Source organism: Phoenix dactylifera, chromosome 6, assembly GCF_051530095.1.
Source record: "Phoenix dactylifera cultivar Ajwa chromosome 6, Ajwa_hap1_PhDact_Kaust_v1.1, whole genome shotgun sequence".
Taxonomy (NCBI): Eukaryota; Viridiplantae; Streptophyta; class Magnoliopsida; order Arecales; family Arecaceae; genus Phoenix; species Phoenix dactylifera.
Window position 1 is genome coordinate 34,728,807 of NC_143195.1, and position 141,517 is coordinate 34,870,323.

The 141,517-nt window shown below is 38.8% G+C and overlaps 10 protein-coding genes, 1 long non-coding RNA gene, 7 other non-coding genes and 1 pseudogene across 30 annotated transcripts; 6 read left to right on the forward strand and 13 right to left on the reverse strand.

Moving 5' to 3' along the window:
• The first annotated feature begins 1,883 nt into the window (after positions 1 to 1,883).
• Positions 1,884 to 8,562, forward strand: LOC103704609 (pentatricopeptide repeat-containing protein At1g02150). Its single transcript, XM_008787970.6, has 2 exons — positions 1,884 to 2,428; positions 6,328 to 8,562. The coding sequence occupies exons 1-2, from the start codon at positions 2,048 to 2,050 to the stop codon at positions 7,471 to 7,473; spliced, it is 1,527 nt and encodes a 508-aa protein (XP_008786192.4). The 5' UTR covers positions 1,884 to 2,047; the 3' UTR covers positions 7,474 to 8,562.
• A 2,430-nt stretch (positions 8,563 to 10,992) lies between these two features.
• LOC103704610 (cyclin-P4-1) lies at positions 10,993 to 13,939 on the forward strand. The gene is made up of 2 exons (XM_008787972.5): positions 10,993 to 11,683; positions 13,268 to 13,939. The coding sequence occupies exons 1-2, from the start codon at positions 11,334 to 11,336 to the stop codon at positions 13,500 to 13,502; spliced, it is 585 nt and encodes a 194-aa protein (XP_008786194.3). The 5' UTR covers positions 10,993 to 11,333; the 3' UTR covers positions 13,503 to 13,939.
• Positions 13,940 to 17,305: 3,366 nt separating this feature from the next.
• On the forward strand, positions 17,306 to 24,789 carry LOC103704611 (histone-lysine N-methyltransferase, H3 lysine-9 specific SUVH6-like). Of its 4 annotated transcripts, none has more exons than XR_005511916.3 (4): positions 17,306 to 17,523; positions 17,907 to 20,118; positions 24,061 to 24,194; positions 24,275 to 24,789. XR_005511916.3 is itself a non-coding variant. In XM_088723874.2 (2 exons), the coding sequence occupies exon 1, from the start codon at positions 17,855 to 17,857 to the stop codon at positions 20,126 to 20,128; it is 2,274 nt and encodes a 757-aa protein (XP_088580000.1). In that variant the 5' UTR covers positions 17,307 to 17,854; the 3' UTR covers positions 20,129 to 20,151; positions 24,061 to 24,789. The 4 variants fall into 4 exon arrangements, 2 of the variants coding, with proteins under 2 accessions (XP_088580000.1, XP_088579999.1); XR_005511915.3 differs by having other exon boundaries at positions 17,307 to 17,523; positions 17,808 to 20,118; XM_088723874.2 differs by having other exon boundaries at positions 17,307 to 20,151; positions 24,061 to 24,789.
• An 11,368-nt stretch (positions 24,790 to 36,157) lies between these two features.
• Positions 36,158 to 36,314, reverse strand: LOC113462569 (small nucleolar RNA snoR2/U65). Its single transcript, XR_003385183.1, has one exon. It is a non-coding gene; the product is annotated as a small nucleolar RNA snoR2/U65 (small nucleolar RNA).
• Positions 36,315 to 36,388: 74 nt separating this feature from the next.
• LOC113462572 (small nucleolar RNA Z112) lies at positions 36,389 to 36,476 on the reverse strand. The gene has a single exon (XR_003385186.1). It is a non-coding gene; the product is annotated as a small nucleolar RNA Z112 (small nucleolar RNA).
• A 422-nt stretch (positions 36,477 to 36,898) lies between these two features.
• Positions 36,899 to 36,997, reverse strand: LOC113462567 (small nucleolar RNA snoR77Y). The gene has a single exon (XR_003385181.1). It is a non-coding gene; the product is annotated as a small nucleolar RNA snoR77Y (small nucleolar RNA).
• Positions 36,998 to 37,226: 229 nt separating this feature from the next.
• LOC113462573 (small nucleolar RNA snoR31/Z110/Z27) lies at positions 37,227 to 37,329 on the reverse strand. Its single transcript, XR_003385187.1, has one exon. It is a non-coding gene; the product is annotated as a small nucleolar RNA snoR31/Z110/Z27 (small nucleolar RNA).
• A 92-nt stretch (positions 37,330 to 37,421) lies between these two features.
• Positions 37,422 to 37,517, reverse strand: LOC113462568 (small nucleolar RNA snoR31). The gene has a single exon (XR_003385182.1). It is a non-coding gene; the product is annotated as a small nucleolar RNA snoR31 (small nucleolar RNA).
• Positions 37,518 to 37,602: 85 nt separating this feature from the next.
• On the reverse strand, positions 37,603 to 37,707 carry LOC113462571 (small nucleolar RNA R30/Z108). Its single transcript, XR_003385184.1, has one exon. It is a non-coding gene; the product is annotated as a small nucleolar RNA R30/Z108 (small nucleolar RNA).
• Positions 37,708 to 37,848: 141 nt separating this feature from the next.
• On the reverse strand, positions 37,849 to 37,951 carry LOC113462566 (small nucleolar RNA Z107/R87). The gene has a single exon (XR_003385180.3). It is a non-coding gene; the product is annotated as a small nucleolar RNA Z107/R87 (small nucleolar RNA).
• Positions 37,952 to 41,052: 3,101 nt separating this feature from the next.
• Positions 41,053 to 49,779, forward strand: LOC103704613 (RNA-binding KH domain-containing protein PEPPER-like). The gene is made up of 6 exons (XM_008787974.6): positions 41,053 to 41,610; positions 43,026 to 43,281; positions 47,216 to 47,364; positions 47,466 to 47,723; positions 49,037 to 49,231; positions 49,344 to 49,779. The coding sequence occupies exons 1-6, from the start codon at positions 41,176 to 41,178 to the stop codon at positions 49,521 to 49,523; spliced, it is 1,473 nt and encodes a 490-aa protein (XP_008786196.4). The 5' UTR covers positions 41,053 to 41,175; the 3' UTR covers positions 49,524 to 49,779.
• Positions 49,780 to 52,014: 2,235 nt separating this feature from the next.
• On the reverse strand, positions 52,015 to 53,771 carry LOC103704614 (expansin-like B1). The gene is made up of 4 exons (XM_008787975.6): positions 53,544 to 53,771; positions 53,123 to 53,408; positions 52,491 to 52,623; positions 52,015 to 52,396 (listed from the first exon to the last, which is right to left on the reverse strand). Exons 1-4 carry the CDS (start codon positions 53,674 to 53,676, stop codon positions 52,199 to 52,201), a joined length of 750 nt encoding a protein of 249 aa, XP_008786197.2. The 5' UTR covers positions 53,677 to 53,771; the 3' UTR covers positions 52,015 to 52,198.
• A 3,825-nt stretch (positions 53,772 to 57,596) lies between these two features.
• Positions 57,597 to 60,261, forward strand: LOC103704615 (light-harvesting complex-like protein 3 isotype 1, chloroplastic). Its single transcript, XM_008787976.5, has 3 exons — positions 57,597 to 58,099; positions 59,555 to 59,692; positions 59,783 to 60,261. The coding sequence occupies exons 1-3, from the start codon at positions 57,724 to 57,726 to the stop codon at positions 60,034 to 60,036; spliced, it is 768 nt and encodes a 255-aa protein (XP_008786198.4). The 5' UTR covers positions 57,597 to 57,723; the 3' UTR covers positions 60,037 to 60,261.
• An 8,917-nt stretch (positions 60,262 to 69,178) lies between these two features.
• LOC103704617 (B3 domain-containing protein Os12g0592300-like) lies at positions 69,179 to 78,965 on the reverse strand. Of its 3 annotated transcripts, none has more exons than XM_089923592.1 (9): positions 78,832 to 78,965; positions 76,567 to 76,891; positions 76,321 to 76,475; positions 75,918 to 76,156; positions 75,594 to 75,737; positions 73,955 to 74,081; positions 72,621 to 73,167; positions 72,095 to 72,282; positions 69,179 to 69,684 (listed from the first exon to the last, which is right to left on the reverse strand). In XM_089923592.1, exons 1-9 carry the CDS (start codon positions 78,865 to 78,867, stop codon positions 69,412 to 69,414), a joined length of 2,034 nt encoding a protein of 677 aa, XP_089779718.1. In that variant the 5' UTR covers positions 78,868 to 78,965; the 3' UTR covers positions 69,179 to 69,411. The 3 variants fall into 3 exon arrangements, with proteins under 3 accessions (XP_089779718.1, XP_089779717.1, XP_008786201.3); XM_089923591.1 differs by lacking the exon at positions 78,832 to 78,965 and adding an exon at positions 77,429 to 77,671; XM_008787979.6 differs by lacking the exons at positions 75,594 to 75,737; positions 78,832 to 78,965 and adding an exon at positions 77,429 to 77,686.
• Positions 78,966 to 79,084: 119 nt separating this feature from the next.
• Positions 79,085 to 84,624, reverse strand: LOC103704616 (glutamate dehydrogenase 2, mitochondrial). 2 transcript variants are annotated; one of them, XM_008787978.6, is made up of 10 exons: positions 84,366 to 84,624; positions 84,163 to 84,275; positions 83,933 to 84,046; positions 81,367 to 81,588; positions 81,181 to 81,255; positions 80,969 to 81,085; positions 80,456 to 80,706; positions 79,947 to 80,022; positions 79,774 to 79,860; positions 79,085 to 79,669 (listed from the first exon to the last, which is right to left on the reverse strand). In XM_008787978.6, the coding sequence occupies exons 2-10, from the start codon at positions 84,268 to 84,270 to the stop codon at positions 79,484 to 79,486; spliced, it is 1,236 nt and encodes a 411-aa protein (XP_008786200.2). In that variant the 5' UTR covers positions 84,271 to 84,275; positions 84,366 to 84,624; the 3' UTR covers positions 79,085 to 79,483. The 2 variants fall into 2 exon arrangements, with proteins under 2 accessions (XP_008786200.2, XP_008786199.2); XM_008787977.6 differs by having other exon boundaries at positions 84,163 to 84,589.
• Positions 84,625 to 88,520: 3,896 nt separating this feature from the next.
• Positions 88,521 to 95,457, reverse strand: LOC113462559 (uncharacterized). Of its 5 annotated transcripts, none has more exons than XR_016395602.1 (5): positions 94,062 to 95,457; positions 93,882 to 93,979; positions 91,040 to 91,146; positions 89,067 to 89,554; positions 88,521 to 88,963 (listed from the first exon to the last, which is right to left on the reverse strand). It is a non-coding gene; the product is annotated as an uncharacterized LOC113462559 (long non-coding RNA). The 5 variants fall into 5 exon arrangements; XR_015988234.2 differs by having other exon boundaries at positions 89,096 to 89,195; positions 89,415 to 89,554; positions 93,882 to 94,336; XR_003385136.4 differs by having other exon boundaries at positions 89,067 to 89,195; positions 89,415 to 89,554; positions 93,882 to 94,336.
• Positions 95,458 to 96,928: 1,471 nt separating this feature from the next.
• On the forward strand, positions 96,929 to 103,551 carry LOC103704618 (uncharacterized). Of its 2 annotated transcripts, none has more exons than XM_089923594.1 (2): positions 96,929 to 98,367; positions 99,341 to 103,551. In XM_089923594.1, the coding sequence occupies exon 1, from the start codon at positions 97,122 to 97,124 to the stop codon at positions 98,361 to 98,363; it is 1,242 nt and encodes a 413-aa protein (XP_089779720.1). In that variant the 5' UTR covers positions 96,929 to 97,121; the 3' UTR covers positions 98,364 to 98,367; positions 99,341 to 103,551. The 2 variants fall into 2 exon arrangements, with proteins under 2 accessions (XP_089779720.1, XP_089779721.1); XM_089923595.1 differs by lacking the exon at positions 99,341 to 103,551 and adding an exon at positions 98,567 to 98,766.
• Positions 103,552 to 104,774: 1,223 nt separating this feature from the next.
• LOC103704619 (polyadenylate-binding protein 2-like) lies at positions 104,775 to 115,629 on the reverse strand. Its single transcript, XM_008787980.4, has 6 exons — positions 115,440 to 115,629; positions 115,241 to 115,343; positions 113,536 to 113,606; positions 110,925 to 111,116; positions 110,690 to 110,817; positions 104,775 to 105,138 (listed from the first exon to the last, which is right to left on the reverse strand). The coding sequence occupies exons 1-6, from the start codon at positions 115,563 to 115,565 to the stop codon at positions 105,090 to 105,092; spliced, it is 669 nt and encodes a 222-aa protein (XP_008786202.1). The 5' UTR covers positions 115,566 to 115,629; the 3' UTR covers positions 104,775 to 105,089.
• A 12,447-nt stretch (positions 115,630 to 128,076) lies between these two features.
• LOC103704620 (serine/threonine-protein kinase SAPK3-like) lies at positions 128,077 to 133,536 on the reverse strand (annotated as a pseudogene). Its single transcript, XR_015988232.2, has 9 exons — positions 132,906 to 133,536; positions 132,188 to 132,262; positions 130,634 to 130,735; positions 130,447 to 130,500; positions 130,275 to 130,367; positions 130,097 to 130,189; positions 128,970 to 129,074; positions 128,792 to 128,890; positions 128,077 to 128,711 (listed from the first exon to the last, which is right to left on the reverse strand). The product of XR_015988232.2 is annotated as a serine/threonine-protein kinase SAPK3-like (transcript).
• Between the last annotated feature and the right edge of the window lie 7,981 nt (positions 133,537 to 141,517).

A 141,517-nucleotide genomic window follows, 5' to 3' on the forward strand; every position in this document is an offset into this window, starting at 1 on the left:
GGCTCCTGGGCCCGCTGCGGCGCCCGAGACATCACACCCTGCAGGTTCTGCACTGCCTCCGCGAGGGTGCGAACCTGCTGGGCTAACTGGTCGAACTGAGCGGCTTCGACCATCTGAATGGGGGGTGGAACGGTGGAGTGTTGCTGAGAATGTGTTGGAGACGCAGCGGCCTCCCGGCCGGAGGCGCGAGAAGCCCCGCGACCGGAGGCATTGGAAGCTCCACGACCATCTCGCCGTGCCATTACGATCGCTCTGAGATTCGTCCCTTCCTCTAGCGCCAACTGTTACTGGTGGTCCAAACCGAAAACGATTGGCACAGCGGTGTGAACGGGATTCCGTCTGAGTTGCCTTGGTTGGTGTTGATTATGCTCCACCTTCCACCGGAAAACCTGCAAGCAAGCCTCGCACCACCACTGGGGTAGTGGGGGCCCTCCGACGATCAAGTCAGAGGAGATTGGAGGAGAAGGAGAGATAATAGTAGCAAGTAGGAGAATGCTCTGGAAGTTCTTGCTTACCTCCCCCCTTCTCCCCCCCAGCAGCATATATACCAGGCTGGGGGGTCCTTCTGGGGGGTTGGTCATCGTGTGGCACGATGGAGTTGCCACTGACATGGCCGTTACAGGGCGTCGTGGGGCAGCGCTGGGTACGGCCATGACAGGGCGTAGTGGAGCTCCGCTTTGTACGGCTGTTACAGGAGATCGTGGAGCAGCGCCGGATACGACCGTTGCAGGGAGTAGTGGAGCAGAGGGTCGCGGCGTGCTTCAGGAGAACAGCCTGTCGTTGTCGAGAGATTGCCGACTCGGGGTCGGATTGCTGGATCAAGGGGCAGCCGACTCGGGGTCGGGCTGCGAAGCCGAAGATATCCGACTCGGGGTCGGACTGCTGGATCAAGGGGCAGCTGTAGTCTTCTAGGGCGCGCGTGCCGGTCACGTGGGGCATGGTGGCTGAGTTCCCCCGTAACAAGAGTCATACTCTATATATATATATATATATATACACTTTTCTTTGCAAATAATTGATTTCTTTGCCTAGATTGAGAAGCCTCCAAATTTACCATTTATTAATTAAAAATAGTATCTTATTTTAAATACTTTTTAGCATTTTATCTAAAAATCATAAATATATTTTTTAATAAATTGTTTTACTAAATCATTTTTTGTTTTATGTTATAAATCAAGGAGGTTGGTCTAAGTGGGTTAGTTAGATGTCAAACTTGGATTCAAGTTAGATGTTTTTAGATGAGAGACCGTCCTTATTCTTAACTCTGCTGGTGGTATTACAATCCTAGCTAGTACCCCATATTGCATGGGCATAAGAGGTTTATTAAGAGCCTATTGGATGGCTGATTAATTTATCTGTGGGATAAATCTCAAATTTTTTTTTTTTTTTGCTAAAAAAAAAAGGGAGCAGGGGGAGGAAGGGACAAGCCCAACCCCGCGTAGCAGCCCCCACTGGGCCCTCCACCCCGCCAGGAGAATGTTCGATGCGGGCAAACCGGGTCGTGTGTTGGGCACGCCGACCTATTTTACTTATACCCTCCCCACCCGTGAGCCGGCTCGGTTACCCGACCCGACCCTCCGTGTGAGTACGTCACACCTGGCACCACCCAGGCTATCAGCCGACCAGTAGCACTTCCAGACCCCGTGTCCAGGCGTGGAGCATTCGGTCCCCAAATTTAATCGACGCCCGCGCGTTTCGAACCTGGAACCACTTGGTTGGAAGTAAACGCCCCGTTCCAACTGAGCTACCACCTTGGTGGTGATAAATCTCAAGTTCGGCAGAGGGTTTGGGAAGGCGCGGGGGATAGCAACCAATGAGAATAATTTTACAGGATTAGTGATGCGTCTTTATTCTCCAAACTAGTGAATACTGTGAATTCAGCAACTAATAATCATTATTCCCGCTAACAGAAAATGGGACTCCGGAATAGCTGACGTTACCATATCCTCCCCACGGCGACCCCGAAACTCCTGCAAGTCCAAGCTCAAACACTCCAAAACCCTAGGACTAACAATCCGATCCTCTTCCCCCTCCCGAAACCCTAGGAATGCTCCTCCGCTTCGCCATTTCCCCTCCCTCTTCTCCCCTCCAACCTTACCATCTCTCCACCTCCACCTCCTCCTACTCCCAAGCTCGTCTAGGGTTCGGCTCCTCCACCCTCCCTCTTCGGGCCGACCAGAAGTCTGGAGGACCGATCCGATGCTCGGTCTCGCAGGTCCACAGCTATGGCACCGTGGACTCCGAGCGGCCGCCGGCCCTCCGGTGGAGCTCGCTCTTCCGCAGGATCTCTGCCAGGGAGAACACCAGCCTCGGCTGCGCTGCTGTCCTGCTGCGCTGGGAGGAGGAGGAGGGGCAGCTCAACAAGTGGGAGCTCTGTCGCGTGGTGAAGGAGCTCAGGAAGTTCCGCCGGGTCAAGCTCGCCTTGGAGGTGGCTTAGCTGAAAATTTGCCAATTTTAACCCCTATTCTCTCATCTTCTCTCAGATTCTTAAAGTTGTCTTGGTTTCTTATGTTCCTCGTAGCTTTTAGCAGAAAATTGTTCTTTGTGGCATCCTTTCACGGTCTCCGTGACTCTAACAAAGTTGATAATTTGACATATACGGGAAAAAAGAACTAAAATAGTAAAAAGTGTAGTTATGAGGTGCAAAATTGATTTTGATCCATGTGGAATTATATTTTTGATGAATCACTTATATATACTCCATATTTTTCTGGGTTCATGTTATTTACGTTATCATCGTGGTACCAGTTTTATAGACTGTTCATGATTCGTTCTTTGATCATTTGATAACATTACAGTTTTCAAATTGACAAGTATTCGTTATCAAATATGTATTTTTGCCCAAATCTAAAAAGATAGCCTTGTGACTGAAATCTACTTTCTGGAAGCTATGAAGTTTGATGCCTTGTATAAGCATGCTACTCCGTACTGGCCTGAAAGTACGTGGCCTACTGTACCATATCAATTCGATATTAGTATCCGGTATGGATGGTGTACCGCTCGGTATATAAAAAAAAATAATCTCTATTGTACCGTACCGATACTGTGCTAGTGTGGCACCGGTATAGGGTCCTCCATACCGAGACGGCGAATCTTGTGTATAAGTGTCTAATGCTCTATTCATAGCCAAGATGATGTTTAGTGTGAATTTACAAACATAGAACATCATATTTTGGCCATAGTTGTCTGCTATGTGCATTGTTTTAAAAAGCATTCTACCGACCATATATACATATATGCCATCTTCTGGCTGCCATCCATAGGGTCCAAACTACTCTTGTATGTGGATGGGCTGCTTGATGGGTTCTTGAGTAGCATTTATAGCTCCATGCCCTGATATGCAACTATCTCCTCCTCCCGTCTGTATTATAGCTTTTCTCTCTTTTTTTTTTCTTGAATATTTACAGGGTTATGTCTGGGTTTCTAGCCTTTAGTAATTACTATTAATTTATTTATTTTTAAAATATTTTTTATACATTAACCCCAACCCTCTCCCAAAGAAAAATGGTAAAGTGGGGGGAAAAATAGAAAAATAATTGAAGGACAGGAAGATATATACGAGAAACCCACCTCAAGGAAATGGATCATAAGACATCCACTGCAATATGAATAATTGTATCTAGTTTTTTAGATATGCTATGTGCACTCATATGACCCTTAACTAAGAAACGTGTGAATATTTTAAGTTTGCAGTACCCTGTAGAAAAGTATAAGCAATCAAAATATAGTGATTAATGGCGATAAAAAAAATCATGTATAGCAGGGGGTTTGTTCATTTGAGCATGGTTAACTTTGACATGGACCCAATGTTTTAAGTACAATATTGCACTGGGTCGTATGAAGCGTATCATACCAACTCATAATGGTGGTACTAGTATGGGTCTCTGTATGTTTCCTGTGCTGACACACGGTACTATTTGTCTATTTGCTATACCAGCTCCAATGATGTACCATGTGTTTGTACAGAGGTGTATTTTACTTTGCCAGTGACATATTGTTACAATCCCTAAAACTAATACTTTAAACTTTATGTAGACCTATGACTGGATGCCTAGAACAGTTTATTTATGTAATGCGAAAGGTTGCCTGCAAGCTTATCATTTGGAGAAATGTCAATGCATATTAGTCTGAAGGGGATGCATGATGTTACACTATTTTTTTACCTGATAAACTGTATATATTGCTAATATAAGATTATAGATGGTTTTGGTTCATCGTTTTGTTAAAAGAAAAGTAACCTAGCAGTACTTCTTGATTGGCTTAGTCATGACATGTAATGTTGTAGTCTTCAGAGAAGTATCATCTGTATGGGAATAAGTTAATGGTGTTTAAAATGTTGCAATTGTGGTATATATAGATAATAGATGGTCCAATATTTGGTAGAATGCCAAAGGAGGGAGCATCAGATTGTTGAAATCGAGGTGTGCTTTGAGAAAAGTATTTGCTTTTGAAGTTACCTTGAGAAACCTCTCCAGTGGTCCAAAAACTATTGCATGGCTTGCAACTGATTTTTGAAATCAGCTATATGTCATGCTTTTTTTAATAGGGAGGTAGTGAAGCAAAATGGTTATGTATGTTCATTTGAAGAATGAGGAATTTGTCTCATTCCATTTGCTTGAAGAGTTTTTTTTCCCTTCTTATTCAAGCTTACAGGAATCTCTTTTTTAGTCCATTTAATTTTGATGTCTTGTAATTTGCGTTGCATTTTCGGGGTGATAAAGTAAGATTTGGACTTGATCTAGAGTTGAATATTATCACCTATTCTTCATGTCGGTCATTGGCTCAAGTTTAGGGAACTTAAAGCTTTCTTGTTAGGTGTATTTGAATGAAAGCGAGGGGACAAGAATACATCTATTACTAATGAGTGCCTTATCATGTTTTGGGAACTTCTTGTTTATCTATCAGATTGAATAACTTTGAATGGGTACTAATAATCCAAATGTTTGTGGAGCATGATTGTTGGACCAATCAGTAAGACCTTATAAGGGCTAGATTAACACCATAATAGAATTATAGCCTTTGTTCAAAATGTTCTGTAGCTAGACTTAGTGTTCTGAGTCTCTTCTCTTCTCTTCTCTTTGCGTGGGAACACAATTTATGAAGAAAAGTGGGATTTCGTGGGGCATCTGCAACTAAACAGGGTAAATTAATATCATCTAGCTTCCTCCAGCAGTGAGAGTTAACCTGAACTCTGGATGCAGCCCTCTGGAATTTGAGCCCTTCAGATATGAGAAATGGTGATTGGGAGGTCCTTTCTTGGTAGGCCTTTGGCCAAATCAACTCCCAGGAAACCAAGGTCCACTCACTTTGTGCATAACAATTTGGGTTCGAGAAATTTCAGGACTCAGATTTGGTCAAGGAAAAAGCAGTATAATTAGGTGGGTCAATATATATATATATATATATATGCTTGACCTTACAGAGCCCGTTTGTGTTAATGTTGACTTTTCTTAGTAACAGCTGCAGTCCTCTTACATTCATTCTTCTACCTGTTCTGTTAAATTCTTCTGTAATTTTTCAAAAAAAAAAATCGTGATTTTCTTTAATGATATGTATAGGTTTATGTTTATTTTTCTTCTGTTTTATGCATTGAGCATCTACTGACTACAAGTTATTCTGTCTGAATACTTGTTAAGGGCATCATAAGCATTGTTTTTCTGGCTGTGAGGAGGTGGGTTTGTCTAATGAATGTTGAAGAGTTACATTTATGATTAAGGGCTCGTTTGGTTCGCAGGAAAAGGAGGGGGGAAAGTGTGGTCAACGGGAAAGTAATAAGATGCCTCTTGTTTGGTTGGAGTTTTCAAAAGAGAGAGAAGGAAAAGTTGTATTCCCATGGGAATGTGATTCCCACATTTCATGGGAAAGTCTTTCCCATGAGAAACATGGAAAAGTTACTTTCCCATGAGGCGGGAATCACTCCATTTTTACTTTTTCCCAAAAAGTCCCTTCAGCATTAAAGAAGCATTAAAGAGGCATTAAAAACCTAATTTTTATTAAGGGCATAATAGGAATTATATATAACTTTCCTAGGAAAGTGGATGGCCAACCAAACATAAGCACCTTGGAAATTTGTCACTTTCCCATGGTCAACCAAACATGCCAAAAGTACTTTCCTAGGCATCCTCTTCCTAGGAATTTGTTTCCCAGGAATCATATTCCTAGGAAGGAAAATGCTTCCCGCGAACCAAACGAGCCCTAAGTATTTCAGAGACTATATTCCATCTTCGTAGCTTTTTTTGTTTGATGCACTCCCTATCCAATGTTGAGTATGGCCATTTGACACTTCTGCTGTTGTAACTTATATTTTCTCTTCTTTGCATTTATCAGGTTTGTGATTGGATGATCGCCCAAGGAGACCGATTTATGTTTACATCTAGTGACATGGCAATCCAGGTGGATCTGATTGCCAAAGCACATGGCATTTCATATGCTGAAGAATACTTCTCACAGCTTCCTGATACGATGAAAGACAAGCGCACGTATGGTGCTCTTCTAAATGTCTATGGCCAAGCTAAGATGAAAGAGAAGGCAGAGGCTATTGTTGAGGTAATGAGAAACAAAGGATATTTAACTGAAGCACTATTTTTCAATGTGATAATGACTCTATATATGAATGTTGGAGAACATGAGAAAGTTAATAAGGTCATTAATGAGATGAAGGAGAAGAATGTTTCATTTGACATATACTCTTACAACATCTGGATAACAAATTGTGCGACCATGGGAGATGCAGAGCAGATGGAACGAGTGGTAGGGCTGATGTCTTCAGACAATGGCATCAATGCAAACTGGACCACTTATACTACACTCGCTACCATGTATATTAGACTTGGAAATTTTGAGAAGGCACAAAGTTGCTTAAAAGATGCTGAACTTAGAGTGACGGGCAGGGATCGAACACCTTTTAATTACCTCCTTGGACTTTATAGCAGCATAGGAAAGAGAGAAGTCTATCGAATTTGGAACTGGTACAAATCAAGTTTCCCTAGAATCCTGAATATGGGTTACCAGTGTATGCTTTCTTCTTTGATTAGGCTAGGGGATGCTGATGGAGCTGAAATGATCTATGAAGAATGGCTATCCATGACATCAAGCTATGATCCCAGGATCTGCAATATTCTGCTGGGTTTGTATGCCAGAGAAGGGCTTCTTCGTAAGGCTAAGAAAACTCTTGACAATTTTTTAGAAAAAGGTGGAAAGCCAAGACCGATCATGTGGGAGACCCTTGCAGAAGGCTACATCAAGGAGGAACAAATTTCTGAGGCATTATTGTATATGAAAGAAGCTGCATCATTTGAAGGAGTAAATAACTGGAGGCCAAAACCCAAAAACATAGAGAAACTCCTGGCACTCTGTAAGGAGCGGAATGACATTTCTAGTATTCATATGTTGATGGACATGCTTCGAATGAGAAGATGCCATGAAAAAGAGGAATACAAGTCATTAATTAGCACATACTGTCAGGGTGATTGAGCATGATAAAAGCTGAGCATCTGAGCAATGACGAAGACCAAGATGTTTGTGATGTTGGTATGTCTTGAAATCTGTCTCCAAGGAACAGGTCATGTCCCCACATATGAAGATTTTATTTCTTCCCCGACATGATTTGAAGCAGGGGCAGAAATCTTCTGGGTTGTTGCTCTGCCTTTGGAATATCTGGAATATTGTAAGCTCAAATGGAGCTTGCCAGATATGGTTTGTGTGCTTCAGGATTTTGTCTAATGGGTTATGTCAGTTGTTGCAAGGAGCTGCACTGCAGTGAGAGCAATGATCGTGTGCATGGATCCCACATTGGGTCAGAGTCTTATTAATTCTTATAATTTTTTTGCTATATGACCAGGTTGGCAAATGCTTTATTTTCAACATTGGTAAAGCTATGGTCTTTCTTAACAGATGAGGAACATGATGGTCTGGGGGTAGTTTGCCATTGAATGTATCTTAGAACCCAAGTTTCACTGCCTATAGGAGTGCCTATCTTGTTGCTGCCTTTCTCTATCTATTATTGCTTTTAAGTTCAGGACAGCTTTCATAGGTTGGTTTTTCTATTTAGGTAAATCGGGCGGCTGACTTGCTTGAGTGATGGCATGTCATCGAATTTAGTTGTGAAAATAGATCAAGACTGAGAGGATCCTAATCGGAGAATGTGTATTGGGGGGAAATTGTGACTTGCCATAGCTTTTGCAAAACCATGAGTTGCAGCATGAAGAAACTATACCCTTTCGCTTATAAATGGGTGATCGGATATAATAAATGCATACAAAAATATCTTGTTGGTGTTAGCTGCATTATTTGGGAGACTGATGAGGATCAACCTGGCAGTGAAACATCTTGTGTTTGAGGCAGCCCATTCAGTGATTTAATTTTTTAATGCGGTTGGGATGCCACATAACTTTTCTTTTGTTTAGATATATTATTTATGTAATTTCAGAAGGCGAGACCGTTGTTTGGCAGGTGCAACATCTCTTCATTTTACTTCTGTATAAGTTCCTCTATGGTTATTATGTTTCTTGGATATTGGAAGGTGATTTATTTAATCCAGTTTTATATGCTTGTAGCACTAAACAGATCATGTTGAATAATCATGGGTTTTGGACTTGAAATAAAAGTCCTAACACCTATATAGGAGTCACTGATTTTAGAATCTTTCTTGTTAAAATAACTTGTCGATTACTTTGGCAGTAGGAGTTAAACCTTCTTGGAGGACTTCAAACACATCTGCTAGTTGCCTAGTTGTTCATGAAATGACTATAGATGATGCACTCCGAAGAAGCCAAGAAATTGAAGACGGTCGCTGATTGTAACAATTCAGAATTTTACCAAAAATAGCTAGTTATAAGGTATTATTTGGTTCTTTGATCTTGTATAAATATTCAAAATCTATCCGGCGAATAATTAATGTGGGACTAAATACATATCCGGACAAGTTTTTATATACTTTTTCTGTTTAAGTTTTAACATTTTCATTAGATTATAGTTCAAATCCATTTAAATCTAGTCACGAGAACCATCCGCGGTTAGTTTCGATGGATTCATCAGATACCATTTGTAATAATCGATGATCCCACCTAAAAAAGCTAGCTAGAAAGTTTTTTTTTGTTTTAGAGAGGGTTTGATCTTGTTTAAATATCTAAGATCTATTCAGAAAATAATCAATGTGGAACTAAATATACATCTGTACGAGTCTTCACACACATACTGGAATTTTCTTACCTAAATATACTAGCAACTTATCAATTAACAGTCTTAAAAGCTTAAAAGACAGCAGCTAATTTGCTTTAAGGTGTGTATGAAATGATTGATGTTTATGTACTCTCCAATCTCCATGGGATTCTTGGCAGTCTCAATCACCGAGACCTGCCCCGAAGTGGAAACTGAATCATGCTAGCTAAAATTGTTGTTGATCTACTACGTCCTTTATAAACGTATAGGATTCATTATTTCTACCTGATACACGGTTAATTTGCACCTATAAACATAATAGCAATCTTTCAAATTGATGGGGATTAGTTTCCATTGAAATAGAACGGACCAAGAGTTTCCAATTTAACATAAACTAACTTTGTAACTTGAATTTCGGCATCTAAAACGATCTATTTTCTGACGCAACCGTATACATGTTCATTTTCTCAAGGTTTTGCCACCCCTTTTCAAAGCTAGTTTTCTTTTTTTATTATTACTATGATGGCGGATCACACAGCCCTTGAGTAGATGCAAACAACAAAGTCGGAGAACCAAATAATGCCAAACCGAGAGGGGATGGAAGCACATAAGACTCACAAATCTCCAAGCCGGCACGATTCTAGTTCAAAGACGTAAACTTGTTTTTAGTGGTGCAGAGACTAGTTTCACTGGCCGTGCGACAGAAACCGCATCCTAAGCACATATCACCAATATTTTGGTTTCTTAATAAAATATTTAATTCAAAATTTTATTATTTTTTAAATAATCTCATATTAGATATTTAATTAAATATAAACCTACCTAAATATAAATCCTTATGTTAAACTCCTAAATAATTTAGTTTTTTAAATAGATAAAATTTATTTTTTTATTTTTTATTGTTCTCTCTTTTTTTTCAAATTCTATACGGTATTTTATAAAAAGAAGTATAAAAACGCTTTTTCTTTTCAAAAGATATCATGAACGGATTCTTCGGAATACTCGTAAATAAAGAGATGCATTCTCATAAAAAGATGCATCCAACCTGATGGTAATTTCGAAGGATTCAACTTTTGATGAACGGATGGATTATGTGAATGAGCATCCAATCATACTTACCCTTTCATATCTATAAATAAAAAAAAGACAGTGCTCTCCATCTATTAGAACATTCCCTTCCATCGAATAACATCACATAGAAGAGAATTGAGAGTATTGAATGAACTCAAGTGCACCTATTAAGCATTTGAGAAGATGATTGTGTCTACATAAAAGAGGATTGACAGAGATTGCTTTAATCAAATTTGTTGATTTTCAGCCCATCTAGATTTGGCTATTTCAAGTTCGACTCTGATTCTCCTTTATTAGAATGTATTTCAGGAATAACATGAAGCACTACATTGTAACTTGAAAATAGACCACCATTATCTGGTTGCACCTAGACAGAATGAATTCTACTATAAAAAAAATACCTTGTATAACAGAGCTCGAATCGGATAATATCAAAAATTTTAATAATATTTTAGAAGAAAGATTTTCAATAATATAGTCATGATATTATGGTATGTCAACTTAATTGCGCATGGATGAGGGTGGCCACTTATGAGTCTCATGCTGTAACTGATAAATAAACTCAATCTTATGTTCCTGTGAGAGAGAGAGAAAAAGATCCACTTTGTATACGGCTCGTTAGCTTAAGAAATACGAGTCCAGGCGTACTGTCAGGGGACATCTGGAAGAGTGAAGATATATATATATATATATATCGGTTTATTACGCAGCCCTAACTCCAAAAGGCTAACACAGCTCAGACCTTATACTAATCCTTTCCAAAAATTAATAATTGCCAAAAAAAATAACCTCCACGGTATCTCTTCCCCTTTCCTCTTTCCCCTTATGTCATCAATCCAAACCTTTTAACACTTTTCAAACCAAGAACACCATAGTTCCAATCCAAGGCTGACAAGGAATAAGACGCGTCTAACGGATAACCCGGGCAGCTTATCAAAACACAAAGCCCCTATGCCAACTCCTCTTCCCTTAAGGAACTCCTCTCTCTTCCCTTCCCTGCTCTATATATACGTATCTCCCCTTCTTTCACTCCACGATCCTTATTAATTTTAGATCGCTCGCCATTAGCTCTCTCTCCCTCTCCCCAAGAGAACACCACCCCAATGGCCGAGATGCGTGGGGAGGACCGCAGAGCCATCCCAAGAGCGGTCTCAGCTCTCTCCTCTATTCTCCAGAGGGTGGCGGACCTCAGCGACCTCGCCGTCCACCGGCCTCCACCCCTCCACCACCGGGCCGCGGCCTTCCATGGCCTCCGGAGGCCTAATATCTCGGTTCACGGCTACCTCGAGCGCATCTTCCGCCACGCTGACTGCAGCCCTGCATGCTACGCCGTCGCCTACGTCTACCTCGACCGCTTCACGCGGCGTCACCCGCCGGTCCTCATCGACTCCTTCAACGTCCACCGCCTCCTCATCACCACCATCCTCGCCGCCGTCAAGTTCATGGACGACATGTAAGTTTGCGCCACTAGTTCTAGTACTTCAATAAATTACTTGCCCATCTAACAACACTTCTTTTTCTCGACGTACGTCCTTCAAAATTCTCGTAGAGTTCTTGGGTTTTCTTGATGTGGGATTCTTGATATCTTTCAAGAAGGTATTAGACGTTCTTCTTCATTGCTGTGTGCATATTAATTCTGTTCTTTGTCAATCAAGTGATCTTTGTTGATGTGATCCACCCTTTGCTATTTTTGGGCTTTGGAGAGTTTACTTTGGACTCCTTTTCTTCTTCTTGGAAGTTAGATCTTTTCCAATTCTTTAGAGAGAGGAGGGAGGGAGTGACTTGTGAGGAGATTTCGGCCAGGTGTTTAGGTCCCATTGATGGTTTCCACGAGCCCTCTCCTCTCCTTTTTGTCCACCCGCCAACTAAGAATGAGGTGGCCGTGTCTTCAAAGGAATTCTTGCATCATTATGACTCCATGGGCGAGGTGAGGTGAGGTGAGGGCGGTATTGTAATCTCCCAACACAAAGTTCTTTTTATAGGGACCATCTAGCTTAATTCTATGGTCATTGAACAAAGGGTACATCCAATTGGATTGGTGGTTCCACTGTTATTCCATCCAGCCACATTATGAATGCCAAGCCAAAGTTGATCTTAGCTCATCTTTCAAATCGCAATTAAAAGTTTCGCAGGTCTTTATATGTGAACAGTTATTCTGTGATGAAAGAAACAGTCTGTATATGTAGATGGCTTTATGTAGGATAGCTACGAGACTTTCTCCTCCCTCCGCCACCTTTTCTTTTCTAACTTTCTTATTTCTGTTCATACTTGAATGGTATGATTTATCTGATTTATCAAAAAAAAAAGAAAAAGAAAGATAGAAACGGTCTGCAACTAGAGATAAACATAATTGGAAAGGTAAACTTGGCAAATCATCGAAGTTAGTCGGTGGATGACATGGACATTAGTGGTACATTAAAATAGTGCTATTGATCCATTAGTTGGAGCTTTGGTGTGCTTCAATAGTCCCCTTAACTGCAGAATAGCCAATCATTCAGCACATGAGAGACATCTGAACTGACAGAAGAGGAGAGGGACACTTTTGTATTTTATGACCACTAGCATGTGGATATTTACATTGTAGAGGGTATTTGGCAATGACCAGTAGACTATTATAACTTCAAATTGCCATTATTTTAACGCAAAGAAGCTATCTCGAATATTTTAGCAATGATAAAGTCATATAGGGATATGTCAAGTTCATAGCAGCACACCATGTAGCTCTTAAAACTTAGTTTCCTACTATTCCAGGATGCACATTGGATTGGAAACAGCACTTAACTAAATAATTCAACTACATCACCGTTCATGTTTGGAGTTGTTGATGATGTGATGTCCATTCTACCAGTAATTGTATAGTTCTTACTCCATGACTGACTATTTTGAGTCCAAATTAGATCATAATACTTACATTAACAGTCATGTTTCTTTTGGGAAAATTAGTTCATATTTAAGTCAGCAGCATGTTGTCATTTAACTGAAACAAAGAAAATATCCATTTGAGTTGCTAATTACTGTTCTTTGTTTGTCTTTACAGACACTACAGCAATGCTTATTTTGCAAAGGTGGGAGGGATAAGCTTGATGGAGATGAACTGCTTGGAAATGGATTTCTTGTTCGGCGTGGGCTTCGAGCTGAATGTAAACCCCATGATCTTCCATTCCTGCTGCTATCTTCTTTGGAGGGAGACGTATCAATGGGAGTTGCCCCCTGCTCCCCTGAGGTTCCAGTACTGCTGCTCCACAGAGGAAGAGTCCAGCAGCTGCCAGTAGAAGCAGATGGCGATTTGAGAGGTGCTTCAGTGCATAGATGAGTAGAGAACAATCGTCAGTTTTAGATGGACGGACTGATACCATTTTGTTTAGCTTCTGTCTTCTTTCTTTTGATGTGTAGTTTCTGTCTTCTTGGATTCCAACCTTTGGACATGTGTAGTGTAATCTGCTGTCGTTTTATCCTACTTTTTGGTTTCACTTTGATTGGGAGTGCAGACCTGGAGTCCTCGTTCTCAGAGCATGAACACAGCACAATCTCATAATTTAAATCTCCAATTCATGTCTTTTGCGTCGAGTTCGTATGATCTATGGTTATGGTGCTCTCAGTCTAATTTATATCTTGCCGTTCCTCTTTCTTCTTTCAAGTTGGTTGGGTTTTGCTCGGCCTGATTGGGTGCGGTGAACATAGAGAGAGCAAAGAGAGAGAACCTGTAACTACTCAAAACCTTATCTAAAATGTCGGAAGGTATTATTTAGATTTCTTAGTCTTGTATAAGTACTCAAGATCTGCTCAGTAAATAACCAACTTAAGACTAAATACATGCCCACACGGATCCTCACATGTTCTCCCATTCAATCCCTGACGTCCTCGTCAGGCTAAGAGTTCAAATCCATTCAAATCTAATTACAAACACCATGATCAACCCGTAGTCAGCCTCAATGGATTCGTGCTGTAGTGTCCTCTATTCCACATAGGTTATAGACCGGGTCTATTCTGATACCATTTGTAACAACCTAGGACCTAATCCAAAATAGATAGTCGGAAGATATCATATGGGTTTCTTGATTATTCAAAATCTATCCAGCAAATAGCCGATGTAGGACTAAACCCATAGCCGCTCGCCGCTCGAAGTGCAATGAAGAGGAAGTGAATCCACAGCAGTCACATCCTGTGTGGTGCCGGCAGATGGCCTTCCCCATCCTTGAAGAGATTTGGCACTCAGCTGGATTTTAGCTTTTAATGCTTAGTTTCTTGCTTCACGTGATCTTCTCCATCTTTGAAGAAGAGATTTGGCCTTCTCTCTTTAATTTTTTTTTATTGGCCTCCCATTACATCAAAAGAAAGCAAAAAAAGAGTAGTGATGGAAAACTATTGGAAATTGGACTTTGCTTGCCAAAAAAAAGATAAAAGAGTCCTCCCACCGCCGGCCGCCTCAGCTCTAATCTCTTCTTCATTACATTCCTTGCTCCTCTACTTTTCTTTCCTCTCTTTGTTTCCTTTTTTCTGGTGCTTTAATCTGTTTCCTCTCGAGAAGGCAATCTCACCTTATTTTAGTTTAGGGGGAAGGATGGAATTCTTTCATTTCTTAAAGAAAGAGGGGGAAAAAAGAGAAAAACATATAGGAAAAGAATACAGAGAATATACAAAAATAAGAGGAACAAGATCATGAAACCAAACGAAAACATCTTACAGAGTAGATAGAGTAAATTAAGGTGTGGAGACTTGGAAGTAAACTCAAAAGCAGCAGGAATCAATGAAAGTCAAGAGTGTTGCAGATCTCCATCATCATCTCTCTGAAGAAGGCAGCAATTAAATCTTCAAAAAAGGATCTAAAGAGTAGGGATTTGAAGAGCAGCCAAACCAGGAAAGCAAGGTAAGGTCCATAATAGAGCCCAATCAAGCCAGACCAGCTAAGGTAGTTGTTGAGGCAGTCACCAGTAGAGCCGGTATAATTAGCCTCTTAAACTTCGAAGACCAATCTAATAGAAAGTTGAACTTAAACTCCTAACTATCAGCCGATCTTCTCCTCATCATATTGCTTGTTGTTTCATCTACTTTTTCTCGGCTGTTACTTATTTCCCTTCGCATTGTACATTCCATCTCTATCTCCTTCAACTCTTATATACATACTTCTTTCACATATTCAATAAATTAGGTGGCTCAGCCTCCCTTTTCCTCAAAAAAAAAAAAAAATCTCCTATAATTTATAGAATCCCGTGAGATTCTTTTGACCACAGAGGAGGGACCAATCATTAAGCAGATGCATTATTCTGTGCACAAAAATTGTGGAAAAGAGGACTTGTTCAAGAAGATACGGACATTCCTTTCTTGCCAACAGCTCTAAACAAAGGCAACGATAAGCATGAAGATGGGCTGCTGCAAGTCCCTAGCAAAATAATTGTACCTCCAGCTGAAGTAAAGATCCGTAAATCCACAATCAGGTACAGGGATACAAAGACGAGAACAAAAAGAGTCCCATAGAGATGTAGCAAAAGGGCATAGCGAGCATGTGGTTGGCAGTTTCCATAGGTACGATCACTCAAGTCGATGCCCAACTTAATTAATTCCTGAGTAAGACCTCTCTAGTATTCAGTTCGTTATGAAGAGTAGAGTCAGAGACAACACTTGATCTTAGAAGGGACTTTGATCTTCCAAAGCGTGCATGCAAAGCCCCAAAGAACACCTTTAGAGTTGATGAAATTGCAAAGAGACGAGGTGGAGAAAATACCGGCAGAATTCAGTTTCCAATGAATGTTGTCATCAATGACCACAAAGCTGAAAATCGGAGAGAGTTGCCAGGAGCTTGGCTTCTAGTATTTTTTTCGTGGTCATTGTATTGACGAGATTTACTTCTATTCTAATTATAGCCACACATACTTGTTTCGGAGTATAAATAGGCACTACCGAACATTCCTTTGTGTCTCGATTTCATTGATTACTCGTTATTGACTTACCCTAGCCAGTATGAATAACTTCTTTTCGGTTCTACAAATATTGGCTAATCAACACAACTAAATTATTTATAAAAGGTGGTAACGAGCAAGATTCACTATAACAGTGAACGCGATGCATTTAGATATCATCTGATTTGATGTGAGCATTATTGTGTCAAATTTCCAGCTAATTTTTCACTATCATATCGATTAAGATATCTTTGACTAGGTTGGCATAAATGAACTCATAAATTAATTAGTCTTCCTCTTTATCGAGGTATTAGAATCCATAATGCTCGGTGTCCTAATGAAAACTTAGTTGACAATTACAAATTCTAATAAGGGGGCCTAACTTGGGGCACATGCACTTGCGATTAATCCTAGCTAGCAAGGATTGACGTGGCATGCCATGCACACACGAACTCATCACAAGTACATAAGATGCTCCCTTGGAGGTACAGGATAGCACGTATAACTATTAAAATATCAAGAAATCTTATTGTAAACCTAATTTTTAAAACACAATCTTTAAACCTTAATTGGAAGGAGAGTAGAATTATATTGAACTTACTAATGCTATAGCGAGCCTCCCAGTGATAATAACAAAAGAGATAGGATGTGATACTCAAACACTATTTATAGATATGGTGGTTTTCCTGTTGTGGCCCAGATGGTCTATCTCATATATCCAGTTTCTTCTTTTGTTGCAGTTATTTATGACTCGTTTAGTTCACAGAAAAAGAAAGGAAAATGTAGTTAACCGAAAAATAAAAAAATATTTCTTATTTAATTAGATTTTTCAAGGAAGAGAGATAGAAAAATAGCATTCATATAAGATTAAAATTCTTATATTTTATAGAAAAGAAAAATATATTTTTACACTGATTAGTAATTAGGGCCAATTTTTTTTAAAAAAAATACTTTTAAGCCATAAAAATGCATAGATAATTTTTTTATTAAAAGTGTAATAAATATTTTATAAAACTATTTTTCAAATATTATTTCTTAGAAATTATATTTTAAAAATAATATTTTAATAAAAAAAATTGGTGAACCAGACGAGTTCTCACGAATTTACCGTTCAAACCAAGAACCCGCAGCTCGTCCCTGGCGGGAAAGTATTGATCGCCAAGCATGTAAAACGAGGCTTTCAAGCCCGTCACCGCGTTGTAGGGGTGGGAGGTCACCGCACCGCGGAGCCGTTTACACCCGCCAGTGTGGCCACTCCAACTCGTCCCACGCCACCCTCCTCGTCTTCGCCTTCGGATGATCCGATCGCCGCTAGGCCAAAATCCTAGGTAGGGTTCTTCGCCGAGATATTGCCGCCATCCATTCCTTTCTCTCCCGCGAGACGATTCAACACAAGGTCGATTCTTTCTCCCATCCCTCGTAGTTTTGATCCCCATCTTTTCCCCGATTTTTTCGGTTTTTTTTTTTTTTTTGATCCGGTCGAGCTCTACTATATCCTATTATAATAAATCTGTTATTTCTTTCATTTTTTCCCCATTTTTTTAAAGTCCAGGCCGCTTGAAATTAGGTTCTTACGCACGTTGCGCTGAAACAATAATAAATTGTTGAATTTTTATTCTTTTTAGTTTTTTAATCCTCAAGAAACTGCAGTGCTGATTGAATTTAGTGATCTTTTTTTAGTGATTTTGCCGAAAATTTTTCCGTGTTATTGGTGGGATTGAATCGGAATGGATGAGGTTGCTGGCGAGGGGGGAATTTTGATATCTTTGCAGAATTCAGGTGGCGGTGGTGATGCTGGAATTAGGTATAAGAAAAAATCTGTGGCGCCCTGGAGATTCCAAGAAGGTTATCGCCGTTCCTCCTCCATTGTTCTCAACTTGAACAAAGAGGAATCAAGCAAAACTGTAGAGGAAAAGGAGGAAGCTTCTCGAAACGTGGAGCCGTGCAGATCTTTGGAGGAGAAGGAGAAAGAGAAGGAGAAGGAGAAGGTTTTTGGAGGAAAGGAGGATCTGAATCTGAAGAGCAATGGTGATGCTCAAATCAAGGCTAACCCGCGGAAGCGTTTGGCCCCATGGAGATTTCAGATTGGTTGTGTTCGATCCTCTTCCAAAACTCTAGAATGGAGAAAGAACAAATCATTGGAAGTGTCTTTCTGTTTTGGCCGGGACGGATTGGTTGGATCTGTGAGAAGCATGAATCTTGGGGCTCCGGATTCTTCAGAGGAGCCTCTTAAATCAGCGGAGGTGGTGAGTGATTCGACCAAGAAAGAATCTGCGCCAAGGAGATACCCTTCTCGCATAAGAAAATCTGCAGACCGGTATACTGTTACTAGTTTTAGGAAAAAGACCACAAATTCTAGCAAGAAGAAAACCCATAAAACTGAGGTTGACCATGATGGAAACTCCCATGTTTATCAACCAGCATGGGAACCAAACATGGGAAGCAGTGGCCTCTTGGAAAATGCTGCTGCTCGATACAAGGTCAAGGAGACCTTACATGAGTTTCGTACCATATTGAGAAAGGTGTTTGAGGAAGTGGAATCAAAGTCGAAGGAAGCTGAGCAGGGCATGCGTCTTGATCATACTGCTTTTAAGCTCTTCAGTGAGAAATATGGGCTGGGTGATGATAGAAAGTATGTGGGAAGCGTGCCAGGAGTTGAAGTTGGTGATGAGTTTCATCTAAGGGTGGAGCTCCATATTGTTGGCCTTCACCATCAGCACCTGGCTGGTATCGATTTTGTTAACCAAAGTGAAAAAGATGTAGCTATTAGTATTGTGTCCTCTGGACGTTATTCTGATGTCAAGGGAAAATCTGATATCTTGATATATCCTGGCTCTGGAATGCCTAACAAAGACCAGAAACTTGACCATAGAAATCTAGCTCTGAAAAACAGCATGGAAACTAAAACACCCATACGAGTTATTTATGGTTTTACTTACTATCAATCAAATAATTCCCAAGAAGCTAGGGCCAAGCAAAAGAAGGTACCAGTGTATATTTATGACGGGCTGTATTTGGTTGAGAACTATTGGAGGACGAAAGCAAAAGGTGATCACTATGTTTATATGTTTCAGTTGAGAAGAATGGCAGGGCAACCCAAACTTGATGTTGCTGAAGTTATGAAGTCAAAAAGGTCAGAAGCATGTTTTAATCTCTATCTAGGAGATGTTTCTCAAGGAAAAGAGAAACTACCCATCTCTGCAGTCAATGTTGTTGACAACGAGTATCCAATGCCATTCAAATACATAACAAAGTTGATATATCCTTTTCAACATCAGCCAACCCCTCCAAGTGGTTGCGATTGCATCGATGGATGCTCTGATTCTGACAAGTGTGCCTGTGCTGTTAAAAATGGAGGGGAGATTCCATTCAATCACAGAGGTGCTATTGTACAAGCAAAACCTCTTGTCTACGAGTGTGGCCCTTCTTGCAAATGCCCTCCATCCTGTCATAACCGGGTAAGCCAGCATGGTATCAAGTTTCAGCTGCAGATTTTCAAAACTGAATCAAGGGGTTGGGGAGTGAGGTCCCTGAAGAAAATTACATCTGGCGGTTTTGTCTGCGAGTATGTAGGAGAGGTATTGGAGGATGAGGAGGCTCAGAAAAGGAGAAATGATGAATATCTTTTTGCTATTGGAAACAACTATTATGATGAATCCCTCTGGGAAGGCCTCTCAACTTCTATACCTGCTCTACAAAGGGGTGCTTCCTGCAAAACCGATGAGGTGGGATTCACTATTGATGCTTCTGCATTTGGCAATGTTGGAAGGTTCATTAATCACAGTTGTACGCCAAATCTTTATGCACAGAATCTCCTTTATGATCATGACGACAAGAGTATGCCTCACGTAATGTTTTTCGCTTCCGAGGATATTCAGCCATTGCAAGAACTAACATATGATTACAACTATACCATAGATGAGGTTCATGATTCTGATGGTAATGTGAAAAGGAAAAATTGCTACTGCAGCTCTATTGAGTGCACTGGCAGGTTGTATTAACATTGTTTTCATTCATTGAAATGGTAACTTTATACAATTGGAAGTTTTCTACCTTTTCCAATATCGATGTCTATTCAATAATTTTCATGTTGGTAAAGTGATTCATGGTATAATGAGTGGATAAGATATTTTGACACCTTGAGAGTTCTCCATAATTCAAGATACTTTGGTTATACTTGAAAAAGTATTTTTTATGTTTCTTTAGTTAGATTCGTTATGAGTTGTTATTGCTTAATTATAGTATTCGTTATGAGTTGTTATATGGCTTTTTAATGACAATTTTTGTTTCCAAATCATATTATTATAGATATATATCGTTAGAAATATGTTTAAACAATAAAAATTATGACCTTAGATAGTAATATTATCAACTGACAACTGTGGACAACTACATGATTGTTGCAATAATGGTCATAATGCATATGTAAGAACATTATTTAAAGGCTAATATATAAGTTAATAATGTAACGGAGGTTACCTAAAACCATTACAATGGTCATAAGAACTCTAACGTTGTCATTATTTATGAAACCATGTCTAAGGTTGCTGAATTAGGATCCTGAGACTACTAAAATTATTAAAATATTTCCTAATAAATCTCCTAATATTTAATCTCATGATGGATTTTAACCTAGTCTTTTACAATGATTATGACCACACCTGCTAGATTACCTGCTTAAAACTAATCTTTCAAGAACAGTGAGTATACACTTAAGTGACCACTTCAATTCCTGTGTAATCAGATCATTTATACAGTCAATTAAATTTCAGTAACTGTAGATTAATTAACATCAGCAGCAATTCCTGACCATTTAAATTGATCAGCTAATTTGACTGGAATGGTGGGTTTATGTGCAAAATCTAACACATTGGTTTTTACCCTAAAGGTTATATGAGAGATATTTTCTCTAGGTTGATAGCTTCTAACAGTTAGATCACGGGCTGAAACACTGATAATGATACCCATATTGGTACCTTGTCAGTACAATATGATGAGTGTCGTAATGTACCGACATATGGTATGCCTCTTCTTTGTGCCGACATAGTGAAAATGGGTTGTTGTGCTATGTGTTAATATAGACAGGCAGTGAGGTGCATACCAATAGAGGTACTTTACTGGTATGGTACGATACAACTGATATGCACTGATACTTATCTTGGGTTTAGATAGCCTTTTATTTTTTTTGAAATTGCTTCTTTTAATGACATTGGATAGTTTAATGTGTTGTAGTATGTACCTATGCTAAAAAGAGTGAAAATGGGTTTTCGAATCTACCCACAACCAACCTCCAACTCTCATCCTATCCTTAGCACTTGTAGCAGCCTGGCTATCAAAGGCCTCTACCTGCCCTTTTTTCTTAAAAGCTTTTTTTGTTTCTCATGTTCTCAGTCCAGTTGCTTTACTTAGAGTAAGAAAAGACAATCTACTCGTGGTCTTGATCATCTTGGAGAAGGAATGTGTTAAATAGTTAGAATACCGTAGAAGATAATTAAGTGGGCACTATGGAAGAAAATTATATAAATGGTAAACTGGAACTATTGGAGACATCCATGTTGGAGTGGCGATAAGCATTCAAAATTAATTTTGATGAGACAAATGGTTTCCGTTCATGGTCTGCCTTGCACCAAGAGCCAGCATGAATTCTATGTCACATTATACTAGACATGGATGAAATTACTAGAAATATATAGTAAGATGTATGATTGTGTAAGCTATTGATAAATGTTATATTCTGTTGATCAATAAGCAAGGATAAGGCTGAAGAAGTATGGGAGAATGCCTTAGTTGATAGGGCCTAAAATCAGTAGAGAAAGGATAAGGCTGAAGAAGTATGGGGAATGCCTTAGTTGATAGGGCCCAAAATCAGTAGAATGGAAACTGTGACTGATCTGCAAGTTTGTTGAAAATAAAAGGAATAAAAACATGGCTTGTTCAAAATGGATGCCCAAAAATCACAATAATGTGTTCACTACTGTTATCATGGAATTATTATACTGCGAGCAAAAGGATATATAAGAACATGTCTATTAAAACCTAGAGGCAGATGGAGAAGAGGAGATGTGCTTAAGGGCTAATATGTAACCGATACATGTCTTGACGACTTAACGAAGATACTTATAGAAAATGTCAATGTGGCCCACAATGTTTCATTATTCAGAAATGCTGGCAATTAAGAAGACCTATGCAAACAAGATGACAGTTAGGGAAATGAGAATGTTGGGAGTAAAAATTAAGAACGTTAAAGTGAGGGAAAAGTATATGTGAGAAGGCATAAGAGTTGCACCAATTGTGGATAAATGATGAACTGACTAAGATGATATGCATTTTTTGAAACAAAGATTTTAAATGACCATAATAAAAATGGGGCATGGCTATCCAAATCTGCGTTGAAAGATAAAGAACAAGAAGAGGAAGGTCTCAGCTAATATGGGGTAGAGTTTTCAAATAGGATTTGCAAAAGCTCAAAATAATGTCACCAGTAAACAATGATAAGGAACGACTGGTAAATAAACCGAAGACGACCCTAAATAGTTAGAACAAGCTTGATGCTTTGGATTCTTAGTAGTTTCTGTTCTTCTATTGTTTTTTCTTTTAGTAATTTAAATGGAATCACACTTCTCTCTCTCCTATTTGTCTTTTCCCTTTATCTTTGTTTCCTTGCTGTCTTTGTCAGTCTTTTTTTCTGGGGGTTTCTGTTCAAATTAAGTTGCCATCATGAAAAAAAAATTCTAGCAAGTAATTGTCTTGAATATTTTATTATCTATAGCTGTGTTTGTGCATTGAAGCTTTTTCAAATATGTTGTTTTTCTAAGTACTTGTATGTTTGAAAGTATTCTTAAATAGGTAAAACCATCTAACTGCTTATGAGAGGATAATTTTCGCTCTTTAAATTTTTTTGACAACCTTGTCATAAATGCATGCTCAGTTTACTTGGAATATTGACTCTCTAATAATATGGACCTCTCTTAAAGACTTGCAGCAATTGACTTTTTAAAAAAAAAGGCTCTCTAAGCTTGGTTAAGAATTCAAAAATTTTAAAGACGTTAAGATAATTACATGACAGAAGCACCAAATAATATCAAAAGCATGGAAAAAAATGCCTTCAAAAGGAAAGCATTGATTTTTGAAAATGACCATTCCATAGGGTTTAGAATTTCAATTCAACACAAACTCCAAACCCAAAAAACAAACTTAAATTCACAGATACAAAGGGTTACTTATCATATAAAAAACTAATAGACCCACAAAATCCTTTTTCAAGCTTCCTATCTTCTTCTCCTATTCTTGTTCTTCTCCTCCTCTCTCTCTGTCTCCCACCACCCCCCGACCCCCAATCTCGAAACTCTTCCTTTTTTCTTCCTTGGCTTACCCTCCTTACCTTTATTTATAGGCAGGATAAGTTAAACCATTTAGTTAGGTCGGTTACCTATCTAGATCAGTTCCCTTAGGTCAATCAAGGTGTTGACCATCTGGTCGGTTGACTCAGCTGGAAGATAACTAAATACACGCCGATAGCCTACTAAACACACAGTGACAGACCTTATTTACATGAATATCACTTTACTCCTTGCATTTACTTGAAATATTACATGTAAATAAGGAACCACCATTCATTAGAGGGTAAAAGGTCAATTTTCCAACTTTTGTATTTTATGTTTTATTGTCCGCATGTGTTGCTAAAGCCCAAAAAAATCTGGTAAGAAAAGTCATATATCTTAGTCTCCATGTTTTATCTAAAATGGTGCAAATTTGTACATTGCATGTCAGCAGAATGGTTCATATTAGGTGTTATGTACTATGTAATTTTGATCTTCTAAGTGTCCATAAACTAATGGATAATACAGAATATATGGTGTTTTGTTACATTGCCATTAAGTTTTGGATGTTTTTCCATTAACGATATTCTTGCTTCTCCATTTGATTTATGCAGAAGATGGTACCTCTATGAAAAAATTTCATTTATCTGGTATGGCCAATGGTGATGTTGGCAGAACCTTAGGAATGTTCTTCCTTGCAAAGATCTTTCCAATGTGACAATTTGTACTTTTTCGACCAAATACAGAAGTAAATTTCCATCATCCATATCATATTTGTTTTGTATATCCAATGTAGCAAGTGGTACTTGACAACTGCATTTTTTGTAGATCTAAATGGACGAGGTTGGTAGGAGTAAACAACGGATCAGTGAGTACTGCTTTTGCTGCAAAATTAGTCTTTAACAATTCTTTTCTTTTCTATTTCTTCTTTGCAATCTTTAATTATATGTCAGTCATTTACAAAAAGAATTATTGTATAAAAAAAAGTTCTTTTGTTATCATCTAGTAGACTCTACAAGGATCCATAGGTTCTCACCTCTTTGTTTTCAGTATAGAGGAATAGTGGTGCGGACACGAATACTGGACTGATTATTGTGCGGGATTATGGTCGTCGCAGGAAGACGGTCCAGCCACTTTCATTGTGGCTGGATTGATTGATGTTTTTTTTTATTATTATTTATTTTGATAGGATTAGTTTGCATATTGTCTTGTGAGGACCTATTTCGAATTGTTTTTTGTTTATGAGGACTTATTTGTTATTTGGTGGCCCTATATATATATAGGGCATGCATTTGTTATTTTTTTTTAATGAATTATTGCATGAAAATTAATCATCTTCTTCCTCCTCTCCTCTCCTCTTCCTCTTCTTCTTCCCCTCTTTCTATCCTCTTTCTCTCTGCATTCCAATCCCTACATCCGTCCTGCGTCAGCTTTGGTATCAGAGCAGGGCTGACTTTGCCTCTGTTGCTGAAGTCGAAGGATCCAGTTTATGGACGGACCCCCGCCGATTCCTTTTCGGCCTTTTCCTCACCTGTACTTTGCTAGTTCATTTGCACCGCGAACGCCGGAACGCACGAAAGGTCGTCGCACGGCACGTACTCCGAAGAAGAAGGGTCGCTCCCTTTCTTCATTAGTTTCTTCCCTGTTCATCACCTCACCCACCGAGAAGAAAGAGAAAAACAAAACCCCCCGTCGGTCGACTGTCTTCCGGCGTCAATCCACAGATCGCCTTCGCGAGACGCCGTCGCCGCCCTCTCTTCCCACCGCCGCTGCCGCCGACGCTCTCGCCCTTTCTTTCCCTCCTTCTCTCGGATCTCACGCAGTGAAGAAAGCCACAGTCGCCGGAAAACCCCAAGGCAGCCCGGGAGGCAAATAAGCCGGCCTCCTCGTCAATTTCTCCTCCGATAGTCACTGTGCAAGCATCACCCACCGCATCCGCTTCGCCGCGCCGCCGATTCGCCCTCGGTCGCCGCCGTACTTCAGCTTGCTGCCACCGACCGTGGCCGGACCAAGTGAAGGTCGTCGCCGCCCGTTCACTGCCGCACCAGCACCCCGCTCCACCGGCGCAACGCCTCCCCGCAACCACCGCCGCGAAATCAGGCGCGACCGTCGGAATCGTCGAGCGCGACCGTCGGATTCGTCGAAGGTGGAAGAAGATCCACAGTGCGGGTAAGGTTTCGACCCGTTAACCCGATATCCATTAACCCGAGTTATTTCAAAAAAATATATATATAAAAAAAAAATTTTTGCGGGTCGGACTGTCCTAGTGGGTTGGGTCCGTTAACCCGACAACCCGGCAACCCGACTTGATTCAAAAAAAAAAAAAAAAAAAGAAAAAAAAAAAAAAAAAAGAGAGAAAAGAAGCTGCACGTGACGCGTAATTTACGCACGTGCTCTTCCCTTTCCCCTTTCTTTATTCTCCCGAGCTTCTTCTTCATCTCCGATCACCGCCTCTCGCCGCCTCCGCCTCTCGTCCCACCACCAACGTTCCCGCGGCCTTCCACTGCTCTCTGCGCCACCGCCTTGCCCCACCGCCGCCGCCATCTCCACTGCTTGCACCACCGCGCCGCGCGCCGCTCACGCCTCCTCCGTACCGCCGCTTGCCGCTGCTATTTACTGCCGCACCGCCGCGCCGTCGGGCTGCTCCCACCGCCGCGCCGCCGCGTTGTCGTTGCCGCAGACCGCCGCCGTCGGGTTCTGATAGCCATCACCGCAGAACGCCACTGTCGCTTCCCCTGCCAACAGTGCTCCCACCTCCACCCCCGTATCCCACCCTCCCACCACCGCAACTTTCTGCCTCCCACTGCTGACAGCGCTCCCCGCTCGCTCCCCACCGCCGCTGCCTCGCCTGCTGCTGCACCACAGCGCTGCGCGCCGCCCCTGCCCTTCTTTACTGCCGCTCGCCGCTGCTAAGTCGCCGCCGCGCCGCTGCTACAACTTGCCATCGCCGGTCGCCGCGCCATCAGCCATCACGAACTGTCCCGACCAAAGCCGCCATCAGTTTCTCTGATCACCTTTCAGGGAGGTCTCAGTGACCCCTTCTCTGCCACCGGTCGTCATCGAGCTTCTGTTCTACATCTCTGTAGACCACGTCTCTTCTGCGCGCACGAGTCTCTCTCCAGACCAGGTCAGCGTTGTTCTCCCATTTCCTGCAGATTCAATTTGCTCAATTAAGTTGGCATTAATTTTCTTAATTTGTGCGTGGTACTACGTCCACAAATCCAAAATACACGCGTTCACACACGTTCACAAGACAAACAGAAACCCTAGTAGCAGCACTTTTAATATTAACTGTGGAGCTAGATCAATTCGGGGAAACATACGTGGCTCCGTACCATCTTGCATAGTCCGAAAACTTAGTACTACTGGACTGCATTACTTGTTGGCCTGCGCTTCATAGTAATTTACAGTTTGCTATGACTATTTGCTAGGGAGTAGTTTTAGTTTATATTGAGCATCTACTTTGCAATTGTGAATTCATTTCATGCATTAGGTCTACTTAGGAACCTTTATAGTTGGTCGGCTAATACATTTTGTTATTCATTTTATGCATCTACGTAGTGGTCGTGTCGCATCTCATCTTGAGTCCCCCCTAGACATGGATTCCAAAATTGAAGCCCTATTAAAAGCTATCCATGACACTAATACCCAAGTCCAAGCAAACAACGCCCAAATTCATGACCTCACCACAATGTCCACCCAGGTTAATACTCGACTCGATTCAATTGAGGCTTCAATTCAAAGGGTTATTGAATCCCAAAAGGTTAGTACTCCCCATTTACCGGGTCTTGATGAGGATGATACCCTAGAACAACTCCTAGAACAACACGGTTCGGTTCGGCAGGGCAACTTTGATCATAGGTCTGTTCCAGGTCACCATTATGCCTACCCTCGCCCTAGAGGACCTGGTCCCATTCCTCCTGTTGATAGAGGTCACCGACATACCGTAGAATCTAGAGAGCCTCGTGACCCTGATGACGATGTAATGCGAGGCATTAGGGTTGAAGCCCCTACTTTCGATGGTCGTCTTGATCCGAAGGTCTTCTCCGATTGGCTACACGAAATGGATCACTTCTTTGAGTGGTACAATCTGTCGGAGGAGAAAAAGGTCCGATTCGCTAGAATGAAACTCCTTGGTCGAGCCAAATTGTTTTGGCAAAACACCGAACAACTGCTAGCCAGGAGACATCAACCTGCTATTACCGATTGGGTTGAGATGAAAGAAAAATTAAAAGAAAAATACCTTCCATTAAGTTATCAATCTGACCTCTTAGATCGATGGAACAATTTACGACAAGGTAGTCGCACAGCTACTGAATACATCGCCCAATTTGATGAATTTATGATGCGTAGTAATGTAGCTGAAGATGAACGTATGATCTTGAGCCGATTTCGACGAGGCCTAAATGATGAGCTTAGGAAAGAACTTGTCCTTCGTGAAGTGTCCACCTTAGACCAAGCCTATACATTTGTGCAAAATTATGAACAATTCTCCAAATCTATGTTTGCTAGGCGCCCTGACACCAGGCGGGTCCCCACTAGTGCCCAACCATCTGGACCCAGACCCCCAGTCGGTTCTGTCCCTCCTAAACCCTTTTCTTCTCCACCTATCCAAAACCGGGATATTAAAGGCAAAGGAATTTTAGGTGAACCTCCAAAACCAAGCTCACGAATTCAGTGCTTTAAATGCCAAGGGTTTGGTCATGTTGCCTCCCAATGTGCAAATCCGACTCTAGTTATTGACACACATGAACAGAAGGATGACATAGATAATTTGGAGGAACAAATTTATGAGCCTAATTAGATGATATTCACGATGTCGAAGACGAAACTGAGGAAGAATCACACACTTTAGGTTGTATCCGACCTACTCCCCGGATAATTGCCCACGAACCTGACCGATCCACTGTGAATGTAGTAAGGTGTGCAATTACCCAGCCTAAAGAGACTGATGACTGGAGACGAACCTCAATTTTTCACACTTACATTAAATGCGGCGAAAAAGACTGTAAAGTTATCATTGATAGCGGAAGCTGCATTAATGCGATATCTTCCAGCATTGTCGCACGCTTGGGTCTGACTCCTGTGTCCCAACCTCACCCTTATAAGGTCTCTTGGATCGACACGTCGTCCATTCACATTAAGGAACGGTGTCTTGTACCTATTCAAATCCTCTCTTATAAAGACACTGTCTGGTGTGACGTACTCCCAATGGACGTAGGTCATCTGATATTAGGTAGGCCTTGGTTGTTCGATCTCGATGTCACCATCTACGGTCGAACTAACTCTTGCTCCTTTGTATTCCAGGGTAAAAAGATTAAGCTTAATCCTTTACGGCCCAAAACGCTAAATAAGAGTACAGACAAGAGTAAATCAAAGGGGAAGGAACTGCATATCCTTAACCCCACGGAATTTGAGAGGAACGTCTTTAAGGACTCTCCGGTGTTTGCCCTGCTAGTTAAAGCATTTCAGCCACATCTTCAAAGCACATTATCGGCTGAATCCCTCGCTATTCTCGAGGAGTTCAAAGAAGTTTTTCCGGAAGACCTTCCAGATCATTTACCCCCTTTGCGTGATATTCAGCACGCCATTGACCTAGTCCCGGGAGCTACCCTTCCTAACCTGCCCCATTATCGGATGAACCCCTCTGATCATGCAGAGCTCCTAAAGCAAATTAACGAGCTCCTACAAAAGGGATTTATTCGCGAGAGTCTAAGTCCTTGTGCCGTACCTGCCCTTCTTACTCCAAAAAAAGATGGGACTTGGCGAATGTGTGTAGACAGTCGGGCTATTAATAGAATCACGGTCAAATACCGTTTTCCTATTCCCCGGCTCGACGATATGCTGGATATGATGGCAGGTGCCTCGATTTTCTCCAAGATTGACTTAAAAAGTGGCTACCATCAAATCCGGATTCGTCCAGGAGATGAACGGAAGGCAGCCTTCAAGACAAAAGATGGCCTCTATGAGTGGCTGGTAATGCCTTTCGGCCTCTCAAACGCTCCAAGTACATTTATGCGAGTGATGACTCAAGTACTCCGACCTTTTATGGGCAAATTTTTAGTCGTATACTTTGACGATATCCTTATTTATAGTCAAACTAAGGAGCAACATTTAGGCCATTTAAGGCAAGTTTGTACGACTTTACGCAACGAGAGCCTCTATGCTAACCTTAAGAAGTGTTCATTTTTCACTACTCACGTAAACTTCTTAGGGTATATAGTCTCCTCTGAAGGTTTATCTGCTGATCCTGCGAAAATCACCGCAATTGTTGAATGGCCTGAACCTAAGAATATTACTGACATCCGTAGTTTTCACGGCCTGGCCACATTTTACCGTCGTTTCATTAAGGGCTTCAGTACACTTATGTCACCTATCACTGATTGTCTTAAACGAGGTGATTTTCAGTGGACACGCACAGCCGCTAAAGCATTAATGACATTAAGACAAAAATGACGGAAGCGCCAGTTATGCGACTCCCAGATTTTAACAAAGTTTTTGAGGTGGAATATGATGCATCTGGCTTAGGAATAGGTGGTGTGCTTAGTCAAGAACGTCATCCTATAGCCTATTTTAGTGAAAAGCTGAATGAGGCTAGACAAAGATATTCCACCTATGACAAGGAATTTTATGCCATAGTCCAGGCCCTACGGTATTGGCGACATTATCTCCTTCCTAATGAATTTGTTCTCTATTCTGACCATGAAGCACTTCGTTTTCTTAATTCCCAGAAAAAACTTAATCATCGACATGCCAAGTGGGTTCAGTTCCTCCAGGATTACACTTTTGTTCTCAAGCATATGTCCGGTGCTGCGAACAAAGCTGCTGATGCGTTAAGTCGTCGAGTAACTCTGTTGTCCGCCATGTCTGTTTCCATCACCGGTTTTGATAGACTTAAGCTCGATTACTTGTCTTGCCCAGATTTTGGCCAACTCTATAATGCCCTTGCTGATGGACAAGGACCTTTGATTGATGGTGTTTATCTACAAGACGGGTACTTGTTCAAAGCTTCCAAGCTCTGCATTCCGCGCACTTCTGTGCGCGATTTCTTGATATGGGAAGTACATGCCGGTGGTCTCTCTGGACATTTTGGCCGTGATAAGACCATAGAAGAAGTTGAACGTCAATTTTTTTGGCCAAGTTTAAAACGGGATGTTGCTAAAATTGTGGGACAGTGTCGCACGTGTCAACTAGCTAAGCACAAAAAACAAAATACTGGCCTATACACTCCATTACCTGTCCCAGATCGCCCTTGGCTTGACCTTAGTATCGACTTCGTACTCGGCCTTCCTCGCACATTTCGGAAACATGACTCCATTTTTGTGGTTGTGGATCGTTTTTCTAAAATGGCCCACTTCCTTCCTTGTTCCAAAACTTCTGATGCCTCTCGAGTAGCCAAGATATTTTTTGATGAGATTGTTAAGTTATACGGTTTACCAAAAACCATTGTCTCTGATAGGGATGTCCGTTTCATGAGCTATTTTTGGAAAACCTTGTGGCATCTGGTTGGCACCAAACTTAAATTTTCTACGGCCTATCATCCTCAAACCGATGGCCAAACCGAAGTCGTCAACCGAAGTCTAGGTAACCTTCTGCGTAGTCTAGTCGGGGATCACAATCGTAATTGGGATTCTATTCTGCCTGTCGCCCAATTTGCATATAATTCATCAGTCAATCGATCTATCGGGATGAGTCCATTCGAAGTGGTCCATGGTTATAAAGCTCGCAAACCTGTAGATCTCCTACCTATGTCCCCCCATATTCGCATTTCTGAGTCTGCACATGCATTTGCACAGCACATTCATAATCTGCATCAGGAAATTAGCAAGCGCATTCATATGAGTAATGCTCAATATAAGCTACAAGCTGATTCTCATAAGCGAGATAAATCATTTCAAACTGGGGATTATGTGATGATACGTCTTCGGCCTGAGCGGTTTCCATCAGGAACCGTCAAGAAACTGCAGGCTCGTAGTGCTGGGCCCTTTCGGGTATTGCAACGCGTGGGTACTAATGCTTACGTTCTTGATCTTCCCTCTGATTTTGGTATTAGCTCCACTTTTAATATTGAGGATTTGGTTGCTTACAAGGGCCCCCTTTCTATTCCTACTGATCCTTTCGCTCCGCCATCACTTGAGCTTGATGCTAATCCTCTTCTTGATTCCATCCCATCTCCGACCAATCTAACTTTACCACTAGCACAAAAAGAACAAATTGATGCCATTTTAGATGAGCAGACTGTTTCTACCAGTGATGGGGGTGTTCAGCGTTTTCTGGTTCGTTGGCGAGGACGCCCGGAGTCTGATACTACATGGATTACCCGTGCGGAGTTACAGCGCATTGACCCAGATCTTTTGGAGTACTACCAGAGTCATTCGTCGGGGTCGACTTCTTCTTACCCGGGGGGAGTTGGTGCGGACACGAATACTGGACTGATTATTGTGCGGGATTATGGTCGTCGCAGGAAGACGGTCCAGCCACTTTCATTGTGGCTGGATTGATTGATATTTTCTTTTATTATTATTTATTTTGATAGGATTAGTTTGCATATTGTCTTGTGAGGACCTATTTCGAATTGTTTTTTGTTTATGAGGACTTATTTGTTATTTGGTGGCCCTATATATATATAGGGCATGCATTTGTTATTTTTTTTTAATGAATTATTGCATGAAAATTAATCATCTTCTTCCTCCTCTCCTCTCCTCTTCCTCTTCTTCTTCCCCTCTTTCTATCCTCTTTCTCTCTGCATTCCAATCCCTACATCCGTCCTGCGTCAAATAGCTTAGCAAAATGACTTTGGATTTTCTGGATATAAATTGGGATCCTAAAAGGTTCAAGTCTAAACCTTAAAGGCATTAGAGAATCCAACCAAATAATTATTAGTTTCCTGTTTGGATGTGGGTCCTTTACAAGATCAGCAGCCAAAACTTACCAACTACTGAAGCTTTCAAAATGAATTGCTGAAGTTAATGGATGAACTAAAATAATGTTTGGATAAAACTATTGAAGAAATTCTCAGCTGTGCATATATTGTGGCATGTAACCATTCATATGTGTTTGCACAAATCCAGTGACTGTCCAAATCCGCAGCGTATCTGTTTTGGACTCTGAATATGGATTCCATGTTGGGATATAAACATGAATATTTGGGTTCACGTTGCAATAACTGATTGGGTTGTTCACCTTCTTTGACACCCTTCAACTTTTCTTAGGGTAATCAATTCGGCATCTGTAATGCAGCAGTTGATGCTACTTCTTTATTGTATAAACACTAAAACCAAGACTGGTATGATCTAATTAAACTATGCAATTTTCATGATTCTTAGACAGAAAGTGAAGGGGGCTGATCTGGGCAAGTTTCTATGTTTGAGCATCAAGGAGCATCCTCATTGCATAAATATTGGATTTGCATCTAAAAGATAGAAGAAGAGAAAGAATGGCATTCACTTTATTCATGGTTTTTATTAGAATTAATAACAAATTTATGAGCATAATTGCCCTTAAATATAAAACTACCATAACAATCCCAAACCAACTTTATGGGGGAACCTAGCTATCAGTCTATACTACTATCACCAATTTTCTTAGTGCCACGTTGAGGGTGGTAGCATTGTCACACCTCCATAAGAGAGAGAATACTCTTAAAAGTGCACTCCACAAGAAAAGTATTTAACATATCAAAAGAGAGGAATGCGTATGACTATTAGTGCCTATACCTCCTCATAATTGTAGAATTCATGGTATGTCATAGATTCTTTCGACAATTCAAAGACATTAAAAACTTACCAAAAGCTATTGGCTAAAGTTGATTTCTTATTGACTGGATATATCAAGTATCTCCAAACCTCAACCATTGTAGATTAACAAAGGGAGAATCTTTGATACGATCTTGATTGGATTGTGATCAGACCCTTATCTCTTTTTATGCTTTCTTTGGACTTTCCTTTCTAACTCTCAGGTTTCTTGCTGTAACGATTGTGATGTCTTTATCGTTTGAAAGGATGAATGAACGAAAGTCTTCTAAGTGGCACAAAGTTATTTATTCCTTATTTGAGTGAGTGCAAAGGACTTGTACCGACTGTCAGGGCAAAGATAAAAATTTCGTGTTTGGGTTGGTGGGTGGGAAGTTTTATATATTTGCTGTGCTTAGTTTTTTTTCCTTCAATTAATGAGGATTATAAAAAATTGAATTAAAAGATTTGCTCATTCGAGTTTATTTTTATTAAGCTAGAAGAGTAAAGGGCATAGTTTAGGTCAGATATTCTATATTCTAATTTAAAGCATAGATACACATAGAAATAAGGAGATGGAATTTGAAATATTAGATTAAAAAACTTGATTAAGGAAGTTCTCACCTTCCTTGTCGCTGTATTCAAGTCTATAAGCTGGTGAGAGTGAGTTGATGAGAGGGAGAGAATGAGGATTGAGCTGTTGAGGGCAGCAAACCACCCTAAGCTTTGTTGGATTAAGTCCAGTTAAGCTTTGGTGGATTAAGTCTAGCTAAGCAAGACATGACCATTTGCATTTGATATACAATTAAAGGAGTTTGTCCCTCAAATAAAACAATTTGATAATCTAAGGATTTATGCGAGCATGTACTTAGTTCATATTAGTTATTCACTGAGAAGATCTTAAGTACTTATATATGACTAAAGAACTTAAAAATACCTTCCGACTAGTCTTTTTAGATTATATCAGAACAAACTCGGCACATAATCTATATGGACTAGGAGACATTGCAGTACAAGTTCATAGAGGCTGATCACGAACTGATCATGGTGCTTGTGATTAGATTTGAGGATCCGTGCAGACCTGTTTTTAGTTCCATATCGATTATTCGCTGAGAAGATGTTGAATACTTATACAAAACTAAAAAAACCAAAAACATCTTTCAACTAGTCTTTTTAGTTTTATACCAGTTAAAGTTTGTTCAGATTCCCCTAATTCAAAGCCTGCATATGAGTCTTTGTTTTGACTGTTTTGTAATGCATTTAAGAAGACTTGTGTCTAAAGCAGTTTTTCTTTTTCTTTTTTTTTTTTTTTTTTTTTTGGTACATTAAGGGGACCTAAGCGGTCCCAAAGGGCAAAGAAAAAGGGTAAAAGAAATAACAAACAGGATTACATTCTAACAAACAAAATGGATTCCTGCTGCATCTGCCTGGACAAGAGATTCCTCTGTTAGTTAATTTGTCCGCCGGTTGATTAGCTTTCCTGAATACATCAGAGGCAAGAAATAGCTCCAGATTTGCAGCACATTGAATGATATCGTAAAGAAGGGGTTGTATGGAAGCAGTAACCATAGAGAATCTATGTTTAGATTTTTGTGATCCATGTAGGGAACAGTATGGGAGTCATCTTCCAACCATATCTAGTTTTAGTTGCTGAGTAGCTGTCGATAGACCCCTCCAAGCCTTTAGCAAAAAAAAAAAAAAATAGACCCCTCCAAGCGGCACTGAGTTCTGCTTCTGGCACCGAGTTTGCGTTGATTTTCCTTACGACCGCATTACGAAACACATCCATTGTGATCCCTTATGATGGATACGATTGATGCTGCATCTTCCATCCATTGCTAATATGGTTACCTCTTACCATAAAAAAGCTACATGAGCCCGTTGTTTGGCTATCTGGAGAGAATCAAACCTAGCATTCCCGGTAGGCCCTTGAAGCTTTTGAGCTTCATCCATATTCTCTATTAACCAAAATTGATATTAACCATCTGTATAACCAAAAACAATCAAATGTTAAAAAATCCATATAGGTATCCAATTTTTTTAACCAAAAAAATGAATATTAAAAAAATATATTTTTCTAAACTGCATGGGGAGAGAATGATGTATGCTTTAGATAAATGGAGCCCCAAGGAAAGACAACCACATTTTCCTTGCAATTGTACCTTGTTTTACAAGGCCCCAATCTCTATCATATTATTATTTTTTTAATAGATATCATCCGGCTCTATTATTCATATCTATTAATGGAGCGATGTGAAACCCGCTGCCCAATGGTAGTACATATCTGTATTAATTTCTCAACCTGCATTTGAATGAATTAATAATTCAAAATTAAAGAAAAATGATGATTTTGTCACTTCTAATTCTGGCACGGAAACATCGGAACTCAAATCATGTATGGATGCAGCAGAGTTTATCCCTATAATCTAACACTTTGGACACTTCCTGTAAACTTCATTCATTCTAGTCGAACACCACACAGTGCCTGAGCTCTATATTTTCTCATATGCAATTGTAAGAATGTTACATTTACAGCATCCAAATTAGTAGGCTTTGTTCTTACATTTTATCTAATTCATGTACCTTACATTAACCAATCCTAAGCACAACTGGAAGGCAAGAACAAGCCAGTTATGCCCCGTCCATAATTCCATTGCTCCGTCTATTGCATAAGTTAAATACTAGAACATAAATTTACAAATAAACAACTCGCATAACTGAGAAAAGTTTGGCTATCCACGACCAAAAAGCATCCTACCATCTATCTGCTTCAACAACAAACCCCTTGGCACTAAATTTGTTGGATCTGAAAAAGAGCCGCACGCACGCACGCACGCACAAAAAAACATCTCAAACAAACAGACGAACAAAAATACACATCTCATAATCCGATTTGATGGATAAATTATGTCTGGATGATAGATATCGAAATTTCCTGAAGAACAAGCATGATTCTATATTGATAGCTGAATAAACGATCCAATGTAATCGCAAAAACCGGCTCCGTGGATGAACAATAAAGATCTAATCCACAGGTTCCTATCAACTTGCGAAATACCAAAAACTTGACTTGATCTAGGCCCAATCATAGCATCTCTGGTCAATGCACTTGGCTATCAGAGACGTGGCATTGGGCCTAAGCGAGCAACACTAAAGTAAACAAAAAGTTAGATAACGTAAAACATGGATAAATCTAAAACGGAGTACAGTGATCCCTCAGTGACCCATTTAAAATCACACACAGCTAATAACTGTCATACGGCACTTCCTATCATGAGGTCATTCCTCCTCATCAGGATCAATAAACCCTACATACAACATAAACCAGACATTCTTGGAACAAAAAGAGATTCAGATAAAAAAACGAACGATATTGAGTAAGAGGACATCACTATTGCGTTACAGAATATAGAAATCACAGGAAATCGTATTTGTAGTCACTTACATTTGTAGATTACAACACCAAAATAGTCGGTTATTTAAGAATGACGATTAACAAAAATACTGCAAAGTTAACAAGTATTGATTTGATAACATTGCAGCCATCCAGAAGATTCATCAGTTCACAGGTTTTGAAAACAAATATGAAAAATAAGACCAATGAAACCATAAGAAGATCGATGGAAGTATTACAGCTATCATGACCACAGGGAGTTGGGGAAATAAAAACTTCAGTTTTTTTCCCTTTCGGAACAAATAAAAGTACACAGATGCTGATATAGAGAAGCCTCAGATAGCCAGCCTATTGATTTACATCAAATAATGGTTTATTAACCTCAGCCGGTAATTCCAACAATGTTTAGTGCTTCGTCATAGGCTTACTGAAGAGATACTCAGGATCAATGAACGATCCTCCGAGAGAAAACACCATCAACGTTCAAACCGTATAAAACAAGGAAAAATACTCAAGAGATACTCGGGATCTATTATAATGAATTTCTTGATCAAAAATTTTTGGTACAAATTTCTTGATCAAAATTAAAAATTAGAAAAAAAAATTAAACATCAAAGACCAATGTACGATCACTACGCAAATGAAAAAAACGAGCATCATCATCAGAATTGAAATGTTTTCTCATCCACAACCCAACGAATGGGGCTGTGTAGGAAGGTGTCCTAAGATTTCATTTCAAGATTTCATCACCTGATGAACGATTCCAAGATCGGCAATAAGATATATGTATATAAAGAAAGAACAATCAAAATGAAATAATTCGAGAAGAAAAGTTATAACAAAATAGAAAACAGATTCAGAAACGAAAGAATGGATGCGTCACTTGGACTTTTTAGATCCTCAGTTCAAGTGTTGGATTAGAATACCATTATTTCATCCTTATCTGTTGATCAAATCGAATAATGCATATCAACTAAAAAACAGAACTTTGAATTAAAAAACGATTCTTTGAAAAAAATGGTGCAGAAGATTTACTCAGTGGTGGCGATTGAAAGTAATGGTTCGATTCTGCCAGCGAGCGTCCTCAAGAACAAAATTTCAGAAGAGGGAGCTCTGTTATCCTCATCGCAGCCTTCTCCACCGATCCCCAAATTCGAGATCGAAGGAAACAACAAAATAAACCAAAAAAAAACATAAAACATATGAAACCAAAGAAAAAAATGCGGATCGAACAAGAACAAAGCCTAACCCTAAACCTAATTCTTCCCTCTGGAGAAGAATGCTCAGTTCAGCGGGATCGTCGACATACAAATCCCTCAAAGTGAGAGACCTGCGATCCGGTCTGTTGAGCTTGAAATTTTCCGAGTCATCACCGCAATCTCTCCTTCAAGAGGGAAAACAAACCACCCCTAATTCTAAAGAAAATCTTTTGGGGGAAATCCTAACCTAAATCGAAGAAGCCCTAGAAACTGCGGGTGCCGAGCAGGATACGCCCTAGCCGGCTTGGATGCCCACGGGTATATATAGATCTGGGATTAGGGTTTCCATCGAGGTGACCGGCTAGTGCCGGTGAACCTGGGGGCAGTTCTGGCGTATGACCGGAAGAGTCTGGAAGGACCACGACGTGGACGGCCCAGCTCGTTCCAATTAATGGGCCCCCACCCGATTTGGCTTGATGACCACTTAACAAAAAAAAAAAAAAAAAAAAAGCGCTCTACTAGGAAGAAATAATAGATTGCAGAATTTTTTTACATTAATACCTTCCTAAATATTAAATTTTTGTATGAATACTTTTTCAAAATTAATATTTTTATATATATATATATTTTTATAAAATACTTGTTTTGCTATTTTACTTTTTTTTCTTATTGTTTTTGCATATGTATCCAAATCATCTAACGCCATTAAAACTTAACGATTTCAAATTAAAATAATTAAAATATTCTTAATAGGTAGATGTGCACAAAGAAACATTTATAAAGCGATCGCGGTGGAAGACAAAAAAAGTAATTTCAAAATTCTATTTTATTTTTAATTAAAATAAATATGATTTTTATTAATGGTGTTAGAAAAACTGTTATATTAGAAGTATTTGTGCGGAAATTGTATTTTATAAGAGTACAGAAATAAATATAAATTTTAAGAAAATATTTATATAAATTTTAATTTTTAGCAAGATATTTATGGAAAACTCTCTGCATAGAAAGCCGAAAAAGGTTACCGTAAACTTGGCAGTTCACTGAAGGAATAAGATACTGGTGGTGCTGATTTTTGTTGTTTGAGACGATGGAGGCTGTTTGCTTCATGCGAGAGCAATATATTTGCAGCATCAAGTAGTTTTTCTTGCGAATAAGGGGTTGAATACTAAGTTACTTTTTAGTTCATTTTAGCTGTGTGTTTTAGGGAGATTGTTCCGCTATCATTCAACCATCAATGGCTCTGCAATCTTGGTCCACCCTTTTCGAGTGAAATCGAAGCCATGATCTCAATGTTTTTTTAACAATTTCGAGCCACCCACATCCAAAGGGAGTGCGATTGCATGGCTTATTGCCTCTCAAATTTTGGTACTAATATTGGATGTAGAGTGGATTGAATTTCTCATTAGCATGATGATTTGATCTGCAGAAGTGTCAAGTATTATACATGTATATGTATAAAAATCAAACAAGTCTACTAATTGTCCAGTGTGTTAAAATGCTCATACGAGATATTTGCTGGAAATAGAAAGTTTTAGTTTGGCCTCTTCACTTACCTGACATTTGCATCTAGTGATGTTCAATAAATCACATATCACTTAAATTGTTCTTCCAGCGACTTCAATTAATTGAAAATTTAAAATTGTTTTTCTAATCTATGGCCTATCCATGTTATGATAAATCTAATCATAAAAGAAAATACAAGATTTTCTCTTTTGATTTGCTTTTCGTTTACATGGTTGCACCTCCAAGACTATATGTTCAAGTATCTGGTAAATATATGTCATTTTTAACAAATTCTCATGAGAAATAGAAAACGGTTAAGATCAATTTATAATTTCTATTGGTATCGAGTTTTTTTTTCTATTGGTTTTGCTGATATTCATTCTACTCCCAATAAATGCCATGTTTTTTGATAGTAGGATTATTGAAAGACTTATTCTGTTAAGGCTCACCTTGGGAGGGGATTGCATTCACGTCGAAGGAGATCCTGTGTTCAGGTAGATCCAAAGTCACTACAGGACAACTTATAGGTATTCATTGCTACAGAACATCCATAGGCTAATACCTTCTAGGCAACTCATATATATAAAAAGACGAACAGAGCAGCTAATTAGGTTACCTTCTATAATATTCAGTATTTTGGTGGTATTTTATGGGATAGTTATGAAATTATTTCTTTTTTTCTTATCTATCTTTTATCTTGTGACTTTATTAGATGCATTGCTATTAAAAGTGTATGACCTATCTGACCTATCAAAAGAAAGAAGGATTTATTCTGTTCGTATGGAAGTGCAGATTGTATGCTCCTCTTCTAGTACGGCCTTTTGTAGCTAGACTAGATGTCTCTGCCAGCTTTGGCTGCATTTTTTTTCTCTTGTTACCGAGTTTTTAGCGACCATAGATGGCGCATGATGCAGCAACAACAAGCTACATAAAATTGATGTATATTTCACGAATAAAATGTTTTTAAATTGGAGCTGTCCCATGACCGATGGGAAAACGTCCAATCAGAAACTAAAGCAAGGGGTTCACCCATCAAGTTTGTGGTCATCAAATTAACTTTGATCGTGAATAAACCTCATTTCGAGGTTTTGACGGCAATACCGCTGAGGAGGAAGAGTTGGCTTTATAGTTAGGAATCATGACTTCAAATTATTGCAGCAGGAAGACAGCATATTTTTGATGAGTCTATAATTGAAGCAAAGTTGAGAGCTGTATAGGGAGGCTTCATTCATGCTAGATTAGTTTTGAGAGTGGACAATGCTTATCTCGAACGTGACTCAGCTATGGTGGTCGATTAGATTCAGGCCTAGCACAGCTATGATAACTGGCATCCGCTACTCCAAAATACCCGTGGGCTTGCTTTCTTCCGGACTACTAATGTACATCGACAGACGAACAATACTGACTGGGTTGCTTTCCATGCTACGTACTATTTAGAAAAATTTCTCTGAAAGAGTTTTAAGTATGTTTTTTTTTTCTTCTATTATTATTATTATTATTATTATTTTGGACCTTTCTCGATGTATATAAAAAAAAACTGCGGCTCACAAGTTTTTCCAAAAAAAAAAAAAAAAAACCTCTGAACCGAGCGAACCAGGGAGTGAACTGGACCGCGCGACTCAGATACGGCCGGTTCAGAAACCATCGATAATTAGATGGCGCTACCCCAGCCGGGTCCGCTTTCCCGGTCTCCTCTTGCTCTCACGTGCACACCCGGGGCACCCGTGGCCAACAAACGTGTGAATCCTCCGAGTTCTATGCGTCTATAAACGGACCCTTCGCCCCTCGGATACAAACCCAAATCTCAGCCGCTCGTTTTCTCCAGCCACGATCGAGGCTAGGACAGTGAGATCCCCCTCGCTCTCCTCCGAAAACCCTTGCCCTTCACTCTTCGCCTCCACGATGGCGGCGACGCCCACCGACACCGCGGATAACAATGGCGCTGCGGCCTTGGAGCAGTCCCCGGAGGCCGAGGCCCCCGCTGTTGAGGCCACCGAGGTGGAGGAGGAGGCCCCGGAACCGGAGGAGGCCTCCGATTCAGCGGCGGAGGAGGCCTCCGATTCAGCGGCGGAGGAGGCCCCCGATTCAGCGGCGGAGGAGGCGTCCCCCGCCACGACCGCCGAGCCGGAGACGGAGACGGCGCCGGCGCAGACGCAAGGCGGCGAGAGCAAGAGGTGGCCGGGGTGGCCTGGGGACAACGTGTTCCGCCTGATCGTGCCGGTGCTGAAGGTGGGGAGCATCATCGGCCGCAAGGGGGAGCTCATCAAGAAGCTCTGCGAGGAGACGCGGGCGCGTGTTCGTATCCTCGAAGGGGCTCTTGGCACCTCTGACCGCATTGTGAGTACTCTCCTTGCTTTACGCTTGACGGGATTCTAGGGTTTTGCTTGCTCTCTTTGTTTATAGGGTTTTATTGGCTTGTTCTCATTTTTGTTCGATCTGCTCCGTTTATATCAGCATCTTGCTTCGTTGATCTGATCGTTTTCTCGATCGCCATCTGAAAGGGATTTGTGCGGATGACTGGATTTTTTTTTTTTTTGAACTCTAAACTTAATGACCTTTATTTTTTTGATCAAGAAGCTTGAGTTATGTTGAGTGGTTGCATTGTGAGAGTTCCTAATTGGTTATTTTTTCCGTTGTGATGTAACTTAATGAGCTTTTGTAGACCCTTTTTCTTTTGTACTTCGTTGTATTGAAGCCCCATTAAAGTGTTAACGGACTTCTTTTTTTTCTAAAAAACAGGTTTTAGGATTTGGATTTTGCTTTATTTGTAGCCCTGGAATTTCCAAGATTTTGATATGAATCTTCCATTGCCTATGCTACTTAAGAAATGAGAGAAATAAGGAGCTCTCTTTTCATGTGAGGTTTCTCTTTTCCACTGTATTTCCCTGTAAATTTCCTTGTTATTCTTTCTACATTTCTTCAAAATCAGCTTTTTGAAAATTATAGGAAGATCTTTGCATGCACTTGGCGCATGATTCACCTGTGTAGGGAATTGCCATTATTGTACCAAAGTATTGATTTAGCAATGAAATTTTTATACTACATTGAGCTTACTGTATTTGCAAAGTCTGTGAATATACATTCATTGCAAAAATTGGTCTTCTATCGGGTTTATTTATGAATCTGAAAACATTATGGAATTTATATACCGATGTGTATTCATAAGATCTAGCTCTGTTCCATTTGATGTTTGATTATTCATGTATTTAACCTGCTTTCAAGGGAAAAATTTGCTGTTATCCATGGGTATGGTATCAAGAAACAACAGGTATAACAGTCTTGTAGAGGGAGCAACATGCATAACAACCTCTTCAGCATGCTTACACTTTTAATTTCATGAACACTACAGCATGCCGTCTGGTGTCGAGATGGATGACCTCTCAAGTGGAGCGTCATGCACCATTTGGAAATTTGCATTGAATAGTAGAATAGATATGCATGCTGTGTATACATGCATGCATGCGTACATATGTTTTAGTATTGTATTCATATGAAAAATCTTTACTCTGCTATATTGAATTTGTCCTCTTAATACCTATGGTGAGGTTTATAAACTTGTCTGGAGTTAATGCTGAACTGAAATTATCTGTGACAGCTGTAGATGTTCTGCTGAGTTCAAACTGTTTTGTATCCAAATAAGTTCAAAAGCATTTGCTTTGAATGCTAGACTATATGTCTTAGAGGGATAAAGCCATCATATAAATATAATATTCCTTGCTGGACAGTTTGTAATATTTTCTTCCCATGCATAGGTTCTGATATCTGGAAGAGAAGAGCCAGATGCAGAAATATCACCAGCAATGGATGCTGTTCTAAGAGTATTTAAACGTATCAATGGTATAACAGAAAGTGGGGGCGATGGTGCTACCCCAGCTTCTGCTGCACCTGCTTGTTCAGTTCGGTTATTAGTAGCATCATCTCAAGCTATTAATTTGATCGGGAAACAAGGTAGCTTGATCAAGTCAATTCAAGAGGGTAGTGGTGCCACAGTACGGGTTCTTTCTGGAGGTATATTCCTTAAGCATCTCTGTGAAGTTAATGACCATTTACTTAGATTCTCCACATGTAAAATGTGTAGATATTTTCTCTTGATATTTCTGAGCTAAATTTTGTATGAAAAAGTATCCTAATCAAACTTGTTGTAGCTGATTATACTTATGTTGTTAAGATTTTCATGTCGAAATTAATGTGTGAAAAGGTAAAGTGGAGCTTGCATATTTCTTTGTTGGAAGAAGTAAGGTTTGCTGATTTACATGCTTGTTAATTTGGTTAAGCTGTTGCTTGCCATTTAAAGTAAATTGATTTTGAATCATTTAATGCATTTAAATGGACTTCTGAATGATCTGGTGTTAAAAAAGAGAAAAATATATTGCCTAGGCACTTTACATAAAATTATGACTAGAAACAAACTATTGTGCATAATATTATTGCGGACTCTAGGAGTAGAAGTGGATACAACAAGGTATAAAACTTCGAATGAAATTAATTAGCATGCTAGATGAATACACGATCTAGTACATCAACCATGCTAGTGAATTATTATAAGTTGTAAGACACTAGGTACGTGAAAGTTTTATATAAATTCTGGCAATTGCAATATTAAGATTTCAATGGTTAAATGGATTAAGCGGCTGCTTAAATACTTAAGTAGACCGAACAGCTTCTTGGACTCTGAGCAGATATTAGTTAAGTGGTCATGCATTGTGCTTTTGTTTGAGCACTTAAACTTTCATTTTTCTAATACTGCTGACTTGTAAATGGTGCTAAGCTGATGAATTTGGTTTTGGGGCTTAAGATGCACATATGATGCTTCGCCATAATCGAGGGATATTTGATTGCTTGGTGGTAAATATTTATTTGAGATCTTGATGATTTTCTTATTTGCCAAGGGTTTGGTTGCCAGCACCCTTGGCTCAATTTCATTTGATTCTTGCTGGGATAAACAGAAGAGAGGGAATTTGCCACCTCCTTGTCGACATTTACATCTAAGCTACCTAAATTCTTTTACCTGGTTGAGGTATTGGTTTTGGCGCTTGTTGGTTCAAATTGGTAATACTTGTAGAATTCTTTCTGCTTATTGTAAAAACTATCAAAATCTTATAAATTGGACTGAAAAAAAAACCCAAATGCCCTCAAATATTTTTTTACCGTCCATGCCTGTAATATAACTAAGATAATACATAAGAAATCTTAAAACACTGGTGTGTCTTTGGAACCCTGGACGGGCTTGATTATTTTATGTACTGCAACCTGTGTTTTACTATTATCACTTGTAATTCACACTTAAACTACTTTGATCACTTGTAATTCACACTTGCCATCTGCCTCATGATTTTTAATATTTGTAATCAATGTATCAAGATTTGAAATTCCTTAGATTACACCACAAACCAAAAGTTTGCATATGCATGAAAAATCGAACATGGAATATCCTGATGAATGCAATTGTGGTTTTTGCATCTTTTTTGAAGATTAAAGAATTTGATACCTGATTTTGGTGTCTGATATTGACATATCAACGGTAAAGCAATGTGATGTAACATTATAGCATCTCAGATATTCTAAATTTTCTTAATTGAAATTAAAGAATTAAAAGGCTAGTTATACTATTAATATTTTGGTGTTAAACTTCATCCGTCCATTTTGTATCAATGTCTGGTATTGAAAATAGAAGTAGTTCAATGCACAATTCACTTTCCATTAGTTGAACATTTATGTTCTATATGTATAGTAAAGTTGCCCGTTCTATTCTAGATGGAATGTATTGAGACATTATGCAATGGGGTGTAAGATGACCTAGACATTGATTTGCCATGCTGCTAGTTGGTAATATCTTGTTTTGTTTATCTTACCAATTTTAACTCTATATTTCTAATTACCTCCAATTTAAATGTCTATTAGATGGAGAATTGTTATCTTTTTTCTAGTTCTCTTGTTTCTGCCATAGATTCTGAGTTTTCAATGTTTGCTTTCCTTCTTTATCCACCCTTGTTTTTAGTTCCAACTTCATGTTTGATGGAAGCTAAACTTAGTTGTTTTATCAGAAACAATTACCACGTGTGACTGTAGCCTTCCTCTCCAAATATTTTGTTCTAATCATGACTTTAGTCGTTTAAAATCTAGCACATCTTTAGTCCTATCTATGATTTTTGATTTGATCTTTCTTAGACAACACTTGCTATTATCTTCTATTCATGCATCATGGCTAATCCTAAGTTGATCACAATCACATTTTTTTTTCTTATGTTAGCGGCTGATTCCTTCTTATTTATCATCTGAATTTACCCTAATTAGTTGACTTTGCCTATTTCTTGAATGGACTTGGGTATTACAGACATATCAGTTCTAGCCTTATATTTATCGCATGTTGTGACCTAGTGACCTTGTTGCAATCATTATATTCTTTCTTATACTCTGATAGAATTTTTGTGTATCGGTTACGTTATTTTTCACAAACCTTATTCAAAAATATGTTTGGCGTAATCTTTATCCATTTGTCCATTATGTATAATCTATAATGATGTTTGGAGCCACTATTTTTTGTTTAAAAAGAGGCTTATTTCTTTCTTGCCTGGAGGCATCTTGGAAAATACTTGCTTGAGGGTTGTCTCTCCACAAGTCTTGAGGCTTATTGGTTAGGCTATATATCAGAAATGAAAGAGTTAAAAGTTCCAAATATACGATCCATACATGCAAGTTGTCTTATATTACAAGAATATGACCTGAGGATTTGGTCATCTTCACCAGAAAATAGAAGGGAAGATATTCATCTTTTCATATATTTGTGCATGGAACTGACTGTGGATTTTTATTGTTAAACAAGGTATGGCAAGATATGAAATTTGACACTAACCATTAAGATTTGTCCATTTGCATGTGGAATATGGGATCCATTACCAAAATTTGCACTCATTCCAAGCATAATTCAACATCCTGTATTCTGCTCTTCCCATTATGTATTCTACATTTTGGACCTTTTAGAGAAATCAATAAGGCCTAAGTTTAGGGTCTCTGTACAATTGTTGCTTACCAATTGCATAAGCTAAAACTCTTTCACCAATAAGTTAGGTTTTGTCCATTAACTGCCCTTCTGGGTCTGATAGCAAACCTAGCCCTTCAGCAGAGCTATCCCAGTCATTTAGAGGGTTGATATCATCATGTTCTCATGCTGAAACTAATAATATCCTCTTCTTCTCACAAGGATATGAATTCAACTTAGCTCAAATTTACAAAGTTTGAACAAAAATGTTGGCTGGGTCTAACCGTTTAGCGATCTGTGATGAAAGAGAAAATAGGTAATTAGTCACCTGTGACCATTCCGAACCATTATCTGTATTCACTGAATTGGACTTAAGTCTGGCATCAGCAAACAATTAATTGTACAATATCGAACAAGAATTCAAACTAGGTTCTATGCCTGTTGACTCTTCTGAACCAATTTCTGGATTCATCGAACTGGACTTAAATCTGGCATCAGCCTCCATGTAAGGAACTCAGTAATGGCATCTAACAGAAGAATGTTATGCAGCATTTAATCATCTCACTTTTTATTTTTTCTAATGTATTATATATTGCTCACTTGTTTTGGGTCTGTGAACTGTCTAAAAAAAATTAAGCATAGGCTGAGATGTACCAATCATTTGACTCATGCGGTAGGTTGTGGCCCCATGTTACAGACATTATCCAATTAGAGTAAGTTCCTCCTTCAGCCATATGACGTGCTTTTGAATTTTCATTCTCTGCGGGCCTGATCACATGAAATTCCTGAACACCAGCTGCCTCTGAATATGAACAAGGAACTCCCTTTTTATGCCCATGCATCATAAACTGTTTGATAGTGCTTTAATTTAAGTTTGGAATGATTGTGCTCAGATTTAAATTTTTTTCTTTGGCATGCCATTTGTACATGTGGTCCATAACATCTTAATCTTTCTATTGCTAGATGAGTTGCCATTCTATGCAACCACAGAAGAAAGAATTGTAGAGATACAGGGCGAATCCTTGAAGGTTCTCAAAGCACTAGAATCAGTAATTGGGCATCTCCGGAAGTTTTTGGTTGATCATAGCGTGCTTCCTTTATTCGAAAAGAGTGTAAGTTTCTTTTTTGAAGAGGACTGGAATTTAACTTTTATGTTTTGTTGATTGCAGCAAACTGATGGTTACTATGTTCTTTTCCCCTCCCTCTCCTTTAGTATAATGCGCCAGTCACTCAAGATCGTCCGGTGGATGCTTGGGCCGATAAAACACAGTCCTTAATCCATGCGCTGCAACAACCGGTAATTGGAAATGATTATGCTCCTCCGTTGAAGCGGGAATCTCTGTTTCTAGATCGTGAGTCTCAATTAGATCCACAAATTCCACGGAGTGGACTGTCATTATATGGACAAGATCCTGCTCTCTCTGGGTTACGTGCTTCGGGACTGGGGCGTGGTGGTGCTTTAGTGACTCAGGTCCAATTCATTTTCTGTTTATTCTTAATTCTTAGTTTCAAAATAATTATCTCTTTAAGGTTCTATTTTGCTTGATTCAGTATTTAGTGTTGAGTAGCATTCAACTATAAGCTATAAGAGTTTATGTTACTATAATTTTATTCTTGGACATGTGTGATGTGCATAAGGGGAAGCATAGATAGCTAGGATCCCTTATCTGATTGAGGACATATGTTTTTCGTTTACCTTGATAGAAATGCTTCTACTTTGGCTGCTCTACTTCTCTTCTTTCTTTCCCTTAAAGAGAGCAAGAACCTAGCCAAGAGGAGCGTGCCTATCAAAAATGTGAGTTTCTATGGCTATTTGGTGGATGGAGGTATTAGGTGGTCTAATAGTGTTAGTTTTCTTTTTTCCTTTTCCTTTTTATCCATCTATTTTAATTATGACATGGAACTCTTACATGGGTGGCTTGGAACATGAATGGGTGTCTCAGGCTTTTCCATCTTATATTAGTTATATGTTTGAAGCGATGCATTCGCTAGACTAAGCTTTGATGTGGCATTATGATTTTTCTTTGATAAAGGTTCTTTCGTTCCATTGTCTTTGTTTTTTACATTAATAGAAATGTTTGTCAAAATCCTTAATAGAAGGTATATATAACTTGGTGTGCCTGTTGAAGTTTAGTCTCTTAAATTCATAAGACAATTTTGGTAGGAACTTACAATTTTTCTATAATAAGCGTGCATTCATCTTGCTTGAGGTTATTATATGGGAATGAGTCAAAAAGCTACTAAGGCACCTTCATTGCTTGTTGAAAGTGCATGAAGGTTGTTAACGATTGATTTATTAAACCTTTAATTTCAGGTGTCTTAGCTTGGATTCTAAAAGGTAGTTATTGATGTTTTAAAGCAGCTATTTGTTTTGCCCAGTCTAGTTGCATATGCTTGATTATCATTTTTTGAAAAGTGGCACTTTCTTCATTTATGCTAGATTTTGTTTTCAGGAAGATGACAGCTAGGAAAACCCATACTGTGCCTCCATCTTTTGTAGGTTTTTGATTATCAGTTTTCATAATTGACTTGGCTAAAACCAACTGAATAAAACAGCCCTTGAAAGATTTAGGCTACTTTCTCTCATTAATTGTATGTTGTAACATTAGTGTTTAAACTAAATGTCCAAGGGAACATGTAGAGTTCCCTTGGTGGGTTACCAACTTAAACTTCTTCCAAGTGAGTTGTTGATAAGCTGGTGTTTTCGAAACTTGTCTCGTTTATTATGATTAATTTCTCAGTGCCTTCACCTGAAATCATTGTTTGAAATATTCCGAGATTCAGATCACCCAGACAATGCAAATTCCACTGTCATATGCGGAGGACATCATTGGTGTAGGAGGAGGAAACATAGCATACATCCGCCGCACTAGTGGAGCAGTACTTACTGTTCAAGAGAGTAGAGGAATGCCTGATGAGATTACTGTTGAAATCAAGGGCACTTCTTCACAAGTTCAGGTTGCTCAACAGCTCATTCAGGTGAAGTATCTCATTTTTTTCGGGAGGGAACTCATCTGAACCTTGGGCGTAGAGAAAATATTTTGCATAATAGCTCCACTGAGTAATAGTCTTTTCTTATTTATATCCGCAGGAATTTATAGCTGGACATAAAGAACCACTAACAAGCAGTTATGGAGGTCTTGATACTGGCTTGAGATCAAGTTATTCTCAGTTGGCAAGTACAGCTTATCCATCATCATCATTTGCATCTCAATCACATGGTGGTTATGGGTCCTCTGGATTAGGAGGATACGGCGGCTATAGGCTTTAAGCTGAGAGACACGGAGCCAGCTGATTTTCTGTTTTTTTGGTCGCACCATCAACTCTCAGTTGGTTTCATGCCTGTAAAGATTTAGAACAGCTATTAATCTTCGAGCTACTTTGTTTTAGACGTGTATCGTTTGGCAATCCTCTTGTTTTGCAATCAGACATTGCAAATTATTAAATATACCATTAGGCGAACTGGATCAGTGCTCCCATTTGTTTGGGAAAACTCTACTCTATATATATGTCGAAGCTTCTGTTCAGTGCGTGTTGGTGGCTAGTTGGGGTGAATGAGTATCTAGCATTGAGTTTTGACCTTGTCGATGATACCGGGGCCAGATTCGCCAGCAGTGTTATCACCCTAGCAGTACCATTATCCAAAGCAGCCATGGATTTTATGGTAGTTCGAATTTCAGTAATAAACGTATGAATCACAGGTTATCTAGCTAATATGCGAACCAGTGGCAGATGGTGATAGCATATGGGGAACCATCTCACTTTTTCTTTTAATGTTACCATCTCCCAGATGGTTCAGGATGCACTAATTTTGCTCCATCACAGCTGCGTGCTGATTTCAAGCTGTTATGTTCCATGAAACTTCGTGCTCCCACATCTTTATTGTCATTGGATGTCTAGATTTTTTACTGGGGCAGTAGAGAATAGTAACAGGTGCATTTATCACATTTAGCAAGGCCTCCGCTATGAATTTGTTTCCGGTGCTTTCATGCCTGCCAAAACAAAAGGTTTTAAATACATCACTAACAATCCAGTTATGTTAATTTAAGTGGAAGGTCAGTGGTTTGATAGGTTGGCGTACGGCATTAGGTACCAGGATGCGAGGAAATGTCTATTAAACATCTCATTTTCCATAGCATTGCTCACTCAAAATACATTTTGCATCGCACTGAATCTCCCTTCTAATAAGATGAGAGAGTTATTTGTTTTTTGTTTTTTGTTTTGTTTACCTCGGCACACTAGCCTTGCATAAGAACTGTTATCTGAGTTCCTAGACAAAATGCTATACAAAGGTAGCGGAACAGGTACAGAGCAGGTTCTTAGAATATCACCAGAATGATGGGCAGCAGGCGGCCCAAAGTTCATGCTAGAGAGCTGTTTGTTTGGGATTGAAAGCAGCTTCAAAGTGCAAGTTGGATATTCAGCATTTTAGCAGGGGATAAATGCCATACAATTTTATTTTATTTAAGCTGGGAGAAAGCACATTCCAGAGTTCCTATGAGAACGGCATTCACATTAACTGTATTTAGGAAATTATAAGCCAGGTGAAATAAATAACGGAGAAGTCATCGGCCTGTGACCTGCACTCTAACTGTGGCTTCTTCTGAGGTTGTTAGATCTAGATGTTCTGCTCCCTTGCAGTGATGGGCCTTCAATATAGTATTGGAGGAAGTGAATAAATATGGAACGCATATCTATTTGCTTGAGGTGACATAACCATCAGACGAGCTTCGACAGAAGTTGCTGTAAGACACTCTTATCATATGTTTTGATGAAAAGCATGGACTGTGACTCTGAGTTAAGTTGAGTTCCTAGGTGGCGATATGCCTTGTATCTAATGGTTGTTTGATAGGATTATGAACTTAGTCCATGTTAATTAACCTTGCCCATAGATTCCACATCTCTTGGAATTGTTAAACATTCTGTAGGTTATCATGGTGTTGTCCTTGAAAAATTATGTGCAAACTAGTGCAACTTAGCTCAGTTCACTCACATAAGTAGGCAGGCTCCTAGCCATAGAGTTTGCAATGATGTATAGAGGAACCGATAAGCATTGGAATCCTATAAAAAATCTTCAACTTTCTTGGTTATAAGAATGACAAACTCCATGTGGAGGGTGATAGAACCATTCATCTGCAGGATGAGTGCTGCTCAGCTGGACTAAACTATAAGTCCACATGACACTTCTTTTCTCGTCAGCATGACATCATAGAATGGTGTTGGGTTCCACAAGTTGTGTTAGAATTATTATGTAATGGGAGAAGGTGGTGCTCAAATGATTTTTCTTTTTTTTTGATCGACGGGCCCTCTTTATATGGTTTCCAGCCATTACTCTGTTTTGAATATTTTTTTGAGTTTCTTCTATAAATTTGTGAGTAATGCTCCATGCGCAACTGAGATAAAAAAAATATGCTTTCACTTTTGCCCAGAACATGTGGAAACCAACATCAGTTCCATTTACAAATTATAATAGATATATTGAACGAGGGCATTCTCTTCACAACTTTATATGATAATAGCATTTCACGATCCATGAACCAAGGGATGTGATTTTCCCAAAAATTTATTTTAGTACTCTTTTTGCTAGTCTCTAAACATGGTATTACACCATGTTATCATGTCCGCAAGTGCCTAAAATATTAACGATATTCTCTCATCCTTCTCTTAGTCTCCGTCTCGGCATCTCCCCCGAATGGAGTTTAATTGTCTCATCATGTTGAGGTCGTGTTCATGCCAACCAAAATCCATAATAACGAGCATCATCCCAGCAAAAAAGAGCTAATATTTGTTTTTATATATTCATCCGAATCAAACAAAGCATGGAATCACCATTTTTATTGCACATACCAAAGAGCAGTTGCACACGCTAATTACCAACTTTTTTAATTGCTACTGATCAATTTATAAGTAGGGAAGGTCTTCCTAAGCACATCAAGCCAGGAATTCTTAGGCTAGCTGAATGGCCGTGTCATACGCCACCCCTGCCTTCCAATCTGAGGGGATGACACCATTCAGCGCGACCCAACTCTGGCCGCCGTCGTCACCCGTCAAAATTCTCGCATTCATTTGGCCCCTTGGAGGATTCGCCATGTCCCACACTCCACCATAGGCTCTGCGCATCCGCTTCCATTCCTGGCAGTCCTCCTGCATCCAAGAAGAGAGATCCACATGAATTAGATTCATGGAGATGATACTGAGAGAGCCAGCCATATGCCAGTGGGACTTATGAATCTTTTACCTGCCACAATTCGACGGCCAATATGTCCTTCTGGCCTGCTTGGTAGATTATGATGAGGGCCAAGTAATTCGGAAACTTGCTGTGTTGTGTGACCTGAAGCATCATATTGTATCCTGGGTATCGACATGGGATCCTTCATGAAGAAAACAAAGGGGAAAAGAAGTAATAATGTTAGAAGTCATAAAGCAACAAGATCTTTTGAGCTTTCACTCAAATGTTATCTTAGCAAAGTTCGCAGATAATGAATAGAACTCAGTAAAGATACATATAATGAACTCTCATTCTCCTGTAACTAAAAGTATTTCCGTACTAAAATCCCATTTAGTAGCATATTCTCATCATTTGATGGTGTTATCTTATAATGACCATGTGATCTTTGTATGCTTTGCATTAATTTCACCATGATATTTATCTTTCTTTGTTTTTTAGTTCCAGCACTTTTAGTGGAACTAAGATGTATTCTCTTCTTTCCATGCTGGTCCAATATATATATATATATTATGCATGATGGTCTTTAATTAACTACGAACTCGGCCTCCCACTAGATAAAATATCCCCATCAGTCTGAAATCCAAAGGCCAAGAGTCAAGAGCTCAGAAAGCTATCATAAACTACGCCATGGTTGTCATTACCTCCTGTACTCGACGTCTATCACACCAAAAGCCATCAGTTCAATAGCCATGTTTGATCTTGCAAGCTTAGCAAACCCCCTGGCACTCAGGATGAAGTCAGTGTTATCCCCCTGACCATAGTCAGTGACCACAATCTTCACACCATCCTCGTTGCAGAATTGAGGATGGGTGCATCTCACTTGGTAGCATGCGCCGCAGCCCGTGCCATTTCGATACAGCCTAGAAACAGCCCCGACGTCGCCGCCATTAAGGCTTCTACCAAACTCACCATACCCGCATGCTCCTCCTGTTGCATCCAAAACCATCAGACAAAAACTAGGCATTAATTCAACTGTAACACCAGACATGAAAGTATAGACAGTATCACAGTGCCCACAAATGCATGTGTTAGGAGTTGGTAAGAGTGTTATTAATTAATTACTTGGAGTGCCCGAGCAATCCGGGCTACCGTAGTAGGTTGCGCGCGAGCGAGTGAAGGTGCTCTGGGAGCTTGAGAGCATAGGGAAGAAGAAGAAGAGGGATAGTAGGCAAGAGAAGGTGAGAGTAAAGGCCATGGTTGCCTCTGAGAGTAATGACAAGTTTTGCGAAAGGTTTAAGAGGCCAGAGAGGAGAAGAATGGAGTGAGAGGTGAGATGCTATGGAGGAGACGTGTTCTATATTTATAGTGGTGAATGGAAGGGATGATTGCCAGGCTTGATGTGGCGGAAAGGGAGATGACTTGTGATACCTTTTTCATTCCACCACCTTTTATGTGCCGTCCAGAGTAAAAGGTGGGTGTTTGGTGTCCCACGGAACGCCCTTACAGACCCACAAGACCGTTTCCACAGAGCAAGAAGTCTCTTGCCTAACCTCATTATTGTGTTAAATTTTGATGGTACTCGTACAACTAGGTGAGTGCCTTCTGGATTTAAGAAATACCGAGAGTGCGAGAACTCCCTTCACTAGTGGTGGTCAATGGGCCACTAGTCTTCTAGCTAGATGGACTCGTAGCCATCGGATGAATTGATGGCTCGGTTGTGATTGCATACCCAACTTCTTAGTGATTGTCTTACGTCAGATACATGCATGCATCCTTTCTCTAAGCGTTTAGTCCAAGCATTGAGCAAGGAGTCTTTTATAACAACTTCTCGATAAAGTAAGAAGAGTTTGGTGATGATTCACTGATTCTACGATGGTGGTGGTGGTCTTCTTGTTCTTATCTCCACGTTTCCAAGAGCCGTTTCAGAGGATATTCTAAAGGCTGGGGTACTAGGGGCCTTACGGTCATGCCTGAGTTAGGGGCAAAAGCACCGAGCAAGAGGAATGAGTATTTCTCTTGGACCCGCCATAGGCAAGTGGGCTTATGAGGTGGATATTCTACGCTGCTCTTTCACCATAATTTCCCATCAGTAGTGGGATTCACTTGGGTGGCATTTGTCATAGGATGATAGTTTTCATTAAAATGAATTATATGTGCACTTGAAATATATACATTTAGATCATCATGACTAGGTTCTTCTGCACGACTCTACATGCGATCATGAAAATAGGATTCGATCATCTTGTCTTTCCTTCGAGCAATAATTCATCTTGTTAGTTTAGGTGGATTGACGACACTACCTATGTTGGGAACTTTTGTGGAAGTGATAAGCTTTGAGTATGTTAGTAATTTGGGATTGATAAATAGGAAAAAATTGTTGGTTGATGTCCTCCTAAATTGGTCGAATTCAAATTTTCATAATCATGATTGTTGGCGCAAAGTTTCTCATATTGATTGGGCTTTGCTTACTGTATCTTGGGAAACTAATGAGTCAAATTGCAACAAGGTGCATATTATCTCTTTGTGCTTTGATATTCTCTTTCGTTTCTTGACATAATATTCATTGAGATTGGTTACCTCATGTATGACAATGCCAAGACATGGAAGTGGGGAAGTTTGATTACTGATGTCAAATGAAATATCAATGCTTTGTTTTTGTACCAAAAGAAAAGAAGAACTTTTTTAATAAAGAAATAAACATACTACTCTTTCACCTTTCTTTGAAGCATGAACTGATTAAATATACATCCATCAATTCACATAAATAGCATAAACAAATTCTTTACTGAGATGTAATGACTGCCCATCTTCCTTTCATCTGCATTGCAATATGCCTAAGTGCTCGCGAATGATCAACAGAAAGCATCATCATGGAAATCCTCATGCAAGGCACTAGATCTGCTATCTACTGAAACTACGAAAACAATCAGATCATAGATTCTGCATAAGATTTTGGGCAAGCATTTGTATTCAAGATTTTCCTCACAATTTGCTCCAAGACACTGCAGGATTTTTAAGTCTTTTCGCTTCACTCTCTAATCTCTATACATCCCATGTTCACCTAGATGCTACAAAATCCAATTAGGAAAACATTGCTTGATTCGATTCGGTGCGTCGAAGATGAAATAAGAAAATTTATCATGAGAGAAGTCTACAAATTGCGCCAATTCCCCTGTGCCATGTCAGCTATCTTAGAGGGTGTTGTGTCATGCATTGCAGTCGACAACATTGCATTTCCAATTAAATCTCTGAAAAGGTTTTGCTTGTCACCTCATTAGAATTTTGGAGGCCAGTTGCACAACTATAAAGCAAAGAGACGCGGAGAGAGAGATAGAGAGAGATCCCATTATTATGCTTAGTTGTAGAGGAAAAAACAGGGATGGACCAACCCTTATCCTTCCACTAACATGATAATAACACCTAAAAGATGCCACCAACCTCCTCATAGCTTATGCTGCAATGCTATGCCGAGTACGTGTACGGTGAACGCTCTCAGTTATATCAAAGGAGGCACCACCCGCGTCCCATTTCAAGGGACCAAGCTAACGGTACATGGCGGCCTTCCAAGAGGACACAGAGGCTCTAATGGAAGAACGAGGGCACCAAACAATACCTTGGGACCATTACGATCACTTTCTTCACCTACAACACTAACAACTGATGAACACCAAGGCTCACACTTGGAACATCCCATCTCTTCTAGTGTTATTTTTATCCTTCTTTATTTTTGCTCAGGAGCCATTGGCTTTTTGAGATCCTTAATTCAAACATGGTGGAAACTCTGCACCTCTCTAGAAGAGGCCAGATCGTTCTTTCCTGTATTAAACAAAGAAAAATTTTCTCGTGATCTCTATGGTGATGTCAACGCGACGAAACCTGTCATTATGAAAGGTTTAGCTAGACCATTTTTTTGTGTGTTTTTGTTACCTTACAAATAAGTGAGAGAGACTTGAATGATGTATGATTTCAGTATATCTTGGTTAATATGGAAGGTGTGGAAATTTTGAAGAAGAATAAGATTTTTGACATCTTAGCCAACATATATATTTAAATAAAGATATTGAAATCTTGACCAGCAAGGTAAAATTGTTATCCATGATTCTATTTAAACACTAATTTTAAGAGTTATTGAAAAAAAAGATTTAATTTAGGAAGTAAGAGATCAATTAAGAATATCAGCCATTATGTTGATATTGTACCAGTCGCTATATATCAGTTTGTACCAACAAAGATATTAGAAGCTGATGATATCCCTCATCGTCGTTATCATACAATATACAAAAAATCCATACATATGCTCATGCATATATTATATGTGCATTCATTTATATATATAGTATTGATGAATGTTGGTGCCAATGGTCAAGAAGTTGTGCCAAAACAGAGCAAAAAGTTGCATAAAAATTAGAAGTGTAATGGAGCTGAATTGGCCACACACTGCTTTCGTTTAATAGAGGTATATCTAGGGAGGATATATATATATATATATATATATATATATATATATATATATATATATATATATATATATATATATATATATATATATATATATATAATATCTAAACCTGTAATTTACCTTAGGTCGATCCCCCCTTTCTTTTTAAATGAAAAAAAAAATGGAAGGAAGAAGATGATGAAAGAGACTAGAGATGGATTTAAGCTACATCTAATTTGAACTTGACCCCTGCTCCACGTTCAGGCCCATGGGTTGGTTATGGGGCCCAATTTTGAGGGTTATGAGATAAACAAGTTTAGTAGAAGACACTGGGCTTTGCAACCTGTGTCCACTCCATTAGGAGATTTGAAGCGGCCCAATCCATTAAGTAAATGGGTTGGATGTAGCTACACCAAAGCCTAGTACAAATTGAATTCTAGCCAACAACAAGTCAACAATATAAAGAAGTCCGCAGATGCTCATAGACACTTTACTAGTTATAATGCTCATAGAATTTCTTTAGTATGAATTCTTATTTTAAATATTCAATAAAAACTATAAGAAAAGTTATCTTTGAAATTAAAAATAAAAAAAAATTAGCTACTTTTATATAGTTTAAGAATTAACTCTTCATATTATAGCAATATGAAATGCCGTATTCATCCACAAAAAAAAAAAAAAAACATGGATATCGCTTTCATGCCTTTGGCTTTTCCCTATCTCCTCCAAAAATATGAGGTGCAGGAATTTGCAAGATCCCATACTCGCACCCGGAGAACAGAGAAAAGCATGTGAAAAATTCTCTGTTTTCCTCCTCTCTCCCTCTTTCTTTTAAAATCAGAAGGGTAATAAATCGGCACGTCCATGGCCTTGTTATCCCCGGTTCTTCCCACCTTCTCCTCCTTAAGTCCCAATCTCTCTCAAAAACTCCATCGCACCCTCCTTCCCAGGAAAAAATCTTCTCTTTTCCTCACAAGGGGTACAGGAAATGGGGCAGGAAACGTGGGCTCTGCTGCTGTAGAGGAGAAATTGGAGGAGAAGAAAGAAGGGGCTATTCCTCTGGAGTCGGAGGAGAAGAAGGTGGAGGAGAAGCTACCGCCGGAGTCTCCGGACTCGAATGGCGCCGCCGTGAAGGCGGTGGTTCCCACGTTCAACGACCGGAGATGGGTCGGAGGGACGTGGGATTTGAAGCAGTTCGAGACGGATGGCAAGACCGATTGGGATGCCGTCATAGATGCTGGTGAGCCCGAATCCTAGTCTCTGTTCTTGTGGCTTATTAAATTTAGTTTCCTTTCTTTTTTGGCCATTTGACTTCATGGGATCTGCAAACAAGCTTCATCCCTGTAGCTTTCTTGGTCTCACTTCTTAATAGGTTCATGGAAGATCCATCCTACTTTGATTGCAGATGAACTGTTAGGGACTGTCACTATGAAAAATGCTGGCTTATCCCTGAATAGTTGCTGTAATAGATTTCAAGCATATGGATGTCAAGACATGAGAACAAGCTTAAAGTTTTTGTGCATTATTGATTCCTTTGATTTAGTCTCATGCTTGCAGACTAGCAGATCCTTCAATATATGGATTAAGACATGTCCTAGGCCCATTAAAGATGAGGAAAGTTTCATGCCTTATTTACCTGAGCAAGAAATCTAGGAATCACTATGTTAAACAGAATCAAGAAATGATATTTTTTCTTCTTCTTTTTTTGATTTTTTGTTGGTTTTGGTTGGGGGGGGGGGGGGGGGGGGGGGGGGGAGGTGGTGATGGGTAAGGTGGTATAGGTTCCTGATAAGTGTTTGAATCAATATCATTCTTCATGCATTAGAATGTAAGTAGGGGCAGTCTGATGTGTTGATTCATCCTGTGGATAGATAGAATACAGTTAAGGCTTCAAACTTCTGGACTAAATCCAGCAGCATTGGATTGGATTGCATTCAGATCTCCAAATGCTCAGAATTTAACCTATAGTTACAAGTTAATTATCATGATATGGAGAAATATATATCAAGAATATACAAATAGTAGTAAACTATTATCTGAAAGTATATTTATCTGCTGTCTTGTAGGATGAACATACTAATGGTAATATATATCTTATCATTTTTATTAGTTAACTGGATTTATCGAGCCGATTTCCCTTTTTCGTCAAGCAAGAGGGTTTTCTGCTTCTCCATTTAGTTTTCAGTTTAGCAAATGATTACAGAACCTGTCTTGCACATTCCATGTGCGGCGCATCAGTATATTCTAACTATCCATCAAATAATTTCTGCCCATGTATGTGACTGTAAATTCATGACATTGAACATTTCATATTGGAAGTTGCAAATGAGTGGATTGGGTACTTTAATTGTGTATTTTCCTGATATATATTTATTGTTTCTTTAAATTTTTGTTACTCAGTCCACTCTTCTTACTGATGTAACCTCAAAAAGTAGAAGGGTTGCTGAGAATAAGATTACGTCTGGCAGTGGCAACAGCACTGTTCTCAGCTCACTAGTTTCACAAGAATATCTCCGACTTCATGGTCACAAAAGCAAAACAGGCATGCATAAAAAGAGAGGGATTACATTTTGTTAATGATGCAGTGTCTGAAATTAATCTTTGAAACCGGTCCATCTTATAACTCATAAAATCAGAGATATAGAGATGCAATTTACAAATTCTGCCTAATGGACATAATGCCTTATTCTTTTAGAGGTTCGGAGAAGAAAATGGCTCGAAGATAATCCAGAGGCATCAAACAATGATGAACCTGTAATTTTTGACACATCAATAATCCCCTGGTGGTCATGGGTTAAAAGGTTCCACCTGCCTGAAGCTGAATTGCTTAATGGTTGGTTTTGCTTCTCTCCTTTCTAGATTTTTGGACCCATTAGTTTCTGTCAATTCATTTTAACTTATCTCAACATTTATATTTATGCAGGCCGTGCTGCGATGATTGGGTTTTTCATGGCTTACTTCGTGGATAGCTTGACAGGCATAGGTCTTGTTGATCAGATGGGTAATTTTTTTTGCAAAACTCTGTTACTAATAGCTGTTGCTGGGGTGCTGCTTATAAGAAGGAATGAAGACATTGATACTGTGAAGAAGCTTCTTGAGGAAACAACCTTCTATGACAAGCAGTGGCAAGCAACCTGGCTGGAGGATGAAACTCCTAGGGTTTCCAATAAAGAGTAGCTTGATGTTCATCTAGAAGTCACTCTTATTTCATTCGATAGTTTCTATCTTTTGTTGTATATTTTTCTCTTTTTTTTTTCTTAGTACCATTGTAAAAGATTAGCAGTTTATCTTTCCTTTTTCTTCACAAGCAGGCGTGCTCAAAATTGATTATGAAGTGTCATCTTCGAGCAGTCTGTCTTCCCTGAAATCCTATTTGCTCTAGTTATGTTTCTTTTTGTGTTATGTTGCTATGTATATGCTATTCTACCAGAAAATTATAGCTATGTATATGCTTAGCTCATACTCCATTTATCCATTGTTGAACCCAAACAAGGCCCAAAAAATAAAAATAAAAATCTGTAGCTCTCTCACATGCCTCTGTTAAGGCACTTTAAAATTAGGGCAGTCTGCCATACTTACAGCCTGTTTAGATTATTGGACTGAAATTTTTATTGGATTCGTAGATTGGTCAAGTACAATCAACAAAATTATGGAATTACAGGCTAGGTTAGTTTTATGGGATTTAGACCGGTTTACTGCAAAGCTATTCTTGAATACTTAAAAATGTAGATCTAGCCTAGCATGCAATTCTATGATTTTGTTAGTTTTACGGGCTCAATTTATAAGTTCAATACGATTTTTAGCTCAATCATCAAAACAGGCTCTTAAAGTTTGCCCAAATAATACTCCGTGGGAAAATGTTGCTCTTATAGTTTGCCCAAATAATACTCTCTGAGAAAATGATTCAATAGCTACGTAAGAACTGAAATCCCTAATGGAGTGCTTTGCTTTTGTCCAACGGTATTTTTTTTAGCCCAAATCACGGATTACTATGATCTCGGGGTAAAATTCAAACTCAGCATTTCTAGCTTATAAGGAACTGAAAATCTTCTACCCTCTTATAAACGCACAATTAAGATGCCTGTCCTTCGTTTCTCTTCCCAAAATAACCCCTGTTCTTCTCTTCTCTATCGTTTTTTCTCCTTGCCTCTCCTTCTCTCTCCCCGTTGCCAAAGCCAATCAATGGCTGCTGAAGATGTTCGAAAACTTTCTGTTGCTGCTAAATTCTAAACCTTGAGATGCTGTTTGGCTTAGATGTCCAATATTTTTCCCATCACCTCCTACTCACCATCGCCGGAGCACTCCTGACCATCCTCCCTATGCCGTGGTATCATATATCTCTCCCTTCTTTCCCTATGACATGGCCCCATGTTCACATGCATGCATACATAGATACATACATGTATGTATGTGCGCGCGCGCGCATACAAATATTATATTTATGTATGTGCCTGTGGGTAAAGTACCTGGATGTGTATCAGTAACACACACATCTTGTTCATGGGCATGGGCCGATGGCAGGCTCCTCCTCCCTTACTGCCTCAGCAAACTCACCGCCCAGGGGGAGTTCGTCGTGACCGCACGCGGCCGTTTTGTGGTCGCCAACGACGCTGACGCCGAGCAGGCCCTGGCATCTTCCCGTCCTGGCCATGCCAAGCCCACTTCATCATCGAAGCCCAAAGACGACAAAGACGACGATCCCTGGACGGCACAGTCTCCGTCTCCTCCGAGCTCCAGCGAAGGACCAGGCTCATCGAAGTATATGGTCATTCATGGGAATGTCTCCGCGAAAGCCCCCGGCCCATGAAGGGGATATCGTCGAGCGCATCGAGCAAAGACGGGTGTTAATATTCAGACATTCAACTATATATGGTTAAATCAGTTTCAGATGCTCAACTGTATCTAGTTAAGTCAACTGTATCTAGTTAAGTCAGTTAGTCAGTTATTTAGTTAACTCTTCTGTTATTCAGTCTGTTATTCAGTTAAGCAGCTACAGTTTTATGTATAAATATGAGTTGAGTTTATCAATGGAAATATATAAGTGAGCTGCTTGCTCATTCTTTCATTCATTTCATTTTTTCCTGTTCCGAATCTTCTTCTTTTCTTTTCACTGTCTGAAACTCTTCATGGTATCAGAGCAGTAAGGCGCTTCCATCATGATGTCTCCAACCAACGTTGCTGCAAGTTCTGCAAATGATTCTGTTTCTTCTCCAATTCAAAACGTGATGGAAGACCCAACAAGCCCCTATTTCCTACATCATAGTGACAACACAGGTTTGCAACTCATTTCATTAATCTTGAATGAAGAAAACTATTCTACCTGGAGTCGATCAATGACGATGGCCTTGAGTGTCAAGAACAAAGAAGGTTTTATCGACGGTAGCATAGTTCAACCCCCAGAAAATCATCCACAACATGCTGCTTGGAGGCGATGCAATATGCTAGTTTCCACTTGGATCTTGAACTCCATATCAAAGGAAATGTGCACTAGTGTGATCTACATGGAATCTGCTAGGCAAATCTGGATTGATCTAAAGGAAAGGTTTAGCCAAAGTAATGGTCCCAGGATCTATCAGCTACAGAAAATCATATCGTCCATTTCTCAGAATAATGGTTCCGTGATCTCATATTTTACAAGGTTGAAGGGGCTTTGGGAAGAGCTAGGGAACTTCATACCTCGGCAAAATGAGTATCAATCCGAGGAGCAAGTCATGCAGTTCTTGATGGGATTGGACGATTCATACTCAAGCATTCGTGGACAGATCCTGCTCATGGATCCTTTACCACCAGTCAATAAAGTGTTTGCGCTTGTGCTTCAAGAGGAAAGGCAACGAGAGGTGGCTGCTACAACTCAAAATTCTGAAGTTACAGCTGCTGCTTTCACCAGTAAGTCTACCTTTAATTCAAATCCTCTTGGCAATCAATCTTCCCACAATCCGACTGCATTCAATTATCCTTCAAGACCCATTCAAAAACAGAGTAATGTAGGCCAAATGCTTAAGAAAAACAGGCCTATATGCAACCACTGTGGTAAACCAGGACATACGAGGGATAAATGTTATCGCCTTCATGGTTTTCCACCTGGTTTTAACTTCACAAAGAGCAAGGGAATAATTCCCACAGTCAACCAGATCTCTGGTACGTCTGCACCAGATCTTGTGCAAGACCTTTCTAATCTCACAATCACTCCGGAACAATGCCAAAGGATTCTTTCCATGCTGAAGCCGCAGTTGCAATCTTACACAGCCAATTCTGCTGCAAGTGTGCCACCAACTGTGCCGTCTGCAAATCAAGTTGGAAAATTGAAGATGGGAAGTAATAATCCTCAAATGCCATCAACTTCTGCATTTGCAGGTAACCACATTAGTCTTTTGAGCACTTCTAATCGAAAACGATCTCAGTTTTCATGGATTATAGATACAGGAGCAACGGATCATATGGTATGTTCCATTTCCCAATTTTCTGAAACTCCAACAAAGGTTAATGCCACTGTTAAGTTGCCCAATGGTGATCAAGTCTCTGTGACACATATAGGGACAGTCAAAGTTTCAGAACATCTAACCTTAACCAATGTGCTTTGTGTACCCTGCTTCTCTTTCAACTTAATTTCAGCGAGCAAGCTTGTAAATGCTCATCATTGTTGCCTAATCTTCCTTGCAAATTCTTGCTTCATACAGGACCTGGTTACTTGGATGATGATTGGAGTGGGGAAGCTTGAAGATGGTCTTTATCATCTTCAATTAAACAAAGGTTCAATTGATTACTCATCCTATTCTGTTGTCCATTCGAATTCTGTTGCACATCCTGTTTCTGTGCATTCAGCTACAGTCCCTGTTTCTGTTTCTGTTTCTGATTTGTGGCATTATAGACTAGGTCATCCATCTCTTCCTAGGCTTACTTTACTCAATAAACTTGTACCTGAATTACATGTTGACAAAGAAAGCAAAGATAAGCCTTGTGGTATTTGTTCACTTGCAAAACAACATAGGCTGAATTTTCCCAATTCTGAACATTGCTCTAATTCCATTTTTGAATTGGTTCATTGTGACATTTGGGGGCCTTTCTCTACACCCTCAATTGATGGTTCTAAATATTTTCTTACTATTGTAGATGATTACAGTAGAGCAACTTGGGTATATTTGATGCATTCTAAAACTCAAACTCAGAAAATTATTCAAACCTTTTATTCCTTTGTTGAAACCCAATTTTCTACCAAAATAAAATCACTTAGATCAGACAATGGATTAGAGTTTGGTATGAGAGAATTTTATGCATCAAAAGGGATATTACATCAGCTTAGTTGTGTTGATACACCTCAGCAAAATGGAGTGGTAGAGAGGAAACATCAACACATCCTTAATGTTGCTAGAGCATTAAGATTTCAAGCTAACCTTCCTTTGAATTTTTGGGGAGAATGTGTTCTTACTGCTGTGTACCTTATCAATAGGATACCTACTCCCAAATTGTCTAACAAATCTCCTTATGAAGTGTTATTCTCTTCAAAACCATCCTACTCTCACTTAAGAGTCTTTGGTTGCCTATGTTATGCTTCTACTTTGAAAAGAAATAGGTCAAAATTTGATCCAAGGGCTAGGCAATGTATCTTCATTGGTTACCCTCATGGTATGAAGGCTTACAAACTCTATGACATTCAGTCTAAATCCACCCTCATTTCTAGGGATGTTGTCTTCTATGAACGCAATTTTCCTTTTCAACACACTTCCAACAATTATTCAGTCCCGTATCATGATACGCAGCAGTTTGAATTTCAGCATCATGATACTCTTTTCCTTCCATCATCTACTACTTCACATGATGCTAGTTCCTCTCAAAACAATACTAGTTCCATTGATGCAGCTGCTGTGCCACCCAATCCCACTGCTACAGCTGCTGTGCCACAGAATTCTGATGTACCACAGAATTCTGCTGTGCCACAGAATTCTGTTGATACAGCTGCTGAAGCATCTTTTCCTACTTTACCACTTAGAAGATCTTCTCGAGTTAGGCATCCTCCTACTTATCTTCAAGAGTATCATTGTAACCTAGCTTCAAATGCTTCAAACCCTCAATCAATCATTCAACAATCAGATTTCTGTGCAAAGCAAGGTAAACTCCATGGTATTTCAAACTTTTTGGGTTATGCAAAGCTTTCTCCATCTCACCGAGTCTTTGCCTTATCTATCTCATCTTTCATTGAGCCAAAGACCTATGCTGAAGCATCCAAACTACCTGAATGGTGTGCTGCCATGAATGCTGAAATCAAAGCCCTTGTTGATAATAACACATGGACCATCACCACACTGCCGAAAGGAAAACAAGCAGTAGACTGTAAGTGGGTTTACAAGCAAAAATTTAAATCAGATGGAACTGAAGAAAGGAAGAAGGCAAGACTTGTTGCTAAGGGGTATACACAACAAGCTGGGTTAGATTATCATGATACTTTTTCCCCAGTTGCAAAATCAGTGACAATTAAGACTCTTTTGGCAGTTGCAGCCATTAACAGCTGGTTCTTATATCAACTTGATGTAAATAATGCATTTTTACATGGTGATTTACATGAGGAAGTCTATATGACACAACCACCAGGTTATGAGATACAGGGGGAGAAAAAGGAAAGATTAGTATGCCGCTTGAATAAATCCATCTATGGTTTGAAGCAGGCTTCAAGACAATGGTTTGAAAAGTTGTCCTCTTTCATTATTTCTCATGATTTCATTCAATCCAAGGCTGATTACACTCTGTTCACAAGAAAGAATGGTTGCTCCTACACAGCTATATTAGTTTATGTTGATGACATAATCATTGCTGGTAATGACATATCTTACATCAATCAGTTCAAGAAAACTCTGGATCTGCAATTTAAACTTAAGGATCTAGGAATCCTTAAGTATTTTCTTGGTCTTGAAGTGGCTAGAAGCTCCAAAGGAATCTCTATTTCTCAACGAAAATATGCTTTAGAGATATTGAATGATGTAGGATATCTTGGTGCAAAAGCTGCAAAATGTCCCATGGCACAAAATTTAAAACTTAGCAAATATGAAGGGGATCCCATTCCTGATCCTTCAATCTACAGAAGGCTTGTAGGGAGATTACTTTATCTTACTATAACAAGGCCTGATCTGACTTATTGTGTACAAGTCTTAAGTCAGTTTCTAGACTCTCCCAAGCAACCACATCTTGATGCAGCTTTTCATGTCTTAAGATATCTAAAGGGAACACCAGGACAAGGCTTGTTTTTTCCTTCAAATTCTGAGCTACACTTGAAAGCATTTTGTGATGCAGATTGGGGAGCTTGTTCTGACACTCGACGATCTGTCACAGGCTTTTGCATCTTTCTTGGGAATTCTCTTATATCATGGAAATCCAAGAAACAACATACTGTATCAAGGTCTTCAGCAGAAGCTGAGTATCGGTCCATGGCATCCACTTGTTGTGAGCTCACTTGGTTGATTAGTCTTCTTCATGATCTCAATGTTTCACACCCAAGAGCAGCTTTGTTATTTTGTGATAATACGGCAGCCTTACATATTGCTGCTAATCCGGTGTTTCATGAAAGGACCAAGCACATCGAAATTGATTGTCACATCGTGCGAGACAAGATACAGTCCGGAGTGGTTCGAACTTTGCATGTTCCTGGTGTTATGCAACTTGCTGACTTATTGACTAAAAGCCTTGGAATTGCTAGATTCCATACTTTACTTAGCAAGATGGGTGTTCATAATTTACACACTCCATCTTGAGGGGGAGTGTTAATATTCAGACATTCAACTATATATGGTTAAATCAGTTTCAGATGCTCAACTGTATCTAGTTAAGTCAACTGTATCTAGTTAAGTCAGTTAGTCAGTTATTTAGTTAACTCTTCTGTTATTCAGTCTGTTATTCAGTTAAGCAGCTACAGTTTTATGTATAAATATGAGTTGAGTTTATCAATGGAAATATATAAGTGAGCTGCTTGCTCATTCTTTCATTCATTTCATTTTTTCCTGTTCCGAATCTTCTTCTTTTCTTTTCACTGTCTGAAACTCTTCAACGGGCATGCCCTCTCAAGGAGATAATGCAGAACCATCGGATTTTGTGCTCGCCTTGCCATGGGAAGGGCCTTCCTCCGGTGACCGCAACTTCCAATAAAGGAGATGGATCCAAACAGGGCCCAAACGCCGCGGACGTGCACCTAAGAATACGGCCATTTCGATCTATAATTGCACTGGGCTCGGACAGAGGGGACCTGGACCAAGATGAGCCAGAGCCCACACCCACGCCGGCCGAGAAAGTTGGTAGGGGCAGCACTTAAGCGCCGAGGAAGCCGAAGACCTCGACAAGACGACAACGCAAGTGGCCCGCTGCCGAAGCCCACTATTAGAAGCCCATGGTTTTGGTAGGGACCGTGGCAGCAGAGTATTTTGCCATGTTAAATGTGCTTTGGTTTTGTTCTATTTATTTTTCGTCCAGGGATCAGAAGCAATGAATAAATCTTTTGAGCGACTTTTCTTTTTATGCAGGCTGTGGAGAAGAGGCATTTATTTGTGTAGTCTTAAATCAAAAACCATGGTGGAAGGCAGCACCATACCCCAAAGGCTGTTTTAATACATCTTCAACTGATATCAGAAAGTTACATTATATGTTACTTGGTCAGTCCAAATCTATTATTGCTTTCTCATTTTTCTTTTCCTTAAAAACTGATTGATCACCATGTTTCATTTCAGAAGAGGCAGGGTGTTAAGAAGATCGACTTTTTTCCTGCTGGGAACTCAATCATCACACTGCTGAAGATACAGTTTGAGTTCTGATGTCCTATGGCGATGAAAATTCTTTGAAATCAAACTCCTGTTTTACCCAAATCAATAGATGTCTGAAGTTTTAGCAAAGTGGGATCAACCAGAAGATACGGTGAGCAGGTCATGACTGAACTTGAGATAATAAACCATGTACATAATTCACTCTAGTCATGTACCTTTGGAGTTCTTATGACTTCTTCAACTTTATTTCAAATCTCAAGGCATGAATACAAACTTGAACAAAGGGCTAGTTGTTGTTTCAAGCAAGCTACACATGAGCACAAAACATAAAACACGTAGATGGAAGCCACAGTCGATTAAAAACTCATTCTTTGTAAGAGCTTGCAGGGTAAAGTCGACAACAAGTTAACAGATTTTCTCGAGCCTGTCTTGTGTTGGAGACAAATTTCCATCGATAACCTTAAAAAAATGGAACCTTGCGGTCTCAAAGTGAACCCAATAATATTGCTCCTTCCAACTCACACAGCAGCTGCACCTATGCGCTATCCCAGTCCAATCTTCTAAAGGAGAGAAGCAAATTTACCCCCTCCAGGATAATAGAAAGCAACCATGCATAGATGTTACACTCTTTAGTTCCTCAGAAAGAGAGAGAGAGAGAGAGAGAGAGAGAGAGAGAGAGAGAGAGAGTCGTATGAGGCTTTATGCTTGCTTGTGGTGATTGATGGGATATTCCAATTCAGAGAAGCTGCAACTTTTCAAGCAACTTACCGTTGGTGGGGAGGGATAGGGGCGGGAAATTTGGAGTGGCTTTTTGAATCAACTAACTAAAGCTTGTGACGATTGACAGGCTTGGTCACTTAACCGGTCCTAGTATGACAGCAGAACTGGTCACAAAGTTGGCTTCAGGAAGAGAAAAGCACCGTTGAGCGATCCGTAGGCATTTCTCCATTAAAGCGATCTCTCACTGTCTTCAGTTTAGAATTATTAGAGGGGCAACAACAGTTAATGATCTCCTAATTGTTAGTTTACCAGGAAAACTTCCAACCACCACTATTTTGTGTTTTGGTGTTATCTTAGCAGTCGACTGAGGCAATGGATGGCAATGGTGGTCATTATTTGCTTAAACTGTAATTATACATGGTCCGACATCAAGAGGCAAACTCTGTGATGGTATTTTTGGGTATGAGATATGACAAAGAGATACATCAAGCACTGAGATCCTCTTTCGAAGTATGGCATCATGTACAAATTTGCAGTGACAGAGAACAGCATACAAGGTGAGAGATTTTTTCATGCAATTTGAAAGGAATGCTCCTACGAAAGCATGAAAATTGAAAAGTAACCTATGTGCCATTTTGTAGGCATGGGATGATTGAAAAATAAAAGCAAAAGAATCAACAGTCCACCGGTCCTGCAAAGAACTCACTGTCAAATTAAAGTTGGTCACAATTCTTTGCACTTAGCATTACCTCAAACACTTCAAACTTCCTCTTGGTATCAAAATTCTCACAAATCCTAACAGAAGCCAGCGAACTACCCATTAGTTTTTACAAAGCTTTAAAAGTATTCTCCCGCACATCTCCACATCAAGGAAGAGTCAATATATATAAAAGAAGCATGTCTATAATAGAAGCCATGGTTTGACATACATCTCATACCATGAGTCTTTAGTACAAGCTTAGGTTCTACATATTGTCTCAAAAAGCACCAAATATAATCCATAGGCATCATCCAGACTGACCATATCACCATAGAGACAAATGAAAAAGACAAGTTTCTATCAACTAGTCTTCGAATCCCTTCTCTTTCCTTGTTAGTTAGATACCCTGCTGGGCAGGGTGGTGTCATTGACAGCCCGGAAGATGTGAACATCCATGACCAGCTCTCCAGTTAGCTCAAAAACGCAGACATCTCCTTCTTCCAAGTTGTTGTCCAATGCAAACTGTTTCCATTGTTTGCCAAGCCCCGAGTAACCAACATAATGTAAATAACTCATACTCCATATTTTCTTCCCGTGTGGGAGGCGAAGAGCGATTTTTTGATTTTCACGAGGAAGATGCTCAGCTGCAAAGCAATTTGGAATGGTCTGCACAATATAATGGAAGACAATGGCAACATATGAATCAAAATGCATGACACAAGGAGTCTATATTTGATGCAAGTAAGCTGAAAAATTTAATGCACATGAGGCTTAAAGCATTACATTAATTCGTTCATGCAGGATGAAACCAATTTTTTGTTTCAGTGCTTCAGAACTGGCGAACTTCTACGAAATCAATGTAATGCGATATCTAAGAAAAGAAATTCTCACCATAGACAATGACACTTGGTATCAACCTACAAATAACCTGTCAAAATGATTTTCATTTTCCCCTTTCTGATGTAAAAGATGTCCAGGCCTATCACCTGCTTTCATTGAGGAAAAAAGAATAAATGCCAAAGATGCTTAGCATCAAGGCCCCAACTAGAACAAATGCAGAAACAAGAATATATAATCAAGTGTTGTTGTGGAGAATGCCGATAGAATTCCTCATATTAGAGAAATTTTATTTACTCCAAATGTGTATGGCACATGATACATTCACAAGTAAAAAATAGATAAAGACTACACCGGTGGTGTTTTATCTTTATAACATGCAACAGATTCATACGTATCATTCCATCATCAAACTTGCTCATAAAAGTAAAGTTATTAGATCTTTTGAGTCAAATGTATTGAAATTTGAAAATTTCTGGAAGTGATGTGCATAGGTTATGCTACAATCATAAGTCTGGAACCATTATACTCAAAATGTTCATGCGAGATGAAACCAATTTCTCATTACAATGTTTCATAAGTTAACTTACTAATTTTTACTGATACAGAGTTTGCAATGTAATATTTAGGGCAAGAAAAGGCACATTACTTAGTACCCAGAGTTCCCTATACAAGATCTTTGCAATATGCAACAAATCTGTACACATAATCCCATCATCAAACTGCCCATAGAAGTAAAGCTATTAATTCTTTCAAATTAAATATATTGAAATTTGAAAGGCTTTTATGCTGTTACATATTTTATCCAAGTTCCAACTAAATAGCATTATTGCTTGAAACTTTTTGGGACCGAAGTGCAGATAATGCTACCTATATGAGCTTGTAGCATACAATGAATTGCCCGATGAAATTCATGTTTCTTTACATTAGGAAAATTTACAGAACTTTGGGTCACCAAGAACACTAGCAAACAAGTCCGCAATCTCGGTACCAGGTACCGTATCGGTACCTTATCGGTTTGATATAGTATGGTATGGTACATCTATGTATCGAAACTGCTCTTCAATCATTTTTCTTAATTTTTATCTCAGTATGCCTTAGTACGGACTGGTACGCACCTCGGTACATCTTGGTACAGGTTGGTATACCTCGGTACGGATGGTACGGAGCTTGTATCGACTTTAAGGTATGTTTTGTACCGATTTTCTGCCGGTACCATGCGCCCCATACCAGGCGGTATGGCAGACCATGCTAGCAAGTAATCTTGACATTGTGATCAAGTAATTTATAAAACTTTGGATCATCAAGTAATTTATAGAATTTTGGGTCACCAAGAACACTATGGATGACTCCAAGACACTGAAAGAAAATGCAGCAGGTCTAAGGTACATTATGAAAGTGGTTAAAGGAAGAACAGTGGTAGGTGTGTAAAAGATCTACTCTCCAACTAGAATATGTAGTAATTAATGGGCCAATCATGTGCATGAGATCAAAGATATGACAGTGGATCACACTTTTATGGAAGTAAACCAAGCATAACCCACAAGAAGGCTAAGGGATTCCACAACTTTTTCTAGCACCGATGAACTAACACTTGTCCCAATGGTCATACCCCTCTTCCTAGCAACCAGAGGTCTTGGGTTTGAATCTTTGGTGGTGCATCCTGAGTACTGGGACCTAGGTGCTTATAGCGCAGGTCGGTCTCCCTCCCTTTCAATCAAAAGAATGATTTTTTAGCTCTGACATATGGGTTTGAGATAACTCTTTCATCTAGCTATTCTTTCCTGCCTGGGCACATTGATGCTCATCACTTTAGGAGGATAGGTCCATAAATTTGTCACAAAGGCCCTGAATATTGACTCATATTTAGACTTCACAACCAAATGAATTCATGACATAAGTGGTGTGTTTCCATGACTAATATATATGCACTTATAATTCATTTTTTATGCACTTATAATTCGTAGAAAGAAAGAAGGGATTGAGAGAGAGAGAGTGCGACATCATAAAGAATATATCATAAAATATGTACAAAGAAAGGTCACTAGGCTACCTACATAATAGATGCATCTCAACTACCCCAAAAATGATTTCTCATTTACCAAGAAAAGAAAAATTCTAAAACAAAAAAACTATAATATATAAATCAAGAAGAAATTCTTTATGCATGGTAGGAGAAAAGAGTACAAGAATAAATCAAAAAAGATTAGTTCGAAGATGTGAAAATAATTGTGCTTACCAGAAAAAATTTTTTGCGTACATGGGTTGGCTTCATAAGTTTTCGGAAGAAAGGGTGGGTTGGTTGAAATGATCTAGCTTTCAGCTGTGCTTGAGCTTTTCCTTCCTCCGTCACCAATCTCCTCAAAATAAGTTGGAATTCTTTCTTAGTACGTTGCTTTTTGACTTTAGTGGACTTCACAATTTGTTCTGAAAGTTTAAATTAAAGGATGTTTAATTACAATAAAAATGAGATGAACAAAATCTTACAGACAAGACAACTGGAACTCCTTATCATAACATTTTTAAGACAGATGGCAAATTCTGCACAAAATAGAATGTTACACATATAATAATAATAATAATAATAATAATAATAATAATAGAAATAATAATAATAGCAGCAACAGCAGCAGAAGCAATAGTAATAATAGTAATAGTAAATTAGTAATAGTAATGGTAAGATGGCAAAAGTTCTCCAAAAGACAATACAATGTATATGTATATATGTGTGTGTATATAAAAGAGGGAAACATGAGAAACTTCACCATTTTCATTCACTGAATCACTGGAAAAGTTGTCATCTCTGATTTTTCTCTTGGGATTAGTTGATTTGACACTCAGAATGTTGTCAGAGATATCATCATTGACCTGAGGAAGCTTGCGAGGAGCCGATAGACGTCGCATTTGTTTTCTGTCATTACAGAATATTTTTGAAGAGCAAGGACTATGAGCTTTGGGAGGTAAGAATTCATGGATAATTTCCAAGGAATCATCCATAATCTCTTTCCCTGATTGGCATGATTCATTAGCTTTATCCTTGGGATCCTTTACAAAGTAACATGCTTCTTTCTCACAACCATTCTGATCAAAAATCAGTACACTGAAGCATAAGTTGCCATTGTATTTGAAAACCAAATGATCATCTTCTTTAATATAGTGATCTTCAACAAACTGCTTCCATCCATCGTCAAAAATCATATCTTCTGCATCATTTGACAGTCTGACATGCCATAGATTGCCACTAGGACCTTTCAGTTGAATATTTTGAGACAATTCTTCTTTGAAATTCTTCACAAACTTCTTTGGGATAGTCTACAGATCAGATAGCATCAAAAGTTAATATGAAGATTTGGCAGAATTATATGCATTAACATTGTTTCAAAGAACTCCAAAGAGAAGATGTACCTCCAAGGATATAGATCAAGAATTTAAACAGAAACATTGATTCAAAGGAAGATACATATGAAGGAGTGGCAAATTCAAATGGTAACAAAAACTCTGTGCATGTTGAGAACTGTGCCCAAAAAGAAATATGTGCATCCTGTCCAAATAAAATGTACTACACCAGTAGTTCAGTCCCAGTTCTCTGGCTGTTGCATTCAGTAAAAGGAATTTGTCACTGACCACCATGTTTCATTTCATGAAAGGCCAGGAGAACAAAATAAGGAAGTCAGAAGTTTATCATTGAAAAATTAGCATTTTATTCTTATTATTATTTTTGTTGAGAGCTCAATCATTGTACCTTTTTAAATTAAAAATTATATTTTTATTTACTATGATAATGAAAATTCCAAGGCCTATTTTTACACCTAAATCAATTTTTTAGAAAAAAGGGGAGTCAAGCTGGAGAAATAGTACCCAACTAGAGATAATAAACGACATACACAACTTCGGTTTTATACAGTTGGTGTTCTTATGAGTTCTTTAACTTCGTTTAAAGATTCATCCTGCTGCACAAATTCTCTTGTTCAAAATCAGCCAAAGGGCTCATTATTGTTTCAAACAATCTCTAGGAAAGCATAAGATTACATCCTATATCTTCTCTAAAAGCTTAAAGAGGAGAGATGCTGAATGAAGAGAGAGATTTTATCTAACCTACCATGCGATGAGAGAAATCCCCATCCATAACCTTGAGAAAATGGATCCGTGTTTTCTCAAAATGATCCCAGTAACAATGCTCTTCCCAATTCATGCAGCGGCTGCACCTCTGTTCCATTCCAGAGGACCTACAACAAAATGTCATTTGAAATAATAATAAAGTGAGAACATGGTAAAAATTAGTGGTACGGCTTACAATGACAAAGAGCTCACATACATCAGCCAAATATACGACGAATGATAAATTTCAGTGCACCAAAGAAAGGAAATGCTGACAAGATCAGGACATGGTTTGTATAAGTTAAAGCAGAGAACAGTAATGTCAACTATCATGCCAAAAGCAAAGTTGAATGATGACATATAAAATGATCACAAGAATGCTACTCAAAGAAAACCAAGAATGCTAAAACAATATAAAATGATCACCATTGGCCTTTCATTTCTTAAGAGAAGATGGAAACAGCCCCCTGTTCGAAAAAGAACAAGGTGCTTAAGAGGGCAGCAGACCTCTAGCCAAAGAGGGCTAAACTAATGTTCACCGTTTCAGTACTGGCTTCGGTACCAGTTTCCGTATCGGTACTACATTAGCACAGTATCAATATAGTATGGTATAAAATTTTTTTTGGCATACCGAATGTTGGAATGCCACCGGTACTAGATATTGATGCTAAACCAATAAAATATAGTACACTCTGTACTGTTCAATTCGGATCGGTACAATATATTTTAGCTGTTAAACAATAATAGTGAATACGAGACAGGCAAATATAAAACAGGTGAAGTCAAAACCCAGAAGCAGACACCCCCGACAAGTTAAAACCTTAGATGGTCAGAGTAAAGAGCACAGAGCACTATAAATACTCACCGTCGCAGGTGAAGCTTGATAATAATAGTTTGATGATATAATACAGAATACTTCTAAAAGTAAGCATTCTCTAGCAAACAGTTATAGAAATTGGTACTATGATAATTCCAGTCCAACCCATTAAAGGAAGAAGAAAACAAAGAAGCAACTTGATTGCTAGTATGATAGAAAAGTGTGAGTACATGGATGACAGAATACATATGTACTTATATACATACATATATATATACACACACACACATATACATATGTCTCTATATGTATATATAGAGAGAGAGAAGGGGGGGGGGGGGGGGGGGTTGCAGGCCTATTACCATTGGTGGGGAAAGCAGCGGGAAATTTGAAATGAGCGTTTTGAATGAACCAAGTCAACCAACTAGAGCTTGTGATTTTGACTTAGGCTTGTTGTTTAACCGGTTCTGCTAGGACACCACAACTGGACTGGAGGTTGCTCTGGCTACAGAAGCATCTCTCCTATTTGAGACGGATGAAAACAGCAGCATTTACTTTCCTAGTTCAGTTTTTGAATGCAAATAGATTATTGGCTATTAAAGCCACTACAAAATTAAATAATAGACCGCGACAGTGAAATTATAGTATTAGCTCACCTGTTTTCTAGATTATTTTAACTATATTTATAAATATTATTTCAATTGGATGAACAGTGGAAAGTATGGTTAGATTTTCATGACACAATCCATTAGAATGATTTAACAACTCTACAATGGCTATTATTTCAATATCCATTATATAAATTAATAAGATTACAGCTTACAGGGGCCTCTGAAAACCATTATTATATTGGCTGGCTGCTTCGCTGGTAGCAGCCATTACTTGAAAGTGTTCTCTGAGGTGCTTTGATTTCTTGCAAGAAAGGCCAAGGACAAGGTCTAGCTTATGGAACTCATTCCAATTTAGCCTGCAGTCATTATGGTAATGGCAATTGGTTATTCAATCTAACTATGACAGTTGAACCCTTAGGAGTACCTTTTTATAGACTGCTACAGTAATAATTCTGAAGAGAGAGAATTAATAAAATACATGTATCAGAAATTCAGCAGGTCTTAGCTCCTTTTCTTTTTTTCCAAATCTTCCTTACCGTTTGAATATCCTAACGAGCATTTTGTTGTCCTTCATGGATGCAAGCTCAAAGATACACTTATCGCCTTCTTCCAATCCAGTATCGGCACAAAATTCTTGCCATCCTTGTGCCAAGTGTACCCCCTTTGTGCCCCTGTTGCATATTCTGACACGCCATGACCTGCCTTCCACATCCTCAAGAATCACTTCTTGATTTGTTGCTATGTGATTGGATTCTCTGAATGAGGCAGGAATATTCTGCACTCGCAACATAATTGCAGAAAATGTTATTGCAGAAGAAATAACCTTCCTATGTGCAGGTTTCGGTTAATTTAAAGAGGATAGAGCAGTCCAAATAATAGAATGACTCCATTTGCAGCCTATTCATTAGAAAGGAAGAATAAGGCACATCAAACACTCACCATGTAATTCTTACTAAGGTTCTGATCTTTTATGATGGCCTCAAAAGATTTCCTCCTACTGCAATAGCTACACTTTCTTTCAGTTGACATTTCTCCTCCATCCTTCATTCTCATCTGTCTTATGCTAACTTGCATTTCTGGCCTTTGAATCATATCTGCTTCGCATTCATTGTAATTGCATACATTATAGAAATATTTAATCAGTTCATGGGTTCAAGTAAAGATTCCATGAAAGTATGAACTTACCTTCTGAATCATTCTTGGAGTTCAAATCTTGGTTGATGTCCTCATGTCCGACAGTCTGCACACCAATAGGACTATAGTTTTTCAGGCTTGCATTCGTATCGAAAACCCGGAAGCTGAAAGTCCCACCACCTTCATAGCTGAACACCATGAAGCAACCCATCTTTAAGTCATGGGCTCGGGCAAATTCTGGCCAACCCTCTCTGAAGCACATGTTTCGGTTGTGGCCATGAATGCGGACACTCCATGACTTGCCGAGGGGACTAACTAGTGTAGCTCTTTTGCCTCTAAGATCGATAATGTACTTAATAAATGCAGGTGGAATGCGCTGCAAAAAATATGAAACAGATTACGAAGTAGAATTAGCAACAGCTTCTAAAGAAAATTTATTTAGATTTATGCTGGATCTCTACTGTTCTAGCTTGTGGTGACCACCCCTGGTTCATCTCATATTTAGATATCTACTGTTCTAGTATGACATGGCCATTTTTGGTGAACTTCTGGACTCAATGGCATGTTACAAGTGCTTTCGCCATCCAATTTTTGTTATTATGATAAAAAGTCCCAAGGGTGAATTCGAAATAAAAATATGCCCCGTACCTTTCAAAATATACATACAATCATCACTCTTGTGTCTTTTGATCACCAACCTCAAGACAAAAGAACTAATCTAAAAATAAAAAAGCTGATAGATTACTCATTGCAATCCAGAAGCATTTGAGTCAAATATATTTAAAGGCAAGCTTCCATCTGACAGGAAAATAAAGTATAAAACCACTGGAGAACAAAAACCCAACAAGTCCAGGCGCGGAGTTCTCCCTTAAATGGGGACAGTTTTTTTTTCACGGGGAGGAGAGACATGTACCAGCTCCTCCTCAAAACCATGCATCAAGACTTTGAAGAACTCAGGCTTTTGCGCACCACCATCTCTATCTTGGACCATTTCTGGGCACGGATCCATCTCTGAATCCAACTAATGTTGCGTGAAGTGGGAGCTCAGGAGAATGGTGACGGTTGTACTTCAAGGTATGAAGTCCATACCGAGAGGATACCTCTAAAATCTGAAAAGGGAAACGAGCATCACTTTTTAGCATTCCTCGAAACAAACGGCTAGTTTTGAACCGCTTCAATATATATATATATATATATATATATATTGCAGGGAGCCGTTTAGGAGCGTCCTCCCATCTCCTCCGCCATTAGTTTGAATGTTCTTTATGAACTCTGTACTTATTCCAATCCACCAGATATGGACAATAATATTTTGAAATCCGAACAGCATCTCTCTCTTCTCTTTTGCGTATATACTCTCTCTGCTATCGTCTTTAATTTATTTTGTTTTATTCTTTATTAATTTTCTCTGCTATTACCACACCGCCATTGTCTTGTCTCCAGCTGTTTAAATTAATGTGGCTGCCGTAACTGAGTACATCTGAAGTCATCGGTGTGGTATGATCAAAAAGCCGTCGTCGGCGGGGGTGGTAGCGCTCGCGGAAGGTGGTGAGGCAAGCTGCTTGCAACCACGCGAATTCCCACGAGTCCAGTTGGCATCCACCCCACTCCATGTTTAATATTTTTGTTTCTCAGAATACCAAAACAAAGTCTAATTGCTTCCAAATATTGCATCGCATTCTTTTTTTTTTCCTCTTCTTTTATTTTTCTAAGTGCCTGCTACGAAGCTGGGTCATATCATCTCTTGCCAACCATCTCATGCATGTCTTCTGTGCAAGAGCGTGTGCATTGCATGGCAGAATATTAGTTACTATGTAGTGGGAGCTCACGCCTGAGTTTTTTTTTTTGGTCTCCATCTTCTGCGGGGGTGGAGAATTCCTCCATTTCCATGAGAGGTGCATGCCTACTCCTAAAGTTCCATTATTTACTCGACTAGTCTGTAGCTTTCCCTTTGCTTGATTATGTGACACCATTCACATACCAATATAATTCAAAAGGAGCAACGAGAGTGTTTCATTCAATAGGTTTGTAGTTCACATTTCACTATGCCAATTCAAAAGAAGCAACAAGAATGCGTCGCTCAACTGGTTCGCCCACTTTACTGTGCCAATTCAAAAGGAGTAATGAGTGTACCAATCAACTGGTTTGCAGCTTTTCTTGCTTCAAACGGAGCAACTTGATTATATGGCAAACTCAAAAGGAGCAATAATAAAAGTGTGTAAATCAACTTGATTATAGATTTTCCTTTGTTTCATTAAATGGCACACTTCACTATGTCAATTCAAAAGGAGCAATAAAAGTGGTGGGTCACTCAACTAGTTTGCAGAGTTTCTTTACTTCATCATGCTTCATACTTTCACTATGCTAATTTAGTCCGCCACAGTACGTCTCCTTCTGGTCCAGCACTGTGAAACACAAGAGAAACCAAAATGGCCCATCCTCTAACATGTACGTAATCACATCACACATTACTCTCTTATGCCTTTTACTATCTTTAACGTAGAGAATAAAAGTGCATCAAATGTGGAATTTTATTTATCAAATTAAATAGTTGATAGAAAAAAAAATGTAACTGTCCACGGGATCATGGTCATCCATCTTTTTCAAAAATATAATTGTCCAGAGAATCATGGCTACAAATATAGAGGATTTGTTGGAGCATGGCCATGCACCTAACAATATGAATCTATGGCTTCTAAGATTTTCTAGCACATCTTCAAACCAAAAGTAAAAAATGAAACTACTGCAACAACTACCTTTTGCTTCCATAAGCTTGAACTTCACCTTACGACAAAAGAACAAATGCAATACTTCTGCTTTGATGTTTCCAGACTACTTCATTGGTTTAGCAAAGTAATTCTCCTCTGTATGGAATTTGTTTCAGACTGGAAAATAGTAAGGTTGAGATCCTTTATTTCCCCGGTCTTTGATAGCTAGGAATTTTTCTAAAGACATCAGAATTCATCCGCTAAGCTTCCCAACCCCTCAGGAGAGTGGCACGAGCAACTCGGTTCACCCCCAGGGTGAACGCCCCCATTCTGAGGTTGCAATCATGAGTTTTACACATTGACTTGATGTTCTTGAAAGCACCTGTCATGTACCTTTGAAGTTCCATGTTCACCTTATCCTCATCCCACATGAACCCTTGGATGTTCTGGAAAAAAATATGGAAGAAACAGAATATTATGATGTTACAAGCAACTGGGCAATCAAAAGTGACCAAAGAAATTAGAAATGAAAGCGTCTTTCATTGAGTACCTGAACCCACTCAAAATAACTCACAATCACCCCACCAGCATTTGCATAAATGTCGGGCAGTATGATGACCCCTTTTTTAGATAGTATCTGCACTCCAAACAAATTGAAAAAATTAGAAGTCGCAACATTCGCAGCAGCTTCAATTTTTCCTAATAATCTTAATGGCTGGCTACCTCATCTGCTTCCGGATCAGTGGGATGATTAGCAGCTTCTATGATGTACTTGGCCTTTACATCAGCAGCATTTTCCCTTCAAAAAGATGGAACCATCAGCAAAGTCGAATTTCTGCAGTAACATGCGCCGATTATGCTTAAGCATTATAAGGAACTATCATTCAGAGTCTTTCATCATTTGAATGAAAACAAGAGAACCATCCATAAAATTTGGTTCAAACAAAGTTTCACATCTTGAAATCGAGAAGCAGAACCAGTATTGTTGCTGCTCAACGATAAAACTTGTAACTCGACATTCTAAGCAAAATCACATGCATTTTAGAAAGAAAATTAAACTGAAAAATTGCAAACCCGGTTACAGGGATGCCATGATAACATGGTACTCTTATTATTTAGTATTCAGATATATTTTAAATTCCATGCATGGGGCTAGATGAGAGTTGAGGACAGTTAGGACAGGAATCAGTATGATAACAAACAGCTACAAGCAGATTATATATGTTTGGAACCTGTGGAGCACTCCGCCTAAGGCACAAGGAATAAGAACATCACATTCATGCACAAGCAACTCCTTCATATCCACAGCATTCGCGCCTTTGAAATCTTTCAGAACACCACCTTCATTTTTGTGTCTCATGAGAGCAGGAATGTCAATACCATCTGGATTTTCTATTGCACCAGTTGCATCTCCAATTGCAATAATCTTGCCACCTTTTTCGTGAAGAATTTGTGCAGCCCAAGAGCCCACATTTCCAAAACCCTGGAAAATTTAATAGGTTAAAGTATCCTGGCATGTGTTCCAGATAACACATGATCATGAGGAATTGCAAGGGTTGCAGATTAAGTTGAAGTTATCTTGTAGAGCCAGTGAGCAGTATGGTCAAGATGAGTGAAGCATAAAGTCATGATTCTATCATGGCCGGTCTTCGTATCCATTATTTTATGAGTTGCAGTTATTATAAGAGCCTAAAATTGATCCACTAGAAGAAAATGCAAGATATACATCCATAAAACCAGATCACCTGGATAACAAAACTCAATCCTGAAATAGACTTCCCATGTTCAGCTAATAAAGCCTCGGTGGCAAACACAACACCTCGCCCGGTAGCAGCATCCCTGCCTAATGACCCACCAAGATCCTGCAATTATCCAAAAAGAAAGAACATCAGTTTAACCTGAGAAATCAGAATTTAATCAAATGAAAACCTGTTATTAATCAATTCTAAATGCTTACTATTGGCTTTCCAGTAACGATAGCTGGTGAGTGGCCATGGAACTTAGAATACTCATCTAAAATCCATGCCATAGTCTGTTTACCAAGACTGGTGGTTAGTCAAAAACATTCAGATTCATCATAATGAGCATACAAGGAAGAGTTACTTATTTTTTGTTAAATGATCAGATAAAGAACAAAGAATACCTGTGAATTGGTTCCCATATCAGGGGCCGGAACATCGGTGTGAGTTCCAATGAGATCATGAATCTTCTGAGTAAAGACACGTGTTAGGCGTTCCAACTCACTGTTACTTAACTCACCAGGAGAGCACCCAATGCCCCCCTTTGCTCCACCATATGGTATGTCTGCCACGGCTGTTTTCCATGTCATCAGTTGAGCCAGAGCATTCACCTCATCAGGGTCAACCTTTCAAAAGTAAATATTTAGATGACGATTCAAAGTCAGCTCAAGCAGTGTGAGCAATAAAGGTAAAATAATTAGTGTATCTCAACTGTAGATATAAATGAAGGGGAATCCAAAAGTGTGGATCATAACAGATTTACAATCAATACATCCTAGCAACTATGTGGAACGGCAAAGTCATGATCCAGCTGCGAGGTGTCGCTCAAAAAATTATTTAATGCTTTCACCCATGCCAAAAAAAGGGTTGTTCAGTCAAGCTAGAAGTTCCTGCTTCAATCGGCATATATGATCTCCAAAATACCAATCCACTCACTCCACTATGAAGTCTAGGTAGCCTTAACATTCTGGAACCCGGTTCGGTTCTGGAACAGGCCAAACTGCTTGAAACCATGCGGATCCAGATGGTTCAGCCTGGTTAAAGCCAGTTTCAACATGAGACTGAATCAGATGGCTGAGCCGTCCTGGTTCTTGAACAGACCGGTTCGATGCGCCCTAAGCCTCCAGGTTTGGAATGGCTGAACAATCCTAGGTTTAGAGTATGAACGGGTGTCTTCAAGCATTCAACTGTTCCACACATCAAGAAACCAGAAAATTTGGAGGGTCCAAATAACACCGAGTATGAATGTTACTAAGATTTGGTATCCACATAAAACTGCTCGGTAAATAACAACTGCCCTATGTCATCCATCATATTGCTCAAAATGCTAGGTTTGGAGGAATTCGTTGCATGGGATATATAAGCAATAAAATTACAAGTTTGTTTTTGTTCTAACTCCTAAGCATCACAAATTCATTTCTTTAGTGATTACCTCTAAAACAAAAATAGTTGTTGTTCATATAGACCAAAATACATAGATTGTCAATTTTGGCATGATAAAACTTTGAATACAGAAGATAAATAATTAAGAATCATACCTGGCAAGCTCAGGTCTCTCCTATTCATTATAATGGAAGTAGAGCAGATGTGAAACTCAAAACTCCTGGTCTCCTTACTTGGAGAGTCTACCGTGTACCCTGATTACACCCAAGACCTTCCATATTTGTCGAAAATATTAAACTGCTAATAAATGAGAGAGAAATGTCTTAGACACCTCCACCATTCCATGTAATACCCACTCACAGCTAGGGCAAGTGACATCATTCCCCCTGCTGAAATCCTCATTTTCTTATGATCTTTCTGGGCTTTTGTATGGATGTCTGAAGCATATCTCTAAATGAAAGGCAAGGCATTTTTATTTGTTTAACTTCTCTTAAAAACACTTCTAATTCTAGACATGCTCAAAGTGGTGACAGTATCAACTCATTCTGATACATAAGTTTGAGTAACAACTGGGCACTTGTTCTCCAAGTTGCAGAAACATATTTTCTCATTGCTAACTTTCCAAATCCACAAAAAAAGAAACATATTTCCTTGTTCCCTAAAAGACAACTGATTAACACAATAACAAGGTGGGAGCGCATGCATGTGGCTTGAGCTGTTATAAGCTGACAATACACAGACTTATTCCAGAATTGAACAAAGATTTGCTGAGAATTGAAAGGCTCAGACAGCTCAATAATGGTCTATGACTAATCCTATCCATGGACATCACTATAATGAACCACAGAACATCAATCATCTACCTGTATATATATAAGATTCTAGTGTAAAATCAATTGAGATATTATCAAGTGATAACCAGTCCATGTAACAAGGAAGAATCATAAATTTTCATGGACAACAGATAATGAGATGATCTGCAAGACTTATGTGGATAGGTTCTCAATAATGGCTCTGACAATTCTTTGCACAAAAAGCAGCCAAAAAAGTTAGCTTTCATTAGTAGTAATTTTGTAACAATACATGGTGCTAACAAAAATGACAGTAATCCAATTCGTGAGAGATTAGCTTGCCATGATCATAATAGATATAGACATGAGAGATTATTGGAAACAACGATAAGTTGATGCATATAAATGTAAACCCCGAATGTTATAAAGAACAACGAAGGAACAAAGATACAGCAGAGAATCCAAAGAACTAAAAAATGCCACTTCGAATCAACAATAAGATCGTTAAATCTGTGCAAAATGATGTGCATCAGTATACAACAATCACGTTACGATAGACTAAATCCTATCATGCATTCATCTTGAATATACATATAATTTTCCCTTCCATTTGCTCCATCAGTATCCGACAATCGCAATACAGATTCGAGCATAAGTACGAAAAACATGACAGAATCGCACAATATCTAATGCCAAACCCCAATAACAATATCTTGAAACTACTGAATCACGAACATCTAATAAACTTGCAGGTATCCACTGCAGATATATAAAAAGCAAAAAGAAAGCAACTCACTTCGGGGTGATATCGGATCCCCCCTTTCATCGGCCCCCGGGCATTGTCATGCTGAACCCTGAACCCAACATAGGAAGCCAGCGTCCCATCATCTCTAGGGATGGTACATTCCACCTACAGGCCCACAAGAAACAAGAACTCAACTCACAAATCATCAAGAACCCAAAGAAGAGAAGGGGGCAAAAAACCACAACAGAAGAAGAAGAAGAAGAAGAAGAAGAAATCGACACCTTAATTTCACGGAAGGGGATCAAGAGGCTCTTCTCGAGCTTGGAATCGAGCCCCAGGAGGCGGGAGGCCTGGCGAAAGTTGCGGCTGGTGGCGGCCAGAGCGTTCATGGCTCCTGCTCGAAAAGAACAAGAAAAGGAGCGATCTTTCAGCAAACGGAAGGATCGCAGAACTCCAAAAGAGAAGGAGATCGAAGAATTCTTACAAAGAAATCGATCGAAGTACGGGTGAAGTGAAATAGACGGGAGAATGGAAGCGGGGATTTATAGAAGGAAATGTCGAAATCGGATTTGGTTTGCTTATAATTTATTCGACGATAATGCGGGATTTGAGGCAGGGAAGGGGGAGCGAATCAACGAGCTCGGAGACGGAAATGGAAACAGATAATGGGGGAAGAAGAGCGCAGAGGGAGGCGAAGTTATAAAAGAGAGTTTTGAGCTCTTGCTTGCACGGCTTGTTGAGCGTTCCTATTGGGAAAAGTCTTCGCCTGACGGTTAACACGTTGGGCGAAAACCCTGCACTTGTTGACGTGGAGGGGTTGAGCACATGTTGGTTGTGTTGACCGGTCTAGCCTCTTCGCCCTTTAGGTGTGCAATAATGATTATCTTGAGATTTGTATGCATCAATCTAAAAGGTGCCATTTACCTTAGCTATGCATCTCAAAGAACTTGGTAATGATCCAATGGGTAAATTGCGTAGTTATGCAAGACGAATTCATATGGAGCTCGCACTTGTGAGTTCTGCCTAGCTTCGAATGTTAGTCGAGAAAGTTGTAGTACTAGAAATAGACCTATCAATTATGATGCATGCCGACAAATCATCGTTATTGTTTGATTGAAATCTACATTAGCTGCTTCATTTATATCCCTTTTCGGAATCTTATTTCAACGTAGCACAAAAGATTTGTGCAATTTGCGTGCAACATTGTAGCATTTTTCGTTTATTGGTTAATCAAGCTAAATTTCAATTGCAGATTGTATTTTGATTCAAGTTTTGAGTTCCATGATCCCTAACTAGTGGATTGCCAATTTAACGGATTGGGTACACAAAAAGTTCACTTGTAAGCCATCATAAAGTATTTAGTAAAACAAAAGCTCTATAATTCGAAAAATAGAAGGGTACTACTAGACCTATCGAAATCTAATGATTGCCTAACTAGCAATTTAGGGTATCTGGTTCGAGTAAAATGGTTCTTGGTTAGATTGATTAATATGGTAGTTAAAGGTAACATGTTTTGTAGCTTCAGATGGTGCCAAGAGAGGACTCAAAAAGAGAATTAGCTAATGCGACAAGCCCCTAACTTCATTGTACATATACAATTGAAATCCAACTTATTGCAAAACAAGAATTTAGTAATTGGATTTCAACTTTTTGTATAACTGAAAACTAAGATGTCCCTAGAGGAAATCCTAAAGTAGTACAAAATTATTACAACAAAAATTAATACAAAAAATTTGTAGGTTTGCTATTGATCATCTCTCATTGACATACACTTGAATTTGTACGGTTTTTTAAAAATTTAACCAACTTTAAAGTATTCGACTAAGAGGAGGGATTAGGAAGCACTATAGACACTTGGAGACATGCAATAATGTCACATGGCTTCATGAGAGCCTTTTGTGCTCCAACCAATATTGTTTATCGGTTAAGAGTTTTAAGACTAAAAATCTAGACTACTGTTATACTAATCGATATAAATCAATATACATGGATAAGTCAGATACAATAGAAACATACCAGCTATTGCCACCTAACATCTGACATGATAGGTGGACAAACTGACGAGTGAGCTACTCTATTCAATGGAGTTGGAGAAAAATAGCAGAGCATTTGAGCTGTTTTGCAATCATAAAGAATGATCATGGGATCACAGAAAGTGCCCGGCTCGAGAACCTCCGATGCTTAAATAAGGCAGAATTTTGAGAGAAAACGGGAGAGATAAAAGAGAGTAGAAGTTTTACAATATAATGATGGGAGTTTTCTTTGTCATACTTAAAGGGTCTTCATACCTCATATTTAGAGAGGAGAAGATGCGAATCTGCTTGATTAGAGTAGTCACAGACAAGCAGTTAAGCTCTTTTCATATTCACCGATAAGAATAATGTGAATATTTTTTTTTTGGTGTATTGTGATTGAACGCTTTCCTTATCTGCTGGTCGGTTACGATATTTTCTTTTGGATGGATTGAGATCACATCGAGCTGTAATGAATCATTGATTATTCAAAGATTTGATATAATCGAAAATTTGATTGGCTATTGATTTTGATTGGCATGAGTCATTGTTTGATTGGGTGGACTGAGGTGAACTGAGTTGTCAGATAAAATTTTAGAGATTACAAATTCAAACCATATCACCGACCAATAATTTCAATTTTTAACTTTTTTAAATAGTTTTTTATTAATAGATCTTAAAATCAATGCATAAAAATAATTTCTAATTAAATTTTATCATATCGGTTAAGAAGCTAACTCGCAACTCGCATTCCAAACCGGACGTACGGGGCCACAAGTGGCGAAGCTGGCGGCGGCGGCGTGTCTTATCCGAAAGGGAACAGAGGAAGAGTTGGTGGGAACGCTTCCGACACGTAAGCTCGCACGTGGCAGAAGAAGAAATAAATGCGTCAGACGTGGTTCGCGCGCCGCCGCGTGGGCTTTTAACGGGTCTCCGAGGACGTGGCGGGAGGCAGGTTGACAAATCACGCGCCGTCCGTATGCCGCGCAACGGCAAGTGGTTGACCAGGCCGGCGCCAAGGTAGGATAAGCGCTCTCGACCCTCCGCGTCCGCCCTGACGTTGGACGCCTCCTCGATAAGGAAGGAAAGACGAACAAACTAATTTTTATTGGCATTGACTGCTCCGTTTTTTTTTTTATCATTAGCACATGGTAAACGCTCATGGACCATCACATCTCGCGGAAAAGCTGGCTTATTTTATTCAGCAATAAACAATGCTGGCTTATCATTCAACAACTCTTCGACAACACCGCACATCATATGATAATCCCACGTCTGTGCACACGACCTTAAGCCTAAGGTTATTGCCGGGTTATACCAACGTCCTCTATGGCAACCTCAACTGAGGTGAAGTCTGGCCAGTCGGTGAGAACTGACATCTCTAACAACCAATAATTACGACAGCATGATCGTCGGTGCATGATCATCACCATATACTATCCACACGGAATGATTCCAATATTGTAAACGTATTATTGGCTATTGTCTGATCATTAATACATGTTGTCTCAAATCAAGTTACGACAAAATAACTATCCTATATGAAAGGGTAGTTCGAAGATCCTTGGGTATGTTATGTTCTTTCAAAAAACTTTACTGTACTAAAAATTTTCTTTTCCGCACTGTTGTCTTTCTATTCCGACTTAGCTATCCGAGGGTTTCTATCGAAAATTCTCCAGCAAATGGATTTCTTATAAGCCATCTCAGGAGTTAGCTCCATCACACCGCGACCGTCTCGTTCACCTCAGTCCTTTCCGACCTCGGGGTCAGCTAAATAATACTCTGACCTCGGTTCAAACTTCTGCGGCACCAGCCCTGTTTTATGAGATCATCGTAGAGAGTTAAATTATTATATCAACGTGTTACATGTTTTATTTCAGAGGCATGCTTTATCCTTTCATATCCTTTCGCGTGTGAATCACAAGCTCACAGCCATTTTGAAGCAAGGCTGCACGAGGTTGGAGGAGTGCAGGTCAAACCATGGCCTGGTTAGACTTTTCTCTTTTTTCCCCTTCTTTTTCTATACTATTCCTTTCTTTCCCTCTAGTTAATATAAAGGAATCTGTCCATTCATTTTAACCATGCATCTCTCTACACTGTTAAATAAGGAGGAGGAGAAGAAGAAAGACAAGCAGCAGCACTGTAACATAGCCCCTTGGCTTTTAACATAGGGCTGTTGGGCAAAAAGTTTTTATCATGCTAGAGCTCAGGCTGCTCGGTTCATGTCTGCTGTGGGCTAGCTTAAGCTCGACTCGATAAGGACTTTTGTTGGTTGCTGGGGAGGCTTTGGTGAGAGAGCCGCCAGCGGAAGAGGGGTGCTAAAATGTGATTTTGGCAGGAAGGCATTGTTGAGAATTGAAAGAAGAAGAGCAGGTAACTCAAGAAGAACAAGGTAGGATTTTGGGGAGGGAGAGGCCTATTGATCTCAACTCCTAGGTGAGAGAGGCTGACGATTGGTGAACTGAGATATACCTCTCATCAAGTGGTAATTACATCTCAACCAGTAGATCTCCATTTGACTGCTGAAAGATAGCTTACCTCTGGTAGCAAGTGGGAATAACACTTGCAGCTCATCACCTACTATAAAATATGATTAAAAAGACTTTATATATACGTATATGTACATAGTATTTAAACATATTTATATGCATTAAGTTAAACAAGCTACTTTGAGCTTGGCTCATTTACTCGATCGTGGAGCATGCTTATATCAAGCAACAGAGGTTCATCAGTAGCGGCTTGCTTGCTTGACCGCCCTACACTGAACAACCTGATATCTCTCACTGTCCGGAAAGGAAGCAAAAAATCAAAAAAAACGAAAACAAAAACCAAAAAAATAAAGAAAAGAGTGAGTGAAAGACACTAAGTTGGGAACACTTGGTTCTCTACATTCTGGTTGAGGAAAAATTATTTCCTACACCACCAATCACAATTGCTCCTTTCTATTGACCTCATTCATCAAGCATGCATCTCGATGCACTGCTACAAAAACACAATTTGTACCTGCTCACCGAATACCTACCTCTCGTACACTGTTACAGGTCCTCATGAGAATTTGGGAAGGAGATGCCTGGTAATAATCCAACACATCAGAATCTTTTTATTTATAGCACATCATAGAATTTTTTTCTTATTTTCCTAATGCAGATCGGTTTCATGCTTAAACAGCTTACTTTCTAAATTCCTGCAACAGGGGTCGTACCGTGTTGATGAATTGAAGGCCCTTCCTTGAAGCTCCCCTTGGTTCTTTCAGTTTCAGACTAGCAGGCAAAAGCTCAGTCCCTGCTTTTATCAAGATTCAACTACCAAAAATGGGAAAACATAAGGTATTGTTTAGAAAATGCATATCCTATTTGGAGTCCAAATAATCACAAATATGCCATGCCAATTGCCAAAGAGATGGAAAGAATAAACAAAAATTTGGGAGCAATAGTGAGTATTCCAAAAAGGATGGAGCATCTAGTCTTGAAACTCAAGTTCTCTTGCGTTATCCATTTTTTTTTGCTACAGCGGTTACTTACGCTAGCTGTGTGAGCGCACCCAATAAAATCAGAAAAAAGTACATAGCGAAGAGGAGTAGAAGTCGATTCCTGATCCGCCCAAAAAACTCTTCCACATGATGTGCCGCATGATGCTGCGCTGTCCTGCATAAGCTCTGAATCTGCATAAACCATTACCTAAAAACTTAGAAGATAGAATTTGGCAGCATAAACCTAATAGGCAGACAACGAGATACCAATTTATAATAATATGGAGTTAGAAACATGATGTTCAAGTGCACATCAGTTTTCACCAATAATGCATTTTGGACTTGTGGTATGAAAAAAAAAAATCTAAGTAATAATCAATCAGTGGCCAATGCAATCAAAATGCAGTTCAGCTATTACTACATGAGAATATTTTGGTTTTGGTTTCAAGTGCAGATATATCAGTAACATCATCTCATAACTGACAGAGGCAAGATGCTAGGGTGCACCAAAGAAAATAACTTTTTTGACTCATGAAAATCAACCACAGGTAATGCAAGAAATGAACTCTAAAGTAAAGGAGTGCCGAAATGCTCCAACAAATAAAGCAACAAAACCTCATTGTGCGATCAACTTCAATGTTGATCCTCCACAAAACAGCCAAAGGTTTCATCTATAGACAACTTGACAGGGAAAATCCCAAATAGCATGGTTGTGCTGCAAATTGTTGCATCATCCATCATTGCAAAACAGAATGATCTCCAGGCATCAAATATCCACAAGCATATGCTCCTACGGAAGCATAATCAGAGGTGACCTTGTCAGACAGCTTCAATTTTCCTAGTTTAACTGAAAACCTTGTTATGATGATCTCCATTCTTAAAGATCATTGGAGCCACCTAACTTTTTTAGCTCTAACAGGTAGCATCACCAGGAGTAACTAGAGTGGTTGGATTTCATGGCCTTAGATATGATAATGCAAACCAACATGACAAGCAATTTGTAGCTCCTTATCCTCAAGGATAACTCAAAGGGCACGTGTAAAAACTTACAGTATTCCTTAGATTTGTTCCCATGTTTCAAACCAAATGTATTTATCACACTCCAAAGGCAAAAGCCATACGTGAAAGTTCTTATTATGGTCAATCGGCAATCGCTCTTCTAAGAGTCTTTATTCAAGCACAAATTTCAATTGGGGGCTTGCTGCACCTGACTCTCCCTTGCAATTATTGTTAACAACATTTGCAATCCCCCTCCCCCCAACCCAAACCGAAAAAAGAAAAAAAAACAACACAAAAAAACAAACTTCACTTTCTTATCCTTGGAGACTTCTTCCTACTCAAATGAATGACATTACCTCACTGATTTAAGATCACTTCAAAATCAGATTGACCAAAAGGATATGTCAACATCTACCACCATCCCAAATTCAAGCGAGCACCCAAATGCACTCGGTAACCTATGGACGGAACCATGCTGTCTAATCTTAATTGAATAATGATAATAAAAAACCATTGCCCAAATCAAACTAATTTCTACTTCAACAGCCGAGTTGCATGGTCGAAGATCCTAGGTGGAGGAGGAGCTATGATGGATCTAACTCCCACGGCATGAATCATTTGACCTGACTGATTACTCATCTCAGTAACACCAAGTGAATTTAGATGCATTTTAGGTACCTTGTCCTCAAGAACCCTTGCGCTCTGCTCATTCGCATTCCAAAAATAGAATTCCAACTTTTCCGGACAGGGATGATATAAGGAGCCAGACTGCACTCCAAAGGTACCTGAATTAAGACATTACAAGCACAAATAGAGTAGATTTTAGCATATAACCGAAATCTAGAACCTACAATAGATATTGTGGAAAAATCAGCAAAACTAGATTCTACGAGATCAAAAAGCTTAATGTGCCACAGTACAATTAAGGTCAGACCTGAGATATGAATCCACATTGAGAACAGCAACAAAAAATAGTAGCTACAATAAAGGTAGTGGAATTAAAAGGTTGTCTCTAACTATATATTGTCTGGTACAGATGCAAGAGCCGGCATTAAATTTTAGAACTTTGGTTCATTGATATGCATAAATTGATTGATACCCTGGAGAAAACAAATGTTGATAACTTTTTTTATTAACAAAATATACTAGTAGAGACCAGTGACATTATAAACATGATCTTCAATCATGTAACATGATAACAACAGAGGTAGTAAAGAAAAATGTCATTTGGGAAGAACCCTAACAGCTGCTCATGACAAACTTCAAAGAAGAACTCTAGTTTTCTACCATGTGGTATCTCTTAATACTGGTCATATTTATGGGTTTTTGGTTGCATCTAAGTGGACCAAAGGTCAGAGTCATGTACGCGGTCCACTTCTAGGTATTTAGTATATACGTAAGTAATTAGTATCCTTACAGATTCTTGGTTGCATCTAACTGGATCCAAAATTCGTAAGTCATGTATGAGTTTCACTTCTAGGATTTGAAACGTACCCAAGTAATTAGTGCAAGTCACTTAATTTATACCACTAACTCTGACAAAGGGACTCAACAACAAAGGTTCCAAAGTCACTTCTTCAAGATTGAGAGCGACCATGCTTAGTCTATTGTCAATATTTTCAACCAAAACTATAGTTGATCATGTTTGACCATGTTTGATCAAAGTTAACCATGCCACTTTTATCACTTCAAAAAGTTTGCCTCCATTTTACCAAACATCTGGATCAGAAATTCATATTTCAAAACTAACTTCCCCTTGAAGAAATTCTAGCACTTCCCACACTTAAGTGCAACCAAATTAACCCCCTTTTTTTCTTCATAGTTATTCAAACAGCTTTTCATAGGTTCAGGGTATTGCAAATGGAGTTTACAAGAACCCATTTTGCCATCTGCATGTTTTTCATTGTAATTTTTTGTTGTGATGTGCTTTTATTTCCTTTTTCTTTTTTTTTTTGTGGTGGTGGTGGGGGGGGGGGGGGGAGCGGTAGCATACAATGCACTTTTATGTTAATGAAAATGTTTATTTTTGAGTCTACCCCCCATCTATTGTCAGTTTCTTTCTCTTTTCTTCTTTTATGGGCCTATAAAGTGATACATGAAGACACTTCAAGCAGAGTTACATCAAAGCAGGTAAGTACACTTGTTTTCGAATTGAATGTTATCTGATCAACATTTGTCATAGAGGCATCAGGCGTATTTGAAAACAATAAAAAATATGTTGATTCTGAATTTCGTATTTATCAGTATTTAGCCAAATTGTTGGGAAAATGAGATGTTACACTTTTAAGAATGGTATGGTGGATGCATGGTGAGGTTAGGAAGGACAAAGTAAATACAATTCATTAGAAGCACCTAGTAGGTATACAAAAGTGGAGAGCCTAGTTGTATGAGTTTGATTGAATTCAATTGCTTTATTGGCTGTCACTGAAAAGGGGAGAAAGTATTGAAAGAAAATGAAGAAAGACAGAAAAACGGGGGGAGAAGAGAGAGCATCAAATGAAGAAATTATGAAAAAGAAAATAAGGGAAGTTATGTGGTGTATATTTCTCAACCCGACCTCGGCATAGGCCAAAGTCAACTTTACCTTACTATTAGCTGAAGTGCTTGTTTGATCCAACCGAACAACAAAGAAGAGCCATGTTTCTCCAATTCGAACCTATTTAAAAATGGTTAATGCCTGTTAATGGCGTGACCGCGATCTCATCAATTTATGAGCAATTACGATCTTTCTGAACAGTTCGACCATCACTGCACTATCAGAACGATTATCATCCACGTGCACAACGTGAAAACCGTTACCAAGTAGTTTATGCACGTCCCGCCAATCTCGATCACGAATACTGACCCCATTCTATATAAAAGGGGTGACCTGGGGACTTCCAGGTATGTTCTCAACCCATTCTCTCTTCCAAAACTATGCCACTCTCAAGCTTTCCACTATTTTCCTAGAATCTGGCTGATTTAAACATCGGAGGATCCCGCCAGGCACATTTCGACAAGTGGACTTCTTTTTCTATTTTTAGGTCAACCAGGTGATACCAGAGGAACCATTCTATCCGAGCTTAGGTTCAATTGTGATCAATTGCTTCCACCAACTCTCCAACCAAACTTTCAAGCTAGGAGCCTAGCTTACCAACCTTATCTCTTCACCTCGGTCTTGAACCTACCTGACTTCCAGTTCGGACTCTAGGGGCAACAGAATTAGGAATCGGAGGAGAGAGAAAACAGGCGAGAGAGGCCTTAGTGCGCAGCTAACCAAGAAGTAGGATGAGAAAGTGTTTCTGATGTAGCTTTTCACCATTAATACTAGGGGGAAAAAATTAAAATGCTAAGAAAAGATTACAACTTCCAAAACCCTGTTACAAATCTACATCATATCAATCTTTTCTCCTCTATAAATTTTCAGCAGACAGAGCCCATTTGTTGATCCATCGCAAACCATGCTGTACCATGAGAAATCCTCGACAAGAACACCACCACAATGTAAAAGATTTCATTTTTCTCGGTCAGGAAAACTCACAGTGGATGTAGGTAGGGTTTGCCAGGCACCGAACGAACTCCAACTTGAGAAGGACTCTTTGGCGGCCGTCATCGGGATCTTTCTATGGGTTCTTAGATCTGCATTAAAAAAAAAAAGGAGAGAGATGAAAAGATTCAGGGGAAAAAACAAAAAAAAAGGACAAATTGGGGGACAAGGTACCTGCCCGGATGGGGATTTGGACGAGCGATTGGCGTCGTCTTTACCGAAGCCATGCCAGATTAGAAATTCTGCGCACAAATTGAAGCGGTGGACGTATGCGAGGAGCGAATTAATGGAGGGAAGCAACGAAGAAAAGCTCCCAACTTTCTACGCGACGCAAGAGCCGATCAAGGCGTCGAGGTTGGGTCGGGTGAGAATAGCAGAGTCTCTGATTTGGGCGGCAGGGGTCTCGTTGCGCTCTGGCAACAAACTAAACAAACCCGAACCCGAACCAAAAATATTAGAGTTGGATCCCTACCTAAATTTACCCTCTCTGCACTGTGCAAGAAGGCCCTCCTCTACCTCAAAAGACTCTGTAAGGCCGAAGTCTGCAACCTCCGAGGTATCCGAAAGAAAGCTTCCGGGTTGGGTGGGCGTTGAAATTTTATGACGTTTGAGCTTGGAGGTCGCGGCGGTCGCCGGTGCTGATGGTGGCGGCCGGCCAGAGGTTGGGGGCATTGGGTTCTAGGGAAGAGACCGGGAGGCTTGGGGGGAAGAAATCGAAGAGAGCTTCTACCTCCGCCACCCTCCCCCGCCGTCGTCGGACTTGGGCTTCGCAGTGATCTACCCCACTGGCACCTGCTCTTCCTCACCGCCTGCCATCTCTCCGCCGTGTCGGCTCCTCTCCCTCGACCTCCGTCAAGCTAAAGGTCCACTGTTTCCGGGTGGACGTGGTGGGTCTCAAGTACCACGGCGACCTCCTTGCAACGCCTCCGGCTTCCCCGGCGGCGTGTCCTACATCGACTTGCGGCGCTTCCTCGACGGCGTTTAAGAAGAAGTTTTACCGATCGTTCACCTTCAGAAGGAAACGTTACGTCGCCGTTCTCGCGTGGAAGAAGAGCCATTATTTTATCTAAGCCTCGGCCCGCAGGCAGCTTTAGTGGATCGCGCTTGTTATCTGTTGGTGGATCTACGCCGTTGGAGAAATAGCTATAGAGGAAATCTACGGTCATGGTCGATCTAGTTCGTTTAGTTAGAATACTTGCCAGGTATAGCACAACCGGTTCTCGTCTCGGGTTGACCCGGGCGCCTTCTGAATAGCGGGTTTTGTGGGGTTTTGCGTTGGACCCCTTGGCCAATTTTAAAATTTTAAACTGGTCTTTTCTCCTTGTCGTTTTTGCAGTTGAATCTAAGTCCCTACCTAAATTGTCCTCAAGAATAGCTTGCCCGTATGGCGCCTGGTTCTACCGCCTAGTGGCTTATCACAGGCTACCGTTGAGGTCGCGCAGAAAGATAATGAGATTAACGAAATAATAAAAATACTTGATTTATGATGATATATAACTATATTATAGCCACATGCACCATTACACCATGCTTTACATGGCTTTCTTTTAAATAAAGAAACAAAGCAGACTGCATCTTTCTCATATCAGACGGAGCATACCTATTATCCAAGATATTATGGGCATGATGAAAATATCTGCTGGGGGAATAAGATTTTTCCCCCCAGCGACGCAAGTGCCTCTAAGAAGTCGCACAATCGCCAACCCCGGATAGCCGAAGCCGACGTCTGACCTCGGAACGTTCGACCTCAGAACATCCGACCTCAGAACTCCCGACCCGGAAAATTCCTGATACCCGAGGTCTACTCCTATCAGCCACCTACCACGGCCATACCCCTCCGAGGTCCGGCCAAGGGCCATATCCTGCCATTGCCCCGGCATTTATTGCGCACGACCCCTACAAACCTCTAGTTCACTCCACAATTAATGCGGATCTCCGGCTTACTCCACAATTAATGCGGATCTCCGGCTTACTCCACAATTAATTCGCGTGGCTCCTGTTATCTACGGACTCACAGCTCTCCACGGCAAGTCAGCTTAGCGGAGTCCAATCAGCTATGATAAGTTCCCGATCTCGGCCTTACTCCCAACACCAATGCAATAATTCGCCCGATTGCGTGCCAGCTCGGGTCGTACGGCGACTTCACCTCCGACATCAACGCAATAATTCACACGATCGTGCGCCGATCTGAGCAACATGCCGAGCCGTACGATGGCCTCGCCCCATCACATCACAGGTAAACCGACCCTCCTATAAAAGGGGACCTTTGCTCCTCAGAGGGGGGTTGGGAAAATTCCACACTCTACAAACACTGTTCTTCTTCTCTTTATACACTTTGCCCCCCTTCTGACTTGAGCGTCGGAGGGCCGGCGCCGGAAAACCCGGCCACCGGTTTGTCTGCAGGCACCCGGACGGGGGACGCCGTTCGCCGACGGATCGCCGCTCCCCTGTGAGGATCGCCGCCCCCCTCGAGGACCTGCTGCTCCCTCTCCTCGACCGAAGATTGCCTCCGGGTCCAATTTCCAGCAACAATATCATTTTTCATCACTGAAATAAAATATAGATTGCAAATCTTGTTCATAAAATATAGCCATACTAAATCTGAAAAGATGTACTGGCTTCAAGTTATATTTATGCTACTAACTTACATAGACACAATTTACTTAATTTGGCAGGTCTACATAATTTATCTTGCATAGTATAAATACCGATAATATAATGTTGCAGATCTAAATGTGCTGTAGAATAATTTATTTTAATCATCTTACATGTCTCTTTGAATTACAAGCTTTAATTTAATACTACAGATATTTGGCTATGCAATTAAAATTCTTGAAACACTTATAGTTGCAAGATTTGATGTTTCTACTTTCAACAGAATTCCGTAATTTTGTTTCTTAAAATCTTCAATTCAATAAAAGAGCAATATCATGCTTTTAACAGCAGATAACTATAATTTTACAAGTCTTGGACCCAACAAATAAGGCAACTATCTTCCAGGGGCTTAAGTACAAATTTCGTAATAAATTTTCACCCTGCTCCGAAAGCCCGACACCGCCACCAGGGCTGGCCACTTAGCCGGTCAAGGCACAGCCCGCGCCGCGGTGGGGGCGGCCCCCCCACCCCGCGCGGGTGCGATCACCACTCAGCCCCGTTAGCGTGCGCCGCAGAGTAAGCCGCCTATCCCTAGGCGGTGCCCAGATCCACCCCACCTCCCCACTACCCAACAAAAATATGCCCCCTTTCTCCCACCTCCTCCGCACCCCAACCACCACCGCCTCCAAACCCTCCTCCCTCATGGCCTCCTCCTCCTCCGCTGCCGCCGATGCGTCCAAAGACCCACCCTCCTCTCCCGCCCCCACCCCCTCCGCCGCCACCGCCGCCGCCGCCGACGGCGCAGCGGTGGCCGCCTCTCTCTCCCCGTCGCCGTCCCCAGCCCGATCCCCCTCCCCCCTCCCCCTCCCGGCGCCGCACGCCGCCGCCCCGGTTCCCCTCTCCTCCGCCTCCTCCCGCCGCCTCCCTCCTCCCTGTTGGACCCACGAGGAAACCCTAGCCCTGATCGATTCCTACCGCGACAAGTGGTACGCCCTCCGCCGGGGCAACCTCCGCGCCTCCCACTGGCAGGAGGTCGCCGACGCCGTCGCCCGCCGCTGCTCCCGCCTCCCTCAGGCCTCCTCCAAGACCTCAGTGCAGTGCCGACACAAGGTCGAGAAGCTCCGCAAGCGCTACCGCGCCGAGCGCCAGCGCTCGCTCGCCCATGATCCCTCCACCCCTCCCACATCCTCCTGGATCTACTTCCGCAAGATGGATGCCATGGAGCACGGCGGCGCCTCATCCGCCCCCTACGCTTCCGCCTCTGCCGCCTCCCGCCCCTCCCCCTCCCCCGCTCCACCGCGCTCTCGCTCCGACGAGGACGAAGACGATGACGAGGACGAAGAAGATGACGAGGACGATGGCGGCGCCCGTGCCGGTGGAGTCGGCAGCGGCAACACCCGCAGCCTCCACCGCCTCATGGCCAACGGGGGCGGGATCGGCGGTGGGCTTAGGTTCACGATCCCGAAGGCGGTGCGGTCCAAGATCACCACCGGATCTAGGATCGAGGAGAGGGCCCCGGTCCCGAGCTCTGGCGGCGTCATGAACCCTAGCCCTACCAACCGGTTCTTCAGGGGCTATGGCGGGGCAAGGCCGGCGATGGAGGAGATGAGGAGGCGGCTGGAGAAGAGCCGGAGGAGAAGGAAGCGAGACTCGCCGGATGCGGTCGGGGAGATGGTCTCGGCGCTGAGGACGCTGGGTGATGGGTTCTTGAGGATGGAACAGATGAAGGTGGAGATGGCGAGGGAGATGGAGAAGGTGAGGATGGAGATGGAGTTGAAGCGCACCGAGATGATCCTCGATTCCCAGCGCCGGATCGTGGATGCCTTCGTCAAGGGCTTCTTCCGGGGGAAGAAGAGGTCCAAGGTCTCTCCGGAGGCTTGAAAAGGTGTTGCCTTTCTTTTGTTTCCGACTTCTCTTTTTATTAAGGCTTTGTATGAAAGTAGATATAGAATTCAGTGTGGAAGCTGGATGCATGGTAGCAGGGGGACGGGGTGCTTTGTTTTTGTTTATTGTTTTTACTATGGAATCATATATGAAGCCCTGACTTGAATTATTTCGACTTCTTTTTCGTTCTTCTTATGTAGAGCTAATAAGTGTCGGTTTCTCTTGCTCTGAGTTGGCCTTGTGGTGGAATTGCTTTTCTCCTGCTTTGGAAACTTCCATGTCAAGGCTCTTACTTTTTGCTTTGTAAATTCTGTGTGGTTACTGACAAGATCAAACTTCTTGTAATCTTGACTGTCCGTTGCTGATGCTACTATTTGATGTCATCATGTTATTAATTGAAGCAGGATCTTCTTGCTGTATATTATATCAGGGCAGTGGAAAATGTTTTTCTTCTTTCATTGTTTTAATTTTCTTAATTTGTTGAAAGAAATCACCTCCTGTATGACTAGAAAAAATTAGTATTTGTTGAACTTTTTACCATGCAGATTACCAAATTTTCATTTCTTATTCTTGGTTTCTATATTTTTGGTAAATGAAGTAATTATATTATTAATTTTTATTTTCTTTGCTTTTATCAGTGTTTTTCTTGCCAGGGAAAGATGTGAAATATAACAAACTAATTTAGTTGTTTATATCGTGCCAGTTATTAATATTATATGTGTGCGTGTGCATGCGTGCACACGGTGCATGCACGTGCGAATTAAATTCTAAAGGGAGCACCATGTTATTCATTCTACCCTCAGCAAGTTATCTGTTTTTTAATCTCATGACATTGTATAAGCTGAGCTAAGTGAAGCCCATGGTTTCTTTTATATTGTTTAGCAACTAGCATGATGTGCAATCTGTGCTTCACCTGATCTTCCTTGCCAGATAGTGCTAGCTGATCCTACTAAGATTTCTTCTTGTGCATGCAGGAGCACAACTGTTACATTCATGTTAAAGAACTTCTACTTGGAATACTGCTCAACCTATGCTGTTCTGAGGTCTCTTAAAATTTGGTTCTTAAACTTCAATTGTATCTTTTAAACTTTGACTGCATGAAGCACTAGCCTTCTCCCGGCTTTCCTCAAGTTAAACAGCCAATATTTTTCCTATTGTGAAAATATTTGGCTTTTTTCTGTCATTGGTGGAACTTAGTATGGTTCGAGTTCGCAAATTTGTTCTATCATATTAGTTCCACTTTACTATTGCATTTGATGCATTGTGAAAAAGAAAAAACTCAATACCCGTCCTCTTAGATTCTGAACTGTTTTATTACGATCTTGTCTTTAACATTATCTTTTCATGCTTGGCATATGTTCAAAGCCTATAATTCATTATATGGATAAAACATTACCTTTTCACTATAGTATAGTGCATGTTTTCTAGTAAATAAAGAAAAATAAACCATGCCACATATTCCTAGGTTCAAATATGGTTTGAATTTTAAAGTTGAAATCAAAATCTTTCTGGCCATCTTCCTCACTCCTAAGGGATTTGCAGTCAAGTTTGAGTTGGAACTTTTGATTGTTTAATGCAATGTTAGTCATACATCATGCTCCTGGGATGCGCAGCACATTTGTATAGTTTTTGATCAGCTGAGAATTCGAGTCTTGATTTGCAGACAATCAAAGGTTCAAAGACACATTCACAAGCTCTTCCTAATCTGCCCGTAGGTACTATTTTACCTACATTTTAGCCTTTTGTTTTGATTTTTATTTTAATTAATATAAACTTCATGAATTATATAGTCTAGAACTAATGCGCAAGAGCTCTGGTTTATTTTGCAATGTAAACATCATCAATCATGTTTAATGCTTAAGTTTATGTTTCTTGTAGTAAAGCTTATATCTAAATCAATTGACAGAAGGTACTTATAAGCTTATTCTCATCTAGAGTCTTAACTTAGGGTAAGATTGGATCTCCTTGGATTTCGGTTTTGTTGGTGCACATGGTGGTTTTTTTGCTGTATTTTGATAGCTCTCAACATGTGAAAATAGCGGAAAACAATAACAGCAATATCTTTGACATTATTGCTTTTGTTTGCAAAAATTCCCTTTTGAGGCTCTGATGCAGTGGGTTGCAATAAGGTATATTGGGTGTAGAAAGTCCAATTAGGTACTAGCTTTCTGGTGGCATTTTGTATGGCCAACCAGGGGTCAAGTTAAAATTATCAGATTGGTTTAGCTTTTCATTTGCTAAATGGTAGGTCGTATAAGTAATATGGCTTATCGATTTATGACAAACGGTTTTTTTACATAGGATCGCCGATGTTAATTCTTCTTGTAAAATCGGGGTTTGTTGAATTAATCTATAGTCCGTAAAAATTAAATAGGGAAGTGAAACTTCTTTTGTTTATTTAGCACATGTTGTGGGGTGCAATCAAGTATTCACCTGGTTGTTTTATAGTTTGAATGTAGAATCTTACCTAGGCGCAAATCAAGATTAAGCTAGGTATCTAGAGTCTTCCAGGTGGAAGTCAGAGAGTAAGATTGGCATTTCAGCTATTAATGTTGGGACCTGCTTTTCTTCTGAATGTCCACCTTATTGTGTTACTACATGGAATAGGTAGCTGTTGTAAGCTTCTGAGAAAATCATGCTGTCAACTTCTCTCTTTTGTATTAAACCAAAATAATAAAAAATTGAAGGTGATGACTCCAGCTACTCCTTATGATGACTCCTGGTCTTTCCTGCTGAATTGGTGGCAAAAATCCTTGGTTTGTCTTCCATCCAAGGAAGTTGTTGCAAGACAAATGACTCGTCTTCAATCAAGTAGAGATTTTGCATTCACCTTCAAGTATTCATTGAGATTTCACACGGAGGTCAGTGTCACTTTGTCTCTTCTGCAATGTGGTGCAATCTGCAAACTGTATGGTGAATGTTCTTGTTGAATGAAATGATCTCAATGTTGACCTCCCCCTATCATATTAGAATTTTGATCAGCTCCTATCTGCGTTTAACAGAACCTTATTTAGTAGTCATTTTTAAATAAAATAATATAATTGCCTGAGCAACAAACTGTCATTGTATGGACTATGGACGTGCCTTTATGTCTTTGAGGTTCTTGGTAAATAGGGGTTTAGATTTGTTTGCAATGGATAGATTAGATGAAGGAAAAGGAACCTAAGGATGCTTAAAGCTGATTTCTAGTAGGTGAAAGGCTTGTTGATTATGGTTATGTTTGTGCACGCACACATACACAAAAAAGAATGAGGATGAAAGATTAAAGAAATACTATCATTGCTAGGTTAACATTGTTTGTTGAACCAGAGAGGTTTTTTCGTCGATGTTGGCCAATCATCCTACATTGATGACACATCTAAGTTGTAAATTAGCACCTTTGCGGGTGCCTGAATGATGTAAGACAAATAGGATGCACGCAGACAGTCTTGTAAAGAGAATGCTCCAGGTTTTTGACAAAAGTAAGGAAATTTTTGACAGATAAGTTAAAGGACTTAAATTAGTATGTAAAACAAGAAAAGATGAGAAGCTGCACCAGTGAAGGGTCTAGTGACGGGGAACTAAATAGCATTTTATACATCTGTAATGTGTGATGGAGGTGTTCTTGATATGAAGGATTTGCAGTGAACTTTAAACAAAATAGAAAGAGCTCGGATGCTATTCCATATTGGGAAAAGGAGAGTTGGGACTTAAATGGCCTGGATGGAAGAACTTTTGGCCTTCGATAAGGATGGGATAATGAATAAAGTATTTCTCTTAAAATCTACCTGTCATGATTATGGGCTGTTTGCATGGACATTAGTATGAAGGCCAGTGCACATTCTTTCATTTAGCCAGGTTGCCAGACCAAGATCTTGGTTTTCTTGCGGCTGCATCATGTCCCGTGAATATCTTCTTGTTGAAAACCCTTGGATTGTTTTTTTTTTCTTTTTTGGTATACACCACTTAGCCTTTTCAATTAGCATGGTTCTGTGATGTTGAGGCATGCATACCTGATAAAATTTAAGAATGGGCATGATATGCTATCTCCCTTTCCTTTGTTAAAGTTTTTTTAAAATTTTTAGCCAAGTTATTCTTGTTAATTGTACTTGTATTGTATATATTAACAAATTTATTAGTTCTTGTCGTTATTCTAATTTGACAACCACTGCTGTCAAGCAAATGGATCACACTATCACTGTTTTACAAATCCAACATTCCCCTAGTTATGTTTCCTGTTGTGCCTCATCAATGCTGACTCTTTATGTTACCAACATACTGACTCTTTATGTTACCAACATACTGACAAAGCAAATTTAATATGTTTTTTTCTTTTGAAAAAAGCTACCTAATCATGTCGAATTACTATTATGATGAGAAGTGAATCATGTCAAAATGCTATAGAGAACTAAAAGACAATGATACTACTGTTGCATTATCTTTGTGCATTTTTTCTTGTTGTGAGGCCCATAAACCACCTTATCACTTCGCCATCTCTCAACTTGTTAGCATACTCTATGATGTGTTATTCCTTGTTCAGGGTTTTACTACATGGATCTGAGATCGTTTAGTTATAAAAGATCTTCTGTTTGACTCCATCTGTTCTGGAAGATAGGGATATGAGATTTATTCAGCAGGATGTGGCAGAAACATTTGCTTCTCTGGCTTTAAGGTGTTCTGAGGTATCTCCTAGGACATATTTTCGACTGTCACAGACTCCATGGGTCGATGAGAATACCCCCAGGTTAAGATTTTAGGGAATTAGCCAGAAACAAGAATCTATTCTTCTAGTTCTGTATTTGATAATGATTGAGGAGGATGGCACCTGGTGTTATATTAGTGGGACATGGTGGTGGAGTTTGCATGATAGCTTGCAGGTGATCAGCCATTCAACATGACTGCCATCTTGGCATCTGGCCATCCAATGAAGACTCTGCGTGGGGCCTTCCAACTATTAGAAATACTGATTGGTACTGAGACAATTGCCACGAGGGGAGTCTTCAGCTAAAGATGGTTCCCTTCTACTGGCTGCATGAGTCACCGGTGAGAGCACATAGAAGGCATTTGACTTGGGGACCGTTAGCTGAGAGGGCAGTGCTCCTAGCATCGCTGCTGTGTAACTTGAGCAAAGTGATTGATTTCTATGATGGGGCCATCTCCTGAATGAAATCAAAATAATGAAAATGTAGCAGCTTATTATAGAATCGATCGAGCATGCCTCAAGAAAAAAGTCGAAATCTTCTCTAGATAAATAAATTACAAGTTGGCTGGTTCAAGGTCGTCCACTGCGAGGTGTCATCAGCATGCAAGAGAAATCAATCATGCGTTCTACATTCGGCAGGTGATTGCATCTATTTGGGATTCCTGAATTTTGACCTGTTTTTCTAAATGTTGTGGATTTTTAATCACTAAAACTGATGCCTATTTCCGCTGAGTCGGTTATGGTTGGAAAAGCAGACGAACTATAGGAATAAACTCTAGGTTTTAGAACTGACTTGTAGTGGAGAGGGGGAGCACGTTGCTCCCTCTTTGGAGTGGATCGAGCGAGCCTGTGGTGCTCGTTCCGCCGGAAGTATGCAATGCAATGGGAAAAAATTACCGTACTCATTCACTCACCATCGGTGAGCGCTTTTTGAATTCAGTACGTACTCATTCAGATGCTCCGGGTCATCAGAATATCAGTTTTGGTACATAACTTACATGGTACACAATTCCGAGAGAGAGAGAGAGAGAGAAAAAGCTTCTTAATCCTCTTACTCGTGCTTCAGAAAAGCACTTTTAGTTGGTAGTAATTATTAGTCTATTAATGATTAATTACAAAATTGACAAGTTTATTCTAATTATTAAGGCAGGCAGGTTATTTGTTATTGAAATGGAGCATATGCTAAAAAATTTACAGGCTAAATTCCTTTACACAAACTTGCTGTGCGGTCTTCGTGGCCTGCTCGATACACGCCAGCAGATACAGCATTTTTAACGACACCAAACGCACCTGAAAAACGTCACTGACAGCATATAATTGCATCCCATGGGATCCAAACCAGGCGGCAGACTACCTAAGAGAAATAAAAAGAAAAAAGAACTGGAAATAAAAGGGAACTTGCATCACCAATAACCGGAGCAATACATTTTCCTGCTGAAGAAATAACTCCACTAATGCCAATTCCTGGGGACTTCTGAGCTGAATGGACACTTCTCACAATTTTTATTTTTTTTTTAAAAAAAAAGAACGGCGATATATCTGCAAGAAAAACTTCCTTATAAACCCCGATATATCTGCAAAAAAAACTTCCTCATAAACCCCAAGCATCCTGTTCTCAAAAAGATGTGAGAGAGAGGAGATCCCCTTTCTTAAAGAAAAAAAAAACACACTATACATCTCCAGGGACCTGGCAACCGACAACTCAGAAAAACACATTCTTCCGAAGATATTTTGGAAAAATATTAACCATTCTAAGCTAATAATGCACCACGTAACATGCATAGATCCAGATACAACAATAACAATAGTGGCATCTCCACGTGGTATTTACCACAAGCGAGCAACCATTGGTTAGAATGGGCGGGTCAAAAGCCTGAACAATTTCCAAGTTACAATAAAATTCCCATCTGCAGAAGATAGTACAAGCGTGTAGAATGGTTCTTTATATCAAGGTACACATTAGGAATCTGGCTTTCAATCTGATCATGTTCCTGATCCAAGAATCTAGGAGTGGCTGCGGTGCAGTTAAAACACAAACTATTTCAGTTGTATGGCCTGTAGCGCATGGGCCTCCTGAACCTTGGAGACTTGCTGGCAAAGTGATGGAAAAAAGGAAATGTCATCTAGAGGATATGGGATGCAGATAGCAGTGCAATAAACTAGTTGACAGAAAAATCAATCCACAATTAGATACTGTTGTGGGACAATTATGCTACACCCTTTTCGAATTGATATTTGTTGACGCAAGCAGAAAAAAAACCAGACAGACAGGAAGTACAGAAACATTAACAGCTCCAGTAAGTATACAGATTTCATGACACTTTGGCTCCACATAGAAGAGACAGTTTTTACCAGCTTTATATTATTAATCTACCAAAAATAAAATTATTTTGAATGCTAATTATTGACGAATAAAGGATAAGTTTTAACTATCAGAAAAGGATAATGTGTCGGAAACAATATATGTGTAAAGATGACAATGAAATCAGTGTGTCATCAGACTGAAACCGCAAGTTGCTTGTGAGTCATGCCTGAAACACCAGTCCCTGGTTAATCCATCAACCAAGATATGCTCCCATTATTTTTTATAATTTTGACGTAAAATGTTAATATGTGTTTTTTTTTTTCGTAGTATTGAAGCCAAGAAGCTTTTATCAAATATATGTGGCTGCTTAAAACTACGGGTGAACACTTCAATCAGATTGTTGAACTGTTTGGCCAATAGCGATAATTTGACTGTTGAAGATCCCAAATGTACAATTGTATGAAAAATTCAAAAACAGAAGTCAACAGTTAAGATGCTCTCACAGAATACGGGTGATGTCGACTCTAGTGGTACCAAGATCCACAAGGGTAAATCCCTAACTTACCTGATGTCAGATTTGGATTGGTTCAACATCAAAGTGGGTCCCCACAAGAAAAATTAGGAAGAGTTTAGTATCTGAGTTCTCAAACATCAAACAAATTGCATGTCTTGTATATCAAGACATCTTTGCTTTAGAAGACAGGGTCACTTAAGTGGATGACAAAAGCTACTATGTGAGTGGAAACATGTTAGTTATTTTAATTTATTCAAAGCTCTCATGGTTCAAGTGTAAGAGAAAAAGGTGCAATTTCCAATTGTAAGAACTCACTAGGAAAGATGACAAAAACAATATCGCATGAGAACAATTAAAAAAGTAGGGGAACCATTATAAGAAAGCATAACCGACAAATGCCAAGGCAGCAACTAATACCCAAAAGTGGCATCCACATAACAAGTTTCTATGTCATTATAAAATATTGCAGGTTAACAAGTAGTATTCACATGCATCAAGAGACCTGATATGTGCTGATTTGGAAGGTGGCCAACTAGTCTGAGAATCTGTAGGCCTGATGGCAGGAGGCATCCTTGTGGTCTGGCTTTGACAGTGAATCCAGACTTCAATTCCTAGATTATAGCATGTACCCTAAGAAATCATATATATTCTTGTAGAGGTATGCAAGAAAACTGACCAAACAGTAAAAACAATCTAAACCAGTTATTTCAGTTTGGTTTTGGTAGGGTTTTTCCACGTTCAGTTTGGCTTCCATTTAGAAAGTCTATCGAACCACACAAATCCATTTGGTTTCAGTTTAAGATTTTTTTTAAAAAGCCAACTTAAGCTGAATCGACTTGTACACAGACGCATGCACACTAAGCGGTTCACCTGGTTCGGTAACTTCAGGCTTCAGCAATTTGGTTCAGCGGCCGCTCTCCTAGGTCTCCTTCCACTCTGCTCATCCACTGCTCGGGACCTCCCTTCACCCACTCTCCTTGCCGGAGCAGAATCTAGAACCGCCCACTTTCCCTCGCCTCCCTCCTCCTCCAACCCCTTGCTCAGCAGCTCAAGTGAGATCTCCTCTCATCTCCTTTATGAAATGTTTTATTTCTTGAATATAAAAATATTATTTTAGTAAAATATATCATATTTAGTTGTTTAGAATACTTTTTTTAAAGTGCTAAGGCATGGATCATTAGAAGCCTTGGGCATCAAGAAGGATATTTATTAGTTTCCCTTTTTTAACTCAAGAAAAAAAAGAAAATCCATTGAAAACTGGTTCTACATAACTAATGTACTTAAACAAATAAAAAGATAACAAATATAAGATAGAAAACACCAAAAGAAAGTTTTAAAATAACATCTATTGCTTGCTTCTTTCAGTTTCGGCCGAAACTGACCAAAACCCAGAAATGGGGTCAGTTTCGGTTCAGTCTTGGCCGAAACCGATCAATTTCAAGCAAAATGGATCAGTTTGCCAAAACTTTAAATCTTGGTATTTGCAAGTTGTGTTTATATATGTAACAAGTAAATTGATTCAAGCTTACAAATTGCACACAAATTACATAATATACCAGGTCAAGTCGCTCTAGCGGAGCATATATTTCAGAAATTCATGCCCCGCCCTAAAATTTCCAATTTCCGTCTTAACCAGCTTTGGGTTAGGATCTACAAGGGTCTAAATGACAACCCTACCTCAAACCCTTGCATCATTTGGCCATCTCTCACCATTGATCTCTCAGCCTCTCAAAACCACCAAAAGCACCGCCTCCAGTGTTGACACATTGATTCTTTGAAGAGCAAAAGAATGTACGACCTGAATATTAGTGATACACTAATAAAATGACTTGTGGACTATTAGTTAGATGCTCAAGTTTAATATTACTTATCACATCCATAACATTTGCCTCCATTCCCTTTTAATTGTTCTCTTGCTTCTGTCAAACCCTTGCATCATTTGGCCATCTCTCACCATTGATCTCTCAGCCTCTCAAATCCACCAAAAGCACCGCCTCCAGTGTTGACACATTGATTCTTTGAAGAGCAAACTAATGTACGACCTGAATATTAGTGATACACTAATAAAATGACTTGTGGACTATTAGTTAGATGCTCAAGTTTAATATTACTTATCACATCCGTAACATTTGCCTCCATTCCCTTTTAATTGTTCTCTTGCTTGTTTAATTGTCTTCACATGACATTATTTTTGCCATATCATCTAGAATTCTTGCAGTTGGAACCACACCTTCTATTGTGGGTTAATTAGTAAAAAGGAGATATAGAAGACGCCAACAAAATAACTAAATCATTTTCATTCAATATACCATGGTAATGTTTGACATCCACCTAAATGACTATTTTCTATTGCAAAAACATTGCTTTACAGGACCATAGATACTAACTTGCCACAAACCTTACTCATAAGGACCTAGGTTCCCTGTGGGACTCAGACCTCATCTAAACTTGATTAGTATTGGAAAGGGTCTTGATCTATGCATACTCTCCTTATCCACATACTTGGTAAATCTCATAAATTCTCACCAACACTTAACCAAGCCAAACAATAGAAGATAATGATTGGAACAAAATTTTAAGAAAAGCCTTAAAGAGTTTGAGTGGCTGATAAAGGCTATTAGGACGCACCATAGCTAATACTTCCCATATTCCCAACAAATATTTGGTGACTTTGGTCTATGGCTCAACACCCCTAAGCATCGTTTGGGCCCAAAACTCCAAAACTAAAACACTTTGGTTCAAACAGGAAATAATCCAAACCAAGATTGGTTTTGGATTTTCAGCAAAAACTAGCTTTAAAGGCAAATTCATCAGAGCATGAGCTACATATGCCCATATTTTTTCTCAACTCTTCATATCATTAAATGTAAATGAATTTTATCAAAATAAAACATAGACTCTGAGTTTTGATATGATTTAGAATTACTGCAGCATTACATTTCAAAGAGATCTGAATGAAGCTCTTTTAAGATGAGATTCACCTATCCTGAGGCTCAAATTTCAGACATTTACATCAACATATGTTATATTAACATCAAAAATAAAATAACATGTCAGAATCTAAAATTGTCTTCTTTTAAAATTATGTTTTTTTCAGTTGTCTTGGTGGAACTATCGAAATGATAAAAATGGAAGTCCAAAACAATAAAATGTAATTTAAAAGGAAGCCCTTCCTTTGAATCAATTTTGTTTTCTCCATTTTTCTATTTTATTTTTCTTTTTATCATCAAAAATATTTTATTTTTATTTTTCTCAATTTCTGATTATTTTTTAATTATTTTCCACCAAACTATCAGATTAAAGCTGAAACTGCTGAAGCTGAAAATTATTTGGTCCAGATGAAACCGAAACCCATATTCACACCTTCGATAAGACACAGTATCCGAAGGAAACATCGAGAAATAAAATTCTCTATCTCCTGAATCCAAGTTGCACATCACAATGCTTCTTGGAATTAGATCCTCAACCTCTCACCCAAGGGGCAAAAGGTAATACCATCTGAGCCAGCACTCAGTGGTAAAAAAAAAAAATGGCGTGTTGAACTTCATAGTGATACTACATTCTAGGAGCCTTTGACCAGTTATGTGCTGCTCTACTTTGGACATGCTAGAAAGAGAAATGCGAGAATCTTCCCCAACAAGACTGCTTCGGATGAGCAAATATTACATTTCAGCTTCTATCTCTTCAAGGATTGATCCATTTTGTGTAATCAAAAGCAGCTTCTTAGCTTTTCTAGAGTCAGCCACATGGTTGGATGGGCTAATTTCTTATGTTCCTCCTCTTTAGGATTAGACACCTTCCAATCCTTCTCTTTTTACTCTTCTTTTTTTAATTCATTCTTCTTCCCTGAATAAATTCAGATAGCTTCTGCCTCCTTTTCCATCCAGGGAAAAAAAAGAAGAAAGTTGGACTTCATGGTGAGTATAGATCAAAGGCTTGACACGTGGGGGATTTAATGTGATGCCAAAGCAAAACTGAAACATAACGTCCTCATTGATGATGGTCAGAAATGTCAAACCTACAAGTACAACAAGAAAGATTAAATGCTAATCCAACCAAACTGTTGATTGGTGGGACAGAGCTTACCATCATGTGCACTAACATCATTAACTATAGTGAAAGGTTAATGAATGTTCCTAGGCAAGGTCCGCCGAACCGATACCGAGACCCGTACTGGTCGGCGCCCGGTACGGTTCGGTACCGGACCAAACCAAAAGGACAGTGATAGGTGGCCCATACTCAACCCGGTTCACAACCGGGTTACCGAGTCGGTACCGAACGGGCCGGTTCCGGATGGTAAAGGACCGGTTCCGGCCGGTCCAATATCAGTTCCAACCCCTACCAGCCGGAACCAAATATGAATGACGAACCAACCCAATTTTGCACCGGGTCGGTTCGGTACTGCCTGAATCAGGAGGTTCGGCCCGGTTTGGCAAACCTTGGTCCTAGGCACATAAACTAACATATTACACGACATTTTTAGTTGTCTAAGAACTAAAAAAGTAATAGAATTACATAAATTAACATTTTCTTTGGTTTTAGTTGCCATGAGAATGTGGCCCTGTACAAGTATGGAAGCCAATCAGAAGTTGCCATGCATTTTTAGGAATTAAAAAGCAATAACTGTATTAAACTTTTGCACGATATAGGAATTTTTTTGTCTTTATCATTACTAGTATAATTCTCTTAAATTAAATGGTCATGTAAAAGGCACTCAAAAACAAGAGCATCAATCAAATCCCTTTTCAAACATAAAAAGCCACTAATAAATGTGTTTTGCGCATACAGCAGCAAGGAACAAGAAAATATTCAGAAGCTCATACCCATATCCATAAGGTGAATAAAATGGGGGTGGCATGTAAGGTCGTCGGGGTCGAAATGCCGTATATGGATTAGGCCTCCGTCCCCGGTACTGCTTCATCCCTGGAACGTTGGTTCTTTTAGCACACACCTGCACAATCGCCAGATTCTGATATAAAAAGGTCTGTATTCATAAACCAACAAAATCTGTATGCATAAACTAACAAATTTTAATCCGGAAGATAAAAAGGTAAGAACCTTCAATTGACGACCATGCAACTCTGATTCATTTAACAGCAGAGCGTTCTGAACAGCATCTACTTCAACAAACTCCACATATGCATATCCCTTGGGTTGACCAAATTTGTCTGTTAGAATTGTAACCCTGTTCACTGTCCCACAGGATTGGAAGTGCTGTTGAACTTCCTCAGGAGTGCAAGCATAGTCTACCTGAGCAAGGGGATGGCAGATTACTAAAACTAATAGTTCTAAGACAATATGCTTGTCTATATATATACCATTCCAAGAAGAAAATGATACAAGAATTTGCTCGTCAAATGAATATTTTCAGTACAAAATGATGAAGCAAAATGAAATGCATCTTGAATAATTTGTAGAACTGTCCCACAGAACTACGAATTAATCGGAGATTTATAAACAACAATGTACCAAATAGAAATTCCCTGTAATTCAATTCAGACACATTCTCCAAATTTGAAGTGCCCTCCTGCATTGTGGTGTGAAACCCATCTACGGACCACTTTTCTGCTCCCTCTAACTTATTTCGCATGCTACTTTAAACTATGAACAACATTAGATGACCCAACACCCCCCCTGAAAGAAAAAAAAAAGCAGACACAAAAACAGCCCGATCAACAAGCCAGCTCTAAGCTACAGCTGTCCAACACTCATAAGAAACAAGCTAAGGCATACCATGAAAAGTCACTGCTTTCACATGTTCATCACATTGACAGAAGACATGACTCCAAAGTCTGGACAGTAATGCTGAAAAGAATTCATGAAGTTGAACCCACACAAATAGCAAGGTCTGTTTGATATGCTTTAGAAGTAAGCAAGTCCTTGGCATTTCTGCAATATGACTTATACTGCAAATTCGGAAAAAAAGGTGGCCAACAGTAAAAAGAGGGACAATCTTGCCAAAGGTAGCACCAAACTCAATTTAAAAGCACGCATCTAATGAGCAAGCATGGCACCATATCACATGGCAAGTCATGCGAGCATAGGAACTGCAACAACATGTGAGAACCATGCAATTGCTGAGCATATTTTAAAAGCTTAAGGAGAACACAACAAGAACCTACTCCATGCCTATCACTCAACAATTTGCAAGGTTTATGTTCTTCAGAATATTGTCAACGAGTGAAAAAATTCCAGTGGATCAATGATCCAGGAACATTTTATGCAAAACAGGCATAGAAAACATATCAGCATTGGCTAATGTTGGTAAGTCTGCAAGGCAACTAACCAATAAATATTTGATGATTCCATTTCACTAATAATCATGCTCTCTGAAGAAAAAAAGTTAACCACTCATCGTGGGAAGCAGATACTGAATGTTTTGACCAGCCCATCTTGATTTTGTTTTTGTAATCTGGATGTCAGAAATATGGTTAATACTTACTAGCCCATAACCCATGCACTAAATGTTTCCACATTCTGCATCACGGCCTCTCCTCCGAAACACCAAACTCTTCATCTGTCTCCTCATTCAATATAGAATATCAAGTTTGATCTATCAGTACTAAAAAATTAAAAATATAGGAAAAGAGACATCAAAAATTACAAATACATCATTAATTAAGAATGTTCTGTTGATCTTCAGAGTGTTGCAAGTCAGAATATTCAGTGATCTTGAGACACTTGTAAGATAACTGAAATTTTTTCATATACACAAACTATATTATTTCAACCTTGATAAAACCTCCTTAAACTCCTTAGAGAGAAAAAAAAATGTAACATTGTATAATAAAGCTAAAATTTCAAACTTTAGCAAAAACACTTAGATACTTTGTACAATCACAAAATTCTTAGCATAACTCCTTAAGTATTAGATGTTTTCAGCCCAAAATTGGTATTGTATCAACTATTTTGACCTCTATTACCGCAGTATCACTCAGATTCATTTCTTTGAATAAAAAGTGCATACCTTTTGCTCATCCAAAAAAGTTATGTCCAAGTTACATGCATGGGTTTGCCATGGATCAAAACTAGATGTATCTAACATGGGATTGTTTGAAATGGAGAGACACAAAGAGAGAGAGAGAGAGAGTTAGCAAGAGCTATTTAGTTTTGCCATCAGATCAACAGTCATAGTATAGATGTGGATTTCAATATCTTCATTAAATTAAAGTACATCAAACAAAAATAAATTGATGAGGAAGAATAACAGTGTGGAGAATTAGTCAGCTGCCCCACCCTTTGTACATATAAAGAAATTAATATCTTAACATAATGTTACTGCCTTAAATATAGACTACATAAATTTTATCCAAATGATCAAAGTTATCGCAGAATGAAGGTTGCCTGTACTTATCCTAGTCAAACAAAAGTTATAAAGTAAACAATTATATGAACCGCTTCCCCCTGCTTTACTTTCAATTTTTTAATTAAAAATTTTGCTTTACTCAATGTTCTCATGCTCCAAAATTCAATTAAGTTAACCATATGCAAATCCTTTGTGGCTCTCCCCTATGTTGAGCGCCAAACCTAAAACACTGTCATTCTATCAGTTTGAGATCCACCTTCACTGTATTAGTTTGTTACTTGAACCATGAATAGAGGCATAAATAAAGGGATAACAGGGAGAAAAAAGATCAAGTAACGATAAACAGGGAGTAGAAAACCTCACATTACCAACATAGATTGAACGAGAATCCACCTCCTCTTTTTCGACTTGGGTTGCAGCAGCACCAGAAGAATCTTTGTACATGATTCAAATCAACAAAAAGGAAAAGATTACAGTATGCCAAGCAGAATATATCTAGATGAACATCCTAGACAAGCATACCAAGAAAATATAAAGACGTCGAAAATGTAGTAGTATTGCAAGTGGTCTGCACTCACAACTGTATGCAGCATATATTAAAAAGCGAGCACTAATCTTAGCACATAATAGAATTTTATTCTTGCTGACATCTCCAGAGTTTAAAATAGACCAAAGATCCTGCAAGACACCTTTCATAAGCAATCCATAAACATCACCAAGTACATCAGGACAGGTTAAAGCTTAATAGTCAAATTTTCAGATTGCTCATGGAATTTTTTGTTAATCATATATTATAGTTTATCGACACAGTAGTTGTAATTACACTAAAAGCTTCTAAAATGCAACGACCGGTTCTTTAATAAAGATAACAGACATTTATATTTTGGATGATAGGCTCCACCACTGTATTACTGATGGATCCATATAGACTGCTGGAATAGAAGCTTCTATGCAAATATCACTGCTTAGAAGGCAGATCCGATACATGGAGAAACAACAAGGAGAAAGTCCAGTACCTGGTAAAACTATCATAATAAACAGTTGGAAATATCCATATAGCACGGTCACTTCTTCACTTGCTTTAAAGGCATCCATTTCCTTGTCAAGCAAAGCAGTCCTAATTTGCCAATATTTTTAGTCTAATGTATTCACTAAGTGGAGAACTCGAAGGCAAAAAAAAATAATATTGAAAAAAAAAAACGCTAACTTGAGGTTCTTTTGCTTCCTCCTTGACTAAGGATGCACACTCTTCCTATCTGTCGCTTTGCTGTAATTTTCATTTCACCATCCACCACAAACCCATGACATCAATTAGTATCATTAAGTTCCACGTCAGTCCTTTTAACCTCCATGCATCATAGTCCATGTGCTGTCCCAATACCCCTACTACATTAAAATTACTCATTCAACAGTGAGAATGCTCTAACAAAAAAAGATAAACCTATACACTACATCTTTATTTTGATATCAAAAAGAAAGGCTGGAAAACTCTCAGCTGAAATGCATTTGTTTTAGCTGGAAGTGGACCAAATCGCATTATCGTGAAGCTTTCAGTTGAAGCTGGCCGATACCAGCCACAGAAGGAAAAATTAGATATAGAGAAATTTTGGGTCATTTATTTCTTTTCATTCCTTATGTTCTACTAAGTAGAGTCATCGGGACTTTTCCTCATTTGTTAGTTGAGAAAGCAGAACTTAACCATGAGGTAATAATTTGGCCTGTAATAAACATTTGTATTAGAACTGAAAACAACATCTTCCAATTTTTGAGAAAGTGAAGCATTCAGATTCTCATACTTAAGAAAAGTAAAATAATTTATACAACTTAGCAATTAAGTTCATATGAAACAAAACAAAAGGACAGAGTTTAGATTAAAAGAACAAAGAAACAAAGACCTTGGCAGACGCTAAGAAACACACCGATACTATAGAGAAATCGAATGCTACTAAATAGTTCCCCATATGCTGCATAAAGAAAAACCTCGAAAAGAATCCGAATCAAAAAGCAAGCATCCGAACAAACAAAAAAATAGAAATCTTTAGAAGAAGAAAAAAAATGGAGAGAGTACCTTGGACGGCGCCCATCTCCTTCTCGACCTTGGCCTGCATCTCCCTTAGGGCGCCGGTCTCCTCCTCGATCTCCTTCATCCTCTTCTTCATCTCCTCTATGTTCTGCATCGCAACCGCGAGATTGGAAGGAAAAGTACAGCATCACAGAAACCCTAGAAAAGAGGCAAGAAGATCAGGATAAGAAGAGAAGAAGGGGACCTCCTCTTTGGAGGCGGATTCGTCCTCGGCGGTGGCGCCGGAGGCCATTTCCAGGTCGTCGGCCTCCATCTCGCCCTCCTCCTCGGGGATGTCGCCGCCGTAGACCTCGTGCTCGTGGGGGTCCATTGCTGCCTCTCGATGCCGCTGTTACGAGTACCGGCTCTTTCGTTGGGGGGCGGGGGGTGAATTTATATAGAACGAAAGCAAAACCTAGCCGGGGGGGGGGGGGGGGGGGGGGGGAGGACAAGGTGACCGAGTTATATTTTTTTTTTACATAGCTGTAGGGGTATTTCCGGCATGGATGACAAGTTAATCGCCGTCCATGACAACGAGGGGATGGATGGATCCATCCGGTTGTGGGGGGGGGGGGATGTCGCGGCAAACGGTGAAAAAATTAGAGTGCTTTTAGATCTGTGCAAAATACGATCTAATGGTTGATATTATGAAGGGGAAAAAATCATCTTTGCGCAAAAGATACAAGCCGAAGCCATGACGATTCGACGCCGGCATAACATTATGCTTAGTAATAATTAATGTTAAAATATTCATCATTACTTCGCTGGTTATAACAAGTGTTATAATAACTGTTATGAAAGAAAAACTTGATCATTATTGATAATATGTACTGTTGAGGCAACTGGATAATACATTTCAATATTCAAATTTACATGCCAAGTAAAAATAATTTATTAACAAGTCACCACTCAAAAATTGTTCTTTACTCAATCAATTGTGACATGGGTAAATAGTGATGTTGTTATTTACGTTGTAACCGTTTTTATTTCTTTTATCAATGACATTACATAATAGCTATGTGATATTATTATTTTTAAACTCGAAAAATCATAAGCTAGACATCTTTAGATAAATAACAACTATCAAAATTCACCGTTTCTGTATTGAATCCTATATAGATATTACGCTGATATAATTTCAATACGTCAAGTATGAAGATCGGTTTAGCATATTGAATCTCCATTAGATATTGATATAGTATAGTAAATCTTGGATGGAAACTGTATATATCGGTATGGCGAATCATAGTTGTTATAACTATTATAAAGGGCAATAATATTTTGATCGGAGACCCTTTAACCACATTATGGGAGCGTCGATGTTGATAGAATGGAGGGTATAGTTAAAGAACATGATACATTATTATAAGGTCATATTAGAAATAGAATTAATAAATGCGAAAGAAGGATATGGCATGAAAATATTCTTCTAATATAGGAATATAATTAAAAAAATAATACAAAAATTTTAGAATAGCATTTAATCAAATATGCATTAAACTTGCAATCTTATGATTTGGAGCTGGACTCACACATTGCAACAAGAATCTCTCAACAATTACTAGAAAAAAAATCCTCAAATAATGAAAATTGTTTACATATTGCACTTTATTTCTCACTTCAACATTATGTTAAGCCTGCCGAATATTGCGCCAATCCCTGATTACTATAAAGGACAAGAATTCGAGGAGCGGGACAATGATTGATCATAGCATTTTTTCTCACATAGACACGGGAATGAGTTAAATTTAAAATTTAATTTAACTGAAATCAGCTAATTTGGAAATCTGAACAAGCTCAAAGTAATTTTAAGGCCAACGACAGATGGATGTTTATAAGGGAGAGTAGAAGAGAGTAAGATGATAAGAGAGAGATGAAAGATACCATCAAGAAGATTGGGGAAGGACAAAGAAGCATCAGGCCTTCGTTAGAGCATCAATAAAAAGCATACGAGTAGGTGTTGGCAAAAAGGAGAAAGAAAAGTTTGAAGGTCTTTTTTGCTTTACCATACCTAGCCTGACCCATCGCCACACACACACTTATTGTTATCATGCAGTCTTGTATCATTCCAACAAGAGGATCCTTCACTAGAAAATTGTTCATTTGCAGGTTGACAAAGTTCACATAATAAAATTTTGAGCTCAAAAAGCTTATGCATATTCAAAGGACTGGGCAGTCTCTTCATTCCATACAAGGCAATACCAACACCAATTTCATGGGATCTTAGAGGTGTTATAAACCTTGATTAGTATTTAATATCAGAGTATCCATCTGAGGATGATAGTGTTATTTTGATGATTAACAAGCAATTATCTAGAGCATGTTATAAGTTAAATTGATACTTCATTTATAAGTTCATTACTCTCAGTATATTTGTTTAAATTGAAAATATATATATGTTCTTGTTCATTTGAATGGATCTAACCTCGAGAATGCAGCAAAGTGTGGATTGAGTCGACCCAAAGATTGTTTGAGTCGACCCCGGCACATCAAGAAATCATTTGGCACACTCCTGCAAAAATGGCACAGATGAACAGTTGGTTGGGTCGACCCAAGGTAAGCATGAGTCGACCCAAACTTCAAGAACCTCAAAACATGAAGGAAAAATGGTTCTCTGGATTTACTGAGAGGGTCGACCCAAGATGAAGTTGAGTCGACCCAAGCTTGAGTCGACCCAAAGAAAGGTTGAGTCGACCCAAGTGAAGAAAGGCTGAAATTCAAGGCTCTGAATTTTCTGAAGCTGACCTTGGGTCGACCCAAGAAAAATGTTGAGCTGACCCAAGGTTTGAGTCGACCCAAAGAAAGGTTGGGTCGACCCAAGGCAACAGAAGGCTGAATTTCAAGTTTCTGTGTTTTCTGAGAGGGTCGACCCAAGGAATGTTTGAGTCGACCCAAGTGAAGGTTGGGTCGACCCAAGGACAGGTTGAGCCGACCCAAACACGGGCTGAACATAACGGCTAGTTGTGCAGAAATGCTTTTTGGACTCCCAACGGCTATAAACGGCTAGTTTCTTCAATCCAACGGTCAGAAAGGACTATTTGGAGGTTGGAGAAGTATTTAAGAGGGAGTATTCATTAGAGGAAGCAAGCTTTTGGGAAAATACATTAAGTGCATTCAAGAGAGAACCCTAGCAAGGCAAGCTTCATCCAAGGGCTTCATTCAAGAATCAAAGAAAGGGATTGAGCAGATTCAAAGAGTCATCAAGAGCTCCATCCTCCCTTGAAGAGTGAAGCATCCTTGACAAAGAAGAGCAAAGCGACTTCAAAGCGATAAATACCTTCTAACTCTTCTTTGTAGTTTATATTGTTTCATATGCTCATTTAGGAGTTTGAATCTTTTCTTTTCATTTGTTAAACACTTTGTAAAGGTTCGTTGGTAAGCCCGCAAAACCAACAAAGGTTTTTGGTGAACCCGGAAAACCAAAGTACAAAGGTTCGTTGGTGAGCCCGCAAAACCAACAAAGGTTTTTGGTGAACCCGGAAAACCAAAGTGTAAAGGTTCGTTGGTGAGCCCGCAAAACCAACAAAGGTTTTTGGTGAACCCGGAAAACCAAAGTGTATAGGTTCGTTGGTGAGCCCGTAAAACCAACAAAGGTTTTTGGATTGTGAGCCCGGAAAACAATCCAACTGTAATCCGAGAGATTATAGTGAATTCCCAAGGGGACGCTTGGGGAGTGGACGTAGGTGCTAAGAAGAGCACCGAACCACTATATATTGTTGTGTTTGTGTTGTGCTTGTGTTTCCGTTTATTCTTGCATCATCTTCTATCTTTGCACTAGTTTAAATCATTCTAATAGCTTAAGAAAGCATCCACCGCACTTATATTGAGAAAACGTTTAAAGCACCGAAAATTAGAAGAAACCAATTCACCCCCCCTCTTGGCTTGTCACCTTGGGCAACAAGTGGTATCAGAGCGAGGTGCTCTAATAGTACTCATTGATCTCACAATCAAGAGTTAAAGATCATGACAACCCAAGTGGGATGTTCTATGAGTGAGGGACAACTAATTGATAGACCTCCACTATTTGATGGTATAAACTACACATATTGGAAAGCACGCATGCGCATCTTCATTCAAGCACATGACTATGATTTATGGAGTATCATAGTCAATGGACCACACACAAGCACTAATCATGATAAGAAAATGGCTCAGCAAAATGCAAAAGCCATGAATGTGCTAGTTTGTGCATTAAATGATAGTGAATTTAATTATATATCTTCTTGCATAACTGCTAAAGACATATGGAATATGCTAGAGATTAAATATGAAAGCACTAACATTTTTAGCAAATCAAAAATTAGCTTTGAAGAAGATGAGAGGCAAGCAGATATTGAAAATCTATGCCTTGTGGGACACAAGAACGAGGTATGTGTTGAAACACAAAGTGTCTCCTCTTCTGAATATGAAGTATATGATAAAACTGAAGATGATTTTACATTCGATGAACTTCATGATGCTTTTTCTGATTTGTATTTAGAACATAAGAAACTTATTTGTAGGAACAAGAACTTGAAGAATGAAAATCAAATTCTAATAGATGAAAAACTAAAACTAAATAATAAAATTGAAATCTTAATTAAAGAAAATAAAGAACTAAATCAGAGAAATCAACTTCTCACTGAAAGCCATGATAAACTTAAGAAAAATAATGGATTGCTTTCAGAAGATAATGAAAAATTAACTAAAGAAGTTGATAATTTGAAACCTACTGTTGAAAGATTCACTCCCAGCTCTGAAAAACTGAATTTAATGATAGAAAACTCAAGAGCTGTATATGACAAAGCTGGATTGGGATATCAACCTTGGTACACTCAAAAATCTTTCGAGAATATATTTCTTAAATCCTCCACTATTCATCCTAAAACGATTTTTCACAAATCTGGTGAAACTAATAAACAAAAACAGAAAACTGAAAATTCATTATCTATTTTTGCTAAATCTATGTTGTTTAAATTTAGCAAGAGTATGCAGAAGTATATTACTTGTACTCCTAAAACCTGCAAACTAATAGACAAAATGGTAATTAAGAGAATATGGGTTCCAAAAGGAACAATTATAGCTAACCTGCAAGGATCCAAAAGAGCTTGGGTTTCTAAGTTGAAAACATGATCATTGTTAGCAAATGTGTCTAGCTACCCAAGATTCCAATGAAAGATGTTATCTGGACAATGGGTTCTCTAGACACGTGTTAAAGAATAGAACTTAAAATATAATTAAGAAGAGTGACCAAAATGGAAGAAATAATGAAATTAGTAATCCTTGCATCCTCTCATATTGAAATTGTAGCTAGTATTAATCATTTCTGTGATATAGGCGATACTCTTGGTATGAAATGAAAATATATCCAAATCACTCCATCTTCCTATATTATGCTTCAGTTATTGATGGATAATTTGCTTAATCAATACTCTTAGAATAACTCTTTGAATTATCTATATGCTTGATTGAGAGTTGTTATCCATGGCATTATCCTTTATTGATCATAAACATAAGAATGTCTACTTGGTATTTTTTTTAAATATATGTATTAAGAATACCAAGATTAAAGAGTCTAGTTTTGGCATATAAAATCAACTCATACTAGTATGGACTTAATCTCAAAAGACCTTGTCATTGGTTCACTTAGATTAATTTTTGCAAGGTCAAAGTTTGCTATGTATGTCATCTAGAAAAACAAACTAGAATCATTTCTAAATCTGAAAATATTGTTTTCACCTTTTAGCCTTTGAAAACTCTTCATAAGAACTTATTTGGATCTCTAGGATTGTGAACCTAGGAGATAAGCTTTCTGATTTTGTAATTGTGGAAAATTTCTCAAAGCTAATATTGGTTTTGTTCTTGGCACTTAAATTAAAATATTTTCTGCATTGGCACAAACTCACAAAAAGGGTTCAAATGAAAAAGGTTTGCAAACTATGAAATCATGGCATAGTTTTGAAAACCAATTTATTATTGAGTTGTGCACAGAAAATAATATTGAATACAATTGTTTCTACACCAAGAACACCATAAATAAAATAGAGTTGATAGAATCCTTGAAGAAATGAAAAAGACAATGTTGTATGATAGTCATCTACTTAAATGATTTCTGTTAAAAGCTATCATCATTGCTTGTCATACATATGGTTTCTATTAGAAAACTCCTTTTGATCGTCTGAAAAATAGAAAATGATATATTGTATATCTTTTATATTTTTCAGTCATACATGTCATGCTTGATATATTCTTATGAAAATAATGTCAAATCTGGTAAAACAAATATTCCTTTGGATATTACTCTTCAAGCAATGCATATAGAATATTCAATGAAAAGATACTAGTTGTAGAGATATCAATTCATACTATTCTTATTAAAACTAGATCCTTTATTGAGAATATAGTTTATCATTTTGATTCTATGTAACAATCAGAATTTTGATAGACACAACTATTTAAGATAATTTGATTAAAACTTAACTGGTATATCTTATTAATAATTATCTTAAGCAAATAGAATCTAAGCTAAATTGCTTCTGACAATAAGAAATTGATTTGATCTTGATGAATCTTTCTATTGCCTCACATGCTTGTCCTTGAACCATTTTACTTAATGAAGTTATCTCTTTAGTTCAAGTGACTTGTGCTTGCTTATATTTAGGCAATCTCTTGAGTAAAGTGACTCAAATTCAATTATTGTCATGTCTCATGTTGAGTCATCTAGTTAAGAAATATGTTGTATGAATGTTTTTGTATCCTAGAGAACCTAATGAATTGCCTTCAAGAAAAGAAAAAGATTTTGCTAATGATACAGGATTTGTGAGCAAGAAATTTCAACTTGAAGGACACCTCGATGAAAGATACAATAAACATTCCCTTGGAAACAAAAAAAAAGAAGATTTTCTTCAGCCAAGGGAATAAAGAATCTAAAAGGTATTTGGCTTGAAGAATGCTAAATGCACTGGTAATCTAAACTCTTCTCTTGTGAGTTAGTTGAGCAAAATCAATAGTCTGAAATTATACGGTAGCATGATTAAACATTTAATTGCTAATCTTCTTGATATCATGCTTCATTCTCATGCTAATGATAATTGTTTCATGGTATGATTAAATTGAAGTTCACTTTTGCCTGTATAATGCATAACCATGAAATACACAAGTTTATGCCTCAAGTTTCTAATTCAAAATAACTTGTGATAAGCTATGAATCATTGGGCATAATGAAAATGCTGTTTGCATGATATATATTTATATGCAGCATATTAGATTAATTCTTTATTCTGCTCTTTCATGTAACTACTTAAAAATAACAAAAAGAGAGAGAGATAAAGAAAAAGAAAATGAACATTGCTCAGAAGAAGTAAAAGCTAAGTAAATACTCCAATCTTAAGTAAAAGCAGCGCAAGCATAATATATTCAGCATATTTGTGAGACTTGTGTGAACATTCTTTTGGAAGGGATAAAATCCGTAATTAATTATATTTAAATGGGGAGAGTTTGGAGTGAATATCTTGTTGCTAAAGAAAACAGTTGAACATTTCTACATTGCTCATTATAGGGATGGTGTCAATGGGGAGGCTAGTGGTAGTACCCGGCACTATTTGACCCAACTATTCGGTGTAGGGCATATTAGGGACGGCACAAGAGGGAGGCTAGTGGTAGTACCTCGTGCCCCTTCCAACTCCACCGGATAGGGAGCAAATAGAGTATAGAGCATAGAAAAGTAATACCAAAAGAAATGAAGATTAGAATGTTCACTAAATGGTTAAAGGAAGAAATTCAAAAATACGGAAATGAATGACAAGATAAATAAAAGTATATATAAAGCTTGTGAAAAGCCAAATGAAGTTTCGATCACTTGAAAACACACCTTAAGGATAAAATCAGTGTAGAATTATATATAAATAGGGAGAGTTTATTTGAAAAGAATAAATTTTGATCTTTGACATGCTTGCTCTTAATGTTTTAATACATGATGTTATGACTTAATGCATATTATGTTTTGCATGTGACATGATATTTTGAATTATGTGTCTTCAATATTCAAATACCAAAGATCTTTCCTGAATATAACTTGTAATGCTTCATGCCTATAAAATTTGATTGAAACATATTACTACCAACAACAACATCATTCTGTTTTAATGAATATATTTTGAAAAATAAAAGAAAAGCATAATTTGAATTTGCAAATTAGGCAAAATGAATTGATTCTGATTTATCTTTTATCTTGCCTAACATTAGAACATCATGTCCTCCAATTTGTACCAAAATTTAATATTAATTACAAAGATTCTGGATGTGCTCTAATGTTCTTGAAATATGTATTTTCAATCGTAATGATTTAAGATGAGCTACAATGAGAAGATACATATCTCAAATTACAACTTTGAAAGCCTCCTTGAGAATCTTTATGAAATTCAGAATCTGATTTTATATAAAAGCTTAAACTCAACATGAATTTCTAGATAAAATTACAGCTTAAGAAAAATAGAATAATTCTGATGCCTTGATTGCTTGCCCCGATACGCATCTGAAACATATCATTTCTTATCTTCAAAGTGTACTAATATTGGTCTGAATGATGTGTCTTTTGATGATCTTGATTGCAAACAAATATTTTTAATATATGATTTTATTTTGATATTGAAAAGATTTATTGTGCTTCATATATTATATTGCTGAAAAACCTTGATTAAGAAATTGAGTTCTATAAATACATATACTTCAATGATCATCTATATATTTTTTCCTCTCCTACATTGTTAAAGACTTTCATCAAAATATATATGTATATATATTATTAAAAGAGTGAATGATCTCAAGTCTAGAAATATTTCAGCTCACTCAAATGATTCTTAAAAGAAAGAAAATGTAAATGCTTTTGAAAGAATTTGAGCTTCAAATGAATCATTTTCTGATTAATATTTCAGTACATTTTCTCAAAGATTAAGAGGAAGCATAACTTGTTCTTAAAAGATTAAAAAGAGTGATTGCTATAAATTTTGAATAATTCTAGATCACTCTACATTCTTAATATCATAAAGGTTCAGTTTTATTCACGTTTATCATTAAAATCTGAAATTCAACTAAAGATAAGAGAAAGAATACTAAATGTGAAGTGGTATTAAACTTTGTGCTTCGTTGAATATCTTTTGAAAGTTGGATTTTTATCTGTACTTAATTGGTAAATCACTTGTTTTGAAAACTAAGTGAAAAGGATTCCATTTGTCTTAGTATTGGAAATTTACTTTGGAATCTACTAATGAGTTCTTATTGGCTTGCACTTTAGTGTTTCAATCATGAGCCAATTCATTTTAATTGATTTTGATGCTATGATCTTTAAAGGAGTAAAAGAAAGTCTTTAAGAGAGGTTTAAAAGAACTTTCAAAGCCCTGAATTTTATATATCCTACATTGCATAAATTCATGTCTTGGTGTCTATGCCCCAATACTTTTATATCATGAAAGAACTTTAAAGTCATTAAGAATTAAGGATTCAACATAATCTTATGTTTTTCAAGTATATAAGGTTTGATCTTTATTTGATCTTATACTATACTCTGAAAATTAATTAGATTGCTCTCATTTTGCTATATACTTAATATATTAAAAAAAATGTTGGATTTTCATCCGTGCCTTTCTTTGAATATTATTCTTGATACTCCCTAAAATAACTTGAAAAAGATTCCATCTACACTTGATTTCAAAACTATCCTTGGAATCTACATTTAGAGATCACTTCCGGCTTACATCGTAAATATCTCATTCCTAAAGCCAAACAAAGAGAAATAAGATGTCACTTTATTAGGGATCATGTGCAAAATGGAAACATATGTGTTGAGCATATATGCACTGAAAAACAATTAGCCGATATACTCACAAAACCCTTGAGTGAAGATAGATTCTGCACGCTAAGGAGAGAATTAGGTATATGTGATCCTTTTTATTGAAGAAATATAAAAGGGAGCAAGTAGTCTCATGATACATTCCTCCAATTTCTAAAAATCTATGAAACATGAGTCAAACTTGTTATCTATAGATTCCTTACTCATGTATCATTGTCCCAGAAAGAATTTATAAGGATCGGAAGCAAGGAAAATTTTTAGAAGCAAAAAGGAAGAGAAAAAAAAATTCTGCACTTGGGTCAACCCAACCCAGAATAGGGTCGACCCAACGTTGAGTCGACCCAAGAAGTTTCTTGAGTCGACCCAACGTCGGGATCCCACTGTTAAAAGGGGGACCCGTGAGCTATCTAGGGCACTGTTTACCCTTTGTCTTCTTCCGAAAACCCTATTTCCCACTCTCAAATCTTCTCCAATCATCTCCAAACAGTAGATTACTTCAATATCTTGGAGAAATGGGACCCGAGAGAGCCGTAGCCAAGCAATCCGAGAGAGTCTCACGATCTATGTTTAGAGCCTAGGCTAGATATCTAGTTCTCATATGTATCTTGCTTTTTCCCATATGTATCTTGTTTTTTCCCTTATATCTTTAAATCTTGATTGAGGAACATTGTACTTATCTTTATTTTGGGCATTAATGTATGAAAATGTTCCTATTTTGATCAATGAAGTCTGAAGTTTATTCCTTATTGCATCCTTTCCCATATATATGTTTTTGATGATAACAAAAAGGGGGAGAAGAGAAGAAAAGAGTATATAAAGGGGGAGAAGAAAAGATAGAGTATTCAATTTAAGAAAAGAAAGAGCACTTCATTTGAGAAGTAAAGAAAGAGTATTAATTTTGGGAGAAGTAAAGATATGTATAACAAAAAGGGGAGAAGTAAAAATAGTGTTTAGAGTATGTTAAGAAAAGAGGAATAAATGGGCAAACAAATTGGAAATCATATAAGAAAGCTTATACATTTAAAGGGGAGCAATTTGTAACAATGAAAATCATCAAATCAAAAATTTCTATCACAATTCAGAATTTGGCAAATAAAAATTCAGAATTTGGCACGCACCTCTAGCACCCCGATACATAAGCTGAAACTCATATTTTATCTCAAATTTTTGAAGTTTCATTGCTAATGAATTATAAATGAAAGGGGGAGCAATTCAAAAAGTCAAATTGGCAACATTTGAATGATATAGGGGGAGATTTCACAAGGATATATGAAAAGCTGAAATTCAGCAACTTAATCCCTTTTATAAACTGATTTTAAAGACAAGTATCAATAGGCTTATACTCTTTATTTTGTAATCATCAAAAAGGGGGAGATTGAGGATGATAGTGTTATTTTGATGATTAACAAGCAATTATCTAGAGCATGTTATAAGTTAAATTGATACTTCATTTATAAGTTCATTACTCTCAGTATATTTGTTTAAATTGAAAATATATATATGTTCTTGTTCATTTGAATGGATCTAACCTCGAGAATGCAGCAAAGTGTGGATTGAGTCGACCCAAAGATTGTTTGAGTCGACCCCGGCACATCAAGAAATCATTTGGCACACTCCTGCAAAAATGGCACAGATGAACAGTTGGTTGGGTCGACCCAAGGTAAGCATGAGTCGACCCAAACTTCAAGAACCTCAAAACATGAAGGAAAAATGGTTCTCTGGATTTACTGAGAGGGTCGACCCAAGATGAAGTTGAGTCGACCCAAGCTTGAGTCGACCCAAAGAAAGGTTGAGTCGACCCAAGTGAAGAAAGGCTGAAATTCAAGGCTCTGAATTTTCTGAAGCTGACCTTGGGTCGACCCAAGAAAAATGTTGAGCTGACCCAAGGTTTGAGTCGACCCAAAGAAAGGTTGGGTCGACCCAAGGCAACAGAAGGCTGAATTTCAAGTTTCTGTGTTTTCTGAGAGGGTCGACCCAAGGAATGTTTGAGTCGACCCAAGTGAAGGTTGGGTCGACCCAAGGACAGGTTGAGCCGACCCAAACACGGGCTGAACATAACGGCTAGTTGTGCAGAAATGCTTTTTGGACTCCCAACGGCTATAAACGGCTAGTTTCTTCAATCCAACGGTCAGAAAGGACTATTTGGAGGTTGGAGAAGTATTTAAGAGGGAGTATTCATTAGAGGAAGCAAGCTTTTGGGAAAATACATTAAGTGCATTCAAGAGAGAACCCTAGCAAGGCAAGCTTCATCCAAGGGCTTCATTCAAGAATCAAAGAAAGGGATTGAGCAGATTCAAAGAGTCATCAAGAGCTCCATCCTCCCTTGAAGAGTGAAGCATCCTTGACAAAGAAGAGCAAAGCGACTTCAAAGCGATAAATACCTTCTAACTCTTCTTTGTAGTTTATATTGTTTCATATGCTCATTTAGGAGTTTGAATCTTTTCTTTTCATTTGTTAAACACTTTGTAAAGGTTCGTTGGTAAGCCCGCAAAACCAACAAAGGTTTTTGGTGAACCCGGAAAACCAAAGTACAAAGGTTCGTTGGTGAGCCCGCAAAACCAACAAAGGTTTTTGGTGAACCCGGAAAACCAAAGTGTAAAGGTTCGTTGGTGAGCCCGCAAAACCAACAAAGGTTTTTGGTGAACCCGGAAAACCAAAGTGTATAGGTTCGTTGGTGAGCCCGTAAAACCAACAAAGGTTTTTGGATTGTGAGCCCGGAAAACAATCCAACTGTAATCCGAGAGATTATAGTGAATTCCCAAGGGGACGCTTGGGGAGTGGACGTAGGTGCTAAGAAGAGCACCGAACCACTATATATTGTTGTGTTTGTGTTGTGCTTGTGTTTCCGTTTATTCTTGCATCATCTTCTATCTTTGCACTAGTTTAAATCATTCTAATAGCTTAAGAAAGCATCCACCGCACTTATATTGAGAAAACGTTTAAAGCACCGAAAATTAGAAGAAACCAATTCACCCCCCCTCTTGGCTTGTCACCTTGGGCAACACCATCTCTAGTAAAATGATTTGCTAAAACAATCAATACTATGAGTAGGTTAAACTTCATCTACTCTTAATTGCTCGCTGACAAAAATAAACCATTTACTCATCAACTTCACAATCTTCATCCAAATGTAAATCTAAAGCTAAGTCCATATACATTGTGACCTAATCTACAGTTAGAAGTTTCAACTATATAGTAGTATATAATCCGATCGGAGAGAAGGAATATTCCCTTCAACCCACTCAACTCGAATCTCTCAAAAGATAACTAAAAGAAGATAGAAGAATTTCAAAAATAGGATTTAAGTTCCCTTTTTTTTCATTAATGATTAAAAAAAATAAGGTACTGTTGAATCCCAATATACTTAGTCAAATGGGTGCCAAGAAATAGCCGCTGTTATCAATCTCTTCAGTATCTGCATCTGCTTCAGCAACGCCAGCATCCCCCAACCCTGAAGCAAAGAGATCACCTGCCTTAGGAACATTCCGCTGGTTTCTTTGCTTCTAGTATGATGCGCATTGTTTCCTCGACACTCTGACTGGGCTGATCTTGCTCTCTGACTATGTAATTTGTGCTCTCAACCTCTATAATCTCTTTAGGTAAGTTCTTCTGAAACCAAGGATGCTTTTTTATTTCCGGGATTGTGATCCTCTGTAAGGCAATTCGAAGACTGTTAGTATTGTTTTCTTTGCAAAATCAAGAGAGGAGTTGAGTGAGGAGAAGAAGGATACCTTCGATGGATCGGCAACAAAAATTCGAGAGAGAAGTTGCCTGCACTCCTGGGACACTCGCACATAGTCCGGAATGGAGTATTGAACAGTTGATATTTGCTGCTGGGCATATGATGTTATTTCTACATGGTTTTACATAGCAAACAAAAGGCTCCTCATAAGAGTAAAAAGAACTCACACTAATTGTCTTCCTGAAGTTTCTAGGATCCTCAGGATCCTCAAAGGGGTAAGAACCAACCAACATCACATACAGTGTGACACCGCAGGACCAAACATCTGAAATCTGAATATCAGGGATTTCATATCACCTAGCTGCTAATAAATAGGAAGCAACATCTGAAAGACTCGTTATAGTGCTTGACTTTAAAGCCAGAAACGGAAACACTAAAGATGTGTAATGAAAAAAATTGAAGGAAGTTGGCACTTTGATCTTTTGTCATCCAACAAAGCATATGGGATTGGAGTGGAAGTGGGAGCAGCTTCACAATAACAAAAAGAGATCATGGGATAGCTTCCAGGGCTTGAACCAAGAACTCTTAGGAACAATAATAGATGCAGATAAGTGCATACCCATGCATGAAAAATCAAATATTCGCATGGCCTTGGTCGACTGGACCACGATCACAGACATGCCCACCTACATATGTGCAGGATAGGATGCCGATGCATACCAACATGGTCCCTAGTGCTAAATAATATGAGACACTTAGATCGAATATTTTGATTACAGTAAGCATGATGGCTTCAACATAAAGCTATCAAAATCATCCTGACATGCTTAAATTTGCACTAAGTCAATAGAAACACAAACTAGGACCCTAACAGGTAATAAGCTATCATAAATTTAAGAAATCCAAGTAGAACCCAAATAAGTAATGGAAAGGAACATATTAATTGTGTTACAAGAACAGGGTAAACCCCGCAGGCAGGTTATCAATACTTCATAGGGTATCTAAAGATGATAAAAACCTAAAATTCCAGCTAAACAGATGTCCAAAATTATGACATGCATTACAAAAATACGCTGCTGCCTTGAAGCTTGGGACCTCTGGATTACACCTAATCATGGGACGGGCTTGGGCACAGAAAATGTCAAATCTTAAATAGGCCCAGCCCAAAGCCCGACTGAAAATGAATATAGTTTAGGCCTGAGGCTCAACCCATGATCAGCTCTACTCTAGACCCATGAGCAGATCTTTGTTAAAGACACATTATAAAAAATTGTCTAGTGACCACCAGTTGAAGTTCTGAAAACAATTGCTACACTAATATCCACGTTTAACAGGTAAGTGGGGAAAGAGTTACCTTGCCATCATATTCCTTTCGTGATAGAACCTCTGGTGCTATGTATCCTGGAGTACCTACTGTTGATTTGGGTTTCGAATGCCACAAAGTAGACTGCATTCCAAAGAGAACAAGCATCCCCATAATATAACAAGCACCAAATATAGCACAAACTACAGAAAGAAAAGCACATCAATACCTTTGAGTAACCGAAGTCACAAATTTTAAGACATGGTTTTGGACTCCCATCCAAGAGTGTATTCTCAAGTTTAAGATCACGGTGACAGATTTCCTAAAACAATAACAAAAATAACGCTGAGATGGCTTCTTTTTTTCTCAGATAATTCAGATCAAACATATGTGTAATATACCATGGCGTGACAGTAACTAACACCAGATATCAGCTGCTGAAAGAAAAATCTCGCCTGTTGAAGATGCAATTCACACCAAACATAACAAACAAATATGTAAGCAAATGGATAATAAGTTAATATAACCAGAAAAGCACTGATTAGGGATGCTCAAGCAGTGAGATAAAGTTACAAGGAATTAAACAACCTCATCTTCACTAAATCGGCCAGCGCTAAGTATCTGCTCAAAGAGCTCTCCCCCAGCAGCATATTCCATGACAATAGCTAGGTGTGTTGGTGTTAGCACTACCTGCAAATAATCATCCGTCCTCATGAATAAAAAGCTCTTTTTTATAAATACCACCCTTCTCCCCAATCACATGTAACTCAAGTATCATAAGAGAAACATGAGTGTAAGAAGAATAGACCAGGTTGTTGTGCTTTTGTGCGCCGCAATGTATAACTCTTTTTTACACATCTGTGTATCCTTTGAGGATCCAAACTTACATGGCTCAAATCTGTACAAATGCAATGATTATAAAGAGGACAAGGCTGCTTCACGAACAAAGCCAAGCTTCTGGATAAGCTAAAGAGGCTACTGTACACAATATCGGAGGTTCAAGAAAACCCCAAACATTTCCATCTTTTGTGCTTAGTGCTATCAGAAAGGCATAAATTTTAAGTGACGATCAACCTCAAAATGGATAGAAATTTGACAAAAAAAAAAAAGGAAGTTCCCTTTCACGAGCAAATATGAGTCATTATAGCATGGTAAATCAGCAACTCTATGAGAAGTGAGAACTTGGAACCGATCATGTGACCTAAGAGGTCACCTCAACAAACCACATTATAGCGTCTCATGAAAATTAAACAGAACGAACAACTCAATTTAACTACGCCTTAATCCCAAACTAGCTGGGGTTGGATACACGAATTCTTTTCCTCCATTCCGCTTGGTTTAGGGCCATACCTTTTCAGTTAAAGATCCATCACCCACTTCATACGTATGATAAACAAAAACATGCAAAATGTTAAATAGCATTGCTTAAAATACTTCAGTATGCAGGAAATTCACTTGGTAGAGAAACCAAGTTAAACTGCTCTCTTATAAGGTGATCAAGAATTTGTCTTCACTTTGAAGCATATGAATATTTCGCAGTTCCAACCACAAGATACAACTTTTGTTAGGTGGCTAATACTTGCACATAGAAAAGGGAAAAAAAGGAAAAACAGAAGCATGCCCGCTATTATGAGGATACAGGGGACGTCAGAAGCTTATTTTATTAAATATGAAACTAAAGATATCTGCTGACCCTGTCAGACACCAAGAAATCACATTTTGTTTGTGGGATCTTAACTGTGAAGGATGGTTCAATTCTCCAGATATCTTTCTGAACATAGTTTGGGAGTAGTATTTCTTTGCTTTTCCTATTTCATTCTTTAGTAAACTCTTAAGCCCTACATACTGCAAAACTCTATTTGCAATAGAAATGCTACACATATGAAATTATCTCTTACTTCAATCAATCTTCCTGCATAGTCTTTAACATACAAGAATATATAAGAAATACTTAGATTGTTAACCCATGAATTTTATGTTATGAGCATCGCATATCTAGTTAATCAGAAATAGAGAAAGCATTGCTGCATATTCAAATGTAATGACATTGTACATACAGTCATCCTCTTTGGCATGAGCTACTGCTCAATATCAACAGACCAACTGTAGAGCTAGCAAATGACAAGTGAGTTTGGTTTTTACCTCCTTAAAGCGAATGATGTTAGGATGCCTCAAAGACCTGTGATTGATGATTTCCCGCTGCACATTCTCATCAATCTGAACCAGAATACGACAAATAGAGATTTAAACAACAATATCTCACATAAAAACTGGCATGATGACATTAATAATAGAAAGGCCCTTGATTAATCTTAAAAGAGTATAATGAGCAACCAATTAAACATAAGGAATACAAATCCAAATTGTCAGTTCTTATCTATGAGTAACCCTGCTATAGACTATCAGAATGAAGCAAAACATAATCCAAGTCTTATAAACTAATAAAGTGATAACGGCACTGATACAGACATTCTAATTCAAGAAAATTCTATAACAAAACTTAATCCATAAAACTCAGTTATAGCAATGTAACCTCCTAATAATATCAAATTCTAGCCAAAAACATTCTTCCACTACCCTGATAAGAGCGCCACAAAAAAACAAGAGAGTGACAACGGAAAAAAAAAACGAAATCTTTCCTTTCCTCAGGACTTCATATCAAACGATTCAATTCAAAAGCCAAACCCATAAAAAATCTTCAACAAAACGAATTCAAAAGACAAACCAAAACAAAACCCGTGGACCAAAACACCGCAATTTAATCAAAGAACTCGCATCGGCAAACCTGGAAACGATAACCATCAAGAACAACAAACAGAAAACAAAATATAACCATAAAGATGCGATCTTTTATGCATACCTTCTTCCCCCTCTCGATATACTTCACGGCGACGAGCTCCTTGGTCTTCTTGTCCCTCGCCAGCCTCGCCACCGCAAAATTACCCGCCCCCAGCTCCTTCAACGGCTCGTACCTCTCCTCCATCTCACTCCCAGCCGCCCCAAATTCAAACCCCGGCACCAAAACGAATCCAAAGGCGCGGGAAAGGAAAGAAGACTAACGGCAGGGGACACCTTTTGCTGTAAGAGAGACCGACCGTCGCTAATATCTCGATTTTTAGCAAATCTATCGCCCTCTTCGTGGCTTTCTACGTCGGAGAGGGAGGTCGGGATTCGGGAAATCGGATTTGACGGCACGTTAGCGGAGACAAGGGCGACAGGGGATCCCCACGGCGCTGCGCCAAGGTTCGGTGTAGGGGCACGCGTTGACGGATGTTTTCAAATTTATGGGTCGCCATCACACCGTAAACCTTCTTTCTTTGGACGGAATGCATTGGTTGGGGATTGGGGGTCAGGTCTTTGGTGTGCACGACCGCCTGATCACGCACCGGAATTGCTTTGAGATGTCTGATCTTTCATGATCGTGCGTGATCATGGATGATCAAGCATAATCATGCATCTTAAAGCATAATCAAATGATCTCACGTGAGAAAGACCATCTTGATTTTTCATTTTTAGAAAATTACTCATACATCAGTTATGTCCTAGTACTTATACAGAACAAAAAAAATTTTATAATACCTCCTTGCTAGCTTTTGAGTAAGGTGCTACTTATTACAAGCAAAATATAGAGCACTTGTTTATATCACATCTAATCGATAATTGTGATCATTAAAATTCCAATATACTAAGAGTATGAGTCGAAACACCAAACAATAAGAATACACACAAATGCACTAAGGATATAGGCCAAGAAATTAATGTATAAACTAAAAGGGGTATGGGCTACCATCCTAAGACAAGACTATTAATGGAATATAGTCTAAGAATGGTGGTCCACGACTAATGATGTAAGAGAGATAGGAACATTATCCCAAAAGTAAGATGCATGGTGGCTCCTGGCAAATCAATTACTATATAAGGCATATGAAGTCAGATGGCCGGTAGGAGTAGACCAAGGTGGTCGAATCAGTTTCTAATATATTTTCAAAGTGCAAGAGTAGGCTGGAATAAAAAGAGACAATTAACGTAAGATGTCTGAATAGGCTAAGGCTAGAAAGATATAATTATCGACCTAGTAGTTAGTGCAGAGCAATTATGCCAATAAATATAAGTAGTAGGAGGACAATTGGCCTCAATTATCGAAACCACTAGGAGTGGAAACCGGATGTGAGAACAACTATCAGAGTGGTCGGTTATTATCTTTTAATATAAATAAGTAAAATTTGTACTTTATAAAGGACCAGATAGTTCAAATCAATGCATCTTATTTTTTTTTTTGTTTATTTTATCTGTAGTTTTTCGAGGAGTAGTATTAACTTAGATCTCCACTACCATGGCCCATGTTACACTCATATTCCTATCCAAATTTATCTTCTTTGAATAGTGGTGTAATGGTGGTGAAAATCTTTGAAAATTAATGCATATGGATAATTGTATCCTCTCTTCGATTATCATCTTTCTAGCTGCTCCAACGTCAGCGGCACCCTGTACGTCTATCTATTATAGCTATCTAACTTGTCACACTTTTCATCCATCAACAAGTCCTTCAGCACACCAAGTTAGGATAAGAAAAGGCCAAATAGGTATCCATTTTCTTACTACCTATGATGTCAGAGACGAGGCAACACTATCTATCATATATGACAGTAATAAACTGTGGCACATAATAGCAAGGACAAATGTCCAAAATGAGTAGTAGCACCTATTTTACCCATTAAAGGCAGTTACTTATAAATATGATATGGTAACTATGAAGAAGGATCATTTTGTTGATTAAAAAAACCAGTTTGTTTTATTTTATCTTTGTTTTTATCTTTATATTTAAATTACTTGCTTTTAATTCTCTAGTTAGACTCTATTTCATCTATAGGAGTAGCAGTAGAGTAATTTGATTGTAACTCAAGTTTTACCTTATCTTTCTTTTTTTCGAATGGATGGTATAATAGTAACAAAAGTTCTTAAAAATTGATGTATCTAAACTCATGCTACTCGCATCATCATCCTTCGATTCTCCTACTTTCAGCTAATCTAATACTAATGACATATCTACACATCTATCCTAGCCATGAGATTTGTCACCTTTTTTATCAATCAATAAGCTTTCTAGCATGCTTGTCCTCTCCTTACTGTCAAAGATAGAGCTAGTGCCCATAGCAGGCAAAGCCTTTGCAGCGTAAGCTTTAAAAAATTCTTGAGTTGCAGGCCATTCGAGCTGATTACCTCAACAAGATACATGTTGATTTTGTATCAAATATGTTCTCTCTCTAGAAATAACGCACTCCTTGTAGCCTCACTTTAAAACATTACATTGGGTGGCCAGTGATTTTATTAGATAGAAATCATCATCTTGCCATCATTACATTTTATTTTCTATAACAGCGAATCACCGTCCTGACTTCCTCCGACAACTAAGGGCTCGTTTGGTTCGCGGGAAGTATTTTCCCTTCTAGGAATATGATTCCTGGGAATCAGATTCCTAGGAAAAGGATACCTAGGAAAGCACTTTTGGCATGTTTGGTTAACCATGGGAAAGTGACAAATTTCCAAAGTGCTTATGTTTGGTTGACCATCCACTTTCCTAGGAAAGTTATGTATAATTCCTATTATGCCCTTAATAAAAATTAGGTCTTTAATGCCTCTTTAATGCTTCTTTAATGCTGAAGGGTCTTTTTGGAAAAAAATAAAAAAAGAGTGATTCCCACCTCATGGAAAAGTAACTTTCCCATGTTCCTCATGGGAAAGACTTTCCCATGAAATGTGGGAATCATATTCCCATGGGAATACAACTTTCCCATCTCTCTCATTTGAAAACTCCAACCAAACAAGAGGCATTTCATTACTTTCCCGTTGACCACACTTTCCTCCCTCCCTTTCCTGCGAACCAAACGAGCCCTAAAATGTATTATATCCATCGCTGTCCGACATGAAAGTCAATGACATTAAGTAAGATTTAGATCTGCATCAAAGATTTTTTTTCCTTTTTTACACCTTTCCTCTTTAAAAATATGATGCATCGTACTGTAGCAGGAGCATGTCGCGTGTAAGTGTGGTAGAGAACGGCCCCCGTTGACGCGACGGGGATTAGAAACGCTGCATGGCGCCAAAAAGAGTACGTTGGGGCGAAGAATTCTGTTCCCGGGGGCGGGCCGAACCCCCGCCCACCGCCACGTGGCGGCCGCTCACCGGTAGGTATCCGCGTTGCGCTGCTCGCCGACACCGCCGCCCTTCTCTATTCCCGGTCCCCCGCGATCCCATCGCCGATCTCCGGATCCCTGCTCCGTCGGCCTCCGCCCTCAAAAATCTCACCCCAAATCCGAACCATTCGATCGCTGTTTTCCTTATCACCGTGTCGTCCCTCTATATATACCCCTCCATCTCCGCGGCATTCTCTCGGCGAGTTCCTGGCGGAATTCCGTCCTGTACGTCCTCCGTTCTCCCTCCCCATGTCCTTTAGGGTTAGGGTTAGGTTATCTTTTTCGTTTTCTAATTCGTTTGGAATCAGTTTTCCTTTGATTCTGATCATCTCTAGTTGAAGTTTTCTTTTTTCTTTAAGAAATTCCTCTTTTTTTGAATTATTTCAAGTAAGTGATTTTTTCCTTTTTCTTCTGCCTATATTATATTTTAATGTTAGGGTCTTAGCAAAGAGCTTCGATGTTGTTCCTTCGTTCTTTTAGTGTTCTTATTCTGTTTGGCTATTTGATGGTTTTTATTTAGTTCGCCAACTTTCCCTTTTTCTTCTGTTTTCAAAGTAGAAAAAAAATTGTTGAATTGAGAAGGGGGGTTTGCATAAAATTAGCATTCTTGTGTGTTGTAGATGAATTTGTTGGAATATGCAGATGGTTGTGGATGGTTCGGGTACGCATGTTCAATTAATGAATTCACAACAAGGTTATTCTTCAGATGTAGGTTCCTTAGGATTCAACAGTGGGTCAGTCTAATCAAATAATGATTTTATCGTTTAAGGTTATATCAAGATTGTGAGTTTAAGGTGATATCAAGATTGGCATAGCTTCTGAGATTTTCTTTGTCCAAGTGAATTGTTTCGTTGAGGAGATCCAAAGAAATCTCATCTGAAGTATCTGACAGTCAGCTACATGGTTAACATTTCTTCATTTTGCCTTTTTCTATGAGTGTCAAATTATAATGCTTAAAAGGAGGAAAGTTTGAACTTTAGAAGGTATAGAAATTCTAGCCCTCTTGGCAAGATATCAGAAAAATTAGAATGTTTTATTATCAAATGATAGCATAACTATTTGCTTAATATAAGTACAAAACCTATTATTACAGGTCATCGCTAGCTAGATAGCTAGGATTATAAAACCTTTTTGCCCCTAGATCTCAAAGTAAGTCATTTTTTTTAAGTTGGTAAAGGAAAGGATTCTTATTTTGATCATGTTTTGGGCCTAGGCTTTCCTTGCCTAAATTTCGTCTCTTCAAGAACTTCACTAACTTTTATGTCAGTACATTCCAAAGGTTTTAAATCGCACGGGGGCATCCTGGTTTCTCCTTTCTTTTTCTTCTTTCTTCCTTTTGTTCTTTTTCTTCTTCTTTCTTTCCTAATTTCCTTTTTTTCTTTCTTTCTTTTTCTTCTCCCTTCTTTCCTTTCTTTCTTTCCATTTTCTTCTTCTTTACTTCCTTTCTCTCCCCTTTTCTTCTTCGTTCCTTTCTTTCATTCTTTTTTCCTTGGATGGGTGGGTTTCAGAGTTCTGCCTCTGCCTAGCCCTGTTTCTCACAGGAACAGGATGGGGCGGTTGGGATGCCCCTGGTCCTGCTGGATTTAAAACATTGGGACACATTCCATCAATCGGAATCTATATGATATTTGGTACTGGTTTCAAGTTTCGCTTTACTTCTTGATTTTTCCCTGCTATAAGGGATGTTTGATTAGCTTTTTTAGGACTCTCTAAATTCTAATACCCTGTATCAGATAAAAATGTGACTCGTAAATGTTTTACTTAGGCCTCTTGGCCGAGGTATGTACCTTGTGGCCACTTACTTTGAACTCTTCAATGACTACATGACCTCTAATGCTTTTGGTCAAATTATACCAAATGAGCTGGTAGCTCAATTCTCCCACTTACTCTGAATTGAATGGTCCATTATTTCTCTAACTATGCATGTGCCAATCATGCTACATTGCAATGAAACTTGACAAGAAATTTTAGTTCTTTCTGATGAATCTGTCCTCCCAGGTGCATGCCACACCTACAAATCTTTTTTTCTTCAACTTTATTCAATTAATGAGAATTTATATTTCTTCCTTTTTTTTATTTTCTGAGATAACTAGCTACAGGATGTAACAGTTAGCAATCAATCATAGGATACATCAGTGTACATGGAGTGTATTATTCTATAAGCTGGTGAATATTGTCCTCTTTATCCTTGTGTTAAAAGGAAAAAGAAATCTAAAGGTGGGCCAGATATTGTCCTCACCTTGATTCTGTTTATTTTGGAAGTTTAGTTTTTCTGTTACTAAGTTCCATTGTATCTTCTAGTCACTGTCAGTGAAGTAGAGGTACTCTTTGAGCTGTTCAAGAGCATCAACAGTTCTGTAATTGATGATGAGATTATAAATAAGGGAATATACCATTATACACAACATATGTGCAATATACACAATTTGCTTCTTCCTGCTGCCTTTTTTTTTTGTTCCTTTGGAAAAGTATGGATAGCTTGCAAGTTTTGGGTAAATCATCATGAACTTCTCAGCATAGTATACTAAGAATCCGCAACTTCTAATTTTATGTATGTATGTATTTGTGTGCGTAACTTTTCTTCTCTTTCCTTCTAATAAATCAGACTGCATCATGCACATCCAGCCAATCTATATATCATGTATCATATTATAATTGATAAATATCTGATGATTTGAAGGCTAGAATTGAAGTTTACAAGTGCATATTTACTTAGACTTCATTAAGTTGATAAATAATATTTGATACTTATAATATTTACTAAAAATAATATGCAGTACACATCCATGATGTTTGTGGTGCATTTGATTTGTAGTGCATTTGCCTTATAAATCTCATATTTGTGCTTCAAATCTGCATGATGTTTTTTTTTCTGCTGTTGTTGTTAATTTAATCTTTTCAATCCATAGAACTTCCAGGTCACGAACTGCTTTCTTTTTTTCTTTTCTATTTGATGATGCATAACACATGCAGACAAATGATTATACATGCATCTCATTTTAAACAATTCTAACAAATGCCAATATGTCTGTAACATCGGATTTTATAGGCAGCTTGCAGTTGATAGAAGATCATGGATCCTAATAGCCAATATGAAGCACACTTACATAGAAGAACACCATTCATAACAGCAAGATTAGTTACAAGAAAAAGCATGCTTCTCCAATGAGAACCGACTTAAATGGTATAAATGTAGATTGATGGTCTGTCGAATTTGTATAGAACAAAACAGAAACAGAATTATCTAACAACTATCTAGAAGATAAAATTATAAAGCAACACTACTACAGAATAGTTAGTTTGTCTATACTTCATCTTGTTTGATGTTCTATCTCATGCACCAGCAAAATTGTGCAATTAAACTTCAAAGAAAAAGCATCACACGTCATCAATTTGAGAACCTTTATTGCGCAAATTTAAAGACGAACAGAGAAAAAAATGGACTGGTAATAACTACCACATTCAACAGCTCCATTTGATGCAAGTCTGATGAGCATTTCAGATATACATGAGAGGGTAAACAAAGCTAATATTGTGAACCCAGAGGCTTCAACATCAACATCTTATTTCCCCCAAAATCATTCCGATGTAGTTTGACTTGTATAGCACAATATGAACAAGGAGTGTCACGAATTTGTCGCAAGATATCACCCAAAGAGAATAGGGTTTGAACATTTACTTGGTGAAGTTGTCATGGTTGGAGACTGGATAGAGCAGGAGAACATCATTTGGAAATCAATATGGGAACAAAAAAGCCTTAACATCTTTGAAAGGTAATGTCTAAACAAGGAATTGCAGGTTATGCGGACCCAGCTATCATTTGAGGTTTGGCAGAAGATAGGGAATAAAAAGACAAACATATTTCACAAAAACTAATGAAGCTTATTATAAGTATCCCAACTGAGATCAAGCATTAACAACACCCGCATAACTTTCAACTGATGGTTCTTACCTCACAAATAACGAAGGAATTAAAGAGAAACCTTTGCACTATCTTGCTTGAAGAAGTGTTGCCAAAAATTTTTCAAAAGCACATCCACTATAACCAAAACATTCACCAGAAGATCAGAACATCAATTTGCTTGAAAATAAGAAATTACAGACTTCCAGAATCATGTCAAAGTTGTGCAGAAGATCATTTCTAGAACTATTAACTGACAAGCCTTTTACTAGTTACTTTGTTGTTCCGAGAATCCTTCACCACTCTCTATCTATACTTGAAAGAAAGAGCTGAGTCTTCGCCTGTCACTTTGATCTTAATTACTTCAAAAAAAATATTAGTTTTCTTCCATATTCTGAATAAAGGCTAACTTCTCCAGAAATCTAGAGAAATTAAACCACTCCAGCGACCCAAATGAAGTTATTCAACCTCCACTTGCTAAATAGTTTTATTTGATTTAAAGACTTTAAGTGATTATGCACTCATTGACCGGTAAATCTATGCAGGCTAAATTAAAATGAATCCCTTATCCGGCACCTCTTTGGGGTTTATCACAAACCAGAAGAACATAAAACACAATATATGAATAATACTTGCATACATAAGCACCTTCATAATATCAAGCCTTAGAGTAAATCCCAGAATACATGAAGACATAGTAAAATATAAGCTAAACTGTCTCAGCCTAGATTCTAACTTCATCATCTGACTACTGTTTAGATAACACTTTAGGTAGCCAAAACTGAATGCTCAAATATTAGTTATTCAACCATCTGCCATCATGTCAAGAATCCTTCCAAATGGAAAACAAGAGGTAGATGTCACATCAGTTGTTGGCCTATCATTGCTCAAAAAACTACGAGCTGCCTTCTAAGCCGGCAAATATTTAAAGCTCCCATCCTTTTTTTTTTTTTTTGATGAGTCAAGCCATTACATCTGAAAGAATATTTGAACCGGCCCTCCCTAAACAATTGCTTAATATAATAGGATCAAGATTAGTATAAGACAAAAAATTGTTTTTGTATGTATAAGATAAATTGTCCTCTAAGCATCTAGTCGATGATCTCTTAAACAAGCTCTGGTGCAAACCTTTCTAATTAATTTTGTCATATAAAGAGGTGGTTTACCTTAAACATTATCGAACAATTATTCCTTCCTCGAAATAAAGTTGATTATGTAGATTAATATTCAAACAGTGTCATATATTAATGTCAAGATCTCTGCTTAAATTTGTCATATAAAGAGGTGATCTACTGAGGTGATCTCCCTTAAACATTATTGAATCATTATTCCTGCCTCGAAATGAAAACAGTTATGTAGATTAATATTCAAATAGAA

Bases quoted from the DNA above. Each gene is read 5' to 3' on its own strand.
- LOC103704609 (XM_008787970.6), top strand. From the start codon at position 2,048: ATGCTCCTCCGCTTCGCCATTTCCCCTCCCTCTTCTCCCCTCCAACCT. The intron at 2,429-6,327 runs GTGGCTTAGCTG...TGCATTTATCAG, and splicing joins GGGTCAAGCTCGCCTTGGAG to GTTTGTGATTGGATGATCGC.
- LOC103704610 (XM_008787972.5), top strand. From the start codon at position 11,334: ATGGCCGAGATGCGTGGGGAGGACCGCAGAGCCATCCCAAGAGCGGTC. The intron at 11,684-13,267 runs GTAAGTTTGCGC...TTGTCTTTACAG, and splicing joins GTCAAGTTCATGGACGACAT to ACACTACAGCAATGCTTATT.
- LOC103704611 (XM_088723873.2), top strand. From the start codon at position 17,855: ATGGATGAGGTTGCTGGCGAGGGGGGAATTTTGATATCTTTGCAGAAT. The intron at 20,119-24,060 runs GTTGTATTAACA...TGATTTATGCAG, and splicing joins TCTATTGAGTGCACTGGCAG to AAGATGGTACCTCTATGAAA.
- LOC103704613 (XM_008787974.6), top strand. From the start codon at position 41,176: ATGGCGGCGACGCCCACCGACACCGCGGATAACAATGGCGCTGCGGCC. The intron at 43,282-47,215 runs GTATATTCCTTA...TTCTATTGCTAG, and splicing joins AGTACGGGTTCTTTCTGGAG to ATGAGTTGCCATTCTATGCA. The intron at 49,232-49,343 runs GTGAAGTATCTC...TTATATCCGCAG, and splicing joins TTGCTCAACAGCTCATTCAG to GAATTTATAGCTGGACATAA.
- LOC103704614 (XM_008787975.6), bottom strand. From the start codon at position 53,676: ATGGCCTTTACTCTCACCTTCTCTTGCCTACTATCCCTCTTCTTCTTC. The intron at 53,409-53,543 runs GTAATTAATTAA...TGGATGCAACAG, and splicing joins GGATTGCTCGGGCACTCCAA to GAGGAGCATGCGGGTATGGT. The intron at 52,397-52,490 runs GTAAAAGATTCA...TCTTGGATGCAG, and splicing joins TGGCCGTCGAATTGTGGCAG to GAGGACTGCCAGGAATGGAA.
- LOC103704615 (XM_008787976.5), top strand. From the start codon at position 57,724: ATGGCCTTGTTATCCCCGGTTCTTCCCACCTTCTCCTCCTTAAGTCCC. The intron at 58,100-59,554 runs GTGAGCCCGAAT...TTATTCTTTTAG, and splicing joins GGATGCCGTCATAGATGCTG to AGGTTCGGAGAAGAAAATGG. The intron at 59,693-59,782 runs GTTGGTTTTGCT...ATATTTATGCAG, and splicing joins TGAAGCTGAATTGCTTAATG to GCCGTGCTGCGATGATTGGG.
- LOC103704617 (XM_089923591.1), bottom strand. From the start codon at position 77,524: ATGGATCCGTGCCCAGAAATGGTCCAAGATAGAGATGGTGGTGCGCAA. The intron at 76,892-77,428 runs GTACATGTCTCT...TATTTTTTGCAG, and splicing joins ATGGTTTTGAGGAGGAGCTG to CGCATTCCACCTGCATTTAT. The intron at 72,283-72,620 runs GTGAAGTTTCTC...TTAAACTTTCAG, and splicing joins TGATTCAGTGAATGAAAATG to AACAAATTGTGAAGTCCACT.
- LOC103704616 (XM_008787978.6), bottom strand. From the start codon at position 84,270: ATGAACGCTCTGGCCGCCACCAGCCGCAACTTTCGCCAGGCCTCCCGC. The intron at 81,086-81,180 runs GTAAGCATTTAG...GGATAATTGCAG, and splicing joins TCGTTACTGGAAAGCCAATA to GATCTTGGTGGGTCATTAGG. The intron at 80,023-80,455 runs GTTCCAAACATA...ATCTTTTTGAAG, and splicing joins TTAGGCGGAGTGCTCCACAG to GGAAAATGCTGCTGATGTAA.
- LOC103704618 (XM_089923594.1), top strand. From the start codon at position 97,122: ATGCCCCCTTTCTCCCACCTCCTCCGCACCCCAACCACCACCGCCTCC.
- LOC103704619 (XM_008787980.4), bottom strand. From the start codon at position 115,565: ATGGACCCCCACGAGCACGAGGTCTACGGCGGCGACATCCCCGAGGAG. The intron at 115,344-115,439 runs GTCCCCTTCTTC...GTTGCGATGCAG, and splicing joins AATCCGCCTCCAAAGAGGAG to AACATAGAGGAGATGAAGAA. The intron at 110,818-110,924 runs GTTCTTACCTTT...GCGATTGTGCAG, and splicing joins TGCATGGTCGTCAATTGAAG to GTGTGTGCTAAAAGAACCAA.